The sequence below is a fragment of the Oryza brachyantha genome, chromosome 2 (genome assembly GCF_000231095.2).
Source record: "Oryza brachyantha chromosome 2, ObraRS2, whole genome shotgun sequence".
In the NCBI taxonomy this organism is placed as follows: Eukaryota; Viridiplantae; Streptophyta; class Magnoliopsida; order Poales; family Poaceae; genus Oryza; species Oryza brachyantha.
Genome location: NC_023164.2, coordinates 5,640,144 through 5,761,400, shown reverse-complemented (window position 1 = coordinate 5,761,400; position 121,257 = coordinate 5,640,144). Strand labels below are relative to the sequence as shown.

At 38.8% G+C, this 121,257-nt stretch overlaps 10 protein-coding genes, 1 long non-coding RNA gene and 1 other non-coding gene across 13 annotated transcripts; 6 read left to right on the top strand and 6 right to left on the bottom strand.

The window, feature by feature from the left end:
- Positions 1-2,769: 2,769 nt before the first annotated feature.
- Positions 2,770-6,814, top strand: LOC102705500 (U2 small nuclear ribonucleoprotein A'). Its single transcript, XM_006647043.3, has 8 exons — positions 2,770-3,065; positions 3,176-3,216; positions 4,172-4,301; positions 4,403-4,608; positions 5,366-5,539; positions 5,771-5,821; positions 5,915-6,079; positions 6,187-6,814. Exons 1-8 carry the CDS (start codon positions 2,984-2,986, stop codon positions 6,190-6,192), a joined length of 855 nt encoding a protein of 284 aa, XP_006647106.1. The 5' UTR covers positions 2,770-2,983; the 3' UTR covers positions 6,193-6,814.
- A 2,736-nt stretch (positions 6,815-9,550) lies between these two features.
- On the top strand, positions 9,551-10,739 carry LOC102714894. Its single transcript, XM_015833668.2, has 2 exons — positions 9,551-10,243; positions 10,325-10,739. Exons 1-2 carry the CDS (start codon positions 9,887-9,889, stop codon positions 10,340-10,342), a joined length of 375 nt encoding a protein of 124 aa, XP_015689154.1. The 5' UTR covers positions 9,551-9,886; the 3' UTR covers positions 10,343-10,739.
- Positions 10,740-10,878: 139 nt separating this feature from the next.
- LOC102714621 (protein HIGH CHLOROPHYLL FLUORESCENCE PHENOTYPE 173, chloroplastic) lies at positions 10,879-16,579 on the bottom strand. The gene is made up of 17 exons (XM_040521266.1): positions 16,401-16,579; positions 15,661-15,876; positions 15,408-15,569; positions 15,223-15,273; positions 13,994-14,128; positions 13,882-13,905; positions 13,611-13,722; positions 13,193-13,318; positions 13,049-13,098; positions 12,748-12,906; positions 12,578-12,673; positions 12,390-12,505; positions 12,172-12,295; positions 11,987-12,100; positions 11,806-11,886; positions 11,501-11,696; positions 10,879-11,282 (listed from the first exon to the last, which is right to left on the bottom strand). The coding sequence occupies exons 1-16, from the start codon at positions 16,449-16,451 to the stop codon at positions 11,550-11,552; spliced, it is 1,764 nt and encodes a 587-aa protein (XP_040377200.1). The 5' UTR covers positions 16,452-16,579; the 3' UTR covers positions 10,879-11,282; positions 11,501-11,549.
- TRNAQ-CUG lies at positions 16,000-16,071 on the bottom strand. Its single transcript has one exon. It is a non-coding gene; the product is annotated as a tRNA-Gln (tRNA).
- Positions 16,580-17,635: 1,056 nt separating the features above from the next.
- Positions 17,636-22,184, top strand: LOC107303484. Of its 2 annotated transcripts, none has more exons than XR_005811184.1 (4): positions 17,636-20,113; positions 20,334-20,867; positions 21,365-21,596; positions 21,664-22,184. It is a non-coding gene; the product is annotated as an uncharacterized LOC107303484 (long non-coding RNA). The 2 variants fall into 2 exon arrangements; XR_005811183.1 differs by having other exon boundaries at positions 17,637-20,113; positions 21,676-22,184.
- Positions 22,185-23,102: 918 nt separating this feature from the next.
- LOC102704946 (U-box domain-containing protein 4) lies at positions 23,103-26,078 on the bottom strand. The gene has a single exon (XM_015833040.2). The coding sequence runs from the start codon at positions 25,648-25,650 to the stop codon at positions 23,461-23,463; it is 2,190 nt and encodes a 729-aa protein (XP_015688526.2). The 5' UTR covers positions 25,651-26,078; the 3' UTR covers positions 23,103-23,460.
- A 13,213-nt stretch (positions 26,079-39,291) lies between these two features.
- LOC102714349 lies at positions 39,292-44,759 on the bottom strand. Its single transcript, XM_040521484.1, has 7 exons — positions 44,649-44,759; positions 44,450-44,542; positions 43,483-43,659; positions 42,832-43,002; positions 42,336-42,545; positions 41,016-41,101; positions 39,292-40,754 (listed from the first exon to the last, which is right to left on the bottom strand). Exons 1-7 carry the CDS (start codon positions 44,737-44,739, stop codon positions 40,107-40,109), a joined length of 1,476 nt encoding a protein of 491 aa, XP_040377418.1. The 5' UTR covers positions 44,740-44,759; the 3' UTR covers positions 39,292-40,106.
- Positions 44,760-64,159: 19,400 nt separating this feature from the next.
- LOC102704672 (ycf20-like protein) lies at positions 64,160-66,257 on the top strand. Its single transcript, XM_006647041.3, has 2 exons — positions 64,160-64,340; positions 65,513-66,257. Exons 1-2 carry the CDS (start codon positions 64,216-64,218, stop codon positions 65,952-65,954), a joined length of 567 nt encoding a protein of 188 aa, XP_006647104.2. The 5' UTR covers positions 64,160-64,215; the 3' UTR covers positions 65,955-66,257.
- A 7,513-nt stretch (positions 66,258-73,770) lies between these two features.
- LOC102713799 (protein BZR1 homolog 4) lies at positions 73,771-77,533 on the top strand. The gene is made up of 2 exons (XM_040520387.1): positions 73,771-74,223; positions 76,296-77,533. The coding sequence occupies exons 1-2, from the start codon at positions 73,771-73,773 to the stop codon at positions 77,121-77,123; spliced, it is 1,281 nt and encodes a 426-aa protein (XP_040376321.1). The 3' UTR covers positions 77,124-77,533.
- An 827-nt stretch (positions 77,534-78,360) lies between these two features.
- On the bottom strand, positions 78,361-83,715 carry LOC102713522. Its single transcript, XM_015834177.2, has 5 exons — positions 83,415-83,715; positions 82,122-82,991; positions 81,106-81,306; positions 80,818-81,013; positions 78,361-79,159 (listed from the first exon to the last, which is right to left on the bottom strand). The coding sequence occupies exons 1-5, from the start codon at positions 83,547-83,549 to the stop codon at positions 78,978-78,980; spliced, it is 1,584 nt and encodes a 527-aa protein (XP_015689663.2). The 5' UTR covers positions 83,550-83,715; the 3' UTR covers positions 78,361-78,977.
- A 17,732-nt stretch (positions 83,716-101,447) lies between these two features.
- Positions 101,448-104,358, top strand: LOC102704393 (aquaporin NIP1-1). The gene is made up of 4 exons (XM_006647040.3): positions 101,448-101,698; positions 101,821-102,243; positions 102,476-102,537; positions 103,770-104,358. Exons 1-4 carry the CDS (start codon positions 101,570-101,572, stop codon positions 103,993-103,995), a joined length of 840 nt encoding a protein of 279 aa, XP_006647103.1. The 5' UTR covers positions 101,448-101,569; the 3' UTR covers positions 103,996-104,358.
- Positions 104,359-106,357: 1,999 nt separating this feature from the next.
- On the bottom strand, positions 106,358-117,515 carry LOC102704118 (probable LRR receptor-like serine/threonine-protein kinase At1g53440). Its single transcript, XM_015833920.2, has 24 exons — positions 117,234-117,515; positions 115,297-115,498; positions 115,098-115,169; positions 114,952-115,020; positions 114,800-114,871; positions 114,624-114,695; positions 114,121-114,192; positions 113,969-114,040; positions 113,754-113,825; positions 113,595-113,666; positions 113,439-113,510; positions 112,891-112,962; positions 112,673-112,750; positions 112,451-112,510; positions 112,329-112,367; positions 112,178-112,227; positions 111,699-112,069; positions 110,867-111,062; positions 110,593-110,724; positions 109,502-109,656; positions 108,408-108,618; positions 108,038-108,272; positions 107,783-107,933; positions 106,358-107,192 (listed from the first exon to the last, which is right to left on the bottom strand). The coding sequence occupies exons 1-24, from the start codon at positions 117,370-117,372 to the stop codon at positions 106,809-106,811; spliced, it is 3,120 nt and encodes a 1,039-aa protein (XP_015689406.1). The 5' UTR covers positions 117,373-117,515; the 3' UTR covers positions 106,358-106,808.
- Positions 117,516-121,257: the final 3,742 nt, after the last annotated feature.

The window sequence follows — 121,257 nt, the reverse complement described above, 5'->3', positions numbered from 1 at the left end:
CACAACGCAAAATTACTTGTTAGAAATTTTGAAAGTTAACTAAATTTTGACCTCAATGATAACTATTTTTATCGACGGGGGTGGTAATTTTTATTTTTGGAAAACATGTACCGTAACCTCTATCCCACAAATACACCATTTTTAGTTCAAAATTATTGCATTGGAATTTACTAGAGTGTAATACATACACATTGGAATTGGAAAAGGCATAGAACAGATACATTGTGTTTTGAAAAAAAAAGTATTTTAGTATTTATGGATTTATATCATATAGGCTAAAGTGAAGCCTTTTGGGGACAAAAGAATTATGCTTAAAATGGAACAGGAAAACACAAGAATTGGTATAAAGAGTTCTTTTGATGCTACTAGAAAAAAACATAAGTAATTTAGAAATTTAGAGAGGGTATCATAAATTTTCTTGTGTCCTCACTTAATTTTTTTGGCACCCCTTCCATTCCATATTACATGATGTTTTAGCCATACTACATACATGATACATCTATATACTACATACATGATACATCTATATATATATATATATGATATATCTATAGATCAATGAATATGTTTTACATGTGTATAGATTTATTAGTGTCTATATGAATCAAAAGAGGGCTATGACATGGTATAATGTGAAACCGTGGTGATATGAACTATTGTGTATCCACCAAGGAAAGTTAGTTTGGTAATGTCAAAAGATTGTAAATTTAGATATATACCATTAAAAAGTTTGGACATTTTTTATGAGAGTACAATATGGATATACTTTAAGACCATTAAAAGCTTCGGAGTTCATTTATATCAGTTTTATGTAATTATGTTAGCTTAAAATACCCTCTATATCCATCGGCTAGACGATTGTATAATCCAAATAATCTTATTGAAACAGGTTTGATGGTGATTTTGTAATGCAATGGCGAAGAAGACTCATATAGCCTAAAGACGTTGTTTAGAGGCATTTTGCAAATTGCCTATAATGTTTTTACCTAGAGAAACTTTAGAGGCATTTTTCTAACCTAATTTACTAAATTAATCTTATATAGGCATCTTTGTGACACTTTATAATCTATCGGATAGGTATCAGACATTTAACCTCCTTAAAGACACTTAATTGTAGGTTAATACGTAGTAGTAACTAAATATATGTAAGAAAAGATAATAACAAAAAAGTAATCACCTGGGACCGTTAGGTGCAAAGATATGTCTTTTTTTTTTATTTTTCTACAATGGTTTGCTATTGTGGCCGTATAATTTAATGTCTTTATAAAAATGCTAGACATATAAACATTTTATAAATTCTCTTTGTAAAGACAAATCACCATAAGACACTTATGAGACATTTTTTAAAGTGACGCTACCTTATTGTAAAAGCATTTGAAAAATGTCTCTATGGTATTTGAAAATTATCTCTACGACTCTTTTTTTTTGCTGTGGTGTTCATATGATCTATGTGATATTATACTTTCATTATGGTACTCAGTCGGGCAAGGGGACAAGTAGCCAAGCGGATGAGATTGATGATAGCATACATAGTGCTTTGGGTGGTGGTGTTCATGGTAGGTAATCACCATTGTCGTTTTTGTGAGGATGGAGTCAACAAATACCGGTGTGATAATGCAATGACATGATCTATAGTCCAAAGTAGTAGTGGCTACCATGTCAACATTGATTGTTTGAAGAGCATGAGAAAATTGTGATGTTGCCTTAACTTTGTGTGGTATATGATAAGCACAAGGAAGTTGTGATGGTGCCCTGACGACTTGGCATGTGTCATGGTTGGTGACAGAGTAGCGGTGAGGTGAGGTGATGTTAGTGTGCTACGATGGTTAATCCATTAGGGAATAGAGTGAAATAACAAGTATGCCATGCCAGGGCTAATAAACACCGTCTATTTTGGATGAACCCTAGAAGCGGATAGATTCATTTTTAAATTACACCAATGAATTCATCCACCTATAATGTAAATTTGTTTGTTGTTTTCTATGTTTAACACCGACTACAAATCAAGATATAGAAACTTGACGTCTCTATATTTGAGATGATTCAATGACATATTTTCGGTATTCTACATTAAATTCACAATTGATCATTTAAAATAATAGGCTTACATTGGGTGTATCTTTTCTAAATAACCAAACAATTGAGATTCAATTCCTATACTCACTCAATCGTTTCGTTTATGCTTACTAAGCTAAAATTTAAAATATAAGTTTAGAGTTAATTTTATGTTTTTATCCTAAATTATTTTATAATATTTGCTTTTGAATCGCTATGGAAAGACATATAAAAATTTTGCTTATAAATTATTTTTTAATTGCTAATAAATTATAGGGATAAACATAAACATGAGTGAAATGATGCTTATAATAATTATTAGGAGAGTTAGGTTGCGATTGTTTGGCAAGTAACACTACAAATTTTTTCTCAGCTTTTATGCACACGGTTGTTGAAGTATTAAACAATGTGTGTTATTTTAAAAATTATATAGAAATTCATCTTTCTAAAGTAAATTTTCAACTTCAAAATAGTTAATTTTATCATTCATACTATTAAATAACTATCACATAAATCAGATAATCTTCCTTTGATTCAGCTGAAAAAAGAACACAACCATAATCCATTTTAATTTATTTTCCCACTTTTCAGACTACCCCTTTCCAATTTCTTTAATTCTATACCCGGCTAAAATCCTCCTTCCCCGCAATTCAGAGAAACTAGGAGGGTGTCAAAATAAAATGCCGCCTCAAAAGCCCTACCCTTGAACCCCTCCCCACCCCGCCTCACATCTGCTTGCCGCCGCCGCCGCCGCCGCCTCCTCGCAATCCCGGCCGAGCATGCGGCTGCCCTCCCCTCGCCGCCTCCCCGCTTGCTAGGGCTCCTGCTGCTCGTTCCTTCTTATCGCTAGGGCTCGACCTCCCTCGCGCGGAGTGACCCCGCGGCTCCGTGACCCAAAGCTGTTGCCGGCTGCCCTCCCGGCCGCGCCATGGTGAGGCTCACCGCCGACCTGATATGGAAGAGCCCGCACTTCTTCAACTCCGTCAAGGACCGCGAGCTCGACATCCGAGGTTGGCGCGTGCGCACTTCCCTCTGCTCACTAGATCTAGGGTTTTCCGGCCTTCTCTGTTTTTATCGTCGGAAATTTAATGGGTCTGTTGGGTGTTCTCCGCGGCGGCAGGTAACAAGATCCCCGTCATCGAGAATCTGGGCGCCACCGAGGTGAGCTCCACCGGCTCCAGCCGTAGCCTTCATTTGGCTGCATCATTGTCTGATTTGAAGTAGTATGATTGTTTCCTGTATTGGTGGGAGAAAATCTTACTCTTGAATATAGCGTATGAGAGATTAGTAGATGTAGGGTTGCCCTAGCCCTAGGTAGTGATGCAAGAAATGTAGTACTACTTGATATTAAGTTCTTAGCATCATGTGTTAATAACGTCGTAATTTGAAGTTCTTTGCATAATAAGCATACAAAATTTGGGGTATTAAATTTTATCTCTCCATGCCTAGCGTCTTCCTCTTTTTTTCTGGCATTTTGTTGAGGTTCTGCATGTTTCTTTTCTGTGGAGGTTTAGAGGAAATAAATCCCACACTAGTCAGGTAGATTTTTCTTGAGAAAATCTACGAAATGTCATTGACAAACATCTAATTCTAAGAAATACCATCGTACAAACGACATTGTCTAAGAAATGCTATCACTGTTAGGGTTTCGTCAGCCGTCCTCCGTTAAGTGCTATAAGATGAATAGTGTACTTAATCGCGCGAGATGGACGGAACCCTAACGGCAATGAAATTTCTTAGACAAAGTTGTTTGCACGTTAGCATTTCATAAAACTCGCACTCGTCGATGTCATTTCTTAGACATAGGCATTTGCCCATGGCATTTTTTAGATTTTCTCATTTTTTTATTGCTGAAAGACCTATATTATAGTTTACAATGTGCCCATGTAATTTGTAAGAGTTAGTATGCTACAGGCATACTTTCTGTTGTTATGAGTGATACTCTGTGTTTTCCTTTGTCATCTCAATCACTTGATCGTTAAATAGCAACTAGTATGGTCAATTTTATATCATTTGAACTCCACAAATAAAAAACTTCTTTGACTCAGTTTTTGTTTTAATATTTTCATTCTCTAGCGTGTTTAACCCTTCTGTTTATTCCTTTGTTTTCAAACAGGACCAATTTGACACAATTGACTTGTCAGACAATGAAATTGTCAAGCTTGAGAACTTCCCATACTTGAATCGTCTTGGCACTCTGTTAGTCAATAATAACAGAATCACACGTATCAATCCCAATCTTGGTGGTAAGCTTTATATTGTTAGGATGTGTTTATCGTTTTTATAATTTTGGTTCACAACTTACCTGTTTCTTCCATTTACCTTCGGTTTCTCCCATGTCATGTAGAGTTCTTGCCAAAGATGCACACATTGGTGCTTACAAACAATCGTCTTACAAATCTTGCGGAGATTGATCCCCTTGCATCTCTTCCAAAGCTGCAATTTCTTAGCTTACTTGATAATACCGTAACCAAGCAGCCAGACTACCGGTTGTATGTGATCCATAAACTGAAGCATTTGCGTCTGCTGGATTTCAAGAAAGTGAAACAACAGGTTAGCAATGATGAGGTTCTTTAGCTTGTTAACATGTTTCCATATGAAATTTGCTAATAATTTGGTCTTAGGTCTGTTCTCTTCAGGATTTTTTTGTTTGTAAACATTCGGTTCTCATTGTTTTATTTTTAGTTGATTTTCTTAGTACTTTGATTTGATCTTTAGAGGTAGTTACTACTTCCTAGCACTGAGCACCCTTTATTTTGCATTTTTTTAATAATGCCGTTTAGCTTCTATGTGTACTTCACTTATTCCCTCATTTTTAAATGTTCAATGGATCCAGAAAATAAATCTTGTGATATTTTGCATGTGTTGACATACACTCATTAAGATTGCAAGTTTCACTTATGCAAGTATATTATATATGATTAGTTCAAAGGGGTTAAAAATTAAACAACATTGCAAGCCTCTGTAGTTTATGTCATTGTACACGTATTTTATCACAAAAGCACTTTGAAAGATATGGATCTATGCAGAAAATGCGTTGCTGCTTGATTAGTTTATTTATTCCCCACAGGTTGTTCATTCATTTCCTTTGGAATAACTACCAAAATGATTTTGGAATGGACTACAGAAGTGCTGGCAGCAAAAAGGGCAAAAGAATGACTCTTTAACTTTGTATACCAATGAATTAGATTCATGAATGCCATGGAATGCCTATTGGTTTATTTGTTTTTTTTTAATTTTAATATTATCTACTGTACATGAGCTTTGTGTCAATTTCTGAAGTTATGTGTGAGATCTTTTGTTTTTGCAGGAGAGAATTGCGGCAGCACAAAAGTTCCATTCAAAGGAGGCAGAGGAAGAGGCAAAGAAGGTACCTGCCAAAACTTTTACTCCAGGACAAGTGGTTGATGTTCAAGATACCACAAGGGAGGAGCAGGGTCCAAAAGTAGTCGCACCCACACCTGAGCAAATCACAGCTATCAAGGTACTATTGCAAGCTGTGCAAAATAGCTATTATTTTGCTACTTCAGAAAGAAAAAACGATTTGTGCTATGCTTCTGCCTTCTACTGGCTTAGATAATTCTAAGTTCAAATTGTGTGTAGTTAGTGTGGCATTTGGAATTCCTAGCTATGAGTATGGCTATCTGTTGATGTCAATTGTGGTATGGTACATCTAGCTGCAAAATTCAAGGTTTAACAATTGTTCCAATTGCAGGCTGCTATTGTGAATTCTCAGACACTTGAGGAGGTTGTGAGGCTTGAAAAGGTAGCATGTCCTGTCATTTATCTCCTGTGCTTTGTATAGTTTGGAGCAGCTAACTATGGACTAACATTTATTTTTCATTGTTGTGATGATCAGGCACTGAGCACTGGCATAGTTCCTGCTGAATTTGCAATTCCCAAGCCAGATGCTAATATGGCTGAAACTTCAGAGGAAACTGACAAGATGGAGACAGATGGTCAGAACCAAGAGAACGGGGCTGATGAGCAGAAGCAAAATGAAGAAAGCACCCCAATTGAAGAGGTAATGATAATATTTGTCGTGTAGTTTTGATTTCGTTTCATATGGCACCGTTTCATATGGCACCATTTAATTGCTTCCCTTTATGACTTTTGTGTTATTTTTCACAGGATTGAAGGCATGTGCACACAGTGATATAATCTGGCACCACAGTTGGTGTTAGCTTGCAGGTTTTTGTGGGGGCAAAGCCACGCCGCGACACTTGATCTCTTGCTAGCATAGTACCAGTATTTCTGTATCTTGTGAATGCTAACAACAAATTTTTTCAGAAGATGGAACTATTTTCCTGTGTTTAGGAGACAATCTTGGGGTATTTTACACCTTATAGTACTGCTAGATTTCTTGATGTTGTAGCCTGTAGACGCTGTTACATACCTTGGATGTTGGCGAAACTTCGTTCATGTGGTGCATGCGAGATGTCAACCTTTTTTTTTCTTCTGGAGTTCCCCCTTATTCCTCTTTAGGCCTTGCTCGGTTATTCTCTAAGAGGGAGGGATCGGAGAGGATTGAGGAGGAATAATTCTATACCATAATAGGTGTGGAATAAATCTCTTTATAATCTTCCTGAATCCTCCCGTAATAAGGATTAACCGAAATTGCGGAGTATTGAGGGAGGTGTTGTTTTAATGCATGGCACCATTTCCAAAATTTCCCCGTTATGCAATTTCCTAAGCTGGAGATGAACCTGTTTCTCCATATCCAATTATCCATTTCAGTGAAAAATCTGGAATTGCGGTCTGTTCAGATGTTGATATCAGCTGGCTATACTACGTGTCATGCATCAAAGCATCAAAATTATTACATCTGTTCTTTCTGCTCTTAGATTCATTTATGTGCTAATGAATCTAGACACATATAAAATATATGCATTGATATATAGATGAATTTAGACACACCCATGGAGTCTTATATGAAAGAAAATATTATAATATGAAATAGAATATAATATTATAATATGGAACGGAAGATTACTTTTAAGGAACCTATCTTGCTACACCAATGTGATCAGGTTCTAGGTGGGCTTGATGTAGCCATTTCAACCAGAGATTAGTATAATCACACGGTGCCCAACTTTTTCTACATCAGTTTGGATTCGACGTCTCTAGCTACTCAGCGTTGCCGATCTGAATCAGTAACATATGTGGATCGGAAAAAATTGGTAGGTCCCTTACCTACTGGCAGTTCATCTGTTCATGTCTTCAGGATGCCCACAGAATAGTAGAACATCATCATATTATTCTCATGAATGTACTTTGCTTTTCTTGGACTTTCTTCTACCTAATCTAATTAAGCCCACTTCAACAAACTGAAGTCACAGTCCATATATAATTATAATTAATTTCATAATGGCACAGAGGGTTCATTTCTCCAATTACCGTACTCCTTGAGTTCCATCCATCAATCGATTCTCTCGAGACTTGCATGGAGTTTCATGCTTCACCAGCTGTCTCCCTGGACTATTACAATTAATATATAGCTGCCTATTATCGAATTTGATATTTCCTACCATAATAAATATGAATATAAGGATTTAACGTTTCCTATTACAATTAATCTTGACAAATGCACCATGTTCAATGTTCAAATTCGTTGTATTAGGAAATATTGAATCTAGTACTACATAGCTATATTTTAGGATTCTGAGAGTGAGATACATTGAGTTCGATATACACCAAACAGTTGTGTTTTCTAAGACCCATTTATCCAAATTCTACTATGAAATATCAAATCCAGTACAAGTTAGCTACGTTTTGAAACTTTGATTTTGATATACATCAAGCAGTTGTCTTCTAACCTCGTGGCAGCATCTTTATGCCCCGTGCCAAACTGTGGTGGATTACTCGAGCTAGAGGCCGTTTTTTTGTGCATCTCATGGTCCATGCCCTGTTGGTACGGCCACATTGCTTGCATGCACGGGTGCACACTGCACATCATCCAATCCATCCATCCATCCCTATGCGTACGTACCAACCCAGATTCAGAGATCTCACTCCATCCAGTATCTCAATCTCATCGATCTCGCTCTTCACAGCGATGCATCACATGAAGCATATGCATATGGAAAGCACAGGAGGAAAGGGTCCATCATGGTATGGCTGCCTAGCTAATTAAACACATTCGTGAGCAAGAAGACCCTGTGCCTGGCTGTCTGAAAGGTGGGAGTTAACAGGCATGCAAGTGCAACTAGCATCATCAACTTTTAATTAAGTGTATATTATAATTAAACATGTGAAGAGCTGGATGGCCTAACCAAATGCATGCCCTAATGATGCTGCCAGGAATAGTGGGGAAAAGAAAATTGAATTACTTCAAGGTCATGGAAGTGATTGTTGGACGATATATTTATAAATAAAAAATATGAATAATTTTTTTTATGTACGTGTTCTTAGTGATCTAAAAGCAAAGACTAAAAAATAAACTTCAACGAAGAATCTTTAAAATCAAATCTAAATTTAAGGTTAAAAATTCAAATTTTAGTTTATAACCATAAACGTAAGCAAAAAGATGATGACGCATGTTTCTATATAAACCCTCGTCAAAACAAGAACTCAACTATTAAGAGTTATACTCATATCCTTTCTTTTGTCCCACGAGATACCAATACATCGAGGTACTAATATCTCTAATCGTGCTATCCACACCACGAATAAGCTAGTACCTCGAGGTACCATGCAATCGTGACCGTTTGATCTATCATCACCAATAGTCGGGATTTTAGTATTAACTTGATCGTGAGGTGGATAGCACGAGTAAGAATTTTAGTACCTCACGGTACTAGTACCTCGTGGTACAAAAAGAAGGATGAGATTAAAGCTCCAGCTATAAAGTTAAATGTTTTAGATACTCCCTCCATCTCAGATTAGTTTTCATTTTAACAAATTTCGCACCAAACAAAAGGATATTGTAAATTACGTTATACCCCATTCGTCTCCAGAAAACATCATAACTCTAATTAACTTGTGTGCACGGTTGCATTGATGAATGCTAGAAATGGAAGATCACCTCTAAAAATACTTTGGAATGTGAGAATGACAGGCATTTTAATTAAAAAAAATTGAATGCTAGAGTGACAAGTAATCTGAAACGGAGATATGTCACTTGTCATTACGTAGAAACCTCTCGTCTCATAGCTGAATATCCTTGCTTTGCACGGATAAAAGAAAGCATATTATACCATCATATCAAATAAAAGAAAAATACAACTTTTATGAAAGGTTTTATCCATCCTTTTGCTATAAGAAATATTCACCTTAATTTGAATTTGATTTTATATATAGCTAGCTATACATTTAAATTTGATTGTTCTTAATATTAAGAAGCATAAGGGGTAATTTTACAAAACTTAGATACGATTTGGTGGATCAGTAGATTCACTGTACACACCATTACCTTCTTTTGAAAGAGTATAGGTAGGATTTTTTTTCTGGTGTCACACAGTGCTTCCTCAAATCATCACAAAAGGAGAGGGATCCAAACCAGGTCCATTCCATTTCACCCCCTCTAACCACATCTCCACCTGCAGCAAAGCCAGCATGAGATTCTTTCTGCTTTCTCACTCCCATCCCCACAAGTAAACACACACACACAAACACAAAGAAACACACATGCATATGTTGATCTTGCCAGCTTGCCCTGCAACCAAGCAACACACACACACACACACACAAACAGCTCACCTGCTGTGCTGCCTCCCTCTTCTTGCCAATCCATGCATCGTCTCCCAACGCTGCACACCAATCCTCTCCTCCCCTCCTGAGTCCCCAGCCATGGAGCATCGTCGCCATCCGTCTTCTTCTTTGCTTCCTTCTCATGCATTCCGTCTGCCTTGATCAGACTCATCAGAGCAATGCCACTGCCATGTCGACGTGCCACTCGTCGCCGTCGCTCCTGGACCTCGTGAGCCTCCCGCCTTCTCCTCCTCCTCCTCCGGGACCGCGAGCTCCGTCGCCGTCGGCTTCTTCGTCCTCCTCGTCGCCGGGCGGCGGCGGCGCCGGGATGGTGCAGGTGGTGCCGCTGGACGTCAACGAGGAGCTCCTGGGGAAGTTCCGGGACACCAGCGAGTTCGGCTTCGAGTATGAGAAGAGCGGCCTCTGGTCGCCGCTGGTGGCGCGGCCGGAGGCCCTCGCGCTCGCCGGCACACGCCGCCGCCGGAGCTGGAGGAGGAAGGTTTGCAACTACGCAGAATGTGCAACAAGTTTTCTTCTAGCTTAGCTGACAGCACTGACAGTTCTTGCTTTTCTGACGCAGGTGTTCTGCTGCTGGTGACGTTCCGACATGGATGCAGCATGGGAGCTTTTGAGCCACTCATGGATGACTCTGAGGAGTTTTGGGAGTTTTTCATGTAATTATGGGAATATTTGATTTGATGTGTAATTGGAATTTAGTAATTAATTTGACACTGCGTTTTTCATTTTGTTTTATCTTGGATTCTTGGCTTTGTACCTAGGAGCATGTAGAGAAATATTCAAAATGAGAAATGACTTGTGTGTAGTAGTGTAATCTAGTGGTGTGTTCACTGATTTTTCAGTTTGGTCAAAAACCTGATACGTGTGCAAAATACATATATAGGTGCTTGTTTTAACTATTTATTTATGTTTGCTGATATGGATGTATATACTCAGTTTCATATTCATTACCCATTCTCTCTTTTGAGGGCCTTCATGTCGCTATTTGTCTGTCTTGTGTTTTACAATAAAATATGATGTTGTGCAGAAATAGGATGTGCATATGAAAAGGTACATTTTTCTAGTAAATTAACCAATAGGGGCAAATTAAAAAATAAATACAGAATATTAGAGAACTGGAACTGTAAACTTCTCTTCTCTTGGTATGATAATTTGGCTGCATTCCTGGGCCTTCCCGGCAAAAATGAAAGAAAGAAGATAATTTGGTTGCATTTACAAAATGGTCGATCTATATTCTAATGATGCTATCTACAACACAGGATTTAGTGGAAAGAAAACATAATATACATAATCTGCTCTGAAAGAACTCCAGAACCTTGGGCTCTTGATCTACAATCATATTTCATCTGAAGGTGTATGCAAATTGTTGTACAGACGCAGAAGATTAAATATAACACAAACCCCAGAAGATATAGTTGTTTGTGGCCCATGATTCATATGGCTACTTTACGCTATCAAACGCAACTTTTCCTTCACATGCTTCGCAAAGTGCATCCCATTTGGTATCTTGGTTACCATGGCTGCAAAGACAAGTGTAGCACATATGCTCAAATACTGCAACTATTGGTGGTTTATAAATAAATCTAACTTGCAGATTTATGTAATTGTGTTCATGTTCAAGATGCACTACTGGTTCTTGGTAAAGTTTATTGAAGCACCTGTCATGAAGTTGAATTATGAAATTCAACATTATAATGTCATACATCTTCTAACTGGTTAAGGCACAGTGGAAAATTACCATGTCAGGATTTGTCAAAGCAGTTGGCGTTCTCCATTTAACATATTCTTCAGACCTGAGCAGGTGTTCCTTCTAGTGCCTCTTTACCTGTTATGCCAGCTTTGAGCTCTTTGAAATATACTTCATAGTCTTTCTCAGGAGGAGGATTTGAAGGATCAACCGCGAATGGTTCACTGAATGGAACAGTGCTCTTGACCTAACCAAAAAGAAGTCCAGCAGTTAGCTTTAAAAATGAAATAGCGTGCCATATAATTTCCTCTTCTCCTGCAAATGAGTATGTCTTGCAAATGAGTCAGAATTTTAACCTCAAAATTCTTATCTACTGCATTTGGACTTGCCAGAGCTGCAACACAAATTCGGGCTACTTCTTCCCTTGATATCTTTCCCTGGAGAAAATACAGGAATTTTATGAATTCAATGCTTTGTTTGATTTTGCATACGAAGAAGACTCATGGCATCTCATGATGGCAACGTGCCGATGCATACTGTGATATTATCTCCCTGTTCAAATATGAGATCAGCTCCAGCTGGTTCCTCTGTTAGAGCACATGGCCGCACAATAGTGTAAGGAATACCACTTTCCCGAATTAAATCCTCACCCTGGAAGGACAGAAAACAAGCATTTAGACATGATATGAAGCTATAAGTACAAATATTATAAAGGTGCATGCCTTCAACTTGTAAGTTAGAATGGAGCCCAGCTCTTTGTTCAAGCGGACAGCAGGAGGTTGTTTACTTAAGTCTAGACCTGGTCTCTCAGGTCTTGTAACTCCTGCAGAACTAACATGGACAAACCTGCAAGGAGAATATAAGCAATTTAAATTAGTGTTGATACAGTGCTCACTTGTTCTGATGATGTCATACACTAAAACTACTACAAAGAACAAACCTTGGAGTCATTGGTTCGTTTATGCATGCTCTAATACTTGAAAAAGGGAGCTCAAATGGACCTTCTGTAAATGTTGGGTTGAGCTTTCCGTCATACTCAAACTTGCTAAACATGAGCTACAGAATTATCACAACAATCTTAGGTTCAGTGATTCCTTAAAATTTACACAATACATGAACAAGATGTACCTGTAGTGAAGTAACATTGCTTGCATCAAAGGGTGGAGCATCAGGCATAGTACGGGCACGGAATACAGGATTCAGTGAAGAGAAAGGTATTTTAACCTGATCCATGAATAAAAAACATAGTTGTAAGTCACAGAAACAGAGGTACATATTTGTACAACAATACTACATACACTTTGCCATTCTCCCTTGTTTGTGTTAAAGCTTGCAATGTAGCCAACAGTATCCCATTCAAAGCTAGTGCGCACAATAAGTTTATACCGCCTCCCATCACCCTTAACACGTAGCTCAATTCCGTCATATGCTGACAGATCCTCGGGTACTGTAAAATTCTGCAATCAGAGTAACATATTACAATGATAATTACTGAAGTGGTACAGTTAGGACAAAGAAACAGAATATGCATCAACACACACACACACAAAATAGCAGCAACTTGTTTTATTTTGTGGTAAAATACATGTAAATAAGTACCTTTGTCCTTATACTAGTGAAGCCACCGTTATTTGAAGTACAGACAGTACCTAGAATACATCGCAGAGTGCCTCTTAGACTAGATGTTGTCCATAGAATTGCGACATCACATCTACAAGGAGTCAAGAAAAAGTAACAAAATACCTTTGAACAATCCGGTTGGTCCACCAGTTTCACTTCCTGTTGGTTGGATTTGGAATGTGCTTTCACTAACACCTCCCATCACAACATCATCAAGTGCTCCCCAAACAAGCTTTTCAGATAAGTTGTCTACATTAAAATGAGCAACACGTTGTGATAAGGAATATAAGATTGTATACTGAAAGAAAACCAAAATGCACATTTAGTAATGGAAAAATAAATTTATTACATGATTCAATTGCAAATAGTTCACTATTTTGTCATTTTGACAAAAAAAAACTGTTATGGTCAATGATCACCATAATTAGTCAAAACTAGGTTTCCCACAGATTTTACACAAAAGTTTTTGGGTGCTATGGAGGTCCCTAACGAATATGAATTGAATGAATATTTGATCTTTTGTATTGAAAGAAAGATTTACCTGTGCCCCCAAATAGCAGTTTCCCTTCAGTCAATCCAACACTGTTCTTTACAGCGTTAATCAGATTTTGCATTCCAATGTATTCGACCATCTCAGGTGAAGGTCCCTTGATCTGATAGGCATAACAAAATAATATAATGAACTAGCTTTGGAACAAGAAAAAGTGCAAACTAATGAACAATTTCCATGTTATTGATTGAAATTTGGGAATAAGGATGTCATTCATCCAATGATACTTGTTATACAAGAGAAAATGTATTGATGTAGCTACCTCAGGTTCAAAAAACTTGATGCCCTGCATGAACATGAGACAAAATGTAAGGCCATAGGGTGGATGGTAGAGTATGGAAACATTGGTAGCATATGATGGAGCATATGCATACTTGTTTATACTTCTGCCTATCTGGAGTATCGCCTTCCTTTGGGCCTACTATGACTGAAACTGCATTTACCACTTTCTTGATCCCTTTGAAATACTTGGGATCAAGTGTATTTTCTTTTGTGACATCTCCTATGATCTGAAACAAAATAGAAATGGCGACAACATAATTTCAGTAGTTCTTTCCTGAAATGTGTGGTAATGATGCAATCAATAACCGCATAAACCGTCCTAACTAGCAACAGATAGGAAGATTATATTCAGCATTTCAGTATAGCATAGCATATACATGGTCGTTTAAAAAATGCATAGAATTTTTTGTTGATGTAAATATGTTATATTTTCAGGGACCTATTGGCAAACATGTGAGAGCAAAAGATAGTATGTGCAGTGTGCGTTCTGGAAGAAGGCAACACAATGAAATTTTCCGAACTGTTGTAGTAGATGCAGTGCTCACAGAAGGGCGGCGCTGCTGGGCTTTGTGCTGGCGAGCAGGTGCAGCAAGAGAGGTCACCACACCCTCAAGAAAGGGGGCAGAGCAGATGTCAGTGAGGCTATAGCTCCTGTTTGCTCATCTCAGCTCAAGCTACAGAAGATCCCTGCCTCCTCATGCACGCGGCAAATAAATATGTTTGCATTGCCGTTGCAGGGGAAGGTTTGTGGGTGAAAGGTTTGTCAGAACTTTGGGTGTTGAGAAATGAGACCATGGTAGTCCATTGTGACAAGAAGTTTGCTATCAACATTTCAAGCAATCCAATTCAACGTGATCTTATAAAGTGTTTAGTTTGTTTTTATCAAGGAGAAAATTGATAGCGGGTATGATTGATATTTTTTCCCATCTTAAGGGGGAATGCTGATTTACATATATTGTATTGTCTGTCAGGGCCCTATTAGCAAATATGTGAAAATATAATATAGGCGTGTGCGTGCTGGAAGAAGGCAATACTATGAAATTTCCCAAACTGTTCTAGAATTTTCATTTGATCATCTCAGTCACAACCAGAAGGTTACCTTTCAAAAAACGACTAGAAAGTTGCGAAAATGTAAGAGTCACGCTTATGTCAGGCAATCATATATATGGCTGGAAAGCATTGGACAATGCATAGAGGTCTGCCAATCCTCAGTAGCCATCATAGTTGTAATTTAATGGTGTTTGCTTTGAAAGACCTATTTGATTGAAACTAAACCACATGGTGTAACATGGACCAAAATTCAGCTAACTAAATGGCTTACCAAGTCTACATCCGGCCCCAACATGCTCCTTGCCTTCTCTTCATTTCTAGCCTGAATTGAAATGTGAGTGTGACATCAATGTTACGTGTAGAACAACCTCGCAAAAAAGAGACAGAAACGGGACTATCCATGTAGCAAATGAACTCAAAGAAGGCAGAACCAGACAAGATTGACAAGCAGTATACCAATACTCGAACAGGTAGTCCCTTCTTCCGTAGGATATCAACCACTCTTCGCCCAACACCACCAGTAGCTCCGGTGACCAGCACCACATCAGAAGTTTCCATTTTCTTCGTCGCTTCACTGGGACCAGAGCCTGTGAAACTGCTAATAATGGACTCTACAATCTACAGATTGAACAGACAAACATGGGCCAAATGTGAAATAACTGTAATGAGAAGAGATAAAGTAAGAAAACTCTGAATTCAGTGATTAAACCTTGAGAGGATTTGGTGGCCCGTTGAAGAAATACAGTGTCCTGACAAATCTGCCGATGTCCCAAGATTGCTGGCCTGCAAAAGCTATCACCTCTCTCCGGGACAGCCGCGACGACGCACGGCGAGCTGGGCTGTATGTGATCGGACAAAACTGCCTTGAACCGTGCAAGATCGCCCTGTGATTCCTTCCTGTTGAGCAGCTAGCAGCAAATCCCCCCTGCAGGTAAAAACAAACAAACAAACAAAAAAAAGGAAAATCTTAGCAATTCATTGCAAGATTTCATGGAGCACATATAAATTCAGCAAGGGTAAGCAATTCATAATAAAAATGAGAAAAAAAAGGTCCCACCGAGATTTGAACTCGGGTTACTGGATTCAGAGTCCAATGTCCTAACCGCTAGACCATGGGACCTGTGCTTGGCAAATAAGTCCAGATATACTATCAAATAAATAGTTCTCTTCAGAGCAATCCCTGAGCAGTTCGAATCCCTAACACGAACTAGCGAATTCGCATCGACGTTTCCGGCATCATCGACCACGGGCGCACTGAATGATTTGCGCGCAAACATCCAGCAGCGAGATGATTGATCTTGCCCTAAGCCACTAGGACCAACAATGGCGGCTGCAAAGAGCTCTATCGGAATACCAAAAAAAAAAAACGCCCCATTCCTGCAGATTTTCACCGCTGTCGGCCGAGAGGACGACGCGGCGGGCCGGCGGAGGAGACGCCGTCGTACTCACCCGGGGGTTGGCGAGAACCGGAGAGGAAGACGAGGCGGCGCAGCAGCTCATCTTCCTTCCTCCTCCTCCTCCCCTTCCCGGACGGCGCCGACGAGGAGGCCCGCCTCGTTGCCGCCTCGCGCGGCTGCGGCGGCGGCGATGGACTCGAGCTCGATGATGGCGCGGGAGGAGTGGGAGAGGGGTGGAGTGGAGGGAAGAGGACACCACGGCCACACAAAACTCTTCGACGCCTCGCGCGCCCACGTGGCGGCCGCAGCACGCGGCCACGTGCGCTTCGAGATTCGTGCGCGCGGCGCTGCTCGTGGAAATCTTCTCTTCTCTTTCTTCCTCTTCCGCTCCTCCTCCTTCCTCGCCGCCGCGCGCTCGCCATGCGCGCCGGCGATTCCCGGAAGCGGAGGTCGGACGCGGTAAGGTATGCCTCTGCTTCCTGGGTTGGGCGCGGCGCATCGGATGGTTCCTCGGCTTTGGTTGGTACCGCTAGGCGGCCTCGGCCTCGGACTCTCCGTCGGCGGCGGGTGAGCACACGGATGGGGTCACAGCCATCCCAGCGTCCTGTTCGACGAAATGCGTGGCTGACTAGCATGGCACGGTGCGATCTCTACACTCTACGCACGTTTCATTTCATCTTCGACTCTTCGTAGTAGTGCCTTTTAAGGAATCAAGAAATGACATATCTGTATATTTCATTCACACATTGAAGGTGTTACTACATTACATGATTACTCACATCTTGTGAGGGACAAATTTACAGGAGATGCAAACTGGCACACACACTGCACACGATATATAGTTGGCAACTAAACTGTAGCAAGTATTGGGTTTTCCTAGTTAAGGCATTTCATCGTGCTGACACTGGCGATGGGGACAAAGGGGATGAAGCGTCAAAAATATCATCTTTACCGGTTGTGTCATAGCCTGCAGATGTTTCCGTGTCAATTGCGCCTTCCAAGACCTTCACAACCTGTGACATGGCTGGTCGTTTGCTGCACTCACGCTGCAAGCACCAGACCGCTAGCTTGATCACTTCTATCATCTCTTCCCCATGTAGTTGGATATCTTCACTCTGATTGTCCAATATATCTAGAACTTGGCCGACCTTGATCTTCTCTTGAAGTAGATTAATCAGATTACTGCTTGCTTCAGGCTGATTGTTATCAAGGTTTTTCCTTCCGCTCACGATTTCTAACACAACAACACCAAAGCTGTAAATATCAGCCTTCTCAGTAATTGTTGATGACAACCATTCTGGAGCTAGGTATCCCCTTGTTCCTCTGATTTTAGTCATGACATGGCTTTCATCCCTATCGATCAGCTTTGCAAGACCAAAATCGGATATCTTTGCATTGAATTTGTCATCAAGGAGGATATTTCCAGGCTTGATATCAAGGTGAGCAATCTTCTGTCGGCATTCTTCATGAAGATAGGCCAAGCCTTTTGCAATATCCAGTATAATTCGGTATCGAGTTGCCCAACTGAGTGAACCACTTGGGTTCTTTCTGAAGATCCATTTATCTAGAGACCCATTGCTCATATGCTCGTAAACAAGTAGCCTGTGAAACTTGTCAGAGCAGTATCCTATCAATCTAACAAGATTGATGTGATGGATGCTTCCAATGGTGATGACTTCAGCCATGAATTCTTCCTCTCCATGTCCAAAATCACGCAAGCATTTGACCGCAATTTTGACATTTCCAAGTTTTCCCTCATACACTGGCCCAAATCCTCCCTGTCCCAGCTTTTTGCTAAAGTTATCAGTCGCTTCTCTCAGCTGTTTGTAGGAGAATCGTGTTGGCATGCCAGCCAGTCCCTTGAATGGGTCTTCATCTTCCATCTTCTTTTTCACTATTTTTCTGATGATGAGAATGATTATGCAGATAACTGCAACAATAATAGGAGCACCAACATGGTAAGCTGTTGGATTTAACTTTTTCCTTCTTGGTGGTGGAGGTAACCTTTGCACCTTGATGTATGCAGACAAATTATATCCATCTACTTCAGGTTTGTAATTCATGAGTGATAAAACCTTTGGCATTAGATAGCAAGAACCGTTGGAGACACTATGATACTCGAAAAAGACTGCTTTGCATGAACAGGCCTTCAAGCAAGCATCTTTGCAGCTATATTCGTCAGTAATCCAATTTTTTCCTAAATTGAAGTATGTGACATTTGGGAGGGGAAGAAGCTGTTGATATTGGATCAAGTCACAAGACAGAGGAATTGCCAAAGAGCACCCCATGTCAGGTTGCCGGTTGTCCAACTGATGAAAAAATTGATCTTCATCCCCAAAATTTTGAGTTGGGCAACTGCATTGTCCTTCAGAACAGATACCATATTCTCCACAAACTGTGGGATACGCACAATCATCAAGATCCACATGCAAAACATCAGCCTGAGGTTTCCACATAATACCATCCCATCTATGAACTCTCAAGTGTCCATCATTCTCAAGGCTCATGAACTGGGCTGAAGATGGCCATGGTAGTGATATATCGAATAGCTTGATGTCGGTGTTGTTGAAACTAACGAATGCTGAGAGGCTACCTTTTAAGAAGGAAATGTAAGTCGTGTTGTTCTTTGCTCCATCAGAGGATATGTTTATCTTTTGGTGAACTATGGCGCCAGTGATATTAAATCTTCTTTGGTAATAAAGCTGTGGTGGATCTGATTCAATGAAAGCATACAGACCTTTGCCCAGCACAGTGAGGTAGAACTGACCTTTAGTCCAGTTTGTCGCCAAGGAATCTGAAGTAAGCCTCTTCCCTTGCCTCAGTGACTGCCCAATGAGGAGCGTATCAGTTGGGTGCTCAAATGATTCCCAAACTGTCTTCCCCATTATGTCGAAGAGAACCATATTCCCGGTCTCATCAAGATTCATACCGACAACATGGCTGTCAGATGTGTTCGTTGACCAGACCAGAGAACCATCAAAATCTCGCAGTATGAGATTGCCATCCTTGGTGAACTGGAGTGATGCATTGTCCTTCACTAGACGGGACCTGTTGGCGGTCCACATGATCCGTGGCGTGGACGAGGTATTGAAGGCAGGGTTGCTCGGATCACCAATGGACAACGAGAAGATGGCAAAGAGAAATGCATTGCAGGGAGTGGTGCAGATGAAACCACAGGCAAAGAATGGACTATACCATGCAGGGTTCGGCCTAACAAGAATGGCTCTGATCTTGGAACCATCTGGGTATGTTGCACTGTAGGGAATGGTGGCGTTGTTGTTCGTCCAGAGAGAAGGAAGGTTGGCAATGGGGCTGGGATAATCAAAGGACCAAGCATGGGAGAATGGAATGAGTAGCAAGAAGAGAAGTAGGAGCAAGCTTTCAGCCCAATGCATGGCTGCTCTGTGAGTTCTTGGATGGGACATGGGGTATCTTGCAGATTATGTGATCTTCTGTTTGAGACGAAAGGTTTCAGAGACTCAGAGAGACAAGGAGTTTGGAGCATGTTTTGGTAGGCAACATCGTACAATGACAGGCGCTCGTGTATCAGGTTAAAAAATTGAACAAATAGATGAGTGGAGAGTTAGTGGTTCTCAAGTCCCATTATGCTAATATGATCTGCACAGGAAACAATTTGCCGACGGCTGTTGATATCCACTGCCACCTTGATAATGTACTTCAGTGCTATGCGAATTGCGGAGCAGTCAATCATGTAGCTTCTCATGCCTCCTCTTGCTAAAATACTAGGAGTGTATTATAGCCAAGGTAATTTCTGCAAACCATGCTGCCATTTGAGCTGAGTACTTACTGTGCATATGTGGTCTGTCACTTATTGGTGCAGAAACTGGTGTCCTGGAATTAGCAGATATTTGGTTTGTTAGTATAGATTTATCCTGATTATTGGAAGGTAGTCATGTAGAGCACTTGTTATTAACGGCCAATAGTAGTCATGCAGAGCACTCACGCAACTGTGCTGTCTGTGCAGGTTCAACTTTCTCACCGACATCAGCAACCTGCAACCTGATGAATTCTGCAGGCACGGTTGTTCTACCCGTTGACATATTTGATAACCTGAATACTGGGGTTTGCAAAACATATTAAATTGGTACTTGTGTATTTTAACAAGAAACTGGGTCGGTGGCTACTTACCACAAGCAATGCCATTTGGCCATCATTCCTCTCTTTCTTCAATCTTCACTCTAGAATTTATTTTATGGGAACTTCATGAAACTTTTGAGTTTTAGTTAGGCCTTGATGGAAAAAAAGGAGTCATTGTTCGCACACCTTTGACCTGGAAGCTCATACTGCCGGCGGATTGACTGGCTTGGTTTGATAGACTGGGATTCGATTAGTTTTTTTTTTTTGGTACTCTATGATGTGAACAACTGAAAAATACAATCTCTTTTGTCACTGTAGTATTGGCTGGTTAGCGTCATGACTATTTCTACATAGTACCATCCAGATCATTATGACTTGATGAAGACTTCTACAGGAGCACTACAACCTTTTGCATATGAAGGTAAGAGTAAACACGCATCTGATGTTACCCAGGTACTTGACAGTTTTGTGCCTAATATTTTAATGTTATTGTTTGTCATGAGAATGTGGAACGCACACGGATTAATGTTTTAACGCATATTTTTGTCCAGGCGTCGATGAACGTATTGAATCGGTTGCACCTGCGTTCAGTGTCTGATTGCATTATCAGCTTACTTTTTCTTTTTCCAAAAAAAAAAAAATTGTGTACGGCACTTTAGTATATGTTTTTTCTTATACGTTGGCTTGGGAAACTACGTTTCTGGTCCGTTTCAGGCCCATTTCGAACGGAATAAATTTACATGATTTAGTACAATTCAAGTCTCACATGAACATCAATTTCTGCGTTCAAAGCATGACCAGTGTCTACAACTGCAATGTCACATTTTGTTGATCTTTCGACTCAACTGTAGGACATGTCAAGAAGGCACTTTCTCACGCCATTGATATGTGGTTTTCCTCATTTTTCTTTTTCTACAGGTAAATTTCCATGTTAGCGACGTGAGCTCAAGGGAAGCCACAGACCCGGCGCCGAGAGCGAACGATGCTGATAGGCTGATACGTATCTCCAGTTTGCCAGATCGAGCTGCTTCAGCACATCAACCTCATGGAACAGCACACAGGCCCAGCTCACAAAACCCAAACTGAAACAACAATGGAGAGACCATCATATCATATCATCCACATGATCTCGATCCAATCTGCACGCAAGGTACCTTCTGAAAATTTTTGCCTTGTCATCACCAGCCAATTTTGCTGTTAAAGTAATAATTCTCCAGGTTTCTGAACAGGGCAAAACCTGGGCGTGCAAGTGTGAAAATGTGCTGCGCCGTGAAAAGGATTTCGGCGACGGTCTGCTTCGTCAAGCAGAAGAGTTGAGAATGGACACACGTTTTGGGTTTGAAAAATCATGGCTACCGACTCTGGAAGCTGACGAAATGGGGGAGGATAATTAAAACAAGTACGAAAACGTGATCATGGTGTAAATTTGTACAGGAATATTTTGTTAGGTAGACACCTGAGAAGATATTTCATGCACAAAAATGTCAAGAGAGGTGATGAGGGCCGACGGGGAGATGATGCTAGGAAAATTCAGATGATCAAGAAGGTGCAGCCAGGAGTCGGTTCCATATAACAGAAAGATTCTCTGCACCTGCTGTGCACCTAGCTGTTAACTTCGATTGTTGTCTTTGTTCCAGATTGTAGCCAACTGAACTAAAAGATTCACATATATATCAGCAGAGGCTGTGTTCTTTGGTAGATGAAAGATAAAATATTATATGATTTTTTGATAGCAGATGAATCCCTCCATGTTTTTTTATATGACACCATTGATTTTTATGTTTATGTTTGACAGTTCATCTTATTCAAAAAAATTATCTAAATATGTAAAATTATAAGTCATATAAAAATAATATGGAGGGAGTATAAAATTGAAAATCCACACTCCAAAGGTGAGATGATATACATTAACTTTAAAAGTATAATGTTTAGCATTTCAAAAAACGTGCACGCAAAAGCTGAAAAATAATGTGAGTACGGAAAGAACGCAACCATGCAAATGAGATAAACATGATTATACTAAAGATTGGCAGCTTTGCCAAGAACTATCAAGCAATCGCAAAGTCACTAATTAAGATTTATTCTTCTCAAAAAGTCATCAGTCTTGGCATCATGACTTGATCCACCTCTATGATTGTTGCGGCTTGCAGCCAGGTTTGTACACCCTAGTTCAAATGGAAGCAGGGAAATTTCCATCAGGGAGCGTGGTATTCCACACGACTTCTTCTGAAGAACACCCACAGCTCGGTGAGTGGAAACCAGGTTCCATGTGAAACCATTTTTTCTGATACCAATCAGCTGACTGCCGCCGGCGCACCTTGTTTCCATTGAGCTGCTGTATTCCAGATCATCATCTTTACTCGTTAGTGTTTTCTGGTCTTCAATGGATTGATGGTCCCCCTCCTCTTCAGTTGTGTGATCAACTTTGTCCTTTTAGTAGAAAATTTTCTCAACAAAGTATATAGGTTTGTCCTAAAGTAACACATATTTACATCACTCATTTCCTCAAGTACTTTCATACTGGAAGATTTCTGTCTGTCTGGGGTCTGTGTTGAGACTTGATAGTGCAATTCTTCGGAAACAAACTTAATTTAGGTTTGCTTTTTTGTAAATGTGAAGTTTATGTTCTATTTTATTGCAATCCCGTTGGTGATATATATCATTTCTTTCCACCGTTGCCTCAGTATAAGCTTACTAGTTGACTGAACAGTTTACAGAAAACAGCATACAGATTTGGTGCTTTTCAAAAAAAATAAAAATGAAACAAAACCGAACAATGTCCAAGCTTGCAAGGAGGAAACATCAAGCTGGAACTCTAATTGCACATCTATATGTCTGCACACTTATCCACATTTCACACACATAAACATATAGGAACATCTGATATATTTCGAGTATTAAATCCTTTGGATTAAATTTTGTATACCTTCATTTGAGCATGAAATGAAAGAATTTTGGGGACAAAACTCACCAAATGTAACCATTATCCATAATCCAGGGCAGAAACCTTTCACCTAGGGCACTGGCACTGATATCGAAATTGGGTTTGGCAATTCTCCACTGCCAAAGCTCGCAGCACGCCTTAATGTGTTGTTCCCCACCAATGAATGATCAACAACTGTCAATGTGCTCCCTAGTGCCATTGCTGATGGCATTTGGCTTCTCTGGCACATCTTGATAATTAGGCTTGCTTTCTTCTTGGCGCGCTTTGTTCCATTGAGCGTGATGGTTTGTATTACTGTGTTCAACCCTGGAATCCTTTCTACTCTTTGCACCAATGCAGAGCCACCCCGGCGACATATCTCATATAAAGCCGACACTGCGTTTTCCTTACCTTTTGGAGTTCCACGCCTCATTAATCCAACCAGGCTAGTGATCACAGTTTCAGAGCTCCCAACAAGATGTACAATAGAAGGTTGCTTCATCAGCAGGGCCAAAGCACCAGCAGCTTCCTCCGACACAGTGTCGTTCCTCAGTGACTGAATTAAGGCTACAACTGCACATGACTCAAGCATCCGAGCTGAGCTTTCTGGATGTGTTGAGAGATTGAAGAGTGCCATCACTGCATCCTTCTTCCCCCTTGCCGTCCCTTTGGTCAGCATGCTGGCTAGCTCCTCAACAGCAGAAGGTTCATTCATGATCAGTTTTTTGTAATCATGGACCACCGATAGACTAAACAGAGTGGCTGCAGCATTCTCCTTTGCCTCTGTAGTCCATCCATTCTGTAAAACCCTGACAATAAGCCGCAAGCTGCCTTCCTGTTCCATAATCCGTCCCTTGTTTGGCTCAAAGATTGACAAATTTAGCAGCGCTGTCACAGCATTCTCTTGTGCCATCCAATCATTCGACAAGAGCAACCTGCATAGCAGCGGAATCGCACCCAAGTCAGCGATGAATGCCCGGTTTTGCTTCCCGGTCTTTGCCAGCAACCGAATTTCCTTAGCGGCGACTGCCTTAGCATTTTCTGACCCATCCTCCAGCATCCTGACCAAAATCCTAGCTGTGGCCTTGTTTGCCTCTATCGCAGCCCGGCTACTGCAAGATGCAGCAACACATTCCGCCATCCCCTCATTGCTCTCCGGCGAATCGTACTGCAAACCATACACCCCACACCACTGTGAAATCAAGCTGCGGAGAGCACGGTTCGGCACAAGCCGGTGATCTGCAAGGGTTTGGCCGGAGTTGGGGCAGGTGGAATGACCTTCCTCGATCCACTGTATGATCGACGGCCGGTCATATGTCTGCCCGGTGGACGCCACCACAGGGTCACGCATCAAATCGAGAGAAATTGGGCATGAGAACTCCTTTGGCACCGAGAAGGAGGTGTCATCGCCGCCGCCGCCGCCAAACGAGAGCAGCCGCTGCCTGTTGCCCGCCAACGGCCAATCCCGGAGAGCCCTCGTGTTGCCAGGGTTGAACAGGGCGAATAGGCAGTACCGGAGCAAGGCGACGACGCTGCCGACGAGAGGGAGGTCGGTGTCCTCTTCTTGGCTCAAGATTTGCTCTTCCAGGTAATCGATTTCTGCGCGGCAAGAGGCGGCTGAGGAGATGCCCATGTCGGCGAGGAGCGATTGGAGCGCGGGGTGGTCAGGTGACTGGCCGAGCTCGAATTGGCGGAGGGCGGCGAGGAGGCGGTCCCGGAGCGCCGCCTCGTCGGGGTCGTGATACTGGGCAGGCGCGCGCCTGCGGCAGTTTGCGCGGAGGAGCCCTAGCAGGCCGGCCGCGTCGTGCGAGAGGCCGAGAGAGGCCGCGGGGAGGACGTCGAGGACGACGGCGAGCTCGGCGTCGAGGTCCCGGAAGGAGGCGGCGAGGTGGGGGCACCGTAGCAGCGCCCACGCGCGGCCGGCGGAGGCGACGTAGGAGACGAGCAGCTCGGCGCGGAAGAGCACGACGTAGAGCTCGCGGAAGCAGAGGTTGGCCGCGTCGGAGAATCCGCCGAGAGACCCCCGCGCGTCGAGGAGCACGGAGTCGAGGATCGCCGCCAGCAGCGCGAGCCGCCGCGCGAGCGCGTCGACGTTCCGCCGCTGCGACGGCGGCCTCGCCCCCGCCACCACCCCGGCGGCCAGCGACGCCACCGCGCCGAGCAGCGTGGCCCCCGCTAGCCCCGTCGGCGCGAAGAACGCCCCCGCCAGCGGCAGCCTCCTCCGCCGCGGCGTGGGCATCCTCCGCAGCAGGAACTCCACCGGCGACGATGCCGCCGCCATGCCCCCTCCCACCAAAGAACCAATCAACCAACCAACCAATCCCTCCTCCCCCTCCTGGATTTCTTGCACCGCCCCCCTTTGACGAGGGCGGGCGGATTAGGTGAACCGTTCGGTGCGGACCTCAGACGAATCCGAGACAGAGAGAGAGGCCGCGGAAACGGTCGCCCCCCCTCCCCCCCTCCCTCGCGCAGCAACTGCTCCGCCCCGCGTGACGTCGAGGCGCGCGGTGGTGGAGGAGAAGGAAGAGGCGGCGGGAGCGGGGAAGAGGAGGAGTTCTAGAGGAAGAGGAGGAGGAAGAAGGGGAATGGTGCGGGAGCGGCTGACATGTCAAAGCTTTCTTTTTTTCTTTTTTTCTTTCTCGCTGGCTTCGGTTTCCGTCTCGGCTTTCTCCTCGTCGGGATCCACGGTTTTGTTTGGTTTTTCTGCGGTTTTTTTTGGGTTTTCTTTTTCTTTGGCTCCGGCGCGGCGCGGAGTGTGGGGAAATGCTACGCGCACTGGTGGGGGCACACTTGCTTTCGGGAGAGGCGTCACTGATGGGATGGGCCCACCCTGTAGACAGAGATGCCCAACCTGTCGGAGTAAAAGGTTCATATGCTATATTACATTTTGGCATTTTTCATTTCTCTCTACGTGACTAGTATCCTCTTTGGTCAAAGATAAATACTCTCTTCTGTCAAAATATTTATCGTTTAAGATAAAGTTTAGTTAAATTTCTAAATTTGATCATTGACAATTTTTTAAATGCTCGGTTTAAACACCATACAAATAATATGTATATATTTTTCTCGAAAATACTATCAAACATCATAACGTATTATATTTTGTAAATATATTTGTCCACAAAATTGTTTATCAAAAATTCAGAAATTAAATTAATTTATCGTAAACGACAAGTATTATTTCCTATTAGTATAATATAAGATTGTCCAGCTGGTGGTGGTGGTACAGAGGGCAGGTTTAAACGGCAGTCTGTTATAATATTTCGTAGGGTAAAAATACTCGTGATGTACTAGTAGTCATGCTGCTACGCCCTCTTGGCATTGGCGTTCAAAAGGTATAATACTCCGTCCTAAAATAAGATTATTTTTTAGCTTTTTAAAATATTTTGACTCTTCATTTCATTTAAAAATTTTTTACGATTAATATTTTTATTCTTACCAGATGATAACATGAATAAAGTTGAACTTTATGTGTGACTAATTTTTCTAAGTTTTTTATAAATTTTGTTCAAATAAGATGAATTGTCAACACGAAAAAAACAAAAAAAAATAAACGGAGGTAGTAGTACAGTACGAGTACTGTGCTAGTAGTAATGGTATTGGTATTGGTATTGGTAGTAATGAATGGTATGGGGAGGTGTGCGAGGGTTGGGACGTATGCCTGCCATGAAAACGCAAAGTCAACGGTTGCCACCGCAGCGGAAGGAGCGCTGCTCATTGGCCCACTGACCCCACCCCCCACCGCTTCTGCTCGTCCCATACATACCTCTCACCCCAGCTCAAGTCGAGTGCCTACCCACCCATACCCATTTCCAGCCAATATTCTATCATCACATTCGTAACCTTAAAAATAAAGTACGCGCACAAAAATAATTATCCAAACACATACTCTATGTTATTATCTAATAAAAGAGCATCTCTTGTATTGGACCTAAAAAATACTACAATAATAGATTGTTTATAACAAACTAATTAATAATTATATTTTTTTTAATAAGACGAATGATCAAACATTTACCTAAAAAGTCAGCAACGTCATTTAAAAGTTAGGAGGAGTACATGTCGGTGCTTTTCTCTTTTTTTCCCTTTTTGGCCCATCAAACAAAATGATATTATAAATTTTATGATGAAGCCATTTTAAAAGAAAATAAATTACAAATTCAATCGTACACTACTTGTCAGCCACCCTATTTTTAACCCCTTCCCATGCCCCCTCATTCCTCTTCTTGTAAAGGTCTTCACCTCTCACTCGTGTCTCCAACCCTCACGGCGGTGGTCCTTCATAGGGAGCACACATGGATGGGGAGGACCTGCGTGGTCATCTCCTCCTTCCCCTGGGGCTAGCGAGCTTCCCTGATGCAAAATTTATTTTATATCCGTTCCTTTTTTATTTGACACTATTGATTCATTTGTGTTGATATATACATATCAAAACACCGAGTGAATATTATAAATACCACTACGTGAAAAATATCTCTCGTTATTTAATATTGTCAACTCGGACGTACATGTAAATATTAGATTATATATAAACATATAAACGATACATCATTTAATTAATATTTAGTCTATTTTTGTTTAACGTCGTTGATTTAGGGGGTCTAAGTTTAACCATTCGTGTTAATATATATACATATTAAAATTAATTATTTATGAATTCGATTCATTATTAGTAAATGGACTACAAGAATGACGTATAATATTTTATGTTTGCATAAAAGCTTTGAAAAACACAAACGATTAATCGAAGATTTGACCTAGATCTGATATGGTGGTATTTGTAATACTCCCTCCAGCCTTTTTATGATACATTAAATTTTAGATCTATATTTAATTGAGATTTAATTTATTAAATTTGATTTATGGAGGATAGATGGAAGTGGACGTGATTTTGGAAGTCGGTAAATAGAAGGAGGGTAGATGGAAAGATTTGACCGTTTGATGCAAATGATTTTAGCCGATGGATTCGTCCAATAAGTAAATCAAGTTTGTGTACTGTAGGATAGATGTACTATAGGATAGACTAGGAATTTTCTTGACATATAATATTTATACCAAGGCCAGTGTCCAAACTATGAATTTTGAGCCTCACCTTATGCCTTGTGTTAAGTATAAGCGAAACGGTTTATTGATGATTAAAAAAAATTTCTAGGTAAAACTTTTATGTACATGCTCTTTGGGATCTAAAAGTAATGTCTAAAAACAAACTTTAGTGAAAAATCTCAAAATAAACTCTAAATTTAAATTTTAAATTTTGGCTTATAAACATAGTCATAAGAGTATCTTCAAGTGATTGTCAAAATTTGATTACTAAAGTTTCTATATTAGGAGTTGTCCCAAAATAATTATCCCCTAAATATTCTCTAACTCCAATAGTACTCCTATCTGTAAATTCTTAAAATTAGTTAGTTTACCACACAGACATAGGTGACACTGGTCATCAGTCGTGACGACTTCTTTTTATCGACTTACGGCCACAATGTATTTTCCATGTTTGTGCAGGATCGACCAAGCCATGGTTTCTCTTGCTGCGCACCGCCTGGATGGAGGCGGCGCCCTAGATGACAATGGTGCTGCTACGATGGAGCCGAACCCTTGGTGCGCATACATAGGTGACTGATGGATGAAGGGGAAAAAAGAAAGTGTGCGGCGAAGGCGGCTGAGCGGCAGAGGGGAAGGTGGTTGGGCGCATGCAGATTTGGCGGTGCAAAGGAGGGGAAAGAGGTTGGGCGCAGGTGGAGACAGCCAAATGAAGGAGGGGACAGAGGAAGGGCGCCACGGGAATGAAAAAGTATGCGCATATAAAGAAAAAGTGCGCGCAAAACCAATTTTTTTTACCGGCTGCAGAAATTAGAAACATAAAAAATACTTCTAAATCTGGCTCATTTTTTGATTGGTATTAGGAGCAACCAAAATCAGGAGTTGATAGACGGTTGAAGATTACCTTTTAGACTAATTTTCTAAAAAAGTTTTGCGAGCAGAAATTAGGCACCGTTAGAGATGCTCTAAGCGAGAAGATGAGGTTGTTTTCTCGAAATCTAATCACCTTTTTCTCTAAAAGAGAAAAAAAAAAGCAACATGTACAACAAGCAACATTTGGATTCCATGTTTATGTTTTCCTACTGTACATATTTTTGCTCAAAAACGATTTACACACACACAAAAAAAACACAACCGGAAGTGAAGTTATGGTTCGCACTAGACTTACCCTCTAACTTCTCTTCAACACATGTTACACATCTCAATCAACCATTAATGTTTTCTTTTTCCCTCTCTATAATTTTTCCGGGTTGGAACACCGTAATTTTTTATGTTCTGTATGATAACTGAATTGCTCCTAAACAGGGGCCTGATTCGTGTGCAGCCGCATTACACGTCCAGCCGTCATTTTCTTTGACAAATCGTCGGATTGCATGTAGCAAGTTTAATAGTAGAACTAATTTAAGGTAAAGCTCATATTAAAAGTTAACATATATAATAGATTAATTATACAAGCCAGCTGTAATTTTTATATTTAACATTTTTTTTTGAAGTACGGCTATAGCTGTATCTTGCATGAGAGTCCATCTCATTTAATTTTTACTCTTTTCTTCACATTAACTTCTTGGCAACTTATAGTCTAGTATATTATATTTGCTCGTAGAACAAGATCAATACAAGAGCGGACAGTGGCTTCAAAACCTTTCCATATCATACATTAAGAGCTAACATATAGCCAATTTATATAATATTTATGCACACATATAATACATCATTAATATATGGTCCACAACTTATACATATATATTGTCTTGGTGCATGTGCTACAACTGACAGTAAATCCGTGGTCCGTTTTTTCTCTCCTTTTCTCTCTACTCTAAATAAACATAAATATAACATGTCAATTTTAAAAGTCCACTTCCATCAATTATTTTACTCGCTTTTACTTAGCATATACGGATAGTAACCAGTTACGTGGCTTAATGAAACATCAGACAGTTCTCTCTAGCTTGCAAGAAGTTCTTGTCATCTGGACCAACTTGCATGTGTCGTTGTCAAATGCTTTCAAATTACTAATTGCTTTCTTGAGTGATTTATTGCCAAACATTCATAGCTACCCGGTTGAAAACTTCGAACTGGATTTCGCATGACACACGGTATGACACGTTTAAGCACGCACAGATACGAGATTAAGAGCAGGTACAATAATAGACTACAAGCCATCTATAATATATTCTAAGAAAAAAAAGAGAAAAAAAGAGCATCGACCTACTGATTTATAGGCAGCTGTAGCATGAACTTTAAGACGTAACGTCTGTATAACAGGTAAGACCGGATATTAATAGTGTAGTATTTATTTAGTAACTATTATATAAATTATCTATTGATTAATGATAATTTAGAGTTAGTACTTAGTTATACTAACTTAGTTATACTATTCAACTTGCTCTAACCGGTGTGGTGCATATGTGGTTGTAATGTTCAAAGGTGACCTGAATTAAAGGATTAAGGATATGTGATTTGATTTGACGCTACGTATCATTGAACTGTTCGTGGTCAATTATGCAGGCTGCAGATAAGAGCGTTTGGTTCCAATGATCTGACGATTGATGGGAGACAACAGCCCAGTTTAATTTGATCACCATCAGCATCAGAATCAGCAGCCAAACTGATTGGCTAATGTCGGTGAAAATAAGAATAAAAATTTGTAGTATGCATTGTTTAATACTCCTAACACTCTACACTTCCGGGTTAGAGTAATGAAAATTTTATGAACAATAAATAGGGTGTTATATAGATATTTTTATGACGTGACAAAGTATTAATGAAGAAAGATGAAATGAGTTTCATGGAGATAAAACTTTCTATGCACTGTTACCTAGACAGCTTGTGTCTTGTATGTAACCTAAGAAACAATAATAGATGAAACTATGCATTGAGATAATAGTGTTTTATTCAAGTTTCAAACTTTTTTAGATGACATGTCACTCTAGATAATCAGGTACATGAAACTTACATTGAGAATGACCTAAGACACCAGTAATAATTTCTATACTCTCTACGTTATAAAAGAAAGTACTAGACATCACTTTTACAATGTAAACCCATTAGATTTAATGTTTCATATCTTTAATCATGTCTTAGGTGTTGTGTAGAAACCATGTCTCATGCAAGAGACAATTTTCTTCTCTTTCTTCATTAACTCACTTGGTACATTATCTATCTATATGATAGCTCATTAATATTATGGAAATAATCGTAGCTATTACATTGTGAATGCTTTTATATATATTACCTTTATTTCACAATATAAATATTTTTATTATTAAAATTTATACCATAATATAAGCATTTCTATCATAATTTTAATTATTTCAATAATTTTAAAGCCGAGCCAATCAGATGTTTAGAAAGAGAATATAATAATTTTAAAATTAAAAAAAATCATTGAAGTGAATACAAGAGAATATTTGATATCTTCGTAGTATATGCTAAACAACCCAGAAATACTTAATACATATATTTTGGAACGTGTATATCCTTGTCTTTTTATTTTATTTTACGATGATTCACTCGCAATTTTGTTTGCAAATTAATAATGCTAAACACGCTTTGTCTCAATGGCATCATTAACAAAAAGTGCAGAGAGTGGCACATTTTTTAAGTTTATTTACAAGCCTGATTATACTGATTGTGATTATGGCTTTGATGATGTGAATTTAAAATAGCATGCATGAAAATTAAACGGTGAGAATTATGTCACATGCAACTAAAATGGAATTGATACGATACCTCTATGTCTATGAGAAGTTGTAACTTACACATCAGAAAGAGATAGAATGATTAATTAAGAACAACAAACATCAGGAAGTCTGATTATTGTAAACTACGACGGAACAGACTTCGCCATCAACAGGGCAACAACAAGGCTAACTCGATTGACTGAAATTTTAGCCGCTCTCAGAACGATCCCTGCAATGCTATCATACAAATCCTGACCTAGCAAGATTTTTAAAAAAATTCATCTTTTATGCCAAAACTCAGTGACAATGATGATACAAATATTCATTAATTTTGGATTATGGTCTAAATAAAGTTATATCTCTTATTTATTGTTGGTGGACATTGCATTTATCTTCTCCTCTCTTATGCCCATTCCGATCACGAATATTTCACGCAATTGATTTTAACATGATTTCTGACTTTTCATCTTATTAAAAAAATATTCCGTAACTATCATCAGTTTTGTTATGATTTGTTTTATTGTTAGAAATACTTTAAGTATCATTTATAATTGTTTTTTAAATTTACGCTAAATTATTGAATCATACGAATGATCATATGTCATTGCCAAGTCAAAGTCAAACTTACCAAATATCTATGACCATAAGAAGTGCTTGGTTTTGAGTAAAAAAATTATAATGAGCGGTTGTAGCTTGTACTGAAGTAAACACCAAATATGTCCTTCTTTATTGATGGTAGACCTTGTCTACTCGCCAATGTTCGTTAGCTTCTCTTATACCCCATTTATTCTATATTATAAAATATTTTCGTCGTACCTAAATTCAGTTATGTATAAATAAAAATATATATGTTTCACATGTATATCCAGATTTATTAGTATCTATATAAATCTATAAAAAGCAAAAACATTCTAGTAATCTGTTGAGGTATGCTTCGTTTTGAGTGAAAAACTTTGTAATAATTATAAGTGGTCGTAGCTCCCGTTGAAGCAAACAACTCCATTATCTTGAAAAAAACTTGCACAACATGAAACTCCATGGGAAGCCAATTTACTCGGTACCATAAAAAAACAATAGAATAAAATTTGTGTTTAGGAAATAATTTACAACCACAAATTTTCACATACGTGCTTGCACAACCATGTTGATGAGATATTCGAAGACTCGCATACACACGCACACATGTCCCTGTGAGCATCTCTACAAACCGGACCGGTATATCTTACTAGTATCTCCAAAGACTGATCGTTATCTTGATATTAACGAAAACAGAAAAGAGTGAAGTGTAACTTGTTGTCGATGTATATGCCATCTATCATTGAAAAAACACGATTTATGTCAAATTTAGAACTTGAACTTGGATGGATTGATTACCCAAAAAAAAGACTAATCACCTAAGTTATGCTCAATTCACATTAAAAAAATCGGTTCCAATATCCCTATATCTTTTTAACAAGACATAACGGTAATAAGAACGTCCACACAAAAGAAGAGTTCAGATACCGTATAAAGGATAATTGATAATCCATATATGATAATTAATTTGGGATGGAGGGAGTACTATTTAACAGCATGGTTCATAACCCAGATCATCCTAAGGCCGCGTTCGGCAGCTCCTGCTATATAACTTATTTCCCTCGTTTTCCGAACGCACGCTTCTCGAACTGTTAAACGATGTATTTTTTACAAAAATTTTCTATAGAAAAGTTGTTTTAAAAATCATATTAATCTGTTTTATTTTTTTAATAATTAATAATTTTCCGTGTCAGGGATAAGTTAACTTATCCATCACAACCGAACATGGCCTAAGTGGCGTTGTCACTGGCGACAATACTTCACGATTCTTACTACTTTCCAACAGATAATTAATTCCACAATTTTTATTCCCGAAAATTCCATAGTGTTGTTCTCTAGTGAGCTGCATGCATGCTGTCGAAGGATCCAAAATAGCAGTCGTTAATTCGCAGCCACTACGGCATTGATCTCTCTTTCTTTCTCTAGATTAATATTCTTCATCTTCAATTCTTCCACTAATTAGATCGATGTACCGTATTAATTTCTACACGCAAGTTGTTGCTGATCGAAGATATGTGTCTGTACCATGTGTGGTGCGAAAGCGTCAGACTGATTTTTTTTTTTCTCTTTTCCTTTTCTGCTATGTTTTCCTCTTTCGGTCTGGTTAGGTCCATCGATACCCGATCCTAGGTGCATGCTGGTATGGGTGGCATATTGCTTAATTATTGCTCCCTATATATATATATATATATATATATATATATATATATATATATATGACACCGTTGACTTCTAGAATCACGTTTGACCATTCATCTTATTTAAAATTTATATCTAAATATGCAAAATTATAATGCATAATTAAAGTTTCTATAATAATAAATCATATTATAACAAAATAATTAATAATTATATAATTTTTTAATAAGACGAATGGTCAAACGTGAACCTAAAAGTCAACGGCGTCATGTAAAAAATATGGAGGGAGTACTTCCCTCGGTTTATTTTACGTGATGCTGTTGATTTTGAGTCTATACTTTACCATTTATTTTATTTAAAAAATTATTAATTACTTTGTTATAATTTAATTTAATATTAATAGTAATTTAATCCTAATTTCTAATTTTGTATATTTATATAAAATGTTTAAAATAAAACAAATAGTTAAATATAAATCTAAAAGTCAACGATGCCAAATAATAAAACCGAGAGTACCAATGGGAACCGTACAACCAACAACTTCTTGACTTCAGAACCAACAAAGACCAAAGAACTTACCCCCTACATTAGTTTCTAAATTCCAGCTAATGAATTGTTTCCTACCTCTATTTAAAAATATAAGACATAGTTTTTTGCACGGCTCCAGATTTATTGTTTATTAATTTCCTTTATAATATGTTATTAGTACTCTCTGTTTCAAAATATAAGGCACAACTACCTTGTATTTAAAGACCAAGAAATATTTAATCATACATTTACTTAGTACAAACCAGCCAATACATGCTATCTATTTTTGCTTTAGTTTATTGTTCTACAATACATGTATCAACGTAATTAATGTGTGTCTTGTATTTTGGAACATTGGAGTAAAGTGGTTGCGCCTTATATTTTAGAATGGAGAAAGTAATTATAATTGAGATTTGTATAAAAATATTTTAAATATGGATGTAAATGCAGTACATATATGAGACAAAGCATATATATTTGCTACTTAATTATTAATCACATTTCTTAGAAATATTGGCTTTGCAAAAAGCCAAGGATGACTTAGGACCATTCGACTCATCGGTTTAGCTAAGCTTAACTTTTGAACTCAAAATGAGATAAGTGGTTGGTGGGTGACTTGATTAAGTATCAAACAAAATGGATTAATTTTTTGAAGAAACTTATATATAGAAAATTTATGTACATAATGTATCCTTTAGCATGCTAATGGAAAACGACCAAGTAGCCCAAACCATGAGCTAAGTCGAAGGATTTTATTTTAAAATAGAGGGAGTAGTTATTATTATGCATGCCACATATATTTTTTTTATACTGAACCCGTATTTAACACTAAGAAGTTTCGAATGATCTGTTGCCAAATTAAACTAATTATATGAAAATTATGTACAATTACCGCATCAGGAGAAACCTTCAAACGATCTATCTACACTGTGAACTTAAACCCCCTTTCCAAGAGGATTGGAATCCCTATGATCTTTTTCCTATAGACCCATTTGTTTCCTCGAAACAACCCAAAAAAAAAGACACTCCATATTATTACAGTTATATGGCATTATTTTATAGAAAAATTTCAGTCAAAAAATTTATATAAAAAACAATAGCTGCAATCTCTCATGAATCTTCCTTTGCTCTGTTATTTTTCCTGTTTGGGACCGAAGGGTGAGTTTTCTCATTTTCTATAATTCCAAATATTTTAGGATTAGAGAATCATGGCACTTCGATTAATGTGCTTTCTCTATTCCCTGCATTTTTTTCCTACCATGTGTTCTAATTAAAAGAGAGGATTAACTTAGCAAATGGTGTACATGATTATTCACTAGAGCAAAAAAAAACAGATAATTGCCTGTCATGTTAACGACAAAGATGGCTGTGGTTTGGGATAGGGATGTTCATCCACAATTTTATCGACATCAAAACCGGAGACGACAGGCGAGTAATAATGTTATAGTTTGCTGTAGCCGCCGGTTGGACACACTGCCAAAAAAAAAGAAGACCATAGCCAGATTTGGACAGTTTGTTCAAAACCGGAAATGGACACCCTAGTTTGGGACACTGGATTAGCAACATTATTAATGTTCTTTTTATCCCATATACTGTATACCCTATACTAGTAGATATACTTAGGCCACGTTCGGCTCATTGTTAGTTATCCGACGGAAAACATAGTTAGTAATATATTAGTACATGATTAATTAATTATTAATTATAAAAAAATTAAATGTATTAATATGATTTTTTAAAGCAACAATCTTATAGAAAATTTTCGTAAAAATTCAGAAAGCGTGCGTGTAAAAAGCGAGAGAATCTGGGATAGTAAGGGGAGAGAAGAATGCGAACTTAGTAGTGATCTAATGGTTCAAATCATTTTATATTAGCAAAATCCACTTATCGTGTATTTGTATATGTAATTAGTACATACTAAGTATAAGGGCACCATGGAAAAAACTATGCATATATGTAAGTTCTAGATTTGTGTAAAGAGTGACCCTTGGATCATATATTTATATGAAATTCTAGAAATTATCATGTCATTAACAAAAGTACCTACACAAATGAATGGTCCAATTACATCAGTACTAAGGACATGCCCAACACAAAAGTTTCAACCAGTGGCCTCGCTACAAGACCACGTACAGCTCCCCTGACCAAACATGGTTTTAGATAAACCTAATCAAATTTGGAGCCACAAGCTGAACCTTGGGCGACAACGCGTGTGGCCAAAGCCACCACGGCCAACAACGCGTGGCTGGAGACCACGTAGCTACGATCATGAAGTCTATAATACCTTGTTCACGTTGTCAGCCACAGCCCTCCTCTCCTCTCTAGCCAGCAAAGGGGTGGTCGCCATGGGCAATAAAGGACAGCAGCGGCAAACGAGTCGAGGCCAGATCCATCGGCACAAGGTGTGGAGGATGGCAGCAGCAAAAGGGGTCATGGCGGAGGGCAACAGACCCAGGTCAACGCTTTGGTCGTCATCGATAAAGATGATAGCCGGCATAGCGATGAGTGGCAAGGATGAAGACGGTGGCCAGTATAGAATGCCTTCTTCCACAACATCGAGGTGTTGTTCTTACTGATGTTCTTGGGATGTTCTTGATGGGGAGGAGTTGTGGAACGGGGAATCCGACCACACCCTAGGCCTTCAACGAGGCCACACCTCACCCAATGCTCGGAGTTGAGCCATCATACCTTCGCAGAGCCGTGCAAGAGTACAATCTGTTGGAATTAAGACATACTTAGCCACTAATTTAATTCCAAACATAATCATTTGCATAACAGAATTAATAATAATTAATTCTACTGCAAGATTAGCTAATAGGCTTAACAAATCCAAAGTGCATAAACCATTGCAGTATATATTCATACCGCCTATCAAGCTAGCTAGTGAACGAAACATAATTAAGCAAACCATCATGCATGTCATTAGGCTATTCAGTTGGTAATCTAGCCGCAATATTTTAATCTAAAAGGAACAATACCATATACAAAGGTACGTAACAAATCTGGACTAGATAACAACTTAATTCAGTGAGATGGATTGAGGATTCAGCACATATATACTCACTGAACAGATCGATGTAGATCTATCTCTCGATGCAGTGCAGTCACTGGAGTGATTCGACGAAGACGAAGACGAACCTTCGCCTCACGTGCAAGTGCTGCAAAACTAAGAAGAAGATAGAATTGTTGACGACGTTGAGCGGCCGCGTATATTTACGCTGCCCAGAAACCTTTACACTGCCCCCGTACAGGTGCGTACGCGGCGAAGGCTCGGAGACACCGCTTGTCGGGATGCTCGCTGCACGACGAGCACCACGGCCAGTTGAGATCGTACGGCGACGCAGCACGATGACAATGGAGAAAGCAGTGAGAAGCAGAGACTATTGTTCTGTGTATATGCAAGGACGTCTCCTTGACTCATACATACATATATATATATATATATAGCTTATCACAAAACGGTAGTATATCCTCTCATCTGTTATTTCGTTGCGTCTAGGCCGGATCGATTGCACGAGATACGCTGCTGCCGCAACAGCCGCAAGCGCACGTTCTCGCATCAACAAGAAAACCGAGCCTGACTCGCTAAGAAATCAGCACAAGCCGTTGTTTCTGCATGTATCCAAGCAGCCTGTTGCATATTCATGTATATATGCAACCATCCAGCACACACGTACTGTGTGTCTAGCATTAGGATTTAAAATTGATGAAATAATTAACCTTTAACAGCGCATTATTTCCATCACAATCTCCTTGGCCACGTTGGCTCCGACGAGCTATCGTCGCCATTAGCCACGTCACCCCATTAGGCATGGCCTAACACACTAGTAACATAAAATGATTTTTTTTTTGGAGAAGGTGGTTATTATTTCACACATGAAGGGTTGAGGGTTACAACGATGAGCTGCCAAGATGAGGTCAACAACAGCAGCGCAATCCAAGCTCCCAAATCATTCCTCTCATCATGCATGTGCCTTGCACCTTTCAGGCAGAGAAAAATGGCACAGCTCCTCCTCATTTCCTTGCAAAAAAGAGGCGCCGGAGACCACAGGACGTGCTGCCCAACAACGTGGGTCGCCGCTATCTATTCATCCAGATCTTGTTCGGTAGTACATGCAGTCCAGTTCATGGCCAGGACCACCACCGGTTCGGCTGCATACCCAGGAGTGGCAGACAGCTACATACAATTCAGGCCCAATGCTATTCTTTTCTCCTCTCTTTTGATTACAGATAGAAAGTTTGTTCCGATTAGCTAGTACTCCCTACTTCTATAATACTACTAGAACATGGTCTCAATAAACAACTTTAATCATTATTTCTATTAAAATGCATATACATATAAACAAATATATTATTTTATTAAATTATAATTCAAGATTACTATATATATATTAGAGGTTATTTATAATTAAAGTTCTAAGAGTAGTATTATGAAACCAGATGGAGCAGCAGGAGCAGATGCATTGGCCATGTCGTCGAAGAACATCCAGCTTTCGTTTTTTGTTCGGACCCCAGCATCCTGTTGACTGCTGCTGGTGCTCGCACGTCAGAATCCTTCAAAGGAAACCACGCTTTGTCACGCGGGCACGCCTCGTATTCTCCTTCACATGGGAGGATCTGATCAAACTTTGGCCGCCCATGGAGTCAGAAATCTGAATTATTCTGAATTTCTGAATAATGGTGCTGGACTCAGAAATTGACAACACGCGCACACAGGCGCAGTCTTTCCAGGACTGTCTAGTCAGCATCTTGGTTTGCAGAGTATTAGTAGGACCAATGGATAATGAAAGAGAGGGAAGAAATGAGACCTCACTTTCAGTGACAGCTCAGGAAGAACTAGGGAGATGCTGCATTTCGGCTGGGTTGACATTGGACTTACCTGCCATGACAGATGGCCCATGCATGGTAATAGTAACAGGCAAGAGATTAGTAGTAGTATTGTACATGTCATGCATGGCAAGACCAGAACTCAGGAGGCAATAGGAAGGTATTGAGCAGATCAAAATTACTACTAGGCTACAGGTTGCTTTCTGCGAAAAAAAAAATACATTTTGGCTTCCCCTGAATCGTGTAGAGGGATTCCGGATGCCAAACTGATGTCGGATCACCACCTAACTAGAATGCCCAGCTGCCGCATCTTATGAGTGGTTACAACTGGTGAGAAAATGACCCATAAGCAGCAGCTGCTGCTGTTGCTGCTTTGTGCTTTTGCGCAGGGCCTCATGGAAACTGAGGGCAGATAGATGCCGCACGATAGCAAAAGAACCGGGCATCAGTACCTGTAGCCACTTTCAGCACCATATCTGCTTCTAATGTTGTAGGGATCATACTTTGGGTCACTGTAGTCTGAGGGCTTCACTTCCGTGCGCTTGGGCTCCGGATGACTAGTCCCATAAGCAGCTTCCCCACTCTTCTCTCGGTGACGGTGTCGTAGCCGGTCTTTCGGGACCTTTGCGCTCACTTGAGGAGTTTCAGATGAACTGTAGAACTCTGAGTATTCCTGTCTCTTGGAAGACCTGTGCTTGCTTGACAGTGTAGAATCCCTAAATTTGGATGATTTTACACTCTTCTGGGCCTTTGGTGCTGTTTCGTTTACTGTGCTAGGATTATGGAGCGTCTCAGGCCTCATTGGAGTGCTACTTAACTTCTGGGCTATTGGGGTCTCCTCTCTGTCTTCAGGCATCACAAGCCTGTCTTTGAGAGGAGTAAGGTCTGTTTTTCTCTTCCCATGTTGCAGGCGTGATGGGACGAGCTTGAGAAGCTGATTCCCCACTCCTTCAATGACAAGTTTCAGTAGATCACCAATAAGTGTCCCAAGAGAAGGCCATCCAGCACTTGGCTCCTCTTTCAGGCTCTCCACAACCAAAGGTGGCTTTCCCACGGTGCTGTTCTCCTGATGCTCATCTTCAGGTGCTTCTATCTGTAATGGTATCAACACAAACTAGAAGGTAAATGGCGGGTTCAAATTCCTGAAAACAAATACTGGAGATTATCTGCTTCAACCCAATAAAACTAAAAACAAGAATCTGATAGAAGTTTACAGTATCTAAGAACTCTTCATAATAAAGCTCCAAGAATACTGATACTACAAAATGCAAGCAGAAAGGACCAACTGAAAGCCAAAATTCTGTATAACAAAAAGATAACTGAATTCCAAAATGCAATATACAGAAACTACAACCTTTTCAGCAGTTGATGAACCAAATCCATGTTGCACAACAGAGAAAAGATATCCAGCAACAACAGCACCAATGACCAGTATGATATCTGCGAAAATCAACAAAGTAATATCAATGATCAAGTCTAGAGTTCTAGACAAGACTTTTTTTCAATTGAAATGGTGCATAAAATGCACAAGTGAACGGGTGATTACATTTAACAAGTTCAACAGGTAAAATGAACATAAAACTAATTGTAAATCATACAGCTCTGGTTATCATACAGCCATACTTTAAGATAAGTCAGTCTAGATAAATAAATGATTCGCCAGGCACAAAGACAGCAGCTACCAACTGCATTGTTACCGCTAGAAAAAGAAGACACTAAGGGTTTCAGAAAAAAAATAGAACTAATCATTTACTCAAGTTACGCCCAGCCTTGTAAACAAGATTTAACAAGGAAACTCCAAGAGTCTAAATAGAGGAAAAGGCCCCAAATATGATTGATTTGAAATTACAGACAGCCCACTAAGAAAGCTGCAAAATCACTGGCCATAGCATGCCCATAAGCAATTTATAAATGGTTGAGAAAGTCATGGTCTAAATTACCAATATGATCACAAGATTCTCATTCGTATTCAATAAATTCATCTGTAGATATCCATATTTTTAAAAGATCTACTAGAGACTATGCTTTTTCGATGGCGCATTGTAATAGCCCGCCCTCCAGAACAGCGCAACCCAACCCAACCGATGGGTAGGCCCCTTATACATACCACCACACTTACACTTTCATCATCGCTTCGTGTAAAAGGGTCAACCCATGAGTGATATGGTTGAAGGGGTGATGCCTTATAAGTTGGTTCTACTGTTTAGCAAGATGGTACTAAACATGGAGACACAACTCTCATGGGCTATACATGCCACATCCTAATTGGGCCAGGATGTCACACGCATGCTACATATACATTATTGATATAGACCATATGGCACCATAAAATTTTAAATACAAGGATGCATGAGATTCAAGTAAAAAGCATCTAGCAATTTTACCAACTTCCAGTTCAGATATCATTTTGGATCACAGCTTTAAAAAAAAGAAAATTAGAAGAAAAAAATCAGAAGAACGCGTTTATTGGGACCAAAGCAGTCTAGCAAGTCACATTTGATGTAAAGAAGATACTTGTGGTGATCAATTGATCATCCATAAATCCCTCCCTCCCTCCCTCCCTCCCGCAACATTTTTGTAAGGTTCTCAAGAACATGGTGAATAGGACTACAAGCAAAAACATCTAGATGTACAGAGGTTACAAACAGAAAAGTGAGAAAAAAAGAGATTGAACCTGACGATAGAAGAGTTGCATCCTGGTAAGTACAATCTTCTTGCGGAAGGGCAATTTTCCTAAGTGCAGCATTTCCACGGTCAATAACCAGCAAAGAGCACATTTTCTTCACATATACCACATCAAAATCAGTAGAGAACTTTGCATCTTCGCTTGGACCATCCCTATACCCTGGGATATTTGATTTTCCACCAGCAATGGTGGTCACTCCTGCACAGAAGTTATCATTGACTTTATTCACCTAGTGCTAATGCATAAACTACAGAGGTCAACCCTCTGTTTGTAAATATCTATAACATTTGGCTTTCACTGTTCAAATAGACCAGCAATATATTTTAATAATTAATTAGGTAAACTGAAAACAAACAATCATATTTGCGTACAAGGTACTTTAATAATACTGCAGACGTAGTTATTTAAGATAGATTACGATCAAAGTTTGCCTTCAATTAAAATTGACAGCCACATTGAAAACAGATATAACATTGTAGCACACCTGATTCCCCAATCTTTCGAATTGCTAAGTTTGCTGTATCAGCAACATAGACATTTCCTGTATCATCCACAGCGACGCCTGTGGGGCGCTTGAATCGTGCATCACTTGGTTTACCATCTATATGGCCAGAATGCCCCTGGAAAGAACCAGCAACCAGTTTTCCTCTGCTATCTGCAGATGTCCTAATATCAGTCCAAGTAGCGACACTACTAGATATTTTGCTGAGCACAAAAAACTGTTAAACTCCCCCTCCCTCTCTCAGTACCTCACAATCTGATTTGTGCATGGATACTCTAAACTCAGTAAAAAAAAATAAGGTACTCCTGCATATTAAAGATAGATAACGACATTTGGATGGAAATATCAGTTATTTTAACATTGCTAGTATTTAAATTTGTTAGATCCACATTAAAGAAGACAAATAAAATAATTTGCATATATGCATATTACCCACCTATATGTTTAATAAAACTAATTTAAAATCTTCATGCCTTTGAAAAAAATCTTTCATGAAACATGGCTATGAAACACCTAAAAATAGTCCACTGGTTGACATAGGAAAGAAATGTTCCATGTCATATATTACAATGATAGGAGTACTTAAATCAACCAAGCAAGCACTGAGCTGAGGGCAGCAAGAAGAAAACATACACTCGGACAGTGGCGGAGTTATTCTCACAATGTTGCTATGTGCCGAGTCAACTGCAAGGAGCTCTCCACCCTCAACAGGGGACACCCTAATGGTGTGAGGCGTGACACCAAGCTTGTCCCCTTCCACAAGGGTCTCCACAAAGTAGCCACTCTCAAATTGCAGCGCTACACCCCCATCTACCACATCAGAGAACACCATCAGCATGCAAGAATCATACAGGGAAAAAAAAACACCAGACAATCACAATCACTAAATAAAGTACTACCTCCGTTTGAAAATATAAGCATTTCTAGTGTATTTAGCAAAGATTAAGACGAGGTCAAAATATTCTCTTTTAGTCACTTCAGTGGTCATTTTTCGAATTTTGAATTGATTGGATTCTCTTTCCAAGCATCTAATTGGCTCTGGAATAATAGGAATAAGTGAAGGAATGATTATATTGTAGTACAAAATTTGAATCCTGATATGGTTATATTTTGGAACGGAGGGAGTAGCAAATAAGTTAAACACAATCAGTTGTGTTCTGCTGGATATGGAAGGCGCAGCCTCAACGCATAGTAGAGATGACAGGGTGCATGAATTTGATCACTTAGGCCGTAAACATTGCTTTGCTTAGGTCACACCCACAGAGTTGCACTTGAACTCAAGTAAACAAAAATGGAAGCATAGGTATAATACCAAGCATTCCCAATGTTCCTAATAGTATGGTTAAAACTCGGCTCCTAACATAGACATTACCCTACTCTTACTTATGCACATGGTAATCAGTAATCACAAGGAGAAACAGAACCAGTGGGGGGCACTAACATCGTCCACAAGTACAGAAATAAACACAGAAAGCAAATCTAGCAGTAAACGAAACAACTAGTCGTTGCGGCGATCAAACTTGCAGTACCGACTAGTAGTAGTAGTAAATGAAATAAACCGAGGAAACAGTAGCAAGCAAGGCGGCGGCGGCGGGCTCACCGTACTGGGCGTGGGAGGGCTGCTTGTGCGCGTGGGAGGAGGCGGGAGCCCGCGGCCATTTCACCACCGAGGAGAGCTGCCTGACGATGTTATCTGCAGCCCCCAACAACAACAACAACAACAAAGTGAGCAGCAGCAGATGATGTCAACAAGATCGAAAACCCGCGCCGGCGCCAGGGGAAAGGGGCCCGTGACGCACCTGCGGCCGGCGACGCGCCGGAGCGGAGCACGGCGGGGCAGAGGAGGAGGAGGAGGACGGGGAGGGGGAGGGGGAGGGGGAGAAATCCCATGGTGGGGGAGGGAAATGGAATCTCCGCTGGCCTCGGCTGGCTGGCTGCGTGGGAGAGAGAGAGGGAGGGGGGTGGCGGAAAGGAAAGGAGCTTTGGTTTTTGGCCTTTTTTTTTTTTTGGGAGGGGATGCGGCGCGAGGGCGAGGGTGGGTCGGTGATTAACGCAGCAGCAGATGGTGTGGCAGGGGAGGGGAGTGATGGCAGGCCAGCACTGCACGAGCGCGTCTTTTCCTTGTTCTGCGCTGCAGCGGCGCAGTTACTCATGGCCCACAGGCCACACGAAATGAATCTTGTACGGCATGGGCTTTCGTGGCCGACTATGTCCCTAAAAGTCTTTCGTAAAAACATTACATCAAAATTTTTGACATTTAAATAGAGCATTAAACATATATAAAAATTAATTGCGCATTGTAAGATGAATCTTTTGAGCCTAATTATTTCATGATTAGCCATAAGTATTATAGTAAACAACACATGCTAATAACGGATTAATTAGGCTCAAAAGATTCGTCTCGCGTTTCATGACTAGCTGTGAAATTCGTTTTTTCATTCGTGTCCAAAATTCTCTTCTGATATCCGATCAAAAATCCAAGCTGACAGCAAATTTTTTTTCTCAAACTAAACACACCCTTTGTTCAGAGTATACACGTGTACATGCGCTACCTTGTTTAGAACATACGATAAGTTTTTGAGAATTTTAAATTTCTACAGCAATTTTTATACGCCTATGCTCCATTTTATTTATCATCGATACTATTCGTATTTAACTTTTGAACATTCTTTTTTTTCAAAAGTTTTATAAATGTTTAGATAAATATAATATTATTGAAGAGTATTATTGCTGACGTCAAAATATGAACACTTCTCATAACGCTCCAGTGCATGAACTAAATCTTAGAAACTAGTCGTGCCAATCGGTTTGATCATATAACTGATGGTATATGAAAAAGACATGAAAGATTGTTAAACCTAAAGCCGCTATCGGCCAGATAGTCGATGTCGCTTTAGGGCCATAGTTGATACATTAAACAATCGGTTTTACAAGAATTTCATGATATCGTGTGAAAATATGTCTTATCGACTGAATTATGAGTAGGATAACCGCTAAACAGTTCAACCAACCAGCTTATCTTAAAAGATCGAACCTGACCGAGATAGTTTTAAGATTAATCAGTCGATCGGACCAATTTAATACTTATCGCACGTGCAGTCAGCAGCTAAGAGGGTGTTGAACGTATTAATATGAGCAAAACTGGATTACTAGACTAATTACTAGCATAAAACACTAATAAATAACCACATGCATACTCATGTTAAACCTAGAAGATAGGACTAAACCAAGACAATTCGAGGTTAAACATAACATATAAAATCAATGTAATATTGTGATGTGCAGGAAATTAACTATCAACCTAGCGTAATCCACCGACTCACCTATCAAATCTAGTAGATTGGACAAGCTTCTATATGCAGATCAGACTAGACTTTACATAGATCGGACCAAACCAAGACACTATACAGTCTAATTCGATATAACTATAGAAAACATGAAGATATATAAACTTAACAGGCAAACCGATGAATTACTTAAGATAATACCAGCTAGAACTCCAACAATAAAACCTCACGAATAGCCGATCTGATCTGCTAATACAAACCCAACCGACTAGATTGATCGGACTAAACCGAAGCAGAATCAAGTCAACCAAATTCATACTGACAAGTCGAATAAAGAACTCGTGAGACCTTGATCGAGAACCTGTTACTACTTCAACGCAAGAACAAATCAAAAGCAATAACAAGCCTCAGGTAAACTCGTCGAACCACTGGACAGGAGATAGAACTAAATCGAGACAATCTTATCTAGCCGATCGACGAAATGACTATCACGAACTACATTGCGAAGCTGGCAAACCTCGTGCTAAGAGTTCGCTCCTGTCGAAGAAATTGGCAATGCGCCGAATGTGTGTGAATTGATTTTCTGATTCCTCTTACAAAGCTACGGGGTGCTATATTTATATCTTGCGAGAGAACTAATCTAACCGGATATGGATCCGTATCTAATAACTAATCTATTACACACAGACTCCAATTAGAGATAAAATTCTAAACAAGCTCGAATATATATATATATAGAAAAATTAGATCCTACTACCAGGTGTAGCTACTCCCTGTACGTCCATGATGAAAAATATTTCATAACTGTTTCTGCTCCCACCCAACAGAAAGTATAGACACTGTTAAATCTCATATGAATGATACAACTACATGTATAAAGTTTTTATTTTCTGTTGGAGGAGAGAAGAAATATGTATAGATGTGTTTCTGCACCTTAAAGGGAGTAGCTACACCTGATAGTAGGATAGAGGTTTCCTCTATATATATATATATATATATATATATATATATATATATATATATATATATATATAACTAAGTTACACGGACTCTAATTACGCATGAATCCTTCTGCACAGTTTCTAGGCCCAATCGAACTCTATCTCCTGTCCAAGTCAAACACCATTGGTTGTAACCGAGTCATATTCCAACCAATCCATGTCCGATTGCCCTGTTTCTTGTCCGATTCGGTCTTTAATCACGGTTTAATCTCCAACGGTAATTATCAAATTCTGGCGTTAACAATTATATACTAAACTTTCGTTTATACATACATATATATATATATATATATAATTTATCTTAAAATAAACCGTCTCAATTTTTTTAAAAAATAGACCATCTGGCTACACTAATTCCAGAAAAATAATGCCGCTACGTATTTGCCATGGCAGTAGATTATGGTGCCAGGTGGGAAAGCATGGCTAAATAATGTAGACTTCAAAAAATAAGTGTTTCATGGTTTGTTTCTAAAATTTAAATATTAAAAGGTGCAAAAAAAGGTAAAAAATTATTTTGTTCATCGAGATGATAAACAATCCTTTTTTGTGTGTTCAAAATAGTTAATGTTAACCGGATAATAACAAATGGTTGTTAGGAATAGTTATAGTCTTAAAAAGGTTATTTTTATAGTGAGGAAGTCAGATAATATAGGAGTTTTTTATTGTATCAAAACAATTAACGTTTTATAATATAAAATAGATAGAGTAAGGATAGCACGATCATCTAGGCTGTAGGCGTCTAGCTAGCTACCCATCCTATATTTAAATATATGACGTTTCTTAGTTCAATCATATAAAAAAATAGGAGGGAGTATGATAAAAAAAAAAAGGTTGGCAAGGTTGCCGTATCATTAGAGTGGGCCTAATTCATAATGGGCCTCAAGCTTTAAAGCAAAAGCGTAAATTAGCTCATAAACCCAAATTTGCTGACCTGCCCGTAAATAAATTAAGCAAAGGTGACGACCGATGAATGGTGATGGCCGTGCTCACCGTACAACTGCACAAACCACAACTAGCCCATTGTGATTGTTGTTTTTTTTATTTCGTAAATTAAGCAAGCGATGTCTGATTAATTAGACTTAATTTCTTCAAGTTTTTTCACTGTACCTTTGCAATCTTTAATTATACTTAATTTACAGCAAAGTATCAGCTGGATTGTATTCGCTGTAGATGACGATCGAGTTTAATAGCACGCCAGAGAGTAATTTTCTTCTTGATCTTCACGCGCGTTGATTTTTGGGGTACATTTCACAGTAAAAATTACAGTAAAAAGTAAGGTTGTTCGTATCCATTACTTCACTTAAAAGAAATAGCCGTTCGAATTTCTCCGCACGCACAATGGAAACAAACAAATGGGTATGTACCACTTAGGACAACAAGTCAACAAGTAAGTTAGATCCAAGAGATTTTTTTTTACAATACTTTAGGGCATATCAAGAGTACAATATTTTTAGTGTTATATCCTAATCATATATTCTTATTATTAAAATTTGTTGTGAGGAGTACTAGTATGAAGGGTAGAACGGGGAAGCACCTTTAGAAATGTTTTGGAATATTGTAATAATGACAAGTATTTTGATAAAATAAATTAAATGCTAGAGTGACATGTCATCTAAAAAGTTTGAACTAAGATAAAATACTCATCTCTTAATGCATAGTTTCATCTACTATTGTTTACTAGATTACATGCAAAACACAAGTTGTCTCGGTAACAGTTGAAACTCATTTTTTCTATCTCTTTATTAATACTTTACCACATCATAAAAAATGTCTACATGACACCCTATTTATTATTCATGAAACTCCTATTGAAATTAGTCTAATATATGTGCATGCATGCCTATGTACGTGTGCCAACTTGCAAAGAAGTTCATGGCTTTATTGACCGAAAGCAAGCAACCACGTGTACGTAACCGCTCCTTTTTTTCCCTTTAATTTTCCCTTGATTCGCCACCAATTTTACCTTCTAACTACCACAACACACACTGACACACATTATCTCTGCCTTCACGTACCAAACATCTCTCTCTTTTTGCTAGCTACTTGCATATGCATCATATTGCTCCTTGTGATTTCTCTCTCTCTCTCTCTCTCTCTTTCTCTCTTGTTCTTGTATATATACCCCCCAATTTGTCGATCGATCAATCAATCTATCTGTCTATCGCCACATTGCATATTTGCATGCATGCAAAGCCTCTAGGATCAAATATAATCAAAGATCGATCATATTTTATATACAGTTTAATATACTAGTTGTATATATTAATTAATTTGTATATTTATCGTGTGTGTGTGTATTATATATATATATTCATGCACGCGATGAGCTCCAAGAAGAGGTTCTTGGCTCTCATCCTGGCCATGGCCATCGCCGCCGCCGCACTGCAGGCCCCCTTCGTCGCGAGCGCGGAGGAAGGAGGAGGAGGAGCAGGCGAGCGCCATGCCATGGCGTCGCCGTCGACGTCGGAGGCGGTGGTGATGATGCAGGGACGGCAAGTCGACGATGATCTCGAGGTCGCCCTCCTTCCGCTGCCGCCGCCGCCGCGGCGCCGCGTGCTCCGCCACCGGGGGAGGAGGGAGCACGGCGACGGCGGCGGGGACGATGACTGGCGGTCGTGGCGCATCCCGCCGTCCGGGCCGAGCAGCCGGGGCCACGTCGCCGTCGACGTGGACGTGCCGGAGGAGGAGAAGACGAAGACGAGTAGTGCATCATCGTCGTCAGCTCCATGATGACCAAGCAGATCGATCGCCCGGGTAAGCATGCATTAAGCAGTTAATGATCGATCGATCGATCGATCGAGCTGCAATAATAAATAAATTAATTAATTACCTGTGTCGATCCGTATATACACAACCGTGTGTACGTACTCGTATTCCATTTGGTTGCATTTGAAGTCGGTGTAGTGTGTGTTCTTCACCTGAAGATTTCAAGACCTGGAGTGTACTGGATGATCATAAAATATGAACTATATATATTCAAATTAAATAGAAAGTACTTGTGTTTTTTGTGTGTACCGTCTAAAAGGTAAATAAATCAAATTAATACACCTTTGCCGTTTATCAAGAAAATTAAGAAAGTAGCCCGTTGCTTAGAACGAGAAAAAGACGATTAGATTCGATGACGAAACTTGGGATAATTAATTAAGATAGAAGAAATGGAAGCATATATTGAGAGGTTGATGAGCATCTAAGCTAAGTCATGCATGCTAGCATGCTGTCAAGAAGCACGCGTGTACACGATGGCCACACGGTACGTGCACCCAGATATATAGTAGCTTTGGTGCCACGACCCCCCTATGAAAACGACCTGAACGATAGATTTTGTGGCTGATCGGGAGATTCACAAAACCACCGGAGTAGCGCGGTAGCGGTATCCGACGGCTTCATGTGCATACAATTTATCTAAATTTAAAATTTTCTAGGTTTGATAAGCGGATATTTTCACTTCAGAGTTCAGACCCATGTGGTTATCAGGGGTGAAAGAACCATATCATGGATTTTCTTGGTTCAACCATCAATTGTTTTCGCTTCAGACCGTGCGGTTACCATGATAAAATAGTCCCTACTGCTGATTTTGAATTTAAAATTTGAAAGACAAATTCATCTGGTTTTCATGGTTACCGCATGATTGTTAGGGGCGGCTTCAGTGTGTTAAATGGTTTTGTGATTAGACAGTGAGGAAGAGAGACCATGAGAGACTTCACTTAAATTTCCACCTCAAATTGTTTGTTGTTCCAAAAATATACTCCTTTCTGTTCCAAATATAAATCAACTTCTGTGGATTGAATTTGGTCTTAAATTAAATTTACTCACATATTTATACCTAGTCCACAAATCGAGTAATTTGATCCTTTCAACGTAACAACCTACCCACTAACCAACACTACTTTAAAATTACATAAGGGGTATTTTGGTCGTTTCCTCTTGCTACTATTCTTGCCCATCTAGTTTCATAACATTTGTTGTTTTGTACAAAGACGCTGCCTTCAAAAAACAACTTTACCATTGTTTTCCATTACAATATATAAAAATATTAGCAAATATATGATTTCTTTTATTGAATTATTTTTCAAAATATTAGCAAAATAGATTTTATAGATTTGTTTAACTAGTTTAAGCAATATAAGGACTGTGTATAATTTGTAGTTTCTTGTTTTTAAGTTGTTAAATTTGTAATTTGCAGTTATTTGACTTGTAATCCATGTAATAACTTGTAGGATTGCAATAGAGTAAAACACCTAACAGAGGGGGGTGAATGGTAGGTAAATCAAAAACCCAAAATCTTTTCGCGGAAATAAAGATTACATTCACAAAAACCTTACCAAAGCCTCCGGTCGCACTGTGTATGTACCACCGGTTAGACCAACGTTATGTGGTCGGTCAGACCGCTCGCATACCTTTGGTCAGACCGTCGTTGAGTGGCCGGTCAGACCGCCAGCCTACCTGCGATTAGACCGTCGGGATCCTAAAAAAACGTCGATCGACAAAACTTCAAGATGTAGATTGAATTTCTCAACTTTTATTGATCAACTAGTGGTTACAAAGTACATAGAAATCACTCCTAACAAAAATTTTCGATCTACTATCGAAATAGAGTCAAAACCCTAATTTTCTCTCACAAACGACACCAAAAAGCTCACCGGAGGCATACCCCTCGGTACCTATTTATAACCTCGACGTGCCTATGCAAAGCCCACGTATCTAGCACAAATTAGGACTGCCAAACTCATGGTAAACCGATCCTTATCCGTAACTAACCATATCTCTATCTCTAATACAACAAATCTTCTCAAATCCGGATTCTATCCGAATTCAACTCCATATCCCATACACACATAATATCTCTATCGTATGCCAGATGGAATCTTCACCAACCACGTGCATTGAACTCTAGCCTAAGTATCCCCCGTGATATCTCGACAGCCAGACGTCACCTTATCTCTAAGTTGACTCCCGATTCATCACCGGTATACTCTCCCGAGGCATCAAGTCACCTACACATGAATCAAACAAAAAAAACCATATTCTGAGACTAAGCTATCTCTAACTTGACTCATTATTAGCAAAACAACAGTAGCCATACGTATAGAAACCAACTAGAAGTCGAATTTACGTTTAACAGATCCGAAACCGAAAAAAACACCGAAATCTATAACTTTCGGGGCTGACCTGCCGGTCTGACCGCCCACGTACCTATGGTCTGACCGCAGGTATCCAACCGGTCTGACCGTCCACGTACCTGCGGTCTGACCGCCCGGTCAAATATCATAAAAACACTTAACTCGCAGACCACCAATTTATTCATCACAAAAAATATGTAGATCACTCGTTTGATCTTACATAACTAACTGCAGCTTTTTTAAAAGTTAAGACGGGAACGAATGAATTTTATTATCTTAAAAAATAAGCACGATTTCTTCATTCAAAAAGTGGAATATGGTATTTTCTCCATCTCATTGCATTTGGGATGTTCCTCTGTTACAAATTATTGTAGATGTGACAATTAACATGCCTGCAAGAATGATGATCTATTAACCGTAGGTTATTAGATCTATCAATTTGATGTTAATTAATTCCTTGCAGACACACGCGGTTTCATTTTTCACACAAACTTATTTTTCCACTTTTGCATATGTTTATAAGATAAAATTAATTTTAATTTCCACCTTAAATTTACGGTTAATTTATTTTTTGTTTTTTAATCATATTTTGTTTTTCAGTATTTTGCTTTTAAATAGTTTAGAACACGTATATAAAAGTTATATTATAAATTATTTTTATTTGTATATATGCCTTTTGTGTTTTTCAGGCAAAAAGCCAAAATACGAGGGTCGTAGTTAATTTATTGTGTGGTTAACATGATGTAATTTTTTTTAATGAATAAGCTACGGGTATTGACTAATGACTACTGAAGGCATCTTTCTTTCCTGCAGTACCTCCTTTCCTGCTAGATTATTATGATCTTCATCACTTTTCCTTTAGCTAATAAACCTAAAAATTTTAAATTTTAAAACTCAATTTTAGAGTTAATTTTGGGGTTTATTGTTTGATTGCATATAAGCCGTTTTGTTTATAATATCTCTGACTTCTTGTCATCGATGCATGCATGCTGCTAATCACTTTGTTCAGTTTTACCGTTGTTCTTAGAGGAGTTGAAATTTGTTATATGTGATTAATTGCAATGCACCAATACAGCACATTCTGACCGTTTGGTATCGGATGTGTATATGATATGGGGATACATATATGATATGACGATATGCGTATCGGTAAATATTTCTTTAAAAATAAATAAAATAATTGTTAATACTTATGCCATACTTTTTCAATACATGGGCTATTAACCAATCATTCAAGATCCCACTTAATGCACGGTCCAATCGTTGATATATATACTACTATCTCCGTTTCATAATGCAAGATGTTTTATTTTTTTACAACCATCGGTTTTATTTAAAAATATAGTATAAATATAAAAAATAACAAGTCGTGATTAAAATTCTTTTGATATAAAGTAAGTCACAAGGTATGAAATTATGTTGAATGGTTGCAGGAGACAAGGTTTAAAAATATTGTTCCTTAGTCAAGGTAATCTATAATATTATCGTATAAAACTGTAGCGCATCAAACTGAAGTTGTTTACGTGACTAGTTCGTCAGTAATTCAGCGTACAGATCTGTACTTATATTCTATCGTCAATAAACAGATCGATGGTAACGAACTAATCCGATCGATCTCATTGATCATGCCAGAAATTAAATAATCCAACTCAAGAGTTTCAGACTGAACTAATTTAAATCAATTACGTATTTTTTTCTTAACAACCCATCAAACAGAGCGACTCGATCGATCAATCATCGTCAGAGATCGATGGCTGCTGCCTGCTGCAGTCGTTTTAACTAATTAATGCCATCACACAATACATTTCCTCGCGAATTTCTACAAGAATTCGATGAAAGGCATCAAGGTGGGCTTGTCGAGTTCGTCCTCAACCTGCACTTCCATCTCCGAATCGTTGCCGTCGTCGCCCACCTTGTTTATGAAATCTCGCTCGAGCAGCTGTTCGTTGATCAAGTCGTCCACTGTAATCTCTCGCTCAGATCCTGCCGCCGCCATGTCCACCTGCTGTTCTCGGCGTTCTTGGAGGTGCTCGTCGTCTACGTCGGCGGCGGGCTCGTGCGAGCCCTCGGGTAGCGTGCACTGTCCGAAGCCCTGGGCCGCCATGCCAGCTCCTTGCCGGCGAAAGTGGCGGAACTCCGGCTCCGCGTCGTCGTGGAAGAAGAGCTGGAACACGTCATGCTCGTCGGCAACATGCCCGACGAAGCCTCGCGCCGCCGACGTGGCCGCTCCTTGTTCTTGCTCGGGCTCCGGCTCGCGAACGTTTTCCTCTTGGTGTGGCTCGCCGTGCGAGAGATCCAATAAGCGATCATACTCTGCTGAGTCGTCGTGCTCCGGCAGGTGATGCTCCTCGGCGTATGCGCCGCCGTCGCCGGCCATGGTACTGCTGCAGTCGTACCACGTGTGATCGTCCTCTCCGGCGCTCTGGGCCGCCGCCATGTCTACTTCTTGGCTCTCATCCGCCTCGCCGAACAAGAACACAGCTCGGAGTTGTTCCGCCGCCTCCTCATCGGCTTGGTGCTCCACGGATTCGTCGGCGGGAACGGCGTAATATCTCGCGTGCGCGTCGCCGTCTTCGACCATCCCGGGCATCTCCTCGGCGCTGTCGAAGCACCTGCACCGCCGGGGCGAGCCGCGAGCCTCGCCCTCGTCGACGACGTCGTCTCCGGAATCCCGGAGGCGCTTCCGGCAACGTTCCTCGCTCGATGCGAACAAGAGCATAGCTTCATCCAGACCATCGTCGTCGCCGGCGTTCACGGGAGGGCAGCAATATTCCTCCGCGTAGTCGTAGTCTTCGGCGTCGGCGGGGGGGTCGGCGTTGAGGTCGGGCAGCAAGTACGGCGGAGGCGTGTCCATGGCAGCTTTGGTTGATGGAGCGGGTGGCTGGCTGGTTGGCGAGAGAGACGAGGGGATCGACGGGCTCAATATATAGCCGGCCCGCCTCCGACTCCGATTCCTCGTCGATGTGCCCAGCCCACGCCGGCCCAACAATGTTCAATATGTGTTGGTTCGTAGAGCAGCGGATAAGATAAGGGGCTTGTTCCTCCCAGCCGTTTGTGGTTTATTTCTTTATTTCTCTTTTTTTATATATATTCTGATTTATTTCTTTATCTCTCTTTGATATTCTGATTTATTTATTTATTTTTTCTCTTTTATATATTCTGATTTATTTCTTTTTTCTCTTTTATATTATGATATATTTCTTTGTTTCCCTTTTATATGTATTCTGATTTATTTTTTCTCTTTTATATTCTTATGTATTTCTTTTTCTATTTTTATATCCAATACAAATCTACGATAGGTAAAAATGGGACGCAATTTAACTTTAATTTTTTTAAAAAAGAATCAAAGTAGAAATATAATTAACGACTAAATAAAATCACAATAGGATACTGTTTCTATTTTTTCTAAAAAGAAAACACGTCTAAATAGGAAATGAAATTTACGTATAACTAGAAGATACCCTGCTCGTTGTTGCAGGACTTTTTGAATAAATTTAGAGTAAAGCAGTCGGCCTGTCCAAGTAAAACATACCGACTTTTTTGCAGACTGAAAATTCACAGGATTAGCACAACACAATCAGCTCAAAGGATGTTGATGCATCAGCAGCAAAAAATAACTTCTATAATATAAAGCATAACATATTTGTGTATTAGCAGCAAACACACTTCCGTGCATATAAAAAAGACACAGGAATATGTAACATGAACATTTAGCAATCAAATAATAACTGGAAGTATTTCAAGGAGTATAATTCACAACCTCGTAGATGTGAAAACTCGGTTGAAACAAAGATGGCGAAGGGTGTATAAGGAGGTGAATTTGTGTGGGTTGAAGGATTAGTAAAAGAGGATGATGATTTGGCTATTATGTTAGTGAGACAGCGAATTAATTTCTTTATAGCAGCCGTCAGGAAGTGGCGGCTCCCGTTTATGGCTGTGGTCCGAGGAGGCGAATGGTGTGAGACAGTGTACTAGGTTGAGCAAAGGAGGGGAAGGGGAAGGGGCGACCAGAGAGAGAGAGAGTGGCGGGAGGGGAAGGGTCTCAGGGCATGGGAGAAGTCGCTAGACTGCCGCTGAGGATCGGAGGGGTTGCCGGAGAGAGCGAACTTACCGGCTGCAAGGATGAGGGTATTGAATGACTGACGGGATGGGAGAAGGAGTTAGAGGATTGTCTGAACCACTGACGGGAGGAGGTGGGGCGTGTGAGGCCCGACGGGGATGGGGTAGTGGAATGCGTCCATGGCAGGCGATGGAAGCTGATGGCGGCGTGCAGTGCGTGACGATTTCAGGGAAGCAGAAGAGAGGAGCAAGCTACCAGTATGGGAAGGGCTGAATTTTTTTTTTTTTTGGCTCATGGGCTTGAAGAAGCAACTGAATGTCTCATGCTAGGGCCTAAAGAAGCAGTTGAATGCATGGAGATGGACAGATAATTATTATACTAATTATGTTTATATTAATGATCTACTAATAATGCTGTGATTGGGCCCGAGGTTGATGACGTGAAACAACCACAGACCAGGAAAATAAGTTAGTGGGGATCACTGGTATAGGTTTACAGGATTAAGATTTGAGTCCCAACGCAACACCACCTTAACAACATTCATCGTAATATAAAAATTAAACAAATAAAAAATTAAAAGAATCTTAGTAGCAATCATTGTGCACCGTTTAAAATTGAATATTTAAGTCAATAAGTTTTGATTTCTTTTTTGTTTTTTATATATACAACACTAATCTACAGTCATGTTTACTTTTGGCCTTTTACATGCCAGTGCAGTTTTAATTTATTTCCCTTTTGTCTTTTATATCCAATACAAATCTATAATTAGTAAAATATAATTTACCTTTATTTTTTAAAGAATCAAAGTATAAGTACAATTAACAAAAAATGTAATCACATTAGTGTTAGGATTTTGATTCTACTTTTATAAAAGAAAATAAGCATATATTTAGTCTGAATAGGATGTAAAATTTATGTCCAATTCAAATTTTAGTCTCAACCCAAAATCACCGCCACCCACTACCATACGCTATAATAATAAAATTAAAAAATAGAAATTATAATATACTTCTTAGCTGTCGTCTGTACTGTTTTAAATTGAATATTTCTTTATTTCTCTTTTTTATATATTCTGATTATTTCTTTATTTCTCTTTTATATATATTCTGATTTATTTCTTTATTTCTCTTTTATATTATGATATATTTCTTTGTTTCCCTTTTATATGTATTCTGGTTTATTTCTTTTTTCTCTTTTATATTCTGATGTATTTCTTTTTTTTCTTTTTATATCCAATACAAATCTGTGATGAGTACAGTGGGGACGCAATTTATCTTCAATTTTTTTAAAAAATAATCAAAGTAGAAATATAATTAGCAACAAAATAAAATCACAATAGGACATCGCTTCTATTTTTTCTAAAAAGAAAACAAACAGATGTTTCGTCTAAATATGACGTGAAATTCACGTATAATTCGCATTTCAGTCCCAACGCAACACCACCCTGTGAGGGTGCACCTGAAATAAACAGGAATTCCACGAGCTACAACTACCCAGGATGTAGTTGCGCACAGAAAAGGTATGAAAGCATAAGCTTAGCGAAGTACACTTACTTAGCATCGGAAATATGGCACGTCGGCCTAACTTTTAAAAAGACCAACTAAGCATCAAGCAGAAGACCCAACAACACCACAGGTAAGCTCGAGCGAAGGAAGCGACCCTAACACGAGCAATCTTGACGAAAACCTGCTCTTCTGAACCACATTTTATGCAAGGGGTGAGTACAAAAGTACCCAGCAAGCCATAACCATAAATAACAAGTATAATACATGCAGTAGTAAAAAAGAAATAGGGTTCATCAAAGGGGGTTTAATAACAAACCTATTATAAATAGTTTTGCCCTACTTTCATAAACATTTAATTCATAAATGGTATAAAACGATACTTTAAAACAATAGCAGTATTAATTCATCATTATTCCTAACATTATCAAATCTATATTTTAATTATAAAAGAGTACTCATACCATGGGAATAGGAATCACCCTATGACGTATCTCCATTAATCGGGAGTACGGCGTATTCGAATACTGTACGACTTTGCAGTGTCTGCCTAGCTTTACTCGCACGATATACACAGTTTGCAAGGCTATAAATAACATAACATAATACTGTCCTAAGCTCATTTAAGATCCACCTAGCAGGTTAAAGGATTTTGTGGCTGTTGGCCCTGTCCCGAACGCAGATGAGGTGTGTTCCAACCCGTCACAACTTCCACCCACTATTGAGCGTCTCAGAGGCACATCAGCTTCTCCTGACCTCTTTTGGGTATACACAGTACCCTGGATACACGCAGCACCCTCACTCATATAATTCTCACCAACACTCAGTGGCCAGTACACACCTAAGGCCGGTACTGCCATATACACAGATAGGCTGCAGATCATCAACTCACTGGAGCAGCATACGCTAAGTTCGAATATCTCGATCATGCGGATGGGCGCAATTACATCGCTTCACATGGCATAAGAAAATTATTCAAAATATCATCTTTACTCAGAATTAACCTCCATATCACTTCGAACGAGTGATTCATATCAGAACACATTTTATACAGGGTTTTGGTGGTATTACCCACTATAATATTAATCTGATGTAATATACAACCTATACCTAGGTTATCAGGGAACATGATAGTAGTTTATGGTATTGGCAATAATAGTAAATTAAGTATAGGGCAGTAACTAATATAACAAGATTATTTGAAAATAATGGTACGCCAAAATACCTTTGCAAATAAATAATGCATAAAATAACTAAGTGGTTCTCTATTTAGGTTCTCAAGTTGATCAAGGATAGATTAATGGCTTGCCTTGCAATATGTGGTTTTCTGGGAACTTCAACGTAGCCATCTGGGTCCACATCAGTTCCTGGAGCAGCTTGATAGACTTCTCTTCCATACGATCTAGCGCACGCACACAAGAACAAACAATAAACAAAGCTATAAAACTAAAAGCTATAAATAAACAATAAAATAACAACAAAGAGTTGGAGCTAGCTAAAGAGATAACAGCTGCATAGGTGATTGGAGAGATTCAGAAGGCTTTTAGACTGATCTCGGATTAAGATCATGATTGTATAGCCAGACGGTTATGATCTAGAATTAGAGTGATGTATGATAGATATTGGAAGTAAGAGATATCACATATTTATGATATGATTTTATGTGGTTTCGCATAATGCGAGATTGATTTATATACCACATAAATGAAGATCGAGTATAACTCGGGACAAAGGTTGATTCGAATAAAAGAAAATACAGATAGACAAGGGTTGGTTGAAGGTTAGGGTTTGCTAAGTGATAGACATGGATAGGAATAAGAGTTTAAACTATAAATGGGAAAGGCTATGTGGTAGTGTGTCGGAAGAGAAAACGATAAGTCTGATCAGGTTATTTTGTGATAAACGATATAAGCTTGGAGCCAGGAGACTGTCGATAACTGGATCAAGGTGTGAGTTGTGATGGCATGGTCGTATGATAGATTGAAGTAGTGATTCTAAAAGATATCATAACAAATTGACAGATGGTGAATTTGAATAGGCTCTAGTTGTTTCAAAGAATAAAATTAGAGTTAAAGGTCCAGATAGATATGGTTTAGGTCTTACAGATGTAAACGATAATATAGAGGAGGCTAGAGTTACTGAGTGGACTGACTATGTGATCATACGTGGATTTATAAGATGAGTAGGTGATCCCATGTGTTAAACACCGAGTAGACTTGGTGTTTAACCCAAAATATTGTCATGAACAGACACAGATAAAGGAATATAAATGGGTTTATAGTACGTAAATGGTTGCAGATAATTAAATTGGAGACAATATTAACCGTGTGAATTGCATACGCATTTAAAATTAAAATGCGTATTGAAAGAGAATAAATGGATCAGGTATGGTTGGCTCGAATCAAAAGAATGGTTAGGCAAAGAGGGTAGGCTACCGAGCTATTGAATTAAATCAATAGTTCAAATTATATGTAATTTGATGTATAAGAATAAAAGAATTTAGGAATCAAACGATGTCGGGTCAAAATAGATGATATGAACTCGACGCTTTGAATGGAATCAATATTTTAGGATGAGCTCTAGATTTGGGTAATATAATTTAGATAGATAAGGACAGTTAGCCACAAGAGTTCATCGGATCACGGGTTGGACGGAAATTTGAACAGATTCAAGATACTAAATGAATAATAAACCATAGGATCAAGATTAGAGTTTCGACTTCGAAGTTTCGGATGACGACGAAAATATCGCCGTTGAATTTGGAACGACTCAAAGAGTCGGACGATGGTTTCGGATTTTAAATCCAGGATTTCAAGGTCAAAGAATTATTTGAAACAGATAAAATAATTTTTGGATTTATTTCAAATAGAAAAAGAAATTAGGATGGACTCCAATTATTTTTATTTTCTCCTTCTCCTCTTATTATTATTTTTTTCTTATTTTCTTTTCTTTTCCTTTTTCTCCTTTTTTTTTTCCTCTCCTCCTCCTTTCTCTCTCCTCCTTCCTTCTTCCTTCGTTCTTTCTTTCTCGTTCTTCTTCCTCCGTTCTCCTGTGCAGGCGACAGAGGAGGGGCTGGTGGCTAGGAGGGCAGTGGGGAAGCCAAGGGAGTTGAGCACCGGGGTCAGGGAGCCGAGGGGGTTCCATTCCCCTCGGTGGTGATGCCCAGAACGGCGCCGGGAGGGCCGGCGGCGGCGACCGATCCAGTCCGGCAGCAGCTGCCATGGAGCCATGGAGGCGCCGGCTCCGGCGAGCTCCGGTGAGGGCTGCGGCCGGGAAATTTCCAGGGAAGGGAGGTGAAGATTTCTGCAGCCTCAGCCGAGGCCAGGGCGGCCGGGAGCAGCAGCGCGACGTGCGCCGGTGTAGGACGAACAGAGGAGCGACGAGCGGCGGCGACACCCGTGGGTTCTGGCGGCGATTTGGCTCGGGAAAGTGAGGGGAAAGAGTAACACGAGCATGGCGAAGGTGATGGATACCTTGATTTGGAATAAGAGACAACGAGGTCGACGAATTTCTCAAGAACGGCGCCGATGGCCGCATTGTGACCGACGGCGCGTCCTCGCGCCGGTGGCGACGAACCTCGCGACGATGGTACTTGCTGGTTCAGGGAGAGGATGAGGGGATGCAAGACTTTGCCTTCTCCATGGTTGGCGGCTGGATAAGATGGACGGAGAGGAAGTAGAGGCGGCAGTGGTGAGAGGCGGTGGCGAGATGATGACGATGAGCTCGGCTTGGAGTCGGTTCGAGATGGGGCTGCGTATCCGACGGCGACGCGTGGGCACTGGCATGGCGAGCGGCACCGACGGCAGCAGCTGCGTTGCGAGGTCGGCAAAATGGCGACGGCATCGTCGCCCCCGGGAGGAATTGCGAGAAACAGAGAGATGGCTGGGTGGATGGATAGATTTGGATGAATGAACAAAATTGTGTTTCGCGCGAGATTGGTGACAAGTCGAAATGAAAGAACTCGAGAATTTTTGGTTTGATACGGTTTGGAATATTTGAGGTATTTGATAGAATTTGAATATGCGATAATTTAGAGTTGGGCTATTTTGAATAGACATGTATGGCTCAAAATTTTGATGGTGATGATTTGATATCGAATAATTGCAGATGAAATTGAATTTGGTGGTAGATATTTAAGTAGGGGCGATGAACGAAAAGATAATGGGAAAGAGAGATTGGAAGCTCCAACTCGACGAACAAAGAATGAAACTTTTTAAAATAATTTCGCAAAAATTTTACCCTGCTGGTATGTTACACACCCTTTGCCACCCTTCATCGTAATATAAAAATTAAAAGAATCTTAGTAGCAATTATTGTGCACCATTTAGAATTGAATATTTAAGTCAATACAGTTTTGATTTCTTTTTTATTTTTTCATATATACAATACTAATCTACAATCATGTTTACTTTTGGTCTTTTACATGCCACTGCAGTTTTAATTTATTTCCTTTTTGTCTTTTATATCTGATACAAATCTATAATTAGTAAAATATAATTTACCTTTATTTTTTAAGAATCAAAATAGAAATACAATTAACAACAAAAAAACGTAATCACAGATTTTGATTCTACTTTTTTAAAAAAGAAAACAAGCATATATTTAGTCCGAATAGGATGTAAAATTTACGCCCAATTCGAATTTCAGTCTCAATCCAAAATCACCACCACTCACTACCGTTCGCTATAATAATAAAATTTAAAAATAGAAATTATAATATATTTATTAGCTATTAAACTGAATATTTGTATCAAATAAAAAATATCAAAGGGAGTATAACTCACGAAACTTGACTGAAAATGTCATAAGAGGTTTTAGCCTGCACCTATCTTTCTTTGTTGTTGAAAGATAACACATCTTATTTGTTTGTTTATAATGTTGACCATATCAATTATAAGTTTCCAGATTCTTCGTAAATCAATTGTACGTTTATCATATTTTACTATTTTTGACTCAATACGTAATTTGTTTGTAAAAATTTATTTTAGTTTACATAGTTAAAATTAACTTGGCTTGGTGTACGCATGAGTATTTTTATAATAATAAAATATTCAAGCATAGGCCAGAGCCTCTGACCCGGACTCGTTGCGCGTCGATGACTCCAGCACAATTAAGGGTGCGTTTGGTTCACTGGATATGTCTGGATGGGAGATGTTCGTTCAAGTTTTGATGCGTTTGGTTCGTGGGTGAAACTAGACAGGGAGGTCTAGAAAGGGAATATTTCATGAAAATGCTGGATGGGTGTATCCGGCCAAATTGGCTAGATGAGCTCATCCATCCTCACTAAACGTGATTATAACGATTGTTTAGTGATAATTAGCTTGTTTTGTCATTAATTAGTAATTACCAAGTTTAAATTAGTGTTAATTAATGCTGATAGATATACTTTGTTCTTAATCTATACTAATTATGATAATATCTACTATGATTAATTTATATTATTATTTATCAGTAATTCACTATGTCTATTCCATCTATCCAAACAAATAAAAGTTAGATCATGCCATTCATCCAACCAAATAAAAATTGGATCATCATATCTATCCAACCAAACATAAAACAGAGAATCTAGTGTGTACCACTGACTTTGTTCCAATTTAATGTTTTGCCACCAACTTTATCTAGTTCTATAATATACCATCGTCTTTTTCTTTAACTTCTATGATTGCCATCGTCGTCCAGTTAGCCTCCGTTAGTACTGCTTTTTTTTAATGACTAAAATACCCCGTCAAAACTGCCAAATATTCTGAAATTTCATATTATAAGCATTATATTGTAAAACATCTAAAATTTGACTGAAAAGTTAGAATTTGATATTTCAGATTTTCTCCTAATTTTATAAGTTTTTGACCCAAGGGTATTTTGGTTATTATAACAAAAACAAACAGTGCTAACGGAGGATAACGGGAAGACGATGTTAAATCGTAGAAGTTAAGCAAAAATCGATGACATATTATAGAACTGAATAAACTCAGTGGTAAATTGTTGAATTGGACAAAAGTCAGTGGTACAGAATGTATTTTCTTAACATAAAGATCATCATGTCCATAAAAATATGAATATTCATATTTCATTCCACTTTAACCACTAACCAACCACACCCTAAGTTCTAAGTTCGTGACCCCTGACTCGATAGGTATTACTATAGAGGTATTTTGGTCAATATAAAAATACATTAGGCTATACGTGGGTCTAATAGCTCTGAATACGTATAAAATGATATGTTTCTAAAAGAATAAGAATTATAATGGTATATTTATAATTAGGTGAGTTGTAATGATATTTTTCTAAACTGAAATATTTACCGTGGCATGAATCTGATTAATCTGAAATAATCCGGTACAAACCAGAGCCGCTCGCGTCGCCGTCGCATCACCCCCGCCGCCGCCGCCGGCCATGCCGCTGCGGCGCGGAGCCCTCCCGCGGGCGGCGCCCGGCGGCTCACTCCTCCGCCGGACCTGCTTCTTCCGCTGCTGCTGCTGCTTCTTGCGGCCGGCCACAACGGGCGTGGCGCCGCTCAGGTTAGCTGCTCCCGACGCCGCTGCGCGCTCAGTGTCATCTCTTCTCCAGCGCCTCGAATTTCTCCTTGGTAGAAAAAGCAATTGGGGATTGGGTTCCACCTAGACTCGTTCAGGACTTTGGGATCATCAGAAATGGGTAGAGTTGGGGTTAGTTAATTTGCAGACAGATTTCTACTTGCCAGCGCAATTCCGTGGCACCATTGCTATGGGCATCTAGCTTCCAGAACAATTGCCAATTTGCCATTGACACATGAACTATGTATATATTCAGGAGAATCATGCACACAACACATTTTTGCTGACTATTATTCAGATTATTGTCTGCCTAGCTTATACTAAAGTTATGAAGGAAGCATATTTGTTGGATTGACCAACAAGCATATTTGTTGGATTGTTGACTGTTTAAAAGGAATTTTTAATATGGGTTCACCCAAACAAAAGGATGAAATTAAGTGTAATTGCACTGCGCTGTGTGTTGTTAGGAATTGAATGGGTGCAAGTATGCGAAATGTAGCGTACCTATATATCTTTTACCATCTTCAAACACAAGTGCACATACAAAATACAATAATTCGGGGGTTTAGTCATTGTATAATAATACTATACAAGTGGACTTATGGACAGTCAGTCTAGTTACTGATATTACCCTTTTCCAGTTTATATAGTATCTACCCTATAATGTGCTTAGACAGTTAGACCATTTTGATTTGGAAAATTAGAAACAATAAAAAATAATCCATTTGTTCAAAAATATACGACAATTTGGAGATGATATGGACATATGGTATTGACTTGCCTAATAAATTTCACCTTCAATTTATATAGTAGTGTCATATATGTTGGGAAAATAACTATAAATGTATTGCTCTTCCAAAATATTTCTTGAGCCACTTTTGTAGTATTGTCACAGGGTAAATATAAATAGTTTTCTATGTAGTGGTGGTCAAGCATAGGAATATTTGACTAGTCAAATTATAGATTTCATACAGTATTCTTTTGGGGATGGAGTAGACGAATTGCTGACATGTCCATCCTTTGTGGAACTATTTACTAGTTACCTTTATGACTGAAGGTATTTAATGATTGAAAAACGATACAAGATTGCTGCAATCAATTTCTTCAGATCTCTATGCAGAAGATTTTGTAGTTAACTTGACATCTGCACTCTGTAGTTACCAGATGAAAAATTCCAGATGGAAGCCAGTATCTGCCTTGGAAACAGGTGGACCATCTAATGCTGATAGCCAAGACTCTGAAGATGATGGTGGGTTTCTTAGCAGGACAAGGCTGGGAAGACTCATCCAAGCCGCTGCAAGGGAACTGCTCGAAAAGCTGAACTCTGCTAGAAGCAAATCCCCCACAAAGATATTCCTTGTGCTCCTTGGCTTCTATACCGCCAATGCATTGGCAACAATCCTAGGGCAGACTGGTGACTGGGATGTTCTTGTTGCTGGTATTGTAGTGGGTGCCATCGAGGGAATTGGCATGCTTATGTACAGAAAGCCGGTGAGTAGATCTCCAGGACGATTCCAGTCATTGGTTGCAATGGTGAACTACTGGAAATCTGGCGTATGTCTGGGCCTCTTTGTGGATGCCTTCAAAGTGGGAAGCTGAATCTCTCACTATCACCTTCTTTTATCAACTTACCAACGTTATTGATTCACTGAGCTAATGACACAAGTAATGAACTCGAAGGCTCCAAGCTGCTCCTGTGGTGTTGTGTGCAGAGATAGGTATTCTGTGGAGTGTGAACATTACCCATCGGCTATAAAATGTACATATGATGAAATAGTCCTGTATGAGATTTATGTAGTATTACACTTGTCTGATGTTCATCTGTGTTTATGGACAAATAATGATGCCTGTTGTAAGATGACTCTATTCAGGCTATCTCCACACCATGCAAACCATTTAATTAGCTACTTTTCTCAATAGTTGTTATCCAAATTGTTTTGCATTTCTGGCTGGCTAGCTAGTCTCTCCTGTCTAAATTGCTTCGGAAGCAACATTTTCACTTATTGGTTGTAATAATTTTGGTATGAGATTTGGTGTTGAATGGAGCTTACATACATCACTACCTTCTAAAGATTGCATGAATTCCTAAAGGCACATCAACCCGGTAACCATTAGTATTCAAATACTCAAGAAAGGCCCTGGGGTCTTTGGCTAGCACCACCGCACCAGAAGGTGGTGGGCTAGCTGATTTGGTTCGAGCCTCACTCCCTCCTTAATAAGTATAGATATGAGAGCCCCTTCTCTCGTATTCAGAATTTTAGTATTCAAATATTCAATGATCTCTTGAGTCTTGTTTCCCCGACCTCGATTATTATCAGCAGCAAAAACAGTGAGTCAGAGAATTTTGGCCTGAGCTGAGAAGATTTCTATCTTTAAATTAAGAAGACTCATCTGCTAATGTTTATAAGCCAAAATTAAAATTTCAACTTTAAATTTGGAGTTACTTTTGAGGTTTGTCATTATAGTTTATTTTTTGGCCTTTGTTTGTAGATTGCCAAAAACACTTATAAAAGTTTTAATTATTCACTTTTTCCATGGAAAAAAACCAACTGAGGACACTGCTTGTCTTTTTTCTGAATTCTGAAGATTCATATATCTCTTTTTCCCCTTGTACTGAAATCCATGTGTTGTAGGGTGGCCAAAACAAATAAATTTTGTGGCATTGACAAACCTGTTTGAAGTAAATGAATGGAAAGAAAAGAAAACCATTTGCTAAAAATGTTCTCTTTGTAAATAGTGATGAGTGATGACCCCCGATTTAACTAGTGCTTACTATTGGCCACCCCACGTGAAATACCCGTCTCTACCCTTGTCTTGTTCTCTAGTGGACAGAAGATAATTGCTACTACCTCCGTTTTGTAATGTATGATGTTTGACTTTTTTGTTATAACATTTAACCATTTGTCTTATTAAAAAATTAGTATAAATTTAAAAAAATGACATGTCGTGCTTAAAGTTTCTCTGATAATAAAGTAAGTCATAGGTAAAACAAAATGATATTTTTATATTTTTTAAATATGAAAAATGGTCAAATATTACAATAAAAAAGTCAAACATCCTACATTATGAAACGGAGGGAGTATCCTTCAACTATTACAGGTTCTCTAATGTATTTATATGGTTGTACGGCTACACAGTTACATGGTGGACTTATATAGAATAGAGGAACGGATAGTAGTTTAGAAGGATTAGAATGCTTTGGAAAACTTTCTCGTATCATCATTGGAAACAAAGTAATATAGGATTGCAAATTTGTAAGGATTGCTTTCATATACCCTTGTTCCATAGGATTTTTTTTTTCTCAAAAATAGCTCACACCTCTTTGTTGCGAGGGTCAGCCGAGAGGAGGTACAATGCGTCTCCTCGGCTTCTGCCTGGATGGATCGGCCTCCAAGCCCGTAAATACACCATCAGTCTAATGGGCTCAAGCCATCCACACGGTGAGACATGTATCCTAAGTTACTTTAAGGTGAGCCATCAGTCTAATGTGTTGTTTTTGCCATCTCCACTCCTCTCAATGCCCAGGCGTCAGCATCCGCTGGCACTCGATCGCTAGCCGCAGTGCGTGCAGTAGTACAGCACGTACTGTTTCTGGCTGCAGATTTGGCGATTGGCAGGAGCAGAGATCGCTATCCTCACATTTGGGCCCTGCTCGACACCGGAAGAGATAAAAGTTAATTAACGATGGCGTAAACTATATTACTTCCGTGTTAAACGTTATAAGATTTTCAGTTTCGCTATTCATTCGTATAAATATAATAAATACAGACACATATATAAAATATACGAATTCCATCTAAATATAAAACTAAGAGGTTGTTTGGATCCAAGGACTTTTTTTTAAGTCCCTTGTCACATCAGATGTTTAGACGTAAATTAGGAGTATTAAATATAGACTGATAACAAAATTAAATGTATAAAAAAAGCTATTTTATTATACAATTTTTAAGCCTAATTAATCTATGATTAGCAAATATTTACTGTAGCATTATATTCGTTAATCATGGACTAATTAGGCTCAATAGATTCGTCTCGCGAAATAGTCCAGAATATGAGGTGGATTTTATTAATAGTCTATATTTAATACTTCTAATTAGTGTTAAACATTGAATGTGACGTAGTCTAAAAAAAAAGTTCTATGTTCCAAACACCGTCTAAGTAGCACGTTGTATGCATGTACGTGATATATAAATGGACGAGTCTGCACGCATCTTGAGACCGTTTGGTCGTTGGTTGAGGCAGGAAGACAACGATGTGTCATGCTCATGCGTCGGTTTCCGCAATTTGTAACTCTTGTCACTGCATGTTGCTACAGTACGTATCTCCTTATCATTTAAATAATAATTATTATTTTTTAAAAAAATATGAAAATAGATCAATACTAAATGCGCAATATTTTTTACTTTGCTAATTACCTGATTAGTAATATTTTGTAACTTTTTTTTGCAATAAAGATCACAATAAAAAGGACGATATTACCCTTTCAAATTTCTACTGTACCTAATATTGTTGATAGTATAATTTAATCCCAGTCGTTCGATAAAAGTATATCAACGGTATAAATTAAATTATACTACAAGTAAAATATACCGGAGTCAACCTCATACTAAATATATCACTTCACAAATATGCATGTTCAAATACGACTTATATAAATTATAACAAAAATAACAAATCTGACTATGAATATACATATTGTATTCATAGTTCAATTTATTATTTTTTTTTATAAATAATAGAAGTTATATTTAAACCTGCATGTTCGTGGAGTATTATATATCATACTAATCTATCTTCATATTTTTCTTATTTTTTTATAATTATTTAGATGTCATGCAATAGATAAGGATGTTCTCTCTCGAGCTTATAATCCAGAAGCACTTCTGGCCCGGTCGGTCATGAATTGATTAACTTGATTGTTTGATTTGATCTCGATCTGTTTGAGAAGAAAATATTCTGCGACATGGAATTCGATCTTTCTCACGCACCGATCACGTACGTCCTTGATCGGATATCATCTATCGATGTTTCATGTTTAAAGGAATAATGGACGAAACATTGAACCATTTAGATGCATGAATGGCGTGAAATAAAAAATAAATATATATCCTTTCTGATAATATGGAGTGCTGCTATATGTACGACCATTTAGATGCAGGATTAATGTTTCAAGATTTGTGCATCAATTATCTCTCCTTGTTTGCTGGGTGCAAGCTGGACCCTTAATCTGGCCAGCAGCTATAGAGGCAACACTAATAATATTAATAATTGAGTGAAAATTTTAGACTGAGTAGCAAATCTTCTGTCTTAATTATAAGATAACCATGCATGAGGTAAGCCGGCCATGAATTTAATTTCTACATCCAGATGTAACTTCACCCATTTCTTACACGAGGTTTAAATAACTGTAGAAGAAATGAAAAACTAGTTAGATATATACTATCTCCGTCCTTAAATATAAAAGATTTTGAGATTGAATCTGGACAAATGTTTGTCTAGATTCATGTATAGAATCCTTTAGATTCTAGAATAGAGGAAGTATATTGCAGTGCAGAATTCCAGATATACAAACATGGAAGGCTAAATTTGATATAACTTGGAGAAACAATGAAAACAACATAAATTGACAGTAAAGAATAAAAAACTGATTTGTTATTTTTGTTTCTTCAAGTGTTGATCGAATTTTTATTCTATTTTACAAACTTATATTAGCACCGTATGTTTTGTAGAATTTTGGGAGATGGATTTTCATCCCTAGGTTAGATATCCTGTCATAAAAAATGTTGTAAACAATTGATAAGATGGATTCATATGAGATATATCGCACCAGACACATGTAATTTAAATTCAACATCTATAATTTATAAAAAACAAATTAAACCGAAACTAGTATGCACACATTCGTAGATATCAAATTTGAACTTTGCATGTTCGTGAAGTGTTATATCTTATTTTAATCTATCTTGTTAATATTTTTAAAATTTTCTAACAACTATTTAGGTAGCATGCAAAAAAGGAGTAGATATCCAACTGAGTGATGAAAATACTTTTCTAAAATTTTTTCATGTTTTTGTTTAACAATGTAAATCACTTGAATGCAATAGATACTTATAGGCATGTATATACACATCACAGAGTATCATTTGGAAATAAAAAGGTACCTATCGATCAATAGCCTAAATACTACCTCCGTCTTTAATTAAATATGAGAGATTCTGAGAATAAATATAGACAAATATTTGTCTAGATTCATATCTAAAATCTCTTATATTCTAAGATAGCAAGACATGTCCATCGTAAATGGTGCTTATGTGAACATATACACCAAGATAGGGAGAAATAGCTCGTGAGGCCTGTGATACAAGCCACCGATGAACGGTATAATTAATCAAATTAAGCTAGTCTTAAAAAAAATCAAATTAAGCTTGTAACACCTCAACCTAAAATGCATACGCATAGCTAGGGACGGAGCTAGAATAAGATATAGGAGGGTGGCACACTTACTTATTTTTAGTGCTTTGAACCGGATTTAGACTACTACGGGTATCTAAATTTAGATTAAGAGGGGTACATATATGGTAAAAATAGATAAATTTTACTTAAGTTTTTTTTTTGAACCGGGTGCCTGGGAACCCCCAGGCACCATATAGCTCCGCCCCTGCGCATAGCAAATCGATCATTTACCATTTCATTCTTGCTTCATGTAAAATTAACCCAGCATTAATATGGTTGAAATGATGGGTATATAAGCTGATCTAAACTCGTGTAAAACTCCCACTAAAACACTTAATTAATACTCTCTCCATTGTGATAATTTCAATCGTTTTGGATAACAATATGATCGTCTAAATCAATCTTTTATTATAATTTTGTATTAAAATATAAATAGATGTTCACTGTTATCAAAGTACTCTTTATGACTTATTTGTACATGTTGTCTTAGCATTTTCGAACTAAATATTTTAAAATTTATTAACGCTCAAAGTTTTAAAAATTTAACCATACTCTTATCTAAAATCACACGAATTATATATAAAACTGGAGGGAGTAGCCCAGAACCAAAACAAGAACACATAGTAGTGAACAATAACGCAAAGAGACTAGAGTGTTTATTACAAAGATAGCCCTAACTACAAAACAAAACCACGTCAGTACTCACCAGAAAAAGAATATTGCTCCAAGAACAAAGTAGACAACAACGACGGTTCATGAGCGTTAGGCCGCTATCCCCGGGTGCATGCAGCATCCTGTGGTAGCTCACGATGGATACGCTCATCTCACGAGCCATTTGCACGGCTGTTCTATGAATCCCCAGCTCAGCTGCTCTCCAGTCCAACACCTAGCTAGCTATTGATTCACGTGCCCAGCTGCTGTTTTGGTACGGCACTATGCATTTCCATCGATCTTCCTTTTGTCTTCGAGCGTGAGGGTCTCAGCGGCGGCGAAACTACTTAAAGAAAATTTTCTAAAAGTAAAGCTAAATTGAGACAGTGTTAACTGTTTTTAAAATTTATATATATGATAATTCTACATGATTTTGTAGGGATTATAGACGTAGTTATAGGGCTTAAGTCTGAGCTGCTCTAGGCCTCGTTCCACCCCTAGATCTGAAGATCTGATGTAACGACCCTCTCTAGGTGCATATTAGTCTATTAGCTCGGGGTTAACAAGATTATGATGATTTACAGATGTAGCCTCTAAGTTTTTCAATATATGGGGGTAATTATATTGTATAAAACTCACCATATATACATGATAATTTTTACATTTCAAGGTAATGGTGGGAATCCACGAAGCAAAGGTTTACCTCGTAGTAGTACGTAGGCTGATTTATTATTGACATATTTGATACTTAGGCTTGTTTATTATTAACACATTTTAAGAGTGGGACATCACCTTAGCGCTATTCTTGTTTATTTGCCTAAATAGGTTAGATAGACCATCACCGTAGACAGCATGCAGCTGCCTACTCATCTAAATTAGGTTGTGATTCCTGAACTATTATTTAACATAACTTCGTAATTGTTTGTAAAACTACCCCTGATAATATTACTACCATGATGAGTAAGCCCAGCCAATTCATTGTCCTCGATCTCTAACTAAAGCACCGGATCCCCGTTCTTCTGCTTGATCCTCTAAGGTCTCACCAACCATGGATGAACAGGTGAGGCAAAATGAGAAAAGTTGATCAGCAACACTTATATATTTGTTCACAAAATAAGGAATGGTATTTGTTCCATCCACTTCGTATTTAAGATGTCCTATCATATTACAACAATAGCCGTAGAGTTTTAACATGACTAAAATGATACTTCATGAACAATAGGTTATTAGGCTATGTAAGCCTATCAATAATTTAATTAAGTAAAATATAAGTTAGTCAGATTTATCGACGTTCTATTAAGTCTTTGCCAGAACATACGGTTACATTTCCATAGTTAAATGACCGAATCAAACCAATGACGGGATTATTGATATTGTACATGTCAGCGGGTAAACCCCCGTTTGTCTCATCAATATAGCACACATAAATTAATTGCTAACGAATAGTAATATATATGTTTCAACCATGCGTGCAATCATCTATGCAACTATGTTGATAGATAGTTAATGGGTAGCAATTTTCACCAATTTCCATAATTTTATGGCTATATAATCATTTATTAATTTAGCCCGCACAAATCTTTTTTTCGGTCCATAGCATGGTTGCACATAATTAAGTTTCCACAGTTATACGTGCAATCATGTGCTAGACCCAATTAAACCGTTGCAATCCCTAGTACTATGAGTTGTAGATTAGTTTATCGAAGATACAAATGTTATATTAATGCATACATGTATCATTTCACATTCCATGGTTACACGGCAGGTTTTCCGCACCATGATTATACTAGACTGTTATTATAGTCACTATGACGAGTATTTATATCGCTGATACTCAATGCGTAAATCAGCACAAGATGCATCAATCACATCATTTAAACCATCCAACCGTGCGCACAATAAATCCGACTAGAATTAATCGACGCCAACAATTCTCTCCAACTTGCACGTATGTGTATTTATGATAATAATAATCCCACGGTTACACGACCGTGCGCTATATAGACGTAACACAAATCAAACCGTTACCATCGACAACTAGGCCTAATGCTCTTATAACTATGATGACTGCCTCATCACCACAACATTATCGAGATCAAAATCCAGGTCAACGGCACCACCCCAAAGGCTGCCACGCACTCGATGACAGGTGGGCCCCACCGTGCGGCGGATTGCATCATGCATGCAACGCCACTGCTGCTGCTAAAAATACCTGCTGCAATTAGCTGATCGCCACTGCAAATGGCTTCCATTCTCGGCCACCGGCTTTAACTGCCGCATTATTACCGGCCACTGCAGATGGCCCGGCGAAATGCCGCGTTTGCCCTCCGCGCGGGCGGCGAGAGCGAGAGACACGTGTGGGGGGCAGAAGCGTCATTGCGCGTGCTCCAGCCGTCGCCGTGCTCGCTGGTGTATTTATACGGCCGGTGCGGGGGTGGGGGTGCGGTGCAGAGGCGCAGGAGCGACGGCGAGCGCGCCGCCGTTGGGTTCGGGGAGTGGTGGTGTGCGGGAGGTAGGGTGGGATGATGAACGGAGGAGGGGGGGGGGAGGGGGAGGGGGAGGGAGGGTGCCGACGTGGAGGGAGCGGGAGAACAACCGGCGGCGGGAGCGGCGGCGGAGGGCGATCGCGGCGAAGATCTACGCGGGGCTGCGGGCCTACGGCAACTACGTCCTCCCCAAGCACTGCGACAACAACGAGGTGCTCAAGGCGCTCTGCAACGAGGCCGGCTGGACCGTCGAGCCCGACGGCACCACCTACCGCAAGGTCCTCCTCCTCCCTCCCTCCCTCCTCCTGCTCTTGTCTCTTGTTCAATCTTTTCTTTCTCCTCTCCTCTTCTCTGCTCTGGTCTTCTCTTGTTGAATCTTTTCTTTCTGCTCTGCTCTGGTTTCTTGTTGAATCTTTTCTTTCTCCTCTTCTCTGCTCTGCTCTCGTTGAATCTTTTGCTTCTGCTCAGTTCTTGATTCTTGTTGAATCTTTTGGTTCTCCTCTGCTCTTCTCTTGTTTCTTGTCGAATCTGTGTTTCTTGTTTTTCCGCTCTGCTCTGCTCGTGCTTTCTTGTCGAATCTTTGCTTCTCGATCGACCGAACGAGCAACGTGGAATAGATTTCTTGCTTTGCATTTGCGTCGATGACGAGAGGTTGCGTCGACAGGTACACCGGAGGTGAAGCTTGATGGCTAATTTTCTGTCTCTTTTTTTCGCCTCGCCTCGTCGAGATTTTCTCGTTATCCATGATTGCCTTTTGGCCTTTTCCCGAGACGCCACGGGACGCGCGTGCTCTGCCTGCCTCTCTCGCCTTCGTCTTCCTTCCTTCCCGTCTCCTCCGCCATTACCGGAGGAAAATTCTCTCCCCTGCTCTTCTCTTTGCGTGCGTGGGACAGAGGGCAACGCACTAGCAAACTCAGGATTACGCATGCCCTTCGCTTGCGACATTGCGCGGCCGTTTCCGGATAAAAAGCATGTTTTTTTGTTGTTTCTTTTTTTTTCTTTTGGTATCTGGAAAAAAATCTTCGGTTATGTAGAAACAAAAAGAAAATTGTTCTTGATTTCATCTTGTTGCTTTTGTTCATGGTGTGATGCAAAGAGACGATGCTGTGTGTTGCCTGCTTCTTTTACTGTCTTTTTAGGCAGGGAAAAGATGAAGTGGTAGTGGTGGTGTACTTAAAGCTCCTCACTTTCGTTTTTTTTTTTCCTCGTATTTTATTTTTGTCTTGGCAGAACAAGCAGAGCAGTAGCATCTTTTGGTAGTACTAGCTCCAAACATTGCTATCAGGATCTTGTTTGCAGAATACAATGTAGAATCAAATCTATCTGTTTTCAAACAATTCTTTTTGTTGTCTATGGTTCTTTTGATGAGATGTCTTCTTTCTTTTTAATTTAAGGATTGGATTTTTTTTTAACTTTTCTGAAGTCTGCTGGATGACAATTCAGCTGACAAGTGACAACTGAAGTTCTACCTGCTTTCCATTGGAAAGAAATGCAAAATATATTGAGTGTAGCTTGCACGGTTCAGTAAATTATTAAGGTGTAAAATAGTAGCAGCCAAGATTGTTAATTTTTGGTCAAAGCTAGAATCTTTACATATCCATTTGCCCTGTTTTATAAAATAAGTCTAAGTTGCCTGCATGCTCTGTCCCTAGGTACCTTGAGTAATTCCTTTTTTTTAAAAAAAATAATGTAAATGATTATATCTATGGGTGTCATGGTCCTCATGGAGTCTGGACAGAAACGAAGTTGCTCATGTGAAAAAAGACTGGTGAAAGAGGCAATTATGGGGACAAAAGTTAGTGGCATGGTCATAGGCAGATAGATATGGGCATGACCGAATATTACATCAAAGAAAGCTAAGGCTGTCACAGAAGGCTTTCATTTCAGAAAATCAACTTTGCATTACAAAATGACAAATTCCACACAAGTATCTTCTTTCTTTTATTAAAATCACCTTTTAAAGCAGTCATTTTTGTTGTGTGAGTGTGAGTTTCACTGAGGATTTACCTTCCACTGTAGTTTGCCATTGCCACCATTTGGCATATCGTAGTTTGAATTAATGAAAATTCATGTCAGGATATGCAATGTTAATTTTTTTCAGGCCATAATTTGTGAAGGTTAATTCTTATGCGTTGAATTTAGCAAGAATTCGCATTCATGTTTCTTGTAGTTATCTTTTCACATGTGTGATATGAGGTGATTGTTTTATTCCTATTAACTGTACGAATTTTTTTTGTCCATCTATGCAAAATGTCATAACTTGCTATTGTCAAATTTTGCCAATTTGGTTTGAAATTTTCGTTTTAGAAGTTTTGGTTTAATTTTTCGAATAATTCGTCTGTGTTTTCAGGGATGCAAGCCGCCGCCGGCAGAGCTGGCTGATCAGCTCGGCCGGTCGACGTCGGCGAGCCCGTGCTCGTCGTACCAGCCGAGCCCGCGGGGGACGTCCTCCTTCCCCAGCTCCGGCTCCTCCTCTCAGATCACGCTTGGCGGCGGCGGCGGCGTCTTCGGCGGCTGCGGCGAGGGGAGCAGCCTCATCCCGTGGCTCAAGACCCTCTCCACCGGCGCCGGCGCCTCGTCGTCCAAGTTCCCGGCCCACTACTCCTACTTCGGCGGCGGCTCCATCAGCGCGCCGGTGACGCCGCCCTCGGGCTCTCCGCCGCGCACGCCCCGCCTCAAGACGGCGGCCTGGGAGTACCACCACCCCGGCAGCGCGGTGCCGCCGTGGGCCGCCGGCTCGAGCTACACCTACGCCTCCCTGCCCAACTCCACCCCGCCGAGCCCCCGCCGCAAGGTCGCCGCCGGCAACGACCCGGCGGCGTGGCTGGCCGGGTTCCAGATATCCTCCGCCGGGCCGTCCTCTCCGACGTACAGCCTCATGGCTCCCCCCAACCCGTTCGGCGCCGCCGGCTCCTCGAGGGCGATGGGCACGCCGGGGCAGAGCGGGACGTGCTCGCCGGTCGCCGGCGGCGCGCCGGCCTTCCACGGCGACGTCCAGATGATCGACGGGGAGCGGCGCGAGTTCGCGTTCGGCGGCGAGGGCGTCGGCGGCGGCGGCGGCGACAAGCTGACCGCCGGGCTGGTGAAGGCGTGGGAGGGGGAGCGCATCCACGAGGAGTGCGGCTCCGACGATCTCGAGCTCACCCTCGGGAGCTCCATGACTCGCGCCGATCGTTAGCTGATCATCTCACCATCATCATCAAGAAGAAGACGAAGACATCAAGAAATGGATCGCGCGAGATGATCCAAGAAAAGCTTTTGAGGAATCTGAACTTGGTTTAATTCATGCAGTTCGTCGTTAAATTTAGCTTCTTTTTTTTTAAAAAAAACTTTTTTTTGCCTTCTTATTCTATAATTTTCTGTTATTAGAAGACAATGGAAAGGAAAACATGGCAAGGGGAGGGAATTAGAGTGTTCATGATTAATGGATTTTCAGACAGTTGGGAGTAGAATTCAGAGAATAATTTAGTACATTATGCTGCCAGGCTTCTGCTGATCCATGCTGATTGTGATTGATGCCGTATGTGCTCTGTGTTTCTGATTGATGATCAATTGCTCTTGATCCTGCAGTTCAATTCCATAGCTGATTAGGTTTGAGGTAGTAGCAGGCTGCTCACTTTCTATGAAACTTTATCATTCTTCCGTGCATCCTTTAGTAGTAGTACTTTTGTTTTTGTTTTTCTTTCAAAATTAGCCATCTTCAAAACTTATTTTACGAATAGATCTATGCAAAAAGCGTATTCTAAAGATAGACCCTTGGATCCGCAACAGATGTGTCTCAGGATCTATGGCAGGGATCGGCGATGAGTTAGGGGTCCACATATGCAGTAAGTTTTCAAGATCAATTTGTAAAATATGTTCTTTAAAAGGTCTAAAATGTCAAGAAAAGGTCTAAATGTATTCAGCGTAATTCCGTTCATGAGTTCTGCTGGAACAAGAACTAGTACTGAACTGAAGTGAATTATGGATCTCTCAATCATTCAAGGGCAGCAGTATCGAGACGGCATATTCAGTCAGACACCGATTGGACACTGCCGCATTACTGTATCATGAGGGCTGGACCTGGAGATTAGACCAGGAATATATACATTCTGCAGTGACAGGGACAGGGATTCCATTCATCTGCAGTGTGTGCTCTTGGCATGCCAGACAAGCTCCACATGCGCCACGCTTCAGTAATCATATTAGCTGCAGTGTTACTTCAATTTTCTCACAACTCATCATGTCAGTACAATGGACTCGGATGAAAGAAATATATATATATATATATATATATATATATATATATATATATATATATATATATACTGCATTATTTGCATTTGGGCTAGACACATATTGTTTCTCAGGTCTACCAGTAGCTGAAATTCTGCATGAATTCATTGAATCAGAATTACAGGTTGGTTGAACACAAGTTGCATATGTTTTGGTACTGCTATCCATTGCCAGGACAAAATAATTAACCATGGAATGCAACCACACAACAGGGTGACACAACCAGAACCGGTACATCAGCTTTTCAGTGTCCTCTTTAGGACCATCAAAAATGACTATACTGCCTGTGAATTCTATCAACATGAGGATGGGGGACCCCCTCTTTTCCCCTGGAGGAGGTGCACAAATTCAAAGATCATGGTAAGAGAAGATGGACATTCACATGTACACTGAGAAAAGCTGCATGCAACGGAAAAAAAACAGTCCTAGGCCATTCACAGCAGGAGTGCTGATTTGCTGATACAAATCAACGCAGCTGAAAAACAGGCATGCAGATCATGCTGAATGGAGAACAGAAAATTTTCTTTTCTTTCATATCTTGATGCAAGTAGGAATCCAATGTACATGTATTTACATTTGGTTTGTGGTAACCGTGACGAGAAACCTTTGAGCGTGTCAATGAATGGCAGACTGTACAGTTGCTTAAATCGCTACCAACGAATAAGTGGAGATTGCAAAGCCACAATCCAATTACTTGCCATGGAGTTCCAGAATGTATTTACCAGCAGATGCAACGCATACTAGAGACCTAAAGCGGCTACTTCTCAGGCTTATCAAACAATTCTGAGAGAACCTTGTAGAGCGCAGCAGCTGCGGGTGGTCTAGCCATGGATCCCATGAGGATATCAGATGCCTTTATTGGACCACCATAAAATCGGGCATTTTCAGTGTCTCGGGTTGATACTAAGCTACCATTGAGAGCACAGCCCACAAAAGCACCTGCAACAAAAGACATATACAGACTCAGTTGTTACAGAAGACAACCATGAATGGTCTGAATAACCAGATCCAGCATTACTTAGTAGAAGTTAGCAACGAACTTAACGGCACCAACTTATCATCAAAACAACATCATTTATTTCTTGAGAGTAGCAGTATCCTGCTAGACTTGATTGAAAAATTCAACATCAGTTATCACATTGCACAAATGAACTAAAGTGACACTGCAATATTAATTTGGTTTGTTGATCTGATAGCACATTTCTGTAACTGCATCGAGCAGTCTAGAAGTCTAGAACCTATGATGGACTGTCATCTAAAAGTTTGGTTCACAGTTGATATTTTTATTTCAGCCAGAAAGTTCAAGTTCAACAAGCAAATTCTCAAAAGTAATTTAATACACACATGACTTTGTTTGCACTCCTATGAATATCAATTCTGCAATTGTATATATATGTGTGTGTTAAAAATCTATCACCAAGTTAATTGTTCAGATTAGAGTATACATTTTTAGCCTTCACTCCTAAAGCTTATTACTGTATTTTTTTTGTCAGAACAAACATTAGGAGCTAAGCTCACTATTAAGCCTAATCAACACTAACTATTAACAAACAAACAAAGTTTGCAAGATATGCCAATGGGAGCCAAGAAATTTGCACATGTCCAGTGACACAGATATACTAGGACAGGTTTAGTCATTCAGAGATAGAGGCTTATAATAGATGGGCTACTAAGCTATAGGCTTTTGGCAAAGCAAAACAGGTCCCGGTGTGTCTCTGTATAAAGTATGCAGAACCAAAATTGGGTTTAAGAGGACATTCCAAAACTCAGTAGAATTTATCAAAGTATGACTTATCGTAATTGCAAGAAACTGAAACATTAGTATCATTGAGAAACACCAAATTACTTGTGTACCATTTCCATTTGAAATCTGATACAAGTAATCAACTTTTTAGCACTGAATACAAATAACACACTTTAACTTGCCATAAAGCATTGAGAAATTATGGGTCAAGAACCCCTAGCCAATTCTCTTGTTCTGTTATAAGAAACACATTTTAAGACAACACTATATATTTATTGGCTTTTACTATAACCGTGAACTGTCTGTTGCATATATTCTCCCAATTAACATCAAATTTTTATTATTTTCTGAAACCTTTTATTTTTTAATTTTAAAACTAAACCTTCATAAAACTTAATTTCAGATCTGATTTAGCCAAGTCACCCTGCTTAGTGTGGCTAAATAACAATGTTATGCCATGAGGAGTTGCTGTGACAGTAATGTTCTCCCACGCAGTGCGACTAGCGTGACCAAATAACGTTAGTTACACCAGTCCTGCTGGCGTGGCCAAATAATGCGGTCACGCTCATGCTATCTAGACTGGTATAGTGGTGTGGCGTGTTATTTGGCCACACCAGGTAGGGTAGTGTGGCCAAAGGTTTCAGATATGGAAATATGTTTTAGGAGAGTTTAGTAAAAAAAATAAAAAGTTCAAAAAAAAAAATTCACCACCGTCACCACCACCAAAAGAAGTTATACGAATATAGGTCATATCATATAATAAAGCATGTGTTCCATGCTCAGTGAAGTGAAATTAAACATATGACAGAAGACACCAAAATGACGCATGCCCTGGGAGTGATTTGAAACAAACCTTTGCTACAACTGTATGTGTAACATGCAGCATAACCACCATCGCCAGCACGAAAATCGGCCTCAGCTACTCGTCCAACATGACCAACAGAAGCACTTATGCCAGCACCAACTGACAGGTGTGCCTTTCCACTGAATGTTTTAATTGCTTCTGTGTTCCTCAGCACAATAATGAAATCAGCTAACTCACCTCCAGCCTGTTGGGTAAGTCAGAAATTATCTGATTTTGTTATGATGTGCCAGTGTAAAAAGAATTTGCATATAAAGGGCACTTGAAAATATATTTCACCTGAGCTCCATATCCAATGCCACAAGTGGAGATTGCTGAAGGGGGTGACCAGGAACCATCAGCTCTTCGAGCAATAACTAGCCCAGTACCAACTTTATACGCAACCATCATACCGACCTTTGCTACAGTAATTATAGCAAGGCCTTTTGCTTGTTTAAGAATAGCAGAGGGAATAGCCTTTTCTGGTTTCAGTCTTCCCACCTGAATGGTATATGGAAGAAAAAAAATGATTGCAATGCTTAGAGTTGGTCCCCAAACAACTAAACTAACTGAAGAATCAGCACTTTCATGCTTTTAGAAGCTAGAATGATGTGGAAATCAAAATTCAGTTTGTATAATTCCAGCATTTGACAGATAAAACAATTCTCTAGTTTGAAATATATCATTGAAATAGTCAATACTGATATCAATTTGATTAGTCAGCAGCATTTAGTGTTACTTAAATGGTCTAGTGTTATTATAATAAAGACTGAGGAATGAATGTAAAGCGAGTGTTTATTTACAAGAAATAGATGTCATTATATAATAGAGGCAAGACCAGCTATGAACATACTGAGCTGTTGTGGACAACCATATGATGCCATACACAAGAGAGCTGCGTATCATTGCATTAAGAAGGAACATATCAATGTCATTCTTTACCCATTCATTGAACTAGTTTTTCATCTATCTGACTAATACTTATGCAAACTGGAAATTACTTTGCAGATTATGGAAGATCATACTATCCTATAACTTTTATAGATATTATTATTGTATTAGCAACAAAGGAACATATGACATATCAATCACTTAATGAGTGATGTTCACGAGAAATTCATATAGAAACTGTTGAGAATTGTGATAAGATAAAAACACCTTATCATTTTGTGCCAAGTCAACACATAAGCTTATGAATAAAGCGCAAGCACATGATTTATCAAACAGTAATAGGGAAGAATAAAGAATATGCAGTACAACAACAACAGCACTGATAACAAATTCAGCAATAAACAATTTTGAATAAAAAAGCATACCTTACAGTAACTATTCAAAGAATTTGCAGCCTTGTAGATCTCATACTCCATTGTATGTGCATAAGGGAAGTTCAGCCATGACCTCAATGTGCTCAGATCAGTGACATCACGAGTTGGAGGTTGTGAAGCACGACTGATCCGATTCATCAAGTAAGGTTGAATACTCTCTAGACGTACCCCGCATACATCACAAACCCTTTGAGGTTCTGAAGTATTAAATTTTGGTGGCATCAAACTTCTACCCTTTGAACAACCGCCACAAAACACACCGCCACAAAAACGGCAATGATGTCGAGAGCACATTATTGGATGAAAACGCACATTACAGAGCATGCAAGCTCTGGCAGCACTGTCAGGCAACCATACTGTTTGTTCTGTCTCTAGGAGCTCATCAGCAATACCAGCATTGGCATCTTCAAGTGTTTGTGCCATATCCCTCCAAGCTTCTTGGAGGAAAAACTTGGACAGCACAGACATCCCATGTCTCCCAATATCATATGATGCAACCGATATTACCTTATCTTTTGCCGCAACAACCATCTCAGAAAATACGTCCCACATTGTCATTTCTTTATTCTCTTCATCCAGCTCCCAGTTGAATTCTTGTTCTGAAAAGTACCCACTTTGAGCAAAGCCCTTATGCCATTCCTCATGGTCGTGTTTTGTCATTGGCGGGACAGAAACAGGCACCCAGATGCCGGTATGTTCGTGAAGCGGGGCACCACAGTAGAAGTTATTCTCTTGTTCCCTCTTTACAAAATCTTCAATCATATCAGTCTTGCACTCACTGGTAGTGGTAGTATCAGGATCGTCGACCATGCCACTTTTGGCAGCAGGGTCATCTGATTCTTCCTCAAATAGGTTGAATCCCTATATTTGGAAAACAAATTACAACAGAGATTAATATGGAATTTTCCTGACTAACCTAACGATAAATTGTTTCTTTCAGCAAGTTGTAAATGCATGCTAAAAATAAGTAAACCTAGGAAAAAAAACCCATAATTCCAAGCACCCAAAGCAGCAACCAGTACCAGTTGCGTCATGAGCCGTACACACCGAAAAAAAAATCCAACCTTTTCCGCTTCTCGCTTAAGCGCTTAACCCTAATCACCCACTAAATCATCTAACTTCCATGTTCCTCCCATGCTACTCGCAGCAATGCAATCCCCGACCCCAATCACCTGACCGATCGCCCAAGCTGCAAGCTTTTAACCACGACCAGCACAACCCAACTAAAGCGTGCACGCAACCAAACTTCACAGTGACGAAACCGCGTAAGAGGAGATTTCTCACCGCTATGGCGGCCATGTCATCGCCGCCGCCGCCGCCGCTGTCGTCGTCCCACCTCACCGGCGAGTCGGACTCCGCGGCCTCGCCGGAGCCGCCGCCCGCGGGCCGCGGCGGGCAGGGCCGCTCGGCTCCCGCCATGTGGGGGAGGGGGAGAGGGCTCCAAATCCGGGCCCAGCCGCGGAGGGGATTGGCGGAGCTCGACGCCGAGACGCGATCGGAGGTGGAATAATCTTTGTTTCCGCTCTTTTTTGGGTAAAGCTGGATGCTTTTTGGAGGTCGCCGCGGCGGATTGCGACGGAGACGGAAGCGGAGGAGGAGGAGACGAGAGGAAGAAGGAATTGAAGCGGAGCTCGAGGGATTATTAGTTATAAAGTAGTAATTAGTTTACTACTAGTAATTAATTAATTAATTTGAGATCAGAAAGATAATTATTACTACAACTCCTACTAGTACTTTTTTACATGGCCCCAGATTTAGGACCATTAGCGCTTGTTTTTATGGGCTTAAATTGCGGCCCGTCATGTGTGTGGGCCGTAATATTTGTCCAAATTCTGGGCCCACTTACTTGGATGGGCCGTACTGGAAGCCCATCCAGACAGAGGCCTCGCCTGCATGGGCCTCAATTCCGGCCTGTTAAGATTTACGGGCCGACAATTAAGTTTATCCAGTGAGAACCCCGCTTGTTGCTGGGGGAACTTTTGTGCCATTAAATAGAGAATATTAGGCACATGATATATTTTATTGGATTGGATGTATATAAAAATGATCACTATTCAAAAGTACAGGTATGATTGAAATTTGTGATGATTTATATACATCTTGCAACTGTTTTTAAGAACTTGCAAAAAATTCAATAATTATTGGATAGATAGAGTAACACATTGTTTGGAGCTTGTTTCGGTTGGGTTTTAGGCTGTTAAAAAGGAGATGGTTGGTAATATTTACTTTTTAATATATAAACTAAATTATAGTTCATGGGTTTAGGAAAAAAATAATAGCCATATGAAGATTGGTTATGTGAGAAATATAAGCACACAAATATGCGCTATCAGTCCTATCTTTTCGCTTTTAGTTATATTTATAAACTAAAATTTAAATTTTTATCCTTAAATTTAGAGTAGATTTTAGGATTTTTGTATCATGGTTTATTTCTCAGTCTTGGCTTTTAGATCCCTGAATAAGCTAGATACGATGCCTTCATATCTTAAAGCTAATAAAAATAAGATACTATGATAATATTGAGACTGCTTTTTTTCTGACATGTCATACATGGGGCTGGTTTGATTTAACGCTAACATGGCACTAGAAGCACAATTAACAAAATAAACATTAAAATAAAATATGCAAGACTCATATGTCAGTCAAACAAAAAAAAATAAAAATAATATGTCATGCAATGGTAACCGGTTGGATCGTGAAACCTAAGCAAACCAGGTGCACATTGCCTGAGGTGTGAAGATTACATGGTATAACTAAGGCCTGTTTGATTTAACATGGGATTATTATAATCTGACTTATTAGGAGTAAATTAAAACAATCAGATAAATTATTGCAACACATTATTTTAATTTAGAACATAGATTACTATAATCTTAATCTGATAAGATCATCCAAATAAACTTATTTTAGATTATTTAGTGGCTTTAAACCCACTGCCTTCGGATATTTTAAAATAATAACTTATATTTGTCATTTTTCCTACTTTAGCTTATAATAATCTTATTTATTAAATAATCTAACTCAATAATCCAGGTAATCGTACCGTGAAACAAACCTGGCCTATCTCTCTGGTCGTCAATTCCTATATTCACATGCAGGCACAATTGCAAGGGGCCACCCGAGTTAGGCTCGGTGCACCAGGGTTGCTTAACTCCTTGATTTCACTCAGGGCAAGAAATTGCTGTTCAAGTCCAATGGTACCTGCCAAAGTGCCATCATTATTCAACTCTAGCCAACACGTTTTTCTTGATAATTCTAGTTTTTTCTCTATTAACTGTAGCCCATGTTTCATAAATTATATATATATACATGCAGAGATGCATGTTAATATTAGGGGAAGAAAAGATGAATACATGCATGCATGCTAGGTCATATAAATTTTTGTCAAAGCTACAGAACCACTGAAAACTACGGGTCGCCAACATGCACTCTAAGGCCGCGTTACGGTATAACTTATAAGTTAACTTATCCCTAACACGAAAAACGTTCTAATAGATTAAAACATTATTAATTAATATAAAATATAAAATAGATTAATATGATTTTTTAAAACAAGTTTTCTATAGAAAATTTTTGTAAAGAATATACCGTTTAACAGATTAGGAAGCGTGCGTACGGAAAACGAGTAAGATAAGTTAACTTACAGGGCCAACCAAAGCGGCCTAAATCTTATAGCAGAAAGTTCAATACGTAAGTTTCACACAGACAGATAATTAAGTTCTAACTCAGGTTGCTTTCATGTGTGACTTTTCTTAGGTCAAATTCCAGACCGTCTTGACTTGCATAGTATGCATGCGTGATGCATGCATGTCCAATCTTGGTTTGTACGTGAACAAAAATGACCAAATTTAAGTTGACATTTGATCTTGATCCCTTGACATGACTAATGCATGCGTAACCATTGCACATGTATGTGCATGCCCAACAATTTACCAATGCATTTTTACTACTACAGGTTAATTATAACCCAGCTCATCCTATACACTCGAACCGTCGTACGTGCAAATATTTGCACCCTATTTAATATATTTATTTGTACTATTAGAATTAATTCCACATCGCAATGCACATGGTTTCCAATCTAGCTTAATTAAAGAGAGGCTACGACCGTAACTCTTCAGACTTTCAGAGCACCGCTACCATGCAAATATTTGGTTGGGTGCTTTATATTTAAAGGTACAAACTATTGAAAAAAACCATTTATTTCTTTCTCCATCGTGCAAAGACATGGATTTTCTAGTTGTAAAATATGTCAATGCTTGAAAATATCCTAAGGTTTAAGAGTAGCTATTAGCTCCAATTGTTTAGTCATTTTTTCTAACGGAGGGTAAAATGGTCATTGAAAAATTATCAGGTGAAATTCATAAGGCTTTGAAACCTTATGCACATATCAACTACCCTCTTGCTTAGTCGCTATGACAATTTTCTATACTCTCATGAAGCAACGTCATATTAATTTATTGTTTTTAGACTTGTCGGTTGATGTACTCTATCCTCTAGTTGGAAAGCAATCTATTATCTTATTTATTTTCATGGATAGCTAAATTGAATGGCTTAAAAAAACAAAAAAATAGAGGTAGATCGTAGTATAATGACACCTTTCATATATATAGCATCTAATTTATCATCATATAACCAATTGACAACTTATAGTTTAACCTGATCATAGTCATAGACCAATATGATCTAATTCACAAATTAAAGATAATAGAGTTCAACATTATATAACCCAGGTAAGAAAGTTTATGTTCTTTTTGGATGCAATGAATCATCGATTAGTCTCATGCAAAATAGGAAATATGATTAGTATATGATTAATTAAGAATTTAGTATTAATAAATTTATTTGATTTTTAAAGAAATTTCTACATACAAAATATCGAGAGAATAGTTAATCTTATTCAGCATTTTAATTACCACGAGGCCAAAGACTCTGCCATCACGTTGATACCTAATATTATTGGTGGATATAAAGTTATGGCATTTGGTATAGATGAGTACAGTGTTAAATAAGGGCAAGATGAAAAACATCACCGAAAAGATCGGACCAAAACTAAGAAGTTCTGTCATCACATCGGTTTCAGTTGATGAAAGACCGAATTATGTTTGATTAATTTGGTTAGAATAGCAGCTTCAGTTAACCGGAGCTTCAGTTAACCTGATAGACCGAAATTTATCCAGAACTCACGACATGTACATTTCAGCCCATTCAACCCACTAACAAGGAAAACCTTCCCTAACATCTAGTAACTCCTATAATCTGTACTCCTACTATTCTTAGGATCCATTCTTCTCTATACATTTTTTTTTTAGTTTTTTCTTCACCTTTCGCACACATATTTTCTGAAATAATTACTACACTGTATGTTTTTTAAAGAATTGTGTATAGATGTTTATGACTCCCTCCGTGTTATAGTGTAAGATGTTTGACTTTTTTAATTGCAAAATTTGACCATTTGTCTTATCCAAAAAATTATGAAAATATTATTTATTTTGCTTATGACTTACTTTATTATAACAAAACTTTAAGTACTATATTTGTACTAAATATTTAAATAAGACGAATGGTCAAACGTTACAACCAAAAAATTCAAACATCTTACATTACAAAACGGAGGTAGTATCTCATATTTCTAAATTAGATTATTAACTCTATTATAATTAATTTTATTATTTATATTATTAAACTTCATCATTAAAATTAGAAAATCTTCGTTTTCGCGTAAGAATACATCATGCCCCACGCCACCTCGCCGCCTCCGGCCTACGCTCAGCTGCTGCCGCACCGTACTGCACCCGGGCCACCCGGTTCCAAGGGATTTTTATGATCTCTATAGTGAACAATTCGAAAACATGCGGACGAAAATTTTAAGTAGAAAACACCCAAATCTTAAAAAAAAATCTATTTAAATTGATGACCCATATTTTGAATAAACTTGCACCATTGCGGTAGGGGGTTCTAGCTAATCTACCTAAAGAAATGCACCCCTGTCTTTTCATTTATGCATATATTTGTAAGTCAAAATTTGAATTTCTAAACTTAAATTTGGAGTTGATTTTTGAAGGTTTTTTATCAAAGTTTATTTTTCAGTTTTGGTTTTTATGTCAGTAAAAATACGTATATAAAAAATTATTTTTCGTTTGTAAATATACAGTTTGGTCCCCTACTTCTCCTACGCTGGACTCAAGTCACACTTCCATGCACGGCTAACACAATTTACGTGCGCATTGACCACACTAAACCCTGTTGAAAGAAATGGTTTTGGAATAAAATCAAATATATTTTAAGAAAAATAATTCATCAATAGACACACATTCAAATGTACTCTCTCAATTTCTATAATTCTTATTATTTTGGATAAAAATATGATTAATCTTCTAAAACTTTAACTATTATTAACCATTGAAATATTTAGTTTGAACATACAAGACCATATGTATAGATGAGTTATAGATAATAATTTAATAAAACCAAAAAATTATTTATCTTTATTCATTTTAGTAAAAAATACAGTTAAAAATAGATTTAGAAGACCATGTATTATCTAAAGTGACCAGAATTATCACAACGGTGGGAGCATACGATAATTTGGTCTGCAATAACGCGGTCACATGTTTACAGTTGGGGATATATACATAGGAAGCTGTATCAGTAAAGCCAGGAGGCTTCATCAATGTATCAACAATCAGATGGCAGTTGAGATTCAGTACAAATTAGAGCAAGTTCAATAGTATAGTCAAGTACTACTTCCAATTCATCTATAGTCAATCTAATAGCCAACTCATACAATAGTTACCTACAAAACATCAATACATGCTCCCACATATCATACACATATTTTATTTTGGAACTCATGTACAGCTGGCTACAAATTAGTAGCCCACCTCTCTTCTCTCTTCCCTCTTATCTTTTTAAAATATGCTTGTAGCTGGCTTAAAGCCTACTATTGTACCTGCTCTTAAGATCATCATCATGATGATGAAACTACATCAAAACGGGCCAGCATTTTTCAGATCTGCATACGATACTCTTTTCTGTCTCTGCACACGTAAATTAAGTGTCTCCAAGAGGGACAGAAAGATTAATTATTAAGCTCTTTCTAGTAGTAGAGCTTGAGAGCTTCAGACTTTCAGTATAAACAAGCAGATACTGTTAAGCAGTTTTGTCCAGTTGAAAAACTACGTACTGCTACTCTTGTTTCTCACTTATTTCTTCTGTGCATACGAAAGGTAACAAGTGTTAAAGCTCAGATAAACTGTCACATGAATCTTAAAGCTGCTTTGGTGAAGTTGAACAACAATACATGCAGTGCTTGAATTGAGTTGAATTGCTTTGCTTTTCACGTAGCACGCGTGAAGAGCCATCTGCCCAGCAAAAGTCTACGAGCATGCAGCCAAGATCGATGATCGATTAATCAACATAAGCTGCACGGTTAATTATCATCTCCACTACTAATAAATATCCCAGTGAACAGAAGAAAAAAAGAAAGCAAAGGCTGTCGTTAATTTTTCAGTTGCATATGTTGATATGCTCCAAACGAAATGGAGAGTACTTTTTAACTTTGATTCAGACGGTGAAAAAGCAGATTAAACAATGTCACAATCACATTAATACGGACAACATGACTAGAAACTGGTGGCACTACTGGCACCCAGAGCCCTAATTAAGTAGGGGTGAAAAAGCCCATGTAAACACAAGAAATTCCCTGCCAAAATGGTGAACATTCCATTGGGGGACAAAGAACAGGACAAGTCAAAAAGGATTAGCTGAGGCCTGCATATGATATGGTTCCCTTTTTTGTGTATTAGGAGGAAGAACACAACCATCAAACGTGCATTCGATCTGATGTGCTCGATCATGTGGAGAAAATGATCTCTGTTTGTTCTCCATTTTATCTGGAAGGCTGGCTGTAGTTAAAGAAAAAAAGAGAGAAAGGCCATGCAGATCTAAGTGCTGAGAGATGTCGGCAACACCTTATATATGTTAAATAAGATCTTCTGTAGTACTGTTATCTGATATGTGGGTCTAATAACACGTGAGATCCATATAACATTGAGCAGTACTGATCGTTCTGGATTCCATGTATGCATTATACTCTGAATTGAATTGTTTGTTTTGCAGTGTTAGATAGGGAAGGACCAAATGGCAGATCTTGCTATGACGATCTAGACTTAAGCTGGCTTAGTCCTTATTTTCTTCTGTCCTAGAGAATTTACTAACACGTAGGGACTTTGATGCTGTTGCTGCTGCTATGATCGATTCTCATGACACTAATTAAAGAATTGATACTGCTTACGACTGAACACATAAAACGACGTATAGAAGAATCGGTTGCACAGAAATCAGGTTCAGGTCCACCCTGAAGAACAGAGGTTGGCAACGACGAACTACTCCGGTCCATTGCAGCAGCAGCCTGCTGCAGCTTGGACGATGTGAACACTACAGCGAGTTAGCTCATGCCATGGTACTACTGTAAACTTGAAAATATAAACGACATAATTAACTCCTATGAACTTGAAAATATACTATATAAAGGTTAGATGAAGAACTTCTACATAGATTTTTTTTAAAAAAAACACCATTTAACTGTTTAGGAAGCGTGTGCACGAAAGTGAACAAAAGAATACAACATCACTTCTTATGATTTTAATAGATAATGCTATTAATTTCAAATATATATTTGGTCATTTATCTTATTTAAAAAAATATATACAGATATAAAAAAGATACAAGTTTTATTTAGATAAACGAATAGCCCAACAGACATTCCAAATTTAAGGACGTCATCCATTACGAACCAAACCAAAGATACATGATATATGCAACGTACGGTTACATAACGAAATGACCGGTAAGTAGTTAGCAGTAGGCAGGTAGGTAGTAGCTCTAGCTCGAAGAGCGAAGAATGTCAACACTGACCGTCCAGATTATCTGCCGCCGTAGCGTCGATCGTAGTAATTAAGTGGAAAATTCAAAGAGAAGACTGGTGAATCAGTCAGTGACAGCAGCGTACGTTGTTAATCAATTCGAGCGTAATCCGCGCCACATTTCCTCCCGGAAGAGAGAGCGACCGGCCGACAAAACTAAGGGCCGTTTCATTAAATTCTTTTCTCTAAAAACATCACATCGAATCTTTAGACACCTGAACGAAGCATTAAAAATAAATTAAAAACTAATTACACAATTAGAAAAAGATCGTGAGACAAAAATTTTAAGTCTAATCAATCCATGATTAGCCATAAGTGTTACAGTAAGCCACATGTGCTAATAACGAATTAATTAGGCTTAAAAGATTCGTTTCGCGTTTTCCAGGCCAACTATGAAATTTGTTTTTTTATCTGTGTCTAGAAACCCCTTCCGACTCCGATCAAACGTTTGACGTGGCATTCAAAATAAATTTTTCGTGAACTTATGTATGTACTTCTTTATCCAAAATAAGTAGCTATTTTAATCATTCTTTTTTTTTCAAAATAAGTGATCGAAAAGGAATTAGATAAAATAGGACACATGCACAAATATTACTCCATTGTTGCGGAGTAATATTTGTACATATTTACATCACTAAAATGATAAATATACATGAGGAGAGAAGTTATCTTGAATACTAATATATCTAAAAATTGATTGAAGTAGTCATTTATTTTTGAACGAGTAGGAGAGTTTAGTCATCGTCTGGTCTGTTCCAAGTTGTTGTCAACTGTGGTTTAATGGATCGGTGTAGAGATATATGGGCCTGTACTGTGGAAGTGGAAATAGTAGGTAATACTCTCTAGTCAAACCAGGGCTGATTCAATTCTAACGAGAGAGATTTGGTCTAGTGTGTGTGTATATATATACACACACACACACTATCTCAAAGATATAGTACGCTCCCGTATATAACGTCATACTGTGTCTTCTACACATGCACAAAGCTGACATATGAACATGTATGGGCATCTCTTGTTGCATCATTTAAAACCGACATGAATTAATTAATGACTTGTATTGATTCTAAAGATTGGACCCATCACAGTTGATCCCTCATTAATTTCAAATTAAAACGTAGAAAGGAAACAACATCACTACTCTTTTAGGCTATATATATAACGGTTACTGTTTGTAGTCTGCCCCCTCTAAATGATAATGGAGATAGCTGGTCATTTATCTGGAATAGTCCCAAATATTCACCCCAAAAGTTTTACGCTCTCAATTTTGTAAGCCTTGCCCCTCCGAAGATTTTTTTTCTGGATTTGGAAATCCAAATGTGTTAATAAGATAAGAGTTTTTATGTGGTTTTTACTTTATGATCGGCTTAACACAAGGGACATGCTAGACAGAAGAAAGTGTGCACGAGAAGATAGTGATTTGTCTTGTGTTATGTGCAGAACAAATTTAAGAGAAACAAGAGAGCAGCTCTTCTTTGATTGTCCTTTGAGTGTGACTTGTTGGAACAGAATTGGTCTTCAGTGGAGAGCTAACGTTGAGCTGCACCAAATGTTCAATCGGACGATGGCTTCTTTTGGCAAAAAAGGATTTATGGAAATTGTGTCAATTGCGTACTGGAATATTTGAAATTCTCTTATCTCTAGAAACACTCCAGTTATGGTGGATAATTGGCTCATATGCTTCAAGCAAGAAGTTCTCCTACGTCTCTACAGGTGAAAGGTCTCTTCAAAGATTCTGTTGCTTCCTGTTATAAACTTTGTAATTTTTGTCGGTTTAAACTTGCTATGTAATTACTATTACTGTTCTTTTCCTCCGTTATAAATTTAAACTACTAGGTAAAACCTGGTAGTACTTACTCTTAAAAAAAATGGTTACTGTTTGTAGTAACTATGGATACATACATATAAAAAAAATTTAAAATAAATTTCGCAAAACTACGGATTGTTTGATTAAACTATCATAAAACTATAAATTTAAAGGTGCATCATAAAACTATAGATTTAATACTTTTTTACAAAACTACATATTAATATATTGCATCATAAAACTACATATTTAACATTAATTTTATCCCAATACTATAACTTTTGTAACATAAGAAAACATCAGTAAAAATATAAAACACGTGGTTTTTCATAACTGCAGAACGAAATCTGTTGTTTTGTAAAATGAGGCATTAAATCTGTAATTTTCTGAGAAATTTAGTGCCAATTCTTGGATAGATAATCTTAAATACTTTTGTGATAATTTGATCAAAATATATGTAGTATTGTGAGTTCTGCTTAAAAGTTCAATACGTTTTTACTAATATTTTGTCTTTAATCCCTATCATCTGTGAAAAAAATAAAAGAAAAACCGGGAGCACGCCACGTTGACGTGCTTTTGTTGCGGTCGTCCACACATGCCATGCTCTGCGTGTTCACTCCAGGTCAACCAAAAGCTACTACCAGGTCGTGTACGGTACGTGCCGTGTGTATGTGTGTACGTACCTACGTGTGCATGATCTCACAACGCACGTAAGCACGAGAATGTACGGATTATTAATTGTTAATTCGCAGCGAGCAATATATATGTGCATGCCTGCATGCGTAAGTCAGATCAAAGCTAAATGATTTTTCACACTCACCATGTTGGTAACATTCTTAGGCTAAACAGTTCCCAAAATCTTTTCTTAGAAATATCACATCGAATCTTTGAACATCTAAATAGAGCAGATAAAAATTAAAACTAGTTACACAGTTACGGGGAAATCATGAGACAAATCTTTTGAGCCTAATTAGTACAAGATTAGCCATAAGTGCTACAGTAACCAACATGTACTAATGACGGATTAATTAGACTCAAAAGATTTGTCTCGTGGTTTCCAGATAAAATCTGAAATTTGTTTTATAACTAGACTACGTTTAATACTTTAAATGTGTAATTGTACGCACCGATGTGACCACTATCCCAAAAATTTTTGGGAACTAAATGGGGCCTTATTCCCTCCGTCCCAAAATAAACATATCTTTCACTTTTTATCTATAATTTTTGACTCGTCGTCTTGTTTAAGATTTTTTTATGATTAATATTTTTGTTTTTATTAGATGATAAATTATGAATAATACTTTACGTGTGACTAATTTTTTTAAATTTCTTAAAAAAATTTCAAACAAGATGGATGGTTAAATGCTGGGCACAGGAACTAAAAAGTTGTCTTATTCTGGAACGGAGAGAGTACATGCATACGGAGGACTCGGTCATACCTGGACTGTTTTTCTTAATCAGTCAAAACATTTGAACCTATGGCACTTCTCCAGGCCTTGAGCCCAAAATCGAAGTATACACGTTTAGGCAGTGACGGAGGCAGATGTATAAATGTCAAATGAATGTTATTGTAAAAGTGGCTAATTTGGGCTCTCAAAACTTAGTTTTAGGAAATTAGCCTAAAAAGTGAGCTACAACGGTTCCTAAAACATACTTCTAATTTTACGTTCCTTCTAATACTGACCTAAAAATGAGCCAGATTTAAAGGTGTTTTTAGTACTCCCAAATATTCCAACTGATAAAAAAATCGTCTTTCCCGCGCCTTTGTTCTTTCTCGGTGCTCACTTTTTTCTTTCTCGCGCTCTTTCATCTGTACCCGACAACATTTGGCCGCCTCCGCCCGGGCCAACCTTCTTTCCCTCTATAGCTTGGCCACCACTGCCCGCGCCCTCTCCTACATCGGCCGCCCGCCTTCGCCGTCCTTCGGCCGCCTATGCCTACACATCGAGGGCGCCATCACCATCTAGGGAGCTGTCTCCGTCCAAATTCCATTGGAGTTGGAAAAATTCACAGGAGTTCTGCCTATATGACAAACTAACTAAATATAGGAATACATATAGGAGAACTGTTGGAGTTGGGAAAGATTTAGGAGGATAATTATTTTAGGACAACTCTCAAATATAGCAATTTTGGAACTTAATTTTGGCGATCTCTTAGTAATATTCTTAAGGGCATATGCAAGAGAATAAATAAATTTTAACTCTTCAAATCTTAATTTAGTTATTTATATCAAAAGATTCTAGCTCTTAGTTAATGTGCACTCTAATGGACTTTTCATCACCATTCTCCAAATCCTAACAACTAGGGAGGATGATTTATGGTCCAATCATGTACGATCCAAAGATAGCAATACCGTTGAGTGGAAGGACGAGTTAACAGATGTAACCATTGAGAAAGCATGTTTAACCATTCAAATGGCATAACAACTCAAATTAATCTCTTGGAGAATAATTTTTTTAAAATTTAATGTGTCGAGTCCAAAACAGTCTCTAGATACGCTCAATCGATCGAACTCCTGCGTGAGGCTGGCAGTGGCGATCGATGGACCGAACTGATCGATCGAATAGCAGGCAACCAGCCACACTCGGCGATCGAACTGTCCAAGTACAGTACGTACACTCCACACTACAGGGCCACCGTACGTGATGAGCAGTTATATATAATTAACAGTATGAAATTAAGAAGAAAAAACCAAGCACAGCCAACCGTACCCCACTCTTGTACTACTCCTACTCCTACTGCACTAACGCGTAATAGCTAATCAATTAACGGACCCAGCTCGGCTAGCTGACGGATCGATCCATGGTATATCAATTGAAGTGTGGTAGGTTTAACGATTTAATGACCATCACCAGTACGTGTAAATGAATACAATACTGATCGAATATATAGTATACATACCCAATAATATCATTATCATCAGCATATATACCTAAGTAGTTAAGACCCCGAATAATGCAGAAATATATGAAAGCATACACATAGGAACGTATACGGCACCAAGGTTTTCGGCTCATCAATGGCCTCCGCCGTGCAGCCCAACACGGGTTGCCTGTCTCGCCAGCAGCTCAAAGCAAGTATAATAGCACGCAGGTGGTAAGCTGACTAAATATTAAGGTGAAGAAGACATACATGGGAGGAGAGAGAAAAATCAGACTGTAAACTTATAGTCAACTCATACACAAGAACCAATTATAAGAGAGAGACAAATGAGTTATGTATTAATCATAAAAAGCTAACTACTGTATGGATGGACTAAGAGAAGAGTCTTACAGCCAACTTATTGGCTATATTATTAGCTTGGCTCTCAGGCTCCATTCGTGAAAGCTTTTCGCTAGCTGCACACTTTTTAAAATATTGAATAATTTGTTTCGTGTAAAAATTTTAGGATCAGATAATTTTTTTGAAAAAAATCAATATCTATTTTCAAGTTAATAACCACTAATTAATTAACATTGAATTAATTATATGCTAACGATCAGTCCCGTTTCACGTGCCAGGTTAATTATCCTCCCACGGCAATAATAGGCAAGCAAACACAGGGGTGGCCACCATTATAATGAATGAAGCATGTACGGGCAGGCAGCTAGTGAGGCCCTAGAACCCTAGATGAGTTAAGCTAGCAGGTTCGCACCTGTGAACTCCAGCCGGCCGACCGATGCATTTGCTGCGGTTGGTGCGCGCCGTCGATCGACGCAACGCCGGCCGTCGTATCTCCATTGCTTCTGCCAAGGGGTGTTTAGCCAGGGAAATAAAAATTTTTAGGTGCCACGTCAGACGTTCGATTGGATATTGAAAGGAGTTTTTGACACGGATAAAAAAACGAATTTTACAGCTTATCTAAAAACCACAAGATAAATCTTTTGAGCATAATTGATATGTCATTAGCACATGTGGGTACCGTAACACTTATGACTAATCATGGACTAATTAGGCTCAAAAGATTCCTCTCATAATTTCTCACATAACTACGCAATTAGTTTTTTATTTTATCTATATTTAATGCTCTATTTATATGTCCAAAGATTCGATATGATGTTTTTAGAGAAAAACTTTTGAGAACTAAAACAGGGCCTTACAAGTGCATCGTCGCAGGGAGCAGCAGCAGCTAACCTAGATGTCACACACGGTGTCTCAACCAACTAAAAGTGCTGACATTTATATTTATGTTTACGAACATCTCAGGATTTAATATATGCTCTCATGTATTTTTCATGTATTTTAATACATGATACCGTTAACTTTTTAACCCTTATTTACTATTAGTCTTATTTAAAAATTCGGTGCTAAAATTATAAAAGTTCAAGTTACAACTAAAATAAAATATATTTAGTAATACATCCCATTACAATAAAACAAATTATAATTATATAATTTTTTTAATAAGACGAATAGTCAAAAATACGCAAAAAGTCAATCACATCATAGAAAGAGTGTTACTTCCATCCAAAATAAGATTATTTTTCTATCTTCCTTGTTCCAAAATAATTTCAGTTTTGAACCATTATTGTATCAGAGTTTGTAAAGAGTTTGTAAAACTAGGAAATAATGTATTAGAAGTAGATAAATTAGTAATTATATTAAGATTTAATAAAGTAGAGGGTATTCTATACTTTTTATTTTTATATTGGTGGGTGTAGGTGTTGACGCTGAAAATGACGATCAACAGTCACACACGTAGGTCTGGGAGTCAATCTTAGACAGTTTTAATGTAGGACCTAAATTCTTAGATTGCGCGGACGTGCAAGTCAGTTTGATTCTGCAACTGGCAAGATGAACGGTAAAACAAGCCGATCGGTTATCAAGCTTGATAGGTAACTAAATAATCCAGCCGATTAGATGTTGATGCTGCAATGGTTAGCCGATAGAATAAACAACCAGCTGTAAAAAGCTTGGATCGGCTAGAAACTTGTTAGAAATAAACTTGAATTAAATATTAGACTGACATAATCCGTCAAGTTACTTATTAATCGTAATCGATTGGACGAACCTCTATAACCAGATCGAACTAGACATACAGAGATTGGACTTAAACAAGACAGTATGCAGTCGAGCACGATATAATTATAGAAAACACGAAGATCGATAAGGCTAACAAATAAATCAACGAATTACTTAGAATAAACAATGAATCATGTATTACGATTGGCTAAACTCAACTTGCATGTAATTCTCATAAGCCGATGCAACATAAATAATTGTCGATCTAACTAAATCAAGCCGATTGGTATAGAAATAATGCAGTAAAGCAACCGGCTACTCTATTGATGTAAATATGATAAGCATTTAGATTGGCAAAAATCATCGGCTATAGACGGTGGACAAACAACCAAGACCTATAAAATATCTAGCTCAGATTGCTAAGAATAATCATAAAAGATCGGACCCAACCGAGACAGTTTAAGATTAAACCTAGCAATGTCAGGATAGATACTAAACAGATCTAGATTGCTATCAAGCAATGAGCCGATGACTGGTAACTTATCAGCTGGTACTCCGATAAAGCAATGAACAAAATACATCGATCTGATATAAATCATATGACAAATGCAATCTACTAGATCGGACCAAACTAAGACAATACTAGATTAAATATGTCAAACGACAAATATCAAACCCACGTAGATCGTCCAAAGTGGTCGACCAGATCAACTCAAAACACGAAAGTGATCTAAGTTAAAACTGATACGATAACTAGCAATCGCACAACTAGATTAATTAGAAGATTACCGAACCGAGACGGTTCTAATCTAGCCAAACGATTACCGTGGCCCAGCGGAACGATGGACTTACCCCTTCGCCGGAGATCGAAGCGATGCAGCCCCGTGTCAGGTGCCAAGTTCTGTCGAAGTTAAAATCTCGGTTAGGAGGGTGGCGATACGCCGAAAGTAGTTGATCTAAATTATGATATAAATGGTTTATAATGACCCAGGGCATACATATTTATACCCTCGGGTAAAGGCTAGTCCGTGTTGGATACGACATACAACTCTTAATAGATAAAAAGAAATAACAAACTTCTATTTAGATTGTATCCGTAACAGACAAGTCCCGATCGGACTCTAACAACCTTACAGATAAAATAAAAATCATAACTAACTCTAATAAATTTACGCCGCCAAGCTTTGGTCTTCATGATTCCTTCTCGAATCCGGTCTCTTCTAGATAAGATTTTTATCTGCTAGTTGCGCTTTTCCTTAACCAAATCCACCAAAAAGATTTACCAAATTTTGGTGTTAACAATAGGATGTGTGAAAAATAAAACTACTTTAGAACAGAGAGAATATTTACATATAAAAATCATGCAAACGACAACTAGCCGATGATATATAATATTGTGGGTTAAGTTTGATTTGATATTTTCTTAGCGATTAGATGAGAACAAAAATTTGAAATTTCGCACCAACGGTATGTGTGTACGTGTACGTACTTAACGTGCATATATGCATGATCGCTACACATATTGTTTAATTAGTACTATCGTGCATTCTAGTTGCTACCCTTGTCGTTAGCTGTACCGATGCGTCATTCATACATGCATGTTCATCGAGCTGGTGGCGCGCGTATTTGAATTATGATTTTATTTATGCTCTCGTCTTTGGCTTATGCTTATATTTATAAACCAAAATTTAATTCTAAGCTTAAATTATATATTGATTTTGGGAGTTTTTATCTTAATTTATTTTTTAACTTTTGGTTTTACATCTCTACCAACAAATATATAAAACATTTATCCATAATTTATATTTTATTTATAAAAATACCATTTCATTTTTCCTTGAAAAAGCCAGAGCTGGTCCTGAATTTTTAGTGCCCTAGTGCAAACTAAACATATATGCCCTTATGATAATATATTAATAACTAATATTTATGCTATATATGAATTGTTATTGTAAATATTTAAATTATATTCAAAATAATATTTATACAAAAAACATTGTACATGTTATCTCAAAAATTGGTCAGAGGCCCCTACGATTTGGTGGCCTAGAGCAGCTGCACCCTGGAGAAGGCCAAACGGTAAGCTCCTTAGAATGCATGGATTTTACAATATTGTTATATATAAGAATTGAGGAAAAAAATACAAATACAAATGCATAAAGATTAATTACTATGTATGATTATATATTTCTCCATTACCACCACATGAGAAATTATGTACTCCCTTCAGACTAAAATATTTGACACTTTCAGTCAAAACTTTTTTATTCCAACAAGTTAAAATTCCAATATTTGACACTAAAATAATTTCGCTGATGCTTACTTTTAAATTCCAATAAGTAATATTTACTTTAGAAAATTCTAACACGTTTAACCATGCATGATTATTTTTGGCTCTAGTAGATTTTAAATATAATCTAATATAAAATAGGTGTTCACAATTTGAAAAGTTTGATCAAACCATGTCCTAATCGTTAAATATATATTGAGTTATCTACATGTGATTTAACCATCCGTAGGCATGTGCATGTTTTCCTCTATATATAGGATCCTACAATCTATTTGCAAATGATTAAACGCCCTATAAGTATGTGAACAATAGTAGCCCAATTAAATTGGACCAACAGAGATTGCAAAAAAAAAAAAAACTAAATCAATTAAGGCATAGCCATACCAGTTCGTTGGATCGCCATAAAGCACTCGCATTTACTGGAGGCGTTGAAAATTAATGAGCCGATCGACGATTTATTGCAATTTTAACTTGGCGACAAGGATTCATAGATCTGTGAACGTACATTGTCCTTTGCAAAAGCTTATCCCTTTTTTTTTCCTTTGGCCTTGTTTTTCAACCGTACCATCATGCCAATCTAGCTCTCTCTCAGCTCTCCCGTCTTGGAAAATTCACTATATACGTTAGATTGGTGAAAGATTAGGTCCCGAAATCGGTGATATTGTCCTGTGATATTTGCGATGACATTAAGTCACTGACGTGTAGAACCCACGTAAATTCAGACATATATGATCCTACACGTGTCACGAGGAAATATCACTAAATCTGCGTCCGAAAGATTATTGGAGGCAAAAGAAAAATCATTTGTCAGGACTTGCATATAAGTTATTTCCATATGTTTTCTGTGCGTATAGCTGATAGCTCTGATGGATTATGTCTGAAATTTAGTTTATGATGAATATTCGATAGCATAAACAAATAAACTAAATATTAAAAAATTGAAAGGTTGGTTTAAAGTGGTTTTTTTTTCCAACAAAACATCCGCGATGAGTTTCAAAGTACTTTATTGTCGTCTCTGCATCTGGTGGGTAGGTGGGGCTTTGAATCCCAGTTTGTTATTTTTAGCTCCCACTCTGGCCTAATCCTCTTTTTGACAGGGCAAACACACAAACAAATTATAATTAAGCAGATGATAAATCCTGATTAATTACATGGATAATCACCACACCAGTTTAAAAATAACAACAATAATAATATAATTTTAGCAGTTAACAGAGCGCACCAACCAGGAGATTAAAGTGGGCTGGGTCAATCCAAACGGCATGGAAAGTGATTCCTATCCGATGATCTCGCAGCGTCAGTCATCAGCAGCTGCCATGGAAGATGAGCTCGGTTGGCGCCAATAAATAGGCACCCGGGTCATCGGCAACCCAGTGCCATTGTACCCTCTCCTCTCTCTTTCTCTCTTCTCCCTGCTCCGTTTCATCGATCTGTGTGTGCTAGCTGCTGCCTCTCCTGTGCGCGAGTGAGAGAGATGGCAGGAGGAGGTGACACCAATGGCTCCTCGGCTAATGAGCAGCGAGCCATGGAGGAGGGCGGGAAGCAGGAGGAGTTCACTGACCAGGGCTGCAGCCTCGCCGTCTCCGTGCCCTTCATCCAGAAGGTGAGCTAGCTGCCTCAGATCGATGATCATTTCATGGATGGCTTCTGGATTCTGGCGATCTCGTCAGACTGTTTCTTGGAATGCAACTAACAATGGCGGAATCAATGGATGTACGTATGCAGATCATCGCGGAGATATTTGGGACGTACTTCCTGATCTTCGCCGGGTGCGGGGCGGTGACGATCAACCAGAGCAAGAACGGGCAGATCACGTTCCCGGGGGTGGCGATCGTGTGGGGGCTGGCGGTGATGGTGATGGTGTACGCCGTCGGGCACATCTCCGGCGCGCACTTCAACCCGGCGGTGACGCTGGCGTTCGCGACGTGCCGGCGGTTCCCGTGGCGGCAGGTGCCGGCGTACGTGCTGGCGCAGATGCTGGGCGCCACGCTCGCCAGCGGCACGCTCCGCCTCATGTTCGGCGGCCGCCACGAGCACTTCCCCGGCACCCTCCCCGCCGGCTCCGACGTCCAGTCGCTCGTCCTCGAGTTCATCATCACCTTCTACCTCATGTTCGTCATCTCCGGCGTCGCCACCGACAACCGAGCCGTACGCACCCTACCCTACTACCCAAATATCAAACACAAAAAAAAATATAGGATTTTTCCATGAACCAATTCGATTTTTTTGAAATTTTGAATAGGCCTAGCTACAAATTATATTGTTGATTACAAATCTACGTGATTAACTTATTACTGATTAGCTAATTATGGGTAATAGATAATCCTAATACATATGAATTCTCAAGTGATAATTGTGTTGGTTAATTGCATCCATGCAGATCGGGGAGCTGGCAGGGCTGGCCGTTGGTGCAACCATCCTGCTTAACGTGCTAATCGCTGGGTAAGTATATAACCAATCACTATGTTTATTTTTCCACACATAACCCCAAGTGTTTACCGTAATCAAGCAAATAGATTGCATTTCAAACAGGATCTAGAGGCCCAAAGGAAAAAAGAAAGAATCTTTCAAAACCCTCTTTTAAATATTCCAAGAAATTAATTAAAGTGGTTTGGTAGCAGTAACACATTGTGTTCCAGTCAAAACCGAGAAAAGAGAAACTGGGAAAGGGTCAGATTCAGACTAGATGTGGCCGTCCTTTTCGCTAGCTAGTACTAGGAACATGAGAGGAGCGTTTGGTTTTTGATGGAGGCAGCCATGAAATGCAAGCCAATAATAAATTCGGATCGCAGCAGCAGGCAAGGCACCGCCATGCATCGCCGGCTTTGAATGAAACCGATCCAATCTGCTGCTGCTGCTATGCATGTATTGCTTTGCTGCGCGGTTGTTGGTTGGTGCAGCAGATCGCCACTCCACTCCACTGCGCTGCACCTACCATTAAATGTGACCTTAATTACTTCGCTACCTCCACCTTCAACCTTGTGATTTCTCTCACCCTCGTGTACATAACAGTGGTATCATTTTCTCAGAGAAGGTAAAATTGCTCCTCTGCTTAACTTCGCTCCGCTCTACCGGTGTTAATGACGCGTCCTCCCGTTTGGGGAGGGAGGTAATTAAGCTCATGTGGTCGCGTGTGCATGTTTTTTGAATCGTTAAATATTTATCTTTTTTATATAAAGAAAACTATTAACAACTTAATTTGAAAACCACATTAATTTATTTTTTAAGTTTAAAATATATATCTGATCAGTTCTAAAATATAAGACTTGGACCATTTTTTCTGTTTGCCCCGGCGTATAAGGTGTGACGTATGTATCTCTCTCCTCTTAATTATATATGAGAGGTGGTTATAACTCTTTCATATATTCTTGTGTTACGTATATTTGCGTCTAATATTTTGAAATAAAGAAAGTAATACTTAATTTATTATTATCTAATGCGCATGATCTATCTTGGATTATGTAATATTTTTCTTTCTTTTTCACTTGCTCTCAAACTCTCATATCTTAAGAAACTTTTTGGTATGATTCCAACTCCTGAATTTTAGCCGTGGAGAAAAATCGTAGAGCTATCGAATTTTGCTCCACCCTAGTAATTCTTCTTCTTCTTAAGATCACTCGCTAATACACTCATAAAACATTTCATATATTTTGTTCTTGCTGAATATATTTCAGGCCAATCTCCGGGGCGTCGATGAACCCGGCGAGGAGCGTGGGGCCGGCGCTGATCGGGAGCGAGTACAGGTCGATCTGGGTGTACATCGTCGGCCCGGTCGCCGGAGCGGTGGCCGGAGCCTGGGCCTACAACCTCATCCGCTTCACCAACAAGCCGCTCCGCGAGATCACCAAGAGCGGCTCCTTCCTCAAGAGCATGAACAGGATGAACTCCTCCTCCACCTAACCATACATTAGCTGCTGCATCTATATCAACTTAACCTCCTCCTCCCCCACCACCGTCGCCAAACCCTAATTACTGCTGCTACCACCATCATCTGATCTTGATCGAGATCGAGATCTAGGAGAGCAACTACTATTTGTGACAGTACACTGTAGTAATTTTTGTTGTGTCGCCGTCTGCCGCGCATGCAGCCACCGTCTATATATCTAGGTCTTGTTCGGGACAGGAATTTTGCATCGTGCGTGAAGTTGTGGGGGGGTTTCTATGAAATTCGTGTGGAGTTTCTGGTTCCGATATATCTAGAACTAAATTGGAGAATGTATATGTGCGCGTTAGCGTTTGGAATAGTAAGTATGTTTTGGATCATGTGAAATTGTGACAGCATGTTGCATTACCCAGCCAGTGTAAGGTTGATGGAGACCATATTTGGATTGACTGTAGATTATTAGTTCCTTGCAGATTGTGGTTTTCAGTAGGTGAATATGTTTAATTCCCCCTACATGACGGCTGGAAGTTACACTCAGAGCAGGAGATTTAATTAAGCAAAATTGTAACGACGCAACACTTTCGTCTCTCCTATCAATGGTTTAGCTACACTATTTCAGTATTTTGACATCAAAATTATATGGAAAAAAAGGATATGTTCCAAATCATAGGAAAGAGCTTAATTTTGTTTGAAATAGGATAGGAGCTTAATTAACATGTGTCATTAGTAGCAAATATTGGTAAAAAAGAGTGCTTGGAATAAGCGTGTCGGAATTACTACTAAAATGAGCCTACGGTAGCGTTTGGTTTTGATGTGGTGCCTTTTCATGGACTAGGAGCAGTTATATTTCGAAGAAATCTAAGGTATACATATGTAGTAGCACTAGTTGAATGCTATAAAAATTGATTATATTTTTCATGGACTTTGACACAGGTCTTGGACATTGATACCTAAGATTAGGACCCAAGTAACAGTATAAATGCTCACAGATTTTTATATGGTCTCATAACTGGACCAGTAAAACAAACGGAGCCACGATGGTGCTTAAATAAAAAATCTTGTAGAAAGATAAAATGGGCAATTTTGCAAAAGGTGCCATATTCTCTATTGTACCTCTAGGTATAATGGAGATATTATATTTTCTAGTGTAAAATTTAGTATCTATAGTTACTTATATATTGTACCAAAATTTTGAGCGAAACATTTAGTATCTAGAGATACTTTATATATATCAAGATAGTAAAATTGTTCTATAGACTAATCTTAGAAGACGGGAAAAATCATATATTTATTGATATTTTTATGCATATATATTATACTACCTCTGTCTCACATAAGTATAGCATGTATTTAAATTGGACTACATAGTTGTACTTATTATGGAACAGCGATAATAATAAAGAATATTGGTCAAATTTATTTTCTAAAAACCATATCTTTGTCTAAATTATAAAATCAGAGGGAGTAGTACTGTTTGGTGGTCATACATCTAAGATTTCGGTTTCACCAGATCAATTATTTGTTTTCAGGTTTTAGACTAATTGTCTTATGCCCTTTTAGGCCTCTGTTTCAATTATTTGTTTCCAGGTTTTAGACTAATTGTCTTACGCCCTTTTAGGCCTCTGTTTGGATGGTCGATGATGGGCCGAGACTAAGACACATCCGATCCAAAGAGACCTTAGAGTATTCCAAACAATTAATCTATCTCATTCTCTATCCTAAAAATAGAATATAAAAGGTAATAATATCCCCAACGACTCATCTAAATTTGGTCATCCACATCTTTATTTGGGTAATTATCTAAAATAGTTTTATTCTTCATATCTCTTTGTACTCTAGCAGATCATCTATACATGACATCCTCTATATCTTTTTGAAGAAGGGAGAGAATATCCAAATATAGAGTTTCATGGATAACATTTAAAAATAGATGACGTGATAGATGTTCTCCTAGAGCTCAGTTTTTACTCTTCATTCTTTATTTCTAGGATGGAGGATAAAATAGATAAGTTGTTGGGGATGCTCTAAAGATTAATTTGTAGCAAAACATCTATCTTATCCTCTATTTTCAGATGTCATCCGTATTTAGAGAGAAAAACTCTATATTTGGATGTTTTCTCTCCATCCTCCAAAAAAATATGAAGGATGTCATATATAAATGATCTGCTCGAGTAAAAAAGATAAGGATGAAACTCCAAATGAAGATATGGATGATCAAATTTAGATGATTTATTAGGGATGTTAGGGATGCAAGGAAGCTCAAAATAAAAGCCCAATCACCAAAATAAAAAAGGAATAATGTATTCTGCAACAGGTATGCGCAAGGCACACAAATAATGCAAAAAGAAAATACACATGAAGAGAGCAAAACAGGACTGTTTTTTTTTTTAAAAGTTATAAGGGCAGAAACCAGTTTGCACTGAATTTTTGTGTTGTACATCTCTTCCCCTACTTGCCCAACAAACAATAATCTTGCCTACCTAAATTATAACAATAAAGAAAATCTTACAAATTAATTGTACATTGGATTGATTGATACAAGGAGACCAAGGCTAACTAATGAACTCCACTTAGTACCTCAATTCGGTTGTATCTTCACATCACAATGGTTGTTGAATCAGGTCCGATGTGTTCTGAGTCCCCTTGGTAAGAACGCACAATGGCAATTAGATGCATCATTTCTGTCAATTGTCCTAGTTCATGGATGAGAAAGATGAGAACTGACAGAATGTCAAATTACAGGGGGATTACAAACATAGACCCAATGCATGCCTATGTACAGTTAACTGCATTAGGCTCAAAAAATTGCCAACATTTCAGCCTAGCTAATCTAGGTCCTGCAGCATATCTTTGAAGAAGGGGAGCTTGAAGATGGGAGGTAACCACTCTCCATACTGTTTTGCAGCAAGATCGAAGGATCGCTTGATGGAGCGTAGGACCACTCCGTCAGGCTATTGTTATTCATAGATTGATCAGATTGGCTGCCACTGGGCCTGATGGACTCACTGAAATCTTCATCAGGTACAACCTCAATGGGGGCTTGGCCAGAGAGCATGTTCACCACCGCAGACATTTTCGGCCTCTGAGCAGGCGACGTGTTTGTGCATAGAAGAGCTACATCCAGCATCCTAAGTGCTTCATCTTGAGAGTAGTTAGAACCAAGACGCTGGTCAACAATTTCCAGTAGTCTCCCTTCCTGCTTCAATCTTTCAGCCTGTGTCCAGAAAATACATCCAGTTAGCACCTTGGTGTTTAAAATGTGTAACATCATTATCAGCAATAAACTTTGTCATGTTAACATGCTAGGCTGAACTCTCTTGGGTAGTTGGATGATGTGCCTTTAAAATTTGAAAACACTTCCAGCGGACACTAGGCAATTCTTTCTTCTGGCATGAATAATGCTGGTTTGTTTGTGGGCTAAGAGAGAATGTTCGGTTGTACACCCAAGTTGGGTGTAGAGGCTGGATATTTTCAATCCATTATCTAAAAAAAATTGTTAACCTTTGCTTGACAAAATCTCAGTACCTACTAGACAGGTTTTTATTATCCATTATTATCTGGTTGGGTGAGTATTAAGAAACTTGGCGATAGAAGAAAAGATGCCATTCAAATGTTCAATTCCTCTGCATAGTATCAGCCTAAAATGTGCCAAAGACCTCTCCAAAGTTAAGAAATTGGCTTTATAAAAGATAACATATCTACGGTAGAAATTTGTCCCATAAGATGACACTCAATTTTATGGGGTTCGTGATAGTTGAAATCCTTAAAGACAAAGAAAACAAAAGAAAAGCTAAAATAGTATACCCAGTCAAGAAGATGGAGATATTCATCATCTGACATGCTACTTGTATTGCTTGTTCCACTAACAATCTCTAATGTCACCACTCCAAAACTGTATACGTCTGCTTTACATGTCAAGCAACCTCTTGTGGCATACTCAGGTGCCATATATCCACTGGTTCAATTAAAGAACAACATCAGATGTTGGACAATAAAGATTTTTCTACAATACAATAATAGAAAATGAAAGGTGAAGTGGTAAATAAAATGACATCTTACACAGTTCCAGCTATCCGAGTGCTCACACGCCCACGGTCATCATTCAGTTTAGCCAAACCAAAATCAGATATTTTTGGTTGCAGTCTTTCATCAAGAAGAATATTTGATGGTTTTATATCTCTATGGATGATTTTCAATGTTGATTCTTCATGAAGATAGCACAAGCCTTTTGCTGTTCCAAGGCAGATATTATATCGTGTTGGCCAGTCTAGTTTCAATTGATGATCTCCACGACCTAAAAATCAGTACACCATTAGAATAGAGTACTCTTAACAACTATCATGAGCTTGAACTAGATAGTTGTCGGGAAATTCATTTTGGGGGCAAGATAAACAGTTTGAAAATATCATCCAAATTTATGTAGTCTTACCAAAAAGTGCACGACCAAGACTATTGTTTTCCAAGAACTCATATATCAGCAGTAGCTGTTCTCCATCAATACAACAACCAAAGAGCCTCACAAGGTTAGGATGCCTTAGAGCAGATATTATTCCTATTTCATTTAAAAACTCACGGTTCCCTTGGCTTGACTGGGAAGAGAGTTTCTTAACGGCAACTGTAGTACCATTGGCTAGTGTACCCTGAAGATAGAAGATTGGTTGACAAAGTGTTACAACTCAAAAAGGAATAACATGTAGAGTTCACATATAGATATACTAGTTAAAATGCGTCCTATTACTTTTTACATCTAGGTGCTGGATAATTCACCTTTTTTGCTATTTATAGAGTAAAATACACAGGCGGTCCTTAGACTTCTGTTGTTGTATCATCTAGGTCCCTAAAATGTGAAAATGCAAATTCATGTTCCTAAGCTTCCTAAACTGTGTCATCTTGGTCCAAAACTGCCACATAGTCCCCCACAAGCCTACTTGGCACCAACTTTGCCAATACTTCACTCCCTTCTCTCTCTCCATGTCGGCACCACGTAGGCTCCCGAAGGGCCACATGGGCCCTCGGAGGAGCATGTGGCAGTTTTGGACCTAGATGAATCACTTTAGCAAGTTTGGCGGTTTTGGACCTAGATGAATCACTTTAGCAAGTTTAGGGACCTAGATGACACAACACAAATTTAAGGACTGCCAGCATATTTTACTCTTATTTATATACTTGTTAGTTCTTATGTTCGATCCTGTCAGTATGTTGCAGTTCCAGTGGATTGTTTGTCCCAAAAAGTGTATACCATATGCAGTGATGTCACGAATATATAGAAACCCTTCTGCATTCTGCTACCACAAATACTAATTATATCATATTATGCAGCGACGTCATGAATACAAAGTAACATTTCTGTATTCTTCTGCCATAAGTACTAATTATATCATATTATGCAGCTATGTTATGAATACAAAGTGCTATCTTCAACGACTTTTTATCATGCAACCTATTGTAAAAGGAATAGACATTAATGTGTGAAAGTTAAACAACCTATTGTTTAACAACACCTTAAGGGTTCGCAGCTCTTACCTTGTAAACAGGTCCAAAGCCACCTTCACCTATTTTATTAGCAGGATCAAAATGTCTCGTTGCAGATTCAATCTCTTTTAAGCTAAAGAAGTACTGTGTCCGTGTTTGAAGCTCTGAAGTATCAGTCTTCCTTCCATGGTAAAAAAATTGTATACCTGTGATGCACACTAAAATATTAAAACTAGATGGTAGAAATGCTAGTGTATTTAGGATGGCTGTTGTCAATATTAGCTAAAAATCATATAAAATTATTTTATGTTTTTTATTTATAACAAGCAACTAGAAAAAGGATATCATCCCCTTGGTCCTTATGTAATTAATCTACACAATTTTGCTTTATGTTGCTCAAGTTAAGTTCACAGGCTGATACTTGAATTCAGATTAGTAAATTTCAGGAATATCAGGTTTTGGGGGCATTCGTAATAATCCTAAGTTTCAGGGGGAAAATGTTTCATAAAACCCAGGTACATCCTATATCATCTAATTACCATGGTACAATATTTTTGCATAATACTAGGACAGAAGAATATTCTTCAATATTTTGAGTACATAGAAACATTAGGCACCTTCCCGACGAATGTGAGCATATGCATATGAAAATACCACTCATTATAGTAGAATATGAGTATTTTGCATAAATGTGGTTTCGTTGAACATTTTTCCCAAAAACCTGGTCTGCTTTAAACATGGCAAGAAGTGGGGTTTTATGCTACAGATCGTGGAGAAAGAACTGAGGAGGTGAGTAGAGGGAGAGAGGAAAGGCAGAAAAGAGCTATGTTCATGGAATCTGTAACTTCTTCATTCCTAGCATTTGGCTGTACTTATATTACATAAGAAAGTCAGATGCTAAATCAACTACTATAGCTGCTGTCAAATGCAAAACCCAAGTTGACTACTAGATGACAAAATGTAGCGTACTGCTTACTGAAGAGAAAATATCAACAGACTTGTACTGCCTAGAGAAACAACCAAAGGCACAAGGGTTATGCTAACACAAATACTAGGGTTAGGAATTTCATAGTTCAAAATCAATAAGCATGCTAAACCAGATATAGAGAATATAAAAGGGTAGAAAATGAATATCGACTCACCATTTCTTTTTAGATTCTTTTTTCGGAAGAATTTAATATAGCAGAGAATTAGTGCAAGTATGGCTATGAAACATGCTGCTAGAATTATAGCAATCATCAGCCCAGTAGAAATTCCGTGATGGTTCCTGCTTACTGTTCAAGAACTGCAATTAGCTAACTTTCAAGCATATGGAAAATATGATTAAACAATATCCATGTGTAATTAGAGAGAGCTTGAAAGGCATATGTAAAATATTGGCAAGAAGACAGGCTAGTTTGAGTGCAAAGAACTTACATTGTGTAACAGATATAGCTGAGATCAATGGGCCATACACACCCCTGTCAGGAACACCTGTGGTACCTTTGCCTGCCCAGTAGAAGTGAATTTCCAATGTATTATCCGTGATGTTGGTTGTAAAACCTTTTGTAATTTCACGATGGACACCACCAGCCTCATCTTGAATGTTAAAGTCCTTCAAAACTTTAGTACCCTGAGAGATTGATGCAAATGTTAGTTCAAAAGAACAACAGATATCCATATTTGTATGATGTAACTTTAACAAGCATTAAATAATGCATGGACATATTGGAGAAATGAGGGCGGGAGACCAAAAAACTATTTGAGCAGGAATTAACTTACACCGACAATAAAAGGTAACCAAGAAAATAAATTTTCATATTTTATTTGTAACCTTTATAGCCACTTGGGTTACTGACAATTTCACTTTATTCAACTTTCATCTTTTTTTCTCTTCTTAATACAAAGGATAAATTCGAAATTGTATGTTGTGGCCTTGTGTGTTTGCATGACTGTGTGCATTCATGGTTGTTTTGGGATTGTTTCAAACATTAAAACATGGTGAATTCTATAACTGAGACAACTGTTCCTCTGTAGCAAGCAAGTTTCTCATTCTTTTTGTTAGTAGAACAATCACGTGCTTTAGATAATATATGAATTCTCCAATCTGGTTATATAGTGATGGTTTTTCCACGCCAAATTTCTAATAGTTTTAACTTTTTAGAGTGAAGTAAGACAAGTGGTATAAACTAGAAGTAGCAAAGAATTAAGATGCCAGCAACACTATGACAAAGAAAAATGATGAATCCTAGAGATTAAAGAATGGTACCTGGATAAATACATCAAAAATGCGCTTGCCGTTGCTGGAAAACGTATGATCCTCTGTGAACACAATCTCGGCAAAATTAAGTTTTACTGAATATTCACCATTTTCCATGCAGAGTCCATAATATTTTAGTGAGAGAGGTGAGAGGCGAGCTTCAGTGTATAACTCAGGATGATCCAGGACGAGTTTTGATGTGTTTCTAGCAATGTAGTCAGCATCTGGATTACCCACAAAATCTCCTGTGCTACTATAGGCCCATTTTCTGTCATTCGATAAAACAAAAGTAGATGTTCCTATTCGAGATGAGTCGTCCTCATAGATATTCCCATCGACCTCAACACTTTTGCCACCACAGTTAATAAATAGGGAGGAATCTGAAAATATTTGAAGAAACGTTTTAGTACCATTGTACATTTATATTTTAAGCTTAGATCTGAATATAAGGACTGGTGTCCCAGCTCCATTACAATAAGTAAACTTACAGTGTGGTTTGTCCATGCAGGGAAGATTCTTTCGTAAACATGGTTGCAAACTTGCAAAACAGAGGATCATAAACCCCCTTAATACTTATTTTCTCATATGAATATTTGGTACGAAAATATATCACATGGAAATTTCAGTGTGTGATCTTACAGGTTGTCATTTGAAGATGAAAAGCTTGAAACCATATTTCTGCAATTACAAATGCAAAGCATTTCAACATCATGAAAAACAAAGCTCATTTTATGCAAAGATCTTTCAAATGAGCAGCATACACGTTTGCTTGCTGACATTCATTTGGAGGGTTACCCGTGAAGTTATTATACGACACATCCCTGCAAACATTCATCAGTTGTTATCCAAGGACATGTCACCAAAATAGAAATTAACATATACGACTGATCTTCATTCTATAAATGGTAAATAGAGTAACCAGTAGAGAAGCGTAAAGGTATATATCATACGCACAGAAGAGTATTGCATTATAGAATACGCACATGTTTACTTTGTTGCTTGCCTTGTTTTTCAACATCCAACCAGGCAAATCTCCAGTCAGCATGTTGTCAGTTAAGTACCTATTTATAGTGATTGAAACGAGGCTCTTTCAAAAAACAATACGCAAAACCATCAATGTTGGAGAGAAAGCTACACTTTATTGTCCAAAATCAAACAAAATGTTGAGATGTAAAGTAAAATCTCATGGATTGAATCTCACAGAAATTGTAGCGCCCCCAATCCGGCAAAACTTTGTGGAATTTGACCGGTCAATTTGTTGAAGCTCAGATCCCTGAAATTAATACAGAAATACATAATCTAATCTCTGAAACTAATAGTAACCATGAGAATTGAGGAAACCAACAACAGGGGTTTGTGTGGTCACACATCTTAGCTTCAATGAACAGTAAAATAACACTTAATAGTATTTTCAATGAAATGGATACAAGGTAGAGTCTCCTCTACCTTCTTATTCAAAAAAAAAAACACTAAATAGTAGAAAATGAGTTAGCATGTCAGAAAATTAAGTATTTTTTATTATCAGTGTTCAGTTTAAAAGGGGTCACATGTTATGCCCAGAGTACCCTTTAATACTGTGACATCTTATATTTCATATTAGGGTCCTAAACCATGCGATTACCAACACTAACAGTCAACTAACTTCTCTTGTCTCACCAATACTGATGATGCAAACAGAAAAACTATATGAACAACAAAGTTCACTCTAGAAGGTAATACTTGAAGCAAAATAAATGGTCGGATACTTACATGAGTATTAGATACTGCATTTCTCCAAGGTAAGGTGGTATTTCACCATATATTGAGCAGTTTCTAAGGACCCTATAACATAAGAGAATTTAATATTGTGTTGGAGCTTGGAAGTACTAACATAAGCTATTAAAAATCACTGAAAGATAAACTCACACTTTTGTAAGGTGCTGTGCATTTTGTAAGGGAGGAAATTTCATGCTTGGTCCAATCAAATCAGTCACTCTCCTGATTATGTAATAATTACAAGATAGATTGTTAAAACATCAGTAGTAACTTGGTGGTAAAATAACAAAGTATATGAAATGTTATTACAGTTCTGTTAAGTTGTTCAACAAAGAAATTTCTGGAGGAATAGGCCCACTCATCAAGGTACCCTGCATGTCTCTGGAAAATGGAGACGAGGTTACAACAAAAATTGTATTCCCAAATATAAAAGGTTAAAACAAATATTATAACATTGAACAAAAGTCATTTTCATCCATTTCAACTGCAACTCGTAAAATGTTATATATTAGTGTGAAACTGACATTCTGTTGACCCGTTGCCAACTCTTTATGAAACTGGGTATTCTTCCTGAGATATTGGTCCCATCAATTCGGCTGCAATTGTTCCAAATTACAACAAAAGTTAGAACTTGCTACTAAAGAAAGGATTTTCTTGAAATATGGATGGGACATACAAATCTGTCATATTTGTGAGCCTGGAAAAGGTTGAAGGCAACTCTCCTGTGATGTTATTTGCAGAAATGAAACTGTAAGAGGAAAATGAGTAATAATTCAAGAAACTTTAGATAGCACTTAGTGAAAAAAATAATGGGAAACTTCATTTTTAAGGCACATTCATGTTTTTTTTGGAATAGGAAAAAATTATCAGCATCTGAAGGAGAAAACAATTATTCAAAACATGGAATTTGATTATGCTAATTAACATGGTATAAACTGTAATGGAACCAGTTGCGCATCAATGATGCATCAATGCTAGTTAGGTATGGTTACTTATCACATTCATGCTACTCTAGAGTGTCTTCACAAATTTAACCACAGAACAGAAATCTGGTGTTTGCATTTTCATTCCCAGTAACAAGACAACTATCTGTCTTAACCAACAATGGAAGACAAATGAACCTCCTTAGCAATGAGGATGTAAGTAATTAATTAAAAAGGTATCTGTACAGGAGCTTACAATCTCTCCAAACTGATGATGTTACCCAAATCCGGTGGAATAGGACCCTCAAGCTGATTGCCTTCTAGATTTCTGCAGGCAATTGGTTGATAAGTCCAAAAGTTAGCTTCTCTAGTTTTACACCTTCAGCCGCAGCAAGCTCCAGGTGCTTGTAATCATATAGTGCAACAACTCACATAGATTTCAAGAAGGGCATGCGTCCAAGCTCCTTAGGTATTGTTCCAGATATGCGATTTCCCTGGAGAGACCTGTAGTTGCACTAGATAGTTGAACAAATGACTACTTACAGGCATTCCAACGATATCATATGGGATCATGCAACACATACAGATTGAAAACAGTTAGACTAGCCCATGATGTTGGAATTGGTCCTTGGATGAAATTGCGTGATAAGTCACTGCAGGGAAATGAACCATTTTTTATTTATGAATGGTGAATGTTCTGAAATTCAAGTATCTGGATGGAAGAGCTTACAGATTTGTCAAATAAGTGAGGTTGACCACTTCTTCAGGTAGAACTCCACTAAGATTCTGACGCATAAGCTCCCTGCCCATACATAGGAAAGAGCAATAACATTTTAGTAGAAAAATGGAAGACACTGAAACAGTTGAACTATTCTGGACAAGAACCACTCTAGGGCAAAAAAACAGTTGAATTATGAGTGTGTCCTTACAAGCTGATGATGTGACACTCTGTGTGGTTCTTGAATGAACAATCACATGTCAAATTGCTGACTGGAAAATTAGGGTAACTAGATTTAATATAACTATTGGGATCACTAGCATTGACCCAAGTTTTGGACCCAGCGCATGGATCCACACTGAAGTCCCAATCCATCTTGTTAAGCTTGTGTGCTATTCTCATAAGTGCTTCAACTGCAAAGAAAATGGCGATTAAAACTTTAGTTTAATCTCGTTAGGATGTACAGAACACAGCAGTCTCAATACAATGTCATTTCTTTGCTTCCCTCAAAAGAAACAAACAGAAACCACTGGTACCACCAAGGCAAGCATCAACCAGCCCACATCAGCATCTCAAAATTTTTGCAATATACCATTAAAACAGCACAGAGCCACAGAACAATGCATTATCTAGTAAACCAAAAACTCTATGAAGCGAAACCATGGAGGAAAGGGAATGTGGTTGACAAGTCCCATTTGCTTCAAGAGTGAAAAAAGAATACCGCATGCCTCCTGTTTGAACCTTTATCCTCATTAGTGAGACATTCATATTTCTCTCCACGCACAGATACCAGCAGAGGCCATGGCATTAACTTTGAGGCCTTGATCTAGCAAAATGTCATCTCTTTCTCTTCCAGAGTTCCAGTGTCCAATTTCTTGTAGTCCAATACGCACAGTAGGCCATGGCTCATTGCACTCTATCAACTAAATTTCCTAAAGATTGCAATTACGGAGCACTGCACCGCCATTTGCCTTGGTGCAGTCAGTTCATCATTCCATTGCCCATTTGCCCTCACCATCTCAATACAATCACCAGGCAACACAGAGCACACTGCCACCATGGCTTTGCACTGCACAGAGATCTAAGCCAACGTCTCTTTGCCGCAGCACCAAACCAGCTTTGGCACCTCCACGAAGCCGGTCAGCGCGCACTCAGCAATTCCAACAAACAGTTGGCGTGCAACACCACCCAGCGGACCAGAGCAAACTGTTCACCGCCGTACCGACCCCGCAGCTCCGGGCTCCGGCGCAAGATGGGATCTTGAAGACGAAGAGCGTGCGCCCAAGGCAAAAACCAAGCCAACTTTTCCTGCTCGGGTTCGGATTCGCCAAGATCGCACGCCAAGTGGGGGAGATTGCATTAACTTGGGGGAAGAAGAACAGTTCAACACATTGCACATATGCACAGTGGTTTGGGTGGCCATTAGCCGAAAGTTAGCGACTTTATTTTCTCCGATGCCCCTAAAACTGAATGATAATTTGCATTTCAACCCTGGATGATTCGTAACGAGCCTCTGAAAAATTAAAGCTGGGTATATAACGAGGATTTTCAGAACCATCCTGAGAGAAGTAACAAATTCCGCAGGAACTCCCTGTGTCCTGCACCCAAGTTTGAGTTCACCCCGAAGATCACAGGAGCAAGCACAGGTGAAAGAAGAAAGATGGCATTTTGCATCGTATGAGTTGCTCCGACCGGCCTGAACAAAATCTTGCAGCTGGTATAAAATCAGTGGTTTTAGAGGAAAAAAAAAAGGAAATCTTTGACTGCTTTTCATCTCCAAATCAAACAACATTTTTTTTTTCTTCCGTGGGATTGGTATTTGGTAGAGTTTGCTACTTGTAAAAATCGCTGAGTGGAGCAGCCATGAATTTGTAGTTTCAGTGAACCAGTGAAGTGGCAGCAGAAAAAAAAATCCTCACAAATCCCAATACAAGCTTAGATTTAGGCACTTAGCTAAGGAAACAAAACTTAATTAGGCCCATGCTTACTACAGTTATGAACTAAAGAAATGAACAAGAGAACAACAACAAGAAGAAAACTAAAGCAATGAACAAGAAGAACAACAACAAGAAGAAAACTAAAGAAATGAACAAGAAGAAGAAAGAACAGCAAGCAAATTAAAATCTCAAAAGAAAGCAACCTACCCACCTTCTTGCTGAGGCAGCCTCTGCTTGGCCGCCGCTGCGCACCGGCGGCCATCTCGGCAGCCGGCACCCAGCAGCAGCAGCAGCAGAGAAGGGATGATAAGGAGAAGACGGAGAATGAAGCGGCTACCTCCCATTCCCATCGCCCTTGGGCCCTCACGAGTCACGAGCGGCTGAGAGAGGGGGAAGAGGAGATGGGAGTTCGAGCTCGGCAGCAAAGCTAAGGCAGCTAGCTCTCGGACTGTAGCTTTAGCTAGCTCCTCGATCTGGTGGTGGTTTGGCCGCTGGATGCTTTGGACACACAGTTGCGTATGGCTTCGGCTGCTTCTTGTGCGTGCAGTAGCAATACTAGAGGATATCGCAGCGCGCCGCAGCTTGGGGTTTTTGACCTGGGATGGGTTTATTTGTTATTTCTTTCTCGTTGCAACGCCCCGTCCGGGATTGAGATTATCTTCTAACATAAGATCCTGTTTATTTACGGAGATATGGAATCGTTTGGACACTAATTAAAAGTATTAAATATTGACGGTTAATAAAACTCATCTCATACTCTAAACCATTTCACAAGACGAACATATTGAGCTTTATTAGTCCATGATTAACGAATATGATACTATAGTAAACATTTGCTAATCGTGAATTATTTAGGCTTAAAAAATTTGTCTAATGAAATAGCCTTTATTTATACGATTAGTTTTGTTATTAGTCTATATTTAATACTTTTAATTAACGTCAAACATCCGATGTGACAATAACTATAAAAAAATTTCTAGATCCAGCCATAAAGTTTAAAGAAAGTTCAGTCATAAAGTTAGAGAAATTTACGTCAGAAGAGGGTCGTCTTGATGAGAGAACGAGCAGATCACGTGCAACATAGGTTCTGATTTGTACTGTTTAATAATATAAATAATAAAATTGACTGCTATAAATTTTAAAATATACTTTACAATCATTACATGATAATTTTTTTCACGGAAACTTTTAAAAAATCTAAAAAACATGTCCATACAAACTGAGGGAAAAAACCTAAAAAATCAAAAAGAATGTAGCCTTAATGCACACTGGCACTACTATTACTGTTTTCTTAAAAGCATGGATAATAGATCCATAACTTTATTTGATTAATATATAGATTTGTATGTGTTTAAAAATATAGCTTGATAAAAGAATATATAAATATATTTTAAAAGAACATGTTATGTTTTAGAATGAATAGATTATAGATTATTGTACTATTAAATAAATGGTAAGAGATATAGGTTGTCTGATTTTACGCATGCATTAGTGGACCAGGATCTTCCGTCTCTATAGTCAAGTGACTTTATCACTGGGACGTGGGTCCAACAAACCCTTAACTTATATGTAAGTGATAAAGGTATTGTATCTCTAAAAGCGGAGAGGATCTCAATCTGTATCACACTACCACATGCACTAGTTACACATGTACATTAAAATCACAAATGTGTGTGAGTAACAGTAGATATTGAGATTATAATTTTATTGACGGAGCTAAATACATATCGACTTCTCCGTAAAGTTATATACACGTAACTCTACGACACAGTTTCTTTGTAAATAATTTAAACAATAGAAATTATATTTTACACCCATAATTAACTCTTTTGTACGTCTTATGGATCTTTCATCATCTTAAAAACGTCTTGTCAGTAAACCCAACATATATTTATATCTAACCTTGGGCACATTTATATTAATAACATATATTTATAACTAACCTTGCACGAACCTATGTGAGCTTCGACGGTTTTGGGCACGTATAAACTCCTGGTTGAGTTGTTTAGTCCGTAGAAATTAAAGCTTCGGCTCCAAACATTTTCGTGCTGTGTGCAGATTACCATCAACTTCTCATCATCCTGCTCCATACAGATACAGTGCATGTGATGTAACCAAAACCTGTATTGATCAGCTGTAGCGCCAGTCAACCCAAGCATGTGATTCTATTCTGGTGGCTACCTAAAACATTTGCTTCCCTTCATCTTCGACATGGACAAAGTGGCATGCAGGACCTAGTTTTGACATCTGACATTTCAGTCCACAGACACAAGAAGGTTTCTCTAGCTAAGGAACTACTAATTAATCTCTTTGTTCAAAGAACCAAACCACTACTCTAGTTCCAAAAGAGAATCCTAACCTTTCCAAAAGATGAGTAATTGATCGATGCTACTGACATGCATGGTTGGAAGGTGATCTTTAAATTCTTCCCTGTTGGTGAAACTGGACTAGAAGGCCACTTTGTCTGGAGTTGCAAAGCTTCATCTTCCTTTTTTTTTTTTCTGGTAGCTCTCTACTTAGCTAGGGAAAGCAGATAATCACAGTAACCTGTGATTTGTCAATTGACCCAACATTACTAGTAGAATTATATACATTCATCTTGCAACTGGTCAACAAATTAAGGTCAACTTTCAAATGTGTTGTTGGACATAATTATGGTGTCAAGAACGTACAGTCCACACTCTGGATGCATGGTTGGTTTGGCAGTGGCAACTTGTGCTCTCTGACTTTGCTTTGGCTGATCTGTTTGCTGGGCCTGTTCATTGGCATGTATTAGTATTTGCAAAGCTCCAAGCGCTAAGTCATGGCACACCACTGAGGAAGCAGCCATGCATGTCTGGTACCAAGGGTTGACGCCGATGGCGAGTGATCTTGGTTGGTAGCAGGTAGCAAGCAGATTCATTATTATCAAGGACTTTTTCGGATTTTGACGCATGGTGAGATCTTCTAGTAGTTCTAGTTATGAGTAATATATAGCTTAAATGGTCAACTAATATTTTATTTTCTAAAAATTTGTATCGGTTCATCTAAAAAATATTAGGCATAAAAATTACACGCTCCTTCAATAGAAATCTAAAAATAAATTACTTGTATTAGGAACACATTTTTATCCAAAATTTAGGACACAAGTGAGCTAATTTTAGGCATACGTAAATATTAGGAATATATTCGGTAATATGTTGAAGATGCTCTAAGTAAATCTGCAAATGGAAGTTGCTTGGTCGATTTTTCTCGGGTCTAATGGACTAATGGTGCTCCTTGACAAGTTTTAGCAACGGAGCTTTTCTTAAGATAATGTTCAGTAATGTGCCGACGACTAATGCAAAAAATTCAGTCCTAAAGACACTCATGCATAAACATGAGATTAGGCGATAGGGCATTAGTGGCGGCAATGCTTTTAAGGTGTTACAGTCATGCTCCACTGCCATGAGCATGGAAACTTACCAGTCGCAAATGCAAGGACCAACCACAATTAACTAAAAATAACCTCCAAAGAATGATGCAACTGGTCCACCTAAAGCACATGATTGCAGAAGTTAAACCATTGAGATCAACATGTAATAGCAAGAAAGGGAATGAAGGGGACACTTGGGGTAGGCCTGTGTGTTGCAGGGCCCTACCTAGCTTGTTGATAAGCGACACATGATTAAAAAAGTAATGATCTGACCAAAAATGCCTCCATGGCTAGCAATAAACAATGCATGTGTGTACAGTCCTACGTGTGAAATATCTAGGCAATTGCAGACAATGACATGCCAAAACCTCACAGACTAGTTTAGTGAAGAGTGGTGAGCCGAAGATGACTGGATCTTTACCAGTTTGGTCCTTTTAAGAAACTTATTTTTTAAATAGATTTATAAAAAAATTATTGTATAAATAAATTTTTTTTACCACGCCAACGTCATTGACGTTATCATTGTATAGGACGGAGCCAATATGTTAGCGCCGTCCTCCAAGCCATCATGTTGGGCTCGTGTGGCAGGAGGATAACACCAATATCATTGGCACCGTTCTATACAACGACAGCGCCAATAACGTTGGCGTGGTAAAAAAAAATTATTTGTGCAATAAGTTTTTTAGGGTCTATTTGCAAAATAAGTTTCTTAAAAGGACCAAAATATAAAAAAAATGCAGGAAGATGATGCCATGCGTTCTGTGAGAAGCTTCTCTATCTGGGCTAATATTGAGAACCAGGCCCAAGCAGAGCTGTGGCATAGCCCATCGTCAGCAGACAA

Excerpts from the sequence above, each read along its gene's own strand:
- LOC102705500 (XM_006647043.3), top strand. The coding sequence starts at position 2,984 with ATGGTGAGGCTCACCGCCGACCTGATATGGAAGAGCCCGCACTTCTTC. Across the intron at positions 4,609-5,365 it reads TCAAGAAAGTGAAACAACAG|GAGAGAATTGCGGCAGCACA; the intron begins GTTAGCAATGAT and ends TTGTTTTTGCAG. Across the intron at positions 5,540-5,770 it reads AGCAAATCACAGCTATCAAG|GCTGCTATTGTGAATTCTCA; the intron begins GTACTATTGCAA and ends TTCCAATTGCAG.
- LOC102714894 (XM_015833668.2), top strand. The coding sequence starts at position 9,887 with ATGCATTCCGTCTGCCTTGATCAGACTCATCAGAGCAATGCCACTGCC.
- LOC102714621 (XM_040521266.1), bottom strand. The coding sequence starts at position 16,451 with ATGAGCTGCTGCGCCGCCTCGTCTTCCTCTCCGGTTCTCGCCAACCCC. Across the intron at positions 15,877-16,400 it reads CGGTTCTCGCCAACCCCCGG|GGGGGATTTGCTGCTAGCTG; the intron begins GTGAGTACGACG and ends TTTTACCTGCAG. Across the intron at positions 12,674-12,747 it reads ACAAGGGAGAATGGCAAAGT|GTTAAAATACCTTTCTCTTC; the intron begins GTATGTAGTATT and ends TTCATGGATCAG.
- LOC102704946 (XM_015833040.2), bottom strand. The coding sequence starts at position 25,650 with ATGGCGGCGGCATCGTCGCCGGTGGAGTTCCTGCTGCGGAGGATGCCC.
- LOC102714349 (XM_040521484.1), bottom strand. The coding sequence starts at position 44,739 with ATGGGATTTCTCCCCCTCCCCCTCCCCCTCCCCGTCCTCCTCCTCCTC. Across the intron at positions 43,003-43,482 it reads AACTCCGCCACTGTCCGAGT|ATAGCAGAGGAAAACTGGTT; the intron begins GTATGTTTTCTT and ends GGACATCTGCAG. Across the intron at positions 42,546-42,831 it reads TCGAAAGATTGGGGAATCAG|GAGTGACCACCATTGCTGGT; the intron begins GTGTGCTACAAT and ends ACTTCTGTGCAG.
- LOC102704672 (XM_006647041.3), top strand. The coding sequence starts at position 64,216 with ATGCCGCTGCGGCGCGGAGCCCTCCCGCGGGCGGCGCCCGGCGGCTCA. Across the intron at positions 64,341-65,512 it reads ACGGGCGTGGCGCCGCTCAG|TTACCAGATGAAAAATTCCA; the intron begins GTTAGCTGCTCC and ends TGCACTCTGTAG.
- LOC102713799 (XM_040520387.1), top strand. The coding sequence starts at position 73,771 with ATGCCGCGTTTGCCCTCCGCGCGGGCGGCGAGAGCGAGAGACACGTGT. Across the intron at positions 74,224-76,295 it reads ACGGCACCACCTACCGCAAG|GGATGCAAGCCGCCGCCGGC; the intron begins GTCCTCCTCCTC and ends CTGTGTTTTCAG.
- LOC102713522 (XM_015834177.2), bottom strand. The coding sequence starts at position 83,549 with ATGGCGGGAGCCGAGCGGCCCTGCCCGCCGCGGCCCGCGGGCGGCGGC. Across the intron at positions 82,992-83,414 it reads ATGACATGGCCGCCATAGCG|GGATTCAACCTATTTGAGGA; the intron begins GTGAGAAATCTC and ends TTCCAAATATAG. Across the intron at positions 81,307-82,121 it reads CTTTGAATAGTTACTGTAAG|GTGGGAAGACTGAAACCAGA; the intron begins GTATGCTTTTTT and ends TATACCATTCAG.
- LOC102704393 (XM_006647040.3), top strand. The coding sequence starts at position 101,570 with ATGGCAGGAGGAGGTGACACCAATGGCTCCTCGGCTAATGAGCAGCGA. Across the intron at positions 102,244-102,475 it reads TCGCCACCGACAACCGAGCC|ATCGGGGAGCTGGCAGGGCT; the intron begins GTACGCACCCTA and ends GCATCCATGCAG. Across the intron at positions 102,538-103,769 it reads CTTAACGTGCTAATCGCTGG|GCCAATCTCCGGGGCGTCGA; the intron begins GTAAGTATATAA and ends AATATATTTCAG.
- LOC102704118 (XM_015833920.2), bottom strand. The coding sequence starts at position 117,372 with ATGGGAATGGGAGGTAGCCGCTTCATTCTCCGTCTTCTCCTTATCATC. Across the intron at positions 115,170-115,296 it reads GAGTGTCACATCATCAGCTT|GGAGCTTATGCGTCAGAATC; the intron begins GTAAGGACACAC and ends ATGTATGGGCAG. Across the intron at positions 114,193-114,623 it reads ATCATCAGTTTGGAGAGATT|TTTCATTTCTGCAAATAACA; the intron begins GTAAGCTCCTGT and ends TTCCTCTTACAG.